The 124,988-nt window shown below is 44.0% G+C and overlaps 4 protein-coding genes across 5 annotated transcripts in view; 3 read left to right on the forward strand and 1 right to left on the reverse strand.

The window, feature by feature from the left end:
- neto2a (neuropilin (NRP) and tolloid (TLL)-like 2a) overlaps nt 1–2,943 on the forward strand; it is a 29,653-nt gene extending 26,710 nt beyond the window's left edge. Inside the window, exon 10 of the mRNA XM_080458849.1 lies at nt 1,278–2,943. Coding sequence (XP_080314975.1) covers nt 1,278–2,000 — 723 coding nt within the window. The 3' untranslated portion in view covers nt 2,001–2,943. The remainder of the gene's footprint in view (nt 1–1,277) is intronic.
- Nucleotides 2,944–16,067: 13,124 nt separating this feature from the next.
- Nucleotides 16,068–27,077, forward strand: dnaja2a (DnaJ heat shock protein family (Hsp40) member A2a). The gene is made up of 9 exons (XM_080490011.1): nt 16,068–16,249; nt 18,851–18,910; nt 20,806–21,035; nt 21,126–21,206; nt 21,289–21,422; nt 21,496–21,692; nt 24,222–24,366; nt 24,483–24,610; nt 26,332–27,077. Exons 1-9 carry the CDS (start codon nt 16,172–16,174, stop codon nt 26,518–26,520), a joined length of 1,242 nt encoding a protein of 413 aa, XP_080346137.1. The 5' UTR covers nt 16,068–16,171; the 3' UTR covers nt 26,521–27,077.
- A 9,111-nt stretch (nt 27,078–36,188) lies between these two features.
- On the forward strand, nt 36,189–46,739 carry lrp3 (low density lipoprotein receptor-related protein 3; the record flags this gene model as incomplete). The annotated part of the gene is made up of 6 exons (XM_080458089.1): nt 36,189–36,370; nt 36,465–36,670; nt 38,480–39,096; nt 39,950–40,422; nt 45,175–45,307; nt 45,858–46,739. The coding sequence occupies 6 exons, from the start codon at nt 36,189–36,191 to the stop codon at nt 46,737–46,739; spliced, it is 2,493 nt and encodes an 830-aa protein (XP_080314215.1).
- Nucleotides 46,740–52,752: 6,013 nt separating this feature from the next.
- Nucleotides 52,753–85,708, reverse strand: slc7a10a (solute carrier family 7 member 10a). 2 transcript variants are annotated; one of them, XM_080458321.1, is made up of 11 exons: nt 85,469–85,708; nt 75,583–75,787; nt 72,272–72,423; nt 60,025–60,150; nt 58,856–59,009; nt 58,649–58,772; nt 57,560–57,663; nt 57,006–57,102; nt 56,755–56,904; nt 54,932–55,109; nt 52,753–54,854 (listed from the first exon to the last, which is right to left on the reverse strand). In XM_080458321.1, exons 1-11 carry the CDS (start codon nt 85,692–85,694, stop codon nt 54,754–54,756), a joined length of 1,617 nt encoding a protein of 538 aa, XP_080314447.1. In that variant the 5' UTR covers nt 85,695–85,708; the 3' UTR covers nt 52,753–54,753. The 2 variants fall into 2 exon arrangements, with proteins under 2 accessions (XP_080314447.1, XP_080314448.1); XM_080458322.1 differs by lacking the exon at nt 54,932–55,109 and having other exon boundaries at nt 52,761–54,854; nt 85,469–85,654.
- Nucleotides 85,709–124,988: the final 39,280 nt, after the last annotated feature.

Here is a 124,988-nt window from a genome sequence, read left to right on the forward strand (position 1 = left end):
CGACCGCATGACTGCAGACGCTGCACCGATCCATTTTAGATCTCACACTCCATCTTCCCCCCACTCTTGAACAAGACCCCAAGATACTTGAACTCCTCCACTTGGAACAAGGGCTCTCCACCGAAATCCTAATAGTAACTCAATATTTGCCATATTTGTTTTGATCAGGACTGAAGTTAATCAAAAGTGTAAACCTGCAGTGTGTTACTGTAGAACTGGACATGTTTGTCCTTGACGTCTTCAGCGAGTCGGACATGTCATGACCAGCTCAGGGCCAAGTCACAAATGGATAACGGCACAAAAATGTGTTTTTATTTACCGAAATATCACCACCATGAAAAAAAAAGTCTAAGACTTGTGATTGGTGTGTGTTTGTCACTGTCACCAGTAGTGAGGGATGGATACTGGCAAAAAAACAAAAACAAAACAAAACTAGGTCCGATCCTGGCAGCGGTGCAGTGTGACGTACAGAACAGGAAAACGCGTCCAGCCTCAAGGAAGGAGGGTTTTTATTTTCTGCTGACGCACCAAGCCCAGGATCTCCTAATCTGTTGATTGGCCATCAGCTGCCGAGGAGACACACACAGGTTAACATCCAGCTCACACACATCCTCGTGCAGCCCTGTGTCGTCACCGACATTATTCCCAGTCTTCTTCGGATCGATGACAATTAATCAATACCAGTTGGTCAAGACAAAGATTTAATAATAAAACATGTTTCCATTGCCACTAGCGCATCCTAAACACTGGCCAAATAAAGAGGACAAACTTACCAAGTGGATGAAACTGACCGCAATAATGTCTGAAGGTTGATTTGTGTAATTAAACTCACAAGCATGGACAATATGTGAAACAGTGAAGTGTCACATACAAATTGCTTTAAGTTTTAGTGTGAATGTTGCTGATAACTCAGAAAAGAGACTTTTATTTCTAACATCCTCACATGGTTCATCTTAATGTGAGCCAGAGTTGCTGACATTTTGACTGAGACCTTCCAATAAAAACTGCAGTGTGGATTTTGGTGAATTAGGTAAAAAACAAAAGCTGATTAATACAGAGTGTGTGTGAAGATTCAACGATTGAATGGATTGTATAGAACTGAAAATGACATTGACTTCATTTGAATGAATTCATGCAGCTTTGCATGACTGGTCAGTTACACATTACGTGACTGTGTTGACAGTGACGTCTCCTCACTTCAGTTATTCAGAAATCTGTCCTGTGTCTCGATAATGACCGACATGTTGTAGTTTATTGGGTTCTGCTCTTTGTCTCAGGTTGTAGCTCGACGTCCAGGTGTCTTCAACAAGGCTGGCTTTCAGGAGGTCTTCGATCCTCCGCACTACGAGCTCTTCTCCCTGCGGGACAAGGAGATCTCCTCAGACCTGGCGGACCTGTCTGAGGAGCTGGACAGCTTTCACAAGCTGCGGCGCTCCTCCACCATGTCCCGCTGCGTCCACGAGCACCACTGCGGCTCGCAGGGCTCCATGGCCACGGGCGGAGGCAGCATGAAGCACAGCCGCACCACCCTGAGCTCCATGGAGCTGTCCTACCACAACGACTTCTCCAAGCCGCCGCCCATGAAGACCTTCAACTCCACCGCCAGCTACAAGAAGAGCTGCTACGGCTACAAGCAGCACTCACAGACTCACGACTGCGACCAGCAGGTCATCGAGGACCGAGTCACGGAGGAGATCCCCTGTGAGATCTACGGGCGCGGGCCCGGGGGGGCGGGTGCCGCAGGAGGAGCGATGGGAGTAGGAGGCCCCTCGGGGATTGCAGGAGGAGGGATCGGTGGAGCGGTGGGGATCACCGGAGGAGTGGCCATGGCTGGTGGGATGGGCATGGGAGGAGGAGGGGGCATGGCCGGACCCAGTGGCATCGCTGGAGGCATCGGGATGGCGGGGGCCTGCGGGACCCTCAGCGTTCGTGGAAACAGCGCTCGAAACAGCACCACCATAGTGGACCCACAGCAGCGCTCCATGTCCATGGACTTCTAGGTGGAGAAGAGGGAGGAAGAGGAGAGGAGGAATGCAGGTCCACCTTGCATTTAACTCATTAACAAAAAAGGAAGGAGCAGGACAGTGGAACTGAGCCGTTTCCTCTCCCACCATCTGTCTTCAAGTACCAGTTTACACTCCAGGTCTGCTCTCATGCTCATGTGGAGGCTCGTAATGGAGCAGAGACAAGAAGAAACCACACCTTCTGTGTTGAGCCATCACGGCTGACCTCTGACCTCAGTCTATCTCTGCTTCTACCTGTTAGAGGCCTCCTGGCATGTCTGCTTCCTTCAGAGAATGACTGGGTTTTTACATGTATTCACCTACCATGCACAAATATATGATATATGATCTATAGTGCGTCTTCTAATAATTTATTTGAGTCTTTATTTCTGTCGGTGTACTGTACCAGTATATATCAGCCCCATGACGACGCTCGGCTTTTAACTCTTTATTCTTTTTCAATTGTTGCTCAGATACTTTAATGGAGGCAAATTCTTGATCACATAGTGTTGTTTGATGATCATTGAAATATGATGATGATGATGATGAAGATGATGATGCCCCACTCAGTCTCTCCTCAGGAAGAGCACATGAAGAGACTGTCCTATTTTGGTAAGAAATACAGAAAAATATACTATTTCTCCTCAGTGAGTTTTATAGTGTTTGAGGATGTGAGGCTGAGAGTGATCATGTGTGGGATGTGAACCGTGGACTGGATCGAGATCGAGACCATTATCCCCCCACCCCCTGCCCCCACCCCCCAGTCCTCCTCCCGAACCTTTAACAGGAGAAACTGTATCTTCTCAATCTCCTCTCATGAACCAAGTATGTAAAACAAGCACAACCTGTTCCCCTCGAGTGTTAGCCTTTATGATTTTAACCACTCGTTGTATAATTTCATTCTGTTGAATTAAATGAGAGCTTACCCACCCCCACCACCTCAGCCTGTCTGTTCACTGTAACCCAGAAAAACCTCGGTGTGGAAACCGCCACAGGCTTGGAGACGTCTTCTCAAGGTGAGAGACACATTGTGACACGCTGATGAGAGGAGAAACAGCCCGCAGTCTCCTGGAAGATGGTTCCCTCTTATTGGGGTGAGTGACTATTTGTTAACTCCCACTTTTCTTTCTGCTTCTTCCAGCTAACAATGGTGAGTGATAACAATCATAGACGTAAATGACAAAACTACAGGATACTCCTGCTTTGAATTTCTCATGAATTGAAATAAACTCTGAAATGTTTTCTTCTTTGCCGTTGAAAGTTGTGCTTAAGATGACCGGATCCATGTTCTTATGTCAAAAACTGACTTAATCAAATCACATTAAATCAAATCACATTAAATCAAATCACACCAAAAAACAAGTGACAACTGACAGAATTGGGACGCGTTCATTAGCTTTTGATATAATAAAAATCTGTTATACTGTTTGACTAAATGTCATATTCTCTTACAGAAACAGAAATATTTACCATTTCAACTCATTTCTAAGCTATAAATCGTTAAATGGGTTGAAGTTTGGTGAACTGGTCACATTCCCACACAAATTCTTTGAATAAACTAGAAAATTTCAGAGGAAATTGTTTGCGCCTGCTTTTGATCTTAGTGTCTCCATGGCAACAGACATTGACCTTCTTTTATCTCCTCCATCAGGTGCCTTTGCCCATCCACTTTGTACGGGACAATCCTTGAGATTTTTTCAGAAACGGTTTGCCAAATTGTTAACAAAACTTGGAGCGTTCCTATTCCCAAAGGTTCCACACATTTTGATGTGCTTATTGTGTCTGTGCTCCAAATGGTGCAGGACTAGTTAACCTGCAAAAGACTGAAAAATAATAATAGAATTAAAATGGGATAGTAATCTTTGGAAGGAATGGAAGGAGGAGAAGTGAAGGAGATACTGGAGTGGGAAGGAAGAGGAAGGGGTAGAAGATGATTGAATGGGTTTCTATCTAAAGGCACCGCGAAAATATAGAGCTGTGGGAATAGTATGGACGAGCTCAAACCAGCAGATGGCAGTAATGCAACTTCACGGATGCCAACTGCCCTTAAACTGGAAAGAAGAAGAAGATGAAGATCTCTGACCTCCACCAAGGATAGACCTGGACACAGGGAAATTACACATTTTCCATATCAGTGCTTTAAGTGGGCCGGAAGTACCAGCACTTAAATGTTACCCCTCAGTGTACCCAGACTTTTTTCTAGCGTGTTCCGTACGATAAGCCACTACTTTTTTCACACACTTTGAACCCTGAGGCTTAAACAATGAGGTTAATTTATGGATTTTTATGGGTTAACGAGCTTCATACCTCTAATACATGGGTGATGCGTTCGGGTGCATCACGTAACTCCGACCTGCTGCACTACGTGGCTGACCAATGGTCCTCCTAAGAGGAAAATCTCCCTCATCAGAATTACATTTGGCAAATACTTTGTCAACAGATACCACCATCAATGTTTGTGTATTTTTGATGTAATTTACTTGCTCTCTCTCTCGCTCTCTCTCTCTCTCTCTCTCTCTCTCTCTCTCTCTCTCTCTCTCTCTCTCTCTCTCTCTCTCTCTCTCCCTCTCTCCCTCCCTCCTTCTCTCCCTCCCTCCTTCTCTCCCTCCCTCACCCACCCTTCCGTAGCCCCACCATAGAAGCCTTGTATAAAACTTGTTTTTTTCTTGAAAAACAACAACAACAACAATCTCAACAATCCCACAGTGAAATTCATGCTCTGTTACAACTTGGACACCTGTGGCTTACAGACAAGTGCAGCCTATACGAAACAATGGAGCAATAAAGCAATAGATTTATAGATCCATCTAGATGGATCTATATACAGTACGTGAAAACATCACCAGTAGCATTCACAGTGAGACCCTAAGATGTGCTAGAGCTGTTGCCCTATCAAAGTTGTTTTGTTTTTTTATAGTGTACACTATGTACACTGTACTGTTATAAACGTGATCATCAACATCAACATTTTTTGCAATTACACACTTAAATTACACCCAATACATATATTGCTGTACAGGCAGATTTCCTAAAAATTCAAATCCAATTGTTTTCACAAACTACACCACATTCTTGTTCTACATGCTTCACTGCATTTTTTTCACAATTACACACTTAAATTACACCGAATATACGTAATGCAGTACAGGCTAATTAAAAGAAAACTCCACAGAGACAATAAAAGTATATCTTAACTTATTCAATGTGGTGTGTAGTGACGTCTACTCATCTCTCGCTCACTCTCATTCTTTCTTTTGATTTTTTTTAAATCAGCCAATATTGAAATAAATATGCAATTACTTACAGCATGTTCCTGTAAGTTTTATTCATTTATTTATTTATTTCATCTCAAGCTACTACAATAAGGCAGCAGGTGTACAAGGTGCCCTAATGTTTCACTGAGCATCTGCCCCCGAAAATGTCTGTGCACGCCACTGAATAATATGTTTTTGTCCCATATTTGTATGACAGACTGACAGCATGTCATTAAGGGGAGCACCAGCACCTTTTCTTTTTTTGCTCACTTAAAGCACTGTTCCACATCCAGACCAACGGCCTTCATTCATTTAGTTAGTTTGGTGATCCCATGATTTTATTTCATAATTTGAAAGAACACAATATTGTTACAGGCTTCCATCATCCAAACCGTAGTTGAGAAGCTTTACTTATTATAGAGTTTCACTCACTTACTTGTGGCCCGGGTCTGCTGATAAGAAAAGCTGTCTGTTGGGCGATTCTGATGTGGAGTTGATGGAGGGAGGAGGGAAGATGCTGGTGGTTTGTGGAGTTGATGGAGGGAGGAGGGAAGATGCTGGTGGCTTGTGGAGTTGATGGAGGGAGGAGGGAAGATGCTGGTGGTTTGTGGAGTTGATGGAGGGAGGAATGAAGATGCTGGTGGTTTGTGGAGTTGATGGAGGGAGGAATGAAGATGCTGGTGGTTTGTGGAGTTGATGGAGGGAGGAGGGAGGAGGGAAGATGCTGGTGGTTTGTGGAGTTGATGGAGGGAGGAGGGAAGATGCTGGTGGTTTGTGGAGTTGATGGAGGGAGGAGGGAAGATGCTGGTGGTTTGTGGAGTTGATGGAGGGAGGAGGGAAGATGCTGGTGGCTTGTGGAGTTGATGGAGGGAGGAGGGAAGATGCTGGTGGTTTGTGGAGTTGATGGAGGGAGGAGGGAAGATGCTGGTGGTTTGTGGAGTTGATGGAGGGAGGAGGGAGGAGGGAAGATGCTGGTGGTTTGTGGAGTTGATGGAGGGAGGAGGGAAGATGCTGCTTGTTTGTGGAGTTGATGGAGGGAGGAGGGAGGAGGGAGGAGGGAAGATGCTGGTGGTTTGTGGAGTTGATGGAGGGAGGAGGGAAGATGCTGGTGGTTTGTGGAGTTGATGGAGGGAGGAGGGAGGAGGGAAGATGCTTGTGGTTTGTGGAGTTGATGGAGGGAGGAGGGAAGATGCTGGTGGTTTGTGGAGTTGATGGAGGGAGGAGGGAAGATGCTGCTTGTTTGTGGAGTTGATGGGGGGAGGAAGGAGGAGGGAAGATGCTTGTGGTTTGTGGAGTTGATGGAGGGAGGAGGGAAGATGCTGGTGGTTTGTGGAGTTGATGGAGGGAGGAGGGAAGATGCTGCTTGTTTGTGGAGTTGATGGGGGGAGGAAGGAGGAGGGAAGATGCTTGTGGTTTGTGGAGTTGATGGAGGGAGGAGGGAAGATGCTGGTGGTTTGTGGAGTTGATGGAGGGAGGAGGGAAGATGCTGCTTGTTTGTGGAGTTGATGGGGGGAGGAAGGAGGAGGGAAGATGCTTGTGGTTTGTGGAGTTGATGGAGGGAGGAGGGAAGATGCTGGTGGTTTGTGGAGTTGGTGGAGGGAGGAGGGAAGATGCTGGTGGTTGCAGAATTGCGGCTGTTTATTCCTCTTTTAACACACACTGGACTAACACTGGTTATTTCACACACATCTGCACTATAGCACCGGAGCGCAACAGGACAACAACCTCCCCTTGCTAAAACCAAAACATGACTCCATTTCCCACAATGCACTTGTCATTTAAAGTGACAGACTAAGCTTGTAATATAGTGAAATGAAACTTTGTAACAATTATTTTTGATCTCGATCACCAAGATTTAATGGGTTTTTCCTTTGATCACAATGCAGATGTGTACCAATTTTAGTTGAGATATCTTGTTAACAGACAAATAAGCACAGTGATTTTATTAACTCCTTGGCAGAGGTCATTAACACATATTTCACCATAAAAGACCCTTGAAGGGTTAACCAGAGTGGAAATGTTCCAATTTCTGAGAATTTGATTCAGAGATTTTATTTAAGTATTAGTGAAAGAAACATTGCATTATAAGTCAGGAAAATACTATGTATTCTTGGTGTCTTTTGCAAGGGCTGAACATCCATTTTCTCCCACTTATCCGTTTCACGGCGGTGGCAGCCTGAGCACTGTCACCCAGATCACATCGCACCGATCAAGAACCTTCCTGCAGGTGGTGAGCCCACGGGAAGGTGGCGCCCCGCGTGGGACATGAACACACTTCCTAGAGATTGTGAGTCTCATGCTCTACCAACTGAGCTAGACGGGGCACAAGGGCTGAACACTCCACGTTTTAATGAGTGCTAGATAAAGGGTTAATGTAATAACAGAACGTAGTGGCTTGATGGTGTAAACCTGGTTAACCTGCAGTGGAAAAAAAAAAGAGGAGAAAGTTCTGAATTTTAGGTGAAAAGATCAAGACTCTCCTGCCTGTCTCCCATCTGTGTTTTTCCAGTGTGTCACACACAAATGCCCCTCACTCACCCTTCCTTCTGCTGTCAGCATACATTTGTTCTTTCTGAAGCTTTGGGCTGTTTTTTTGACAGTTTGTGACCTTCATGCAGCTACTTGTGGTGACACGTGATGAGCACTGCTGATGTGCTGCTGTTTTTCTGGAACATTCAAAGTTCATCTCAATATATCCGGCCGAGGTTTGCTGAGCAGCAGCTTGGTTCTGCTTGGTAGTTAAAGCATACCAAAGGAGAAACACAGCGCCATCTGCATCATCATGCAGCAGTAGACAGAACTCAGTTTTTATATTCTCTTATCAGAATACTACAGGTTGGCTTTTGGTACCATTAGCTTTTCTTTGACCCTACAACAGTGAAAATGCAGCGCCACCTGCAGGCACCTGATTGTAAGTTAACAAACAGCTGCACGAACACAAAGCAACCATGCATCCATCATCTTCTACACCCCTTTATCCTGTTCAGAATTATTGGGCACTGGAATCGATCCCAGAATATTGTGTGAATGCTGAAAGCCATTCACACATTAGTGATCCAAATCTTTGTTATTATTATTCCACCACGCTGTATCTCCTGCAATCTTTTACCAATTTGAAATGTTCAAATATCAAAAACGTGCGGCTTGTTCATGAGATGCGCGCTATGCTGCGTGCTTTTTAAGTCTTTAATTGTTTCTGAATAAATCCCGCCAAAAATTAAATAAAAGAATGTACTCTGAGGCAATAAGGATTGTAGCACAGGGAAAGCAAGATGAAAGTTAGTGGGTAAAATAAAGAGCAAATTAAATAAAAATTAAAGAGTGGATAAGAAGAAGGCATTAGAAAAGAAAAGAAGAAGCTGGTTACTTTTATTGCAGGAGTAGTAAATGCAACAGCAGATATTAAATCAAAAACGGAAAGCATCCAGGTTACAGTGATAGCTGCAGCGCGCCATCGTGTAATGGAAGGCTTGAAGTGGGAGGAAGTGACAGATGAACTGGATATAGGGGGACAGGCAAGTAGTAGTCAGGAGTCAGAATGTCAGAAGATAATATCAACAATGCTGATTCTGCACTGGAATGCAAGGCACTTGATTGCAAATGGACAGGATTTTATTTTGTTTATAGCTACAAGGGAAGAGAAGCCTGATATTATGTAAACAGGAGACTTGGCTGAAGCCAAAATTGGAGTTTGTGATCCATGAATATGTTTCTGTCAGAAGGGATAGGAGAGAGGGTGGAGGTGGAGGGTGTGTCACGTTTGTTAAGCAGGGGATACCTTACAGGGTGGCAGGTGTTGGGATGGAGCAAGCGTATATTGCAATAGAAGCGTGGGGAAATAATAAAAAGGTGATTGTTAATTATTATAACCCATCTAAAAGATGACAGTGAAGCAAGCTTGAAGAAGTTGAGGGACTCGGAGAGAGTCATATCATTGGTGTGGGGATTTTAATGCTCATAATAGGCTATGGGGGCGTGAGAGGGTGGATTTTAATGGACAGGTAATAGAGGACTTGTTAGAGGTGTTTGGCTAAATGATGGAAGTAAAACTAGGGTTGAGGTGGGTACAGGAAGGGAGTCAGTACTGGATCTAACATTGGTGTGTAGTGGATTGGCGACAATAAGTAACTGGAAAGTATATAAGGAAGGAACTATAGGAAGTGACCACTACCCAGTGACATGTAAGATTAGCATGGAGGTGTCAGTTACTAAAGGGGAGAGGGGCGTCAAATGGATGTATGAGAAGGCAGGTTGGGGGAAAGTTGAGAGGAAGAGTCAGATTGATGATGACTTAGATATCAATGTAGCGGCCCCTGGCCTCTCGAACAAAGTAGACGAATTCCACTGGTGCAACTTCTCTTTATTAATTTGGCACCGTGAAACTAAAAGGCAAAACAAACTATCATTTCATTACAATTTTTAAAACCACCCTGTTACAAAAATATCTTTCCATGTTCTACATACAAATTCATGACCATGATTAAAACCTCCATCAAATTAAATATTAATGTTTACATCATACAACTCATATTTAAACAGTTCCCAAAACAAACACCAAAACATACCTCACTCTACTGACCGAGGGAGCCACTATACTATGCAGCAGCGTCGCGGATTTCCAATCGGAGTGTATGTGTGCTAACAAAGAAACAAATAATAACCAACCGGCCGACCTTGTGAATGAATGAAAAATAAATGAGAAATGCCGTTGTTCAACCTACCGTGCTGTGCCAGGAACGAAGCTCAAACGACAACACAGGAGTGCGTCATTTAAATACTTCCTGACACAGCACAACTTCTGGTCGGAAACATAGGTTCTGCAACAAAAGAAAAACATCCCGAAAAATAAAAAAAATAAATAACAATGTAATTGACAGGAAAGTTCCAATCAAGACATTGGATAATGAAATCAAAAAAGCCATAATTGTAAGGGTTCCTTCTGTGTCTTTTTCAAGATTGCATCTCTTACTTGTTTGTCTTTTCCTGTTTTATTTTGAAGTTTCTGTCTCATCTGCATCTTTGTTCACTTTCCCTTCCTGTTTCCTCTCGCTCTGTGTGTGTCTGATTAGTGTTGATTTGTATCACCTATCCGCCCTTCCCTTGTGTATAAAAGCACCTCTTCCTCTTGTCTCAGGACACGATTACACGTACCCGGGTATTTGAAAAAAAACGGTGATATTTTTCCGTGTTTGGGCCACGCATCATTTACACATAAACGCAGCTACAACTCACCACAAACAATGATTCTTGAAAACTGCGGCCACAGAGGAGATCTGGATAAACTCTGTGTCTCCCAGTGTTCCCAACTCCTCAGTCAGGAAAGTAGCTGTTGGCTGTCCTCGAAGTCGCTAGAAGTCGCTAAATGACGTCATCACGTAATTTGCATAATTGGACATTAACGTGTAACTGTAAGGCACGCTGTAGGAAAGAGGAATAACATCATGGAAGAGACTAAGGCCCTGTTTACACCACAACGTTTCACGTGACAACACCTAATCCGCTAAAAAAAGGAGTGTGTTTACACTGCAGCAGCGGACACAGAGACAACGATGTAGTTAGTATGCCGGGCCACTGGAGGGCGCTGTTGCTTGATTTTGTTATGAAACTACACAGACGTGTGTGCAGAGAACAAAACACTATAAACGTGAAGAAAAGGGAGAGAACCCGACATACGCATGGACTGATGATGCATCGGATGCTATCAGGGGTGAGTCTCAACTATTAAACTACTGATCTGGACGATAAAACTAGAATATGGACCGCGGGTGTGTGAATGCTTCTCGACGGAGGAGGGGCTCAAAGCAGGACCCGCTGCTCGTTGACCACAGTGACTGCAGAACCATACCTGCTTTCATGTCAGAGTTCCCCAACACACTCGAAAGTCGTCAATAACACCAGAAAAGGTCACTAGATTTTATCGCTCGTTGCTTTTCACCAAAAACAAAATTGCCAACAGGATCTGAAAAGTCACCAGATTTAGTGGCAAAGTCATCAAGTTGGCAACAGTGGTGTCTCTGTTTGCATCTAAAGGGGGTTAGGCGGATATTTATGTCACAATTTGTGACGTCATGTTGTTTTTTTCCAGGATTCTGATTGGCTATCATGGCTTCATGCTTCTCACTACACTGCCCCCTACAGGTTTGGCATGTTCATAGCAGCTCTGAACCAGGTGGATATGCGGTTCCATGTAAATGAAGATACATTTTTTTAAACGTAGAGATGGAAATATCAGCGTTTTGGTTGTTTTTTTTAAACCTAAGTACGTGTTTACGTGGCCTCAGTGTTCATTGTAGCTTGTTTTGTGACTGGAGCCATTCCCTCTTGTTTTCCTTTTGGACTTTTCTGTGTTTATGGACCTCTGTCTGGTTTTTGACCACTTGACTCTGGAATACCCCTCTGGATTTGTAAGCCCTATTTTCTGATAAAATCTGTACACCTGCTATCTGAGTCCAAGTCTGCTTTTGGGTTCACCTCGGGTCCTGACAATAATACATGCAGCAGAAGAGGCTGTTCCTAAAAGAAAGGGTAAAGGGGAGAGGAAGTTAGTACCGTGGTGGGATGACACGTGTAAAGAAGTAGTGAAGAACAGGAATGAAGCATTTAAAGTGGTGACAAGAACACACAGCTTCCAGGCAATGATTCAATATAAGCAGGCTCAAGCAGTGATGAGGAGAGTAATAAGATAGACAAAACGTGCATACTGGAGGGAATATTGCAACTCAATTGGTAGTACAACACAGGTAGGAGAGATATGGGAAATGAGTGGGAGATAGACAGTGGAATTATCTGGTGGTGGGTGATAGGGAAGGGGATGCACAAACTGATACGGATAGAGATAATGGTCAAAACATTTGTCTCGATTCACAGTTCAAATAATCCGTCTGAGGATCGCAGAAAAGGTAGGAGGTGAGACCAAGGCAGAAAACCTAGTGGCTTTACAAAGGAAGAGAAATGATGAGAATGAGCATAATATATCCTTTAACATGTAGGAGTTGAACATGGCTCTGGGGAAAACAAAGAGGACGGCACCAGGGAAAGACATCTAACTGAGGAGGGTCGGAGGAAGTTGTTGGGATTATTCAATAAAGAGTGGGAGGAAGGGAATATACCAGAGAGCTGAAAGGAAGCAATAATAACCCCAATAAGGAGGCCTGGGAAAGAGGCCAGTGAGCCGGCAAACAAAACACACATTGTATTGAGATCAAATATCTGCAAGGTGATGGAGAGGATGGTCAATGAGAGACTGAAAAAAGCCAAGATCCAGTCCTGTGTTTGGAGGATGATATGAGGAAAGCACAGGTAAATAAGGAAGTGGTAGCAGATGTAGAAAAGGCTTACGATATGATGCAGAGAGATGGACTGATGATTAAGTTGCATCTAGTGGCGTTGGAAGGGAAAATGTTTAACTGGATCATGGATTTTTTTGAGGGGATTCACCATTCAGGTGAAAATAGCTGCAGAACTATCGAGTAGGCATTTTGTAAAGAATGGAAGGCTACAGGGGAGTGTTATCAGTCCCACTCTCTTTTCAGTCACGATTAATGATATTTTTTAAAAAGGTGCAGAGAGATTTGGGAAGATCTCCATTTGCTGATGATGATACTTTATTGAAAAGAGGGAGGAATGTGGGACATGTGTTCCATAAACTTCAGGAAGGGGTTCGGCTGGCTGACGCGTGGGGTTTAGAATTTTCGGTTTCCATCATTCATGGTATTTAACTGTGGCAGACAGGTGAGGCAGCATACCTGTTTCACATCAGGTGCTCGATCACCTCTCCTGTGCACACCAGGAGCAGCGACAGTGGGGGCGACCGGCCCCGGGACAGTGAGGCAGAGGTGACAGCTGAGTCCAGAAGAGCGGAGACAAGCCTGAGGGCGAAGGTAATGGCCGGGTCCATGATGGCGGAGACAAACCAGTGGGCAGAGCTGGAGGCCAACTCCCAGAGGGGCAGAAACAGCCTAGATCAAGAGGCAACAGCAGTGGAGGCGTGGATGAGGAGAGCAAGCCCGGTGACCACCAGTGATGCCAGTAATGCGTTAATTAGTAACGCGTTACTCTGTTCTGACCACTTTTTTCAGTAACAAGTAATCTAACGTGTTACTGTTTCCAAACCAGTAATCAGATTAACGTTACTTATCCCAGTCACTGTGCGTTACTATTGTAGCGTCCAGCAGGACGCGTTTCTTGTCTGCTCCTCCATTCTCCTCCAAACTGACACAGACACACGCAGCGCATGCATGCAGTCTGCACTCACCTGACCCGCCCACTTCTCCACTCTCAGCCAATCACAGGCTAACTCGCTCTAACGGGGCTCAGGTAACATAAAAGAATGGGAGCAAACTAACGTCATCAATAAACCTTAACTTTGCAATTAATCAATCAATCAATGAAAAACTTAATCAATGAAAGGTTAAGCCGGAGGCCTAAATCTGGTGGTGGGGATAATCACCTTAATCACCTCTCTGCCCATCAAGGAGGAGCCACCCGGACACAGGTGTGACAGGTGGAGTTGACACACAGACGTGGGAGAAGAGCCTGAAAGAGGCAGCAGTGTCTGAGTGTGTTTTTTTTTTTTTTAATTAGTTTTGATTTAATTTGTAAAATATGGTGTTTTGGGAATACGCCTCTGTGTCCATCTGCCCCCGTGTGTCTCACCTCACGTTTTCAATGATCAAATGGTCAGAAGACGATTTGATATCTGTGTGCACCTGACGTTATGAGTTCCACCTGTGTCCTCCCTTCCACTGTGTATTTAAACCCCTCTCCCTCTGTTGTCTGTGCCAGCTCGTCTTATTCATACTGTTTCCTTGTATTCCCTGGACTTTTTCATCAATAAACTCTGTTTTTATGGATACTTGGGAGTCTGCATTTGGGTCCATCCTCCAAATTGAGGCAGGGAAAATGCCACTTGGACTTCGAAGGGAACAGATATGAGCGAATTACTGGATTTACCTGGAAGGACACGAAGAGGAGCATCATACAAAGGGAGTATTAAAGAACTGCTGGGAGAGGCAGAAAGGGAAAAAGCTCAGATTTGGATGGACAGGAAAGGAAACAGCAAGAGGGATGAGAGTGCAGGGAATGCATTTCTGCCCACCGGTGGTATGGCCAGTAGTTCCTGTGTGGAGGACTGAGAGAAGAGTGGCAAATCTAAGCATGCTGGCAAGGAAGGAAACTATGGGGAAGGTTGCAACTAATGGGGGAGGTCAGTGCATGTATGGCAGAAGATTACAGGGACATTGTCCAAATTTACACAGACGGATAGAAGGAGTTGGTAACAGGAGCTACTGGAGCTGTGGTCAAGGTGCCTGGGTATGAAGGAGAGATGAGCAGAAGAACATCAGATCACCTGAGTGTGTTCTCAGTAAATGTTTGCCGTCTTGATGGCGTTGTAGTGAGTCAGAGGACGAAGGGCATCAAAAGGCATTGGTGTGCAGTGATTCTCTGTCGGCATTACAGAGCCTCAGATCGGGGGTGTCACACAGCGGGCAGTTACTGTACGAAGCAATGGCCAAATATTCAGAGGCTAAAAAACAGGAGTGAAATTGCTTTCATGTGGGTTCCTGCTCATGTGGGTGTTGTTGGTAGGGAAAGGGCTGACAGGCTGGCCAAGAAAGCCACCACAAAATCAACTATAGGGACTAACATCGTGTTGGTTTTATTTTATTTAGCCTGTAGAACCACATTGAGATTAATAATCTCTTTTTTAAGTGTGTTCTGGAGAGCTGGGGGGGGCCAAGGGTTTTGCTCAAGGACCGCCAGTGCATGTTTTTTTGGATTGTGGGGGAAACCGGAGTACCTGGAGGAAAATCCACACACACATGGGGAAAACATGCAAACTCTACACAGAACACCCTGTATTCAAACCCACGACCTTCTTGCTCCAGCGAGAGCGCGAACCACTGCGCCACCGTTCACTCCCTTCTGTCCTCACTGTAGGTGAGAAGAAGGGAAGCCTATCGTTTGGAGCGAAACACAGAAAACATGGCAAAAAGCAATGAGACAAGGAGAAAAGAGGAAGACATCTGTACAGTATTCAAAATATGGTGGGAGGGATGAGGAGTGGAGGAGGCAGTAGGGAAGAGGAGACCGTCTTTATCAGAACAAGAATTGGGCATACATACTTATACAGCACAAAACACATAATTGAGTAACATCCAATCGGCTTTTGCAGTCTATGTCAAGAATCAAACAGTGGAGCGTGTGCTGGTGAGCTGCAGGCAGTATGGGAGTGAAAGAAGGAATATGATAGAGAGATTGAGGAGAGAAGGCATGGGAGGAGGAGGAGAAGGAGTGAAGGAAATACTGGGATGGGAAGGAACAGGAAGGGGCAGAAGATGTATAGAGTGGTGGGAATAGTATAGACGCGCTGGAACCAGCAGATGAAGGTGGTGCAGCTTTTCGAAGCCATGTGAAGAAGAGGAAGAAGGGAAACAGTCATCAGGGTCAGAAGGCTGCTGATTATCAGGGATGATGAGAGCGGTGGGAAACAATGTAGATAGATAAGACCAGCAGAAGAAGAAGAATCGGCTGAGATCAAGGGATGGCTGAAGCTCGAGGCAGGCACACACAATTTTCCAGAGGGAATCTTCGGCTTTCAGATTTGTTTCGCATTCATACTTGCATTTTCTTCTGGAAATGCACACGAGACTCGACGTCTGCAGACATTCGTCTCGTGCGGTGTGAGAGGCTGTGACTACTAAAGATAGTTAAATGGCACTGTGTGGGGAAGCCTGAAGTTAAACTGCTGTGGGGAAACTTGCAGTACCTGGCCGTGGCATCCAGGGGGCGTAGCAACCGGCGCAGCTCCCTCCAACAGGCCGGAAGCGGAGATAGCAGTGGAGGCAAACACTGCGCCCCGGCTCTGTCTCTTTGTCCATCCGCCGCTCCACTGAAGACGTCCGCAGCGACACCATGGCCAATGTCGCCGATACCAAACTGTACGACCTCCTGGGAGTGTCCCCGACCGCCACGGAGAACGAGCTGAAGAAGGTAAAGGCCGCCGAGGACCGAGTCGGTCCCGGAGCCGGCCATCAAGCCGCAGCACGTTTCGACCCGTTAAACAAGCTCACGGAGCCGGTCCCGGTCCCGGAGCCGGTTACAGAGTCGGTCACCGAGACAACCATTGGAGCAGCACGTTTTTGCCGGTTAAAGCCGCCCCTGGAGCCGCAGCACGGTTCTGCCGGTTAAAGCCGCTCCGATCAGGAAATGCGTCGTTATGTCCCACTAGCTAGCGTTAGCCCCGGAGCTCGCTAGCTCGAGCCGGCCCTTCATGTGACGCTCCTCCGCGGCAGCTTAGACCTCCAGCCGCGGGGGAAGTGGCTCTTTCCCGCAGAGTTTAACCGGGACCCGGCATGTGGCGTACTGGCTGTAGACAGCGGGACATACGGTTGTCTCTCAGCGGCTCCTCTTCACTCAGCGAGCCGGTTAAAGCAGCGCCTGAGCCGGCCCTTCATGTGACGGTCCTCCGGAGCTGCGTAGAGCGACAGCCGCGGGGAGGGCGGCTCTTTCCGCAGGGTTTAACCGGGACCCGGCCTGTGGTTTATCGGCTGTAACAAGCCTGTTGACGGAGATAAGGTTATCCCACAACCAGCTGGTGAAACTGTGACCTCGTCACCTTTCGTTCGCCTTGTTTGCTCTTTAAAACCTCCAGATGGGTTGAAAATAGTTTGTGTGGAATCACTTGTTTACTATAAATCCACCTGGAAGAATGCAGAAGATCTGCTTGTCTTCTCGTACATTTAGGAATATGTGGCACCAATGTCTCTCCGTAATATTTTAACCCTTTGTTGAACTTTTATGAGCTTACGTTATCGATTGCATTAAAGCCGTTTCTTTAGATCAGGAAGCATTTTGAACCATCAGATTGACCTTTCTCCTTGTGAGCTCAAATTATCATTATAAAAGTTAATGTTGGTTCACAGCCTTCTCTCTTTGTTAGGTTGACTTTATTACAGACTTTTTCTACCTTTCCTCCACTGTTTTCCAGTTATTTTCTTCAAGTTTCTTCTAAGACCAGCCTGAACGTCCAGTGCGATGATCTGAGGACAGTTCAGAGGAGACATGTTTCCTCCTGAGCCTCATGAGGATTTCTTATGGATCAGTGTTACTGTACGAAGCAGCAGCTTCGTAACGGACTACACTCAAACTCATGCTATCAATTTGCAGCTCCCATCTATCTACCAGAAATACAGCAGGAACCTGAAAAACCACTAGGTTTAACCCCTTAAAAGAAAATGCCTTTCGTTCACCCATCACAAGAGGGAGCTGGTGTGCTACTGGTGGTACTTGTACCACAGCTTGAGAATAAATAACTTGATCATATTTTTACCCTCGGTGTGATCAATAAATGTGATTAATGCACATTTATGTATGCCAATGGTGAATAGTGTGGAAAAAGAGCCCGTAACAGAGCTGTAACCCCCTCTCACTGTTACACATGTGGTTTTACACCAAGGTCCCATTTACACAATATTTCAAGTCAAAACCAAAAAAACTTTCTTTGCAATACTGTTTGCATGACGGCAGTTTTCAGAGTCGATATAAACAATTTTCTGAAAACTCAGGCTCTGTCTCATTGTAAACAGCAGGATGCTGCTACTGCACAGTCACACTATGTACACACGCAGTAGTACATCATTCTTCTGCATAAGCTCAGTAGCTGGACAATAAGAACAATGTTTCCTCCAGAGTGTCATGACTCCCAGTCCATATTCTCCTGGACTTGGTAGTTTTATTTTGACAGTCACCGTAATAATGATCTAATTTGGTCGACTGTCCACTTGAATGTCTGTGTTCTCCCATTGTTAATGTTTAGAGCAGATTGTGCATGTGTCTGGTTTCATTGCAAAAACAAACAGCACTCACTAATGGCCCTATGTGAAAACTACATCGTTTAACATTTCTGTCATAGACATAACTTATATAGCTCCAGACTGCGCTGTCAAAGCGACCAGCCGGCACTGCCGTGGCGAATAGACGCTGACTTCCAGTAGTAGCAAAAAAGAAACTAGCCATCACCATTACAATGAGAGAAATTACAGCTGAACTGAGTTAAATGACTGCTTTATTAATTAATCAGAAATGAGCCATAAGCTTAGGTTAAAGGTGTGTTTTATTTTTTAGGGAACGAGCGAAAGGTCAAGGCCTCCAAAGGAGACCTGGGCCTGGAGGCCAGGACCCTGTTGTATTTTTATATTATGTTTTGCAAAGCATCCACAATACAGCCAACACAGCAAAATGTGTATATGTACATCCATATCAACTACACATTGAAAGTGCAGACCGCTCAAACAATGTCCCGTACAACTGTTAACTTGCTTTTCCTTTTTCTTTTTTTTTTTTTGTTTAAAGGTTTGCTGGAAAAATAACTAGTCTGGCCCCAGATTGGCCAGTACAGTGAAACATTCAGACTGAATGATCTGTGGGTTAAAGGCTTGTTGCCACTATTGGATTTGGTCACTGAAGCACTTGTGATCGTGTACAAGTCGGATAAGCTTATATTACTACTATTACTAGATAATACTACAAGTCTGTGATGTTGAAGATTTCTGTAGCTGCGAGGTGATAACACTCCTCTGTTGTCTTCTGCAGGCATACAGGAAACTAGCAAAAGAGTACCACCCTGACAAGAACCCCAATGCTGGTGACAAGGTAAGAGCTTTCCTCAGCTGTGGACGTGTGGTGTCTCTTTCAGGGGAATCATTTCTGTGCTCGGGTCGGCAAACTTGTTCATATCAGACAACAAAGAAATGTATTCTCTGCTCAGCTTCTCCCTGAAGCCATTTAAAGCTTCAGGAGACATTTTTCATTGGTCGACATGCTGATATCATCTCATTTTGAAAGAGAAGAAATAAAATTTGTACTTAAATTGGCTTGTTTGTAACTTTTGTGAAACTCAATTCAAGCAGAAATGACTGGGTTTGTTCTGAGTCAAACGCCCTGTAAAGCTGCTATAGGTGTGTTCTGTGTTTCTCACACTGCAGATTGTTGTGAACACACACACACACAGAGAATTAGTTCACATAATCATGCTGTAATCCAAACCTCTGGTTGTTCCCTTTGATAGCATCGAATCTGGTTCAGAACAAGGCATTTAAATTGTCCGTCTATTTAGTACATATTCCAGGCCTTTAGGGGCACTATGACTCACCAAATACACCACAAATGCAAAAGAAGACACAGAGACCATAGAAATATAGAAGTACACCGCTCATAGACTTTTATATAACTCTGAGGTCTATAGGTCTTTGTTCTGCTCCTCTTGCTGCTAGAATCAGTAGCTTCTGGAGCATGTAGTCCACCATGTGTGGTTGTGACGTGACATCGTCATGGACCACGGTGCGGGGGAGTCGGGGTGATGACATCATCATTTTCTGCAGAACTGTGCCGTCTTTGCCATCCACACCTTAAAGCCGTACCGGGCTTTTCATTGTAGAATTTCCCCACTCTGGGACTTGTGTTAAAAAATAAAAAAAAGAAAGAAACTGTTTTCATGCTCTTAAAATGATGGCCCGTGCGGATTCTGTCTGGCTGTCGCGCTCTCTCTCTCTCTCTCTCTCTCTCTCTCTCTGTCTCTCTGTCTGTCTGTCTGTCTGTCTGTCTGTCTGTCTCTCTCTCTCTCTCTCTCTCTCTCTCTCTCTCTCTCTCTCTCTCTCTCTCTCTGTCTCTCTCTCTCTCTCTCTGTCTCTCTGTCTCTCTGTCTCTCTCTCTCTCTCTGTCTCTCTCTCTCTCTCTCTTCGATTTCAATCTTCATCAGCTTCATCTGTTTTCGTCTCGCACTGGTCATCTGAGTGCAGATTAGTTGTGTAATTTATCCTTTGTTACCTTTGACCTTTGCTCAGCCAGTTCCCAGATTTCCATGTTTCCGGAGATTTCCTGGTTTTGTCGGATGTTGTCCGTGATCTTCTCGCCTAATGTGATCAACCTTTTGTCTGAACCAAACACCTGGCCTACAACAGGGCTTAAAAACCCCTCAGTACCAGAGGGACACTCCTCCCACCAGGGCAAATCACTATGGCTTCTAATTTCAGTGGTCTCCTGCTGTAAATACATGAAATACATTCATGACTTGGTTGATTTGAACTCAGGTTCTGATATTTTTCTATAGTGACCTTCATTAGCTGTTAATCAAATCATATCATAATGTTTGAACATTGGCATTCAGAGAAGCTGTAGCATCCTTCCAGAGGAGCTGTAGAGTCGCTAGAATAGTAGAAAGCCACCACCTCTGAACCTGGTTGTGCCAAAGTTTCTTCCTATATAAACGAGAGTTTTTCTTTTCCACAGTGGTTTATGCTTGCTCATGTGGATTTGTAGAGTTTTCTTTGTAAAAGTGCCCTGAAATGACTTTGTTGTACTCAGCGCTATATAAATGGAGTTGAATTGAAATACAGAGTCGCTGGTTACAGACCTCTATTGTTGTGCTTGCTCTCACCACCGCTCAGTTGATTTAAGTGTTTCCAGACCAGTCTCTCTCAGTATTGACCTTGTAGCTTTTAAAATTTACTCTACCTCCTTTTCTTTGTTTCTGTCCTCTCCAAAACTAGTTTAAAGAGATCAGCTTTGCCTACGATGTGCTCACAAACCCTGAAAAGAAGGAGCTTTATGACCGTTATGGAGAACAAGGCTTGCGAGAAGGAGGCGGGGGCGGTCCCGGGATGGACGACATCTTCTCCCACATTTTTGGGGGTGGGCTGTTTGGCTTCATGGGCGGACAGGGAGGTCGCTCTAGAAACGGAGGCCGCAGGAGAGGAGAGGACATGGTCCACCCACTCAAGTAAACACCATCTTTGTGCACATATATGCAGTTCGCTGAGCTTCAGTGAACGCTTGATGCTGATAATTGTGTTCATGACGCTCTCTGCAGGGTGTCACTGGAGGACCTTTACAACGGAAAAACAACCAAACTACAACTTAGTAAGAATGTACTGTGTAGCACTTGTAACGGGTAAGTGAGTCTGACTGTGGTGTCAGTGTGTCTGATTGAATGTGTTCACCCCGTAAACTTCAGGTGTGTGTGTGTGTGACAGGCAGGGGGGGAAGACAGGGGCCGTACAGAAGTGTACGGCGTGTCGAGGACGTGGCATGCGCATCATGATCAGACAACTGGCCCCAGGCATGGTCCAACAGATGCAGTCTGTCTGCACCGACTGTAACGGGGAAGGTGAGGAGGCAGCGAGCGGACAGCAGCGCACAGTTCCAACCACTCCACTCACACCATGTCTTTAAATCCTCAGGTGAAGTCATCAGCGAGAAAGACCGCTGTAAAAAATGTGAGGGAAAGAAGGTGGTGAAGGAGGTGAAGATCCTGGAAGTGCACGTCGACAAAGGCATGAAGCACGGCCAGAAAATCACCTTTGGAGGAGAAGCCGACCAGGCGCCGGGCGTGGAGCCTGGAGACATCGTACTGGTCCTGCAGGAGAAGGAGCACGAGGTAGGACAGGACACTCACTCCTTCACACTCTTCTACATTGCTTTGTGTCAGTGACTAATACAGAACTTACTAAGTCAACATTTCATGTGAAAACGCATTGTTTTTGCATCTTTGTTTCAAAAAAGATTTGTGTTTACACAGCAACATTCTGAAAACGATGTCCATTTACACAGAAATGGCAAAAAAACTCTGAAAACAATGTAATTTTCATGTTGAGCCACTAGTGGGTGCTGCTGTTTGTTTTTATAATTAAACCAAACACACATGCAGCAGAGAACAATCTGCTTTTAACATTAACAACAGAAGAACACGGACATTCTAGTGGACAGACGAACAAGTTGGATTGTTATTACGGTGACTGTCAAAATAAAACTACCAAGTCCCAGGAGAATATGGACTAGGAGTCATGACACTCTGGAGGAAACCTTGTTCTGATTGTCCAGCTACTGAGGATGTGCACAACTACTAGTTACTATGGCCGTGGTGACCAGGACCAGTAGCAGTGTTTTTGCCATTGACAAGGAGACGAATCCCGAGTGGTTTCAGAAAGTTTTCCTGTATTTACACTGAGATGGAGTCTGGAGCGTTTTCAGAACATTCCACCTCCGAAGTTATTTTCAAAAGAAGTGTTTTCAGTGACTCGGAGAAACATTGCTGTGTAAGCAAACCTAAGAGTCAACCTAAAGGGGGTCTGATATGCAGGTTGGAAGAAATAATGCTGTTAACATTTATCCTTTGGACAGAAGTTACTAACATGAAGATGCCTGGACTGCAATCCAGGCTGGGAAAAGAGACAGAATATGTCTCATTTGAATGACGGGTGGTTGAGACCTGCTGCGGTGTGTGTGCGTGACTTACGAAACAAGCTGAATGCCTGTAACCGTTGTGTTCCCAGACGAGGTTTCCTCACGTTTATAAAGATCAATGGCAGCGGGTTGGTGGAGTGTTTGTCAGCGCTGTCGCTGTAGCTGCACCAGCTTGTTTTGACAGTTTTTAAATGGCTTCTCGTAGAGTCTATGGTGCATAGCAACAGGGTGTGTGTTTGTGTTTGTGTTTGTGTTTGTGTGTGTGTGTGTGTGTGTGTGTGTGTGTGTGTGTGTGTGTGTGTGTGTGTGTGTGTGTGTGTGTGTGTGTGTGTGTGTGTGTGTGTGTGTGTGTGTGTGTGTGTGTGTGTGTGTGTGTGTGTGTGTGTGTGTGTGTGTGTGTGTGTGTGTGTGTGTGTGTGTGTGTGTGTGTGTGTGTGTGTGTGTGTGTGTGTGTGTGTGTGTGTGTGTGTGTGTGTGTGTGTGTGTGTGTGTGTGTGTGTGTGTGTGTGTGTGTGTGTGATCTCGGTGTTTGTTCCTGTTGTTGAAGTGAGGACCTACAGGTGATTGTTGCTGAACTGGAACAGCAGGACCATCAGAGCCCCGGCGCTCTGCTTCAAGGCTCTATTACTGCCGTGATATGGAACAAAGCATATCCACATACCTACAGCAGCAAATATTTGAGTTGTAAATGCAAACACTGGTGTTCAGACAGGTTGGGGCGATGGTAACACGATGTTTTAAAGATATTCTAATAATAAGTACTGCAGATAACAAAGTCTTTATGAAATGGAAACTCAGTTTTGTCTTTACCATGAACCAAATGAATATTTCTCTTCAGTTTGTGAACAAAGCCACGGATCACTGAGTCTCCTGTAGCTTCACTCTCAGACCTGCAGTGGGCTGAGGATTCAAATAGGACCTTCATTGGGACTCCAACGTAGCAAACAACACATTTGATTGATTTAGGAACATTGTACGGGTCCTGAAGCAAAATAAGTTTGATGCAGGAATAATTCTATGTTGAAGCATATTTGTTTGTTTCTTGACTCAAAGCTAAAGGTTAGGGGTACTGATACCAGTAGCGAGTTTCGGGTCTGAGTATTCACACTCGTAAAAACTCCTCGATACAACTCGGTGAGTCAGCGTCAGCAGCAGGTAAAGGAGAGGACGAGCGATGTCCGTGGACTGGAGATTCTTTAATGTTAATGACCGACAGTAAATGATTTGACAAACTATCAAGAGGAGGAGAAAGATAGTTGGTGCAACACCAGCAACTTCATCACCAGCAACTTCATCACCAGAGACATTTGGACCAGCAGAGTTAGAACGACGTCGCTCAGCAGTTGAACTGCTCAGTGGATCAGTCATGCTCGGTGCTACGTGCTCGACATGATTAAAGTGTGACTGGTACGCTCATTAACAGTGAGCTCGGTCTACAGTACACACAGTGCACTATGTTGATAGACTTTACGCACTCCCATCTGCGTACTATAGATGCAGTGGTAAATTTATGGAGTGAGGTGTGCGTAGTGTCGATGCAGAGGCTGTTCAGAGGAGCTTTGTGGCGACACATGGTTTTCTTGTATGGAATGTGAATCAGACTTAATGGCGTTTATTAAGTACTGGTATCGGTACTCGATATCAGCAAGTAGCTAAAAGTTATCACTCTGTGCGCCCCTGTTAAAGGTTTCAGCTGATGAAGCAGTCTAACTTTTTGTTTTAGATGTTCCGGCGAGAGGGAAACGACATATTCATCACCCACAAGATCGGCCTGGTGGAGGCGCTGTGCGGCTTCCAGTTCATGCTCAAACACTTAGATGGACGACAGATCGTGGTGAAGTACCCGGCCGGCAAAGTCATTGAACCAGGTCAGCGTTCAGCACCCCCACCCCCCAACGTGTCCTGCCCCTGCTCCACACTCATTCATCACACCCTGAGGAAGCAGCAGGTAACCCTGGTGTGTAACAGACTCCATCTCTTCCAGGTTCAGTGAGGGTGGTGCGAGGAGAGGGGATGCCCCAGTACCGAAACCCCTTTGAGAAGGGAGATCTGTACGTGAAGTTTGAAGTCCAGTTCCCCGAAAACAACTGGATCAGCCCCGAGAAACTGGTGGTATGACATTTTTTCGTCTGAACCTCTTTTGATTGGCTCTCACTTCCTGAAGCCATACTATTGATTTGCAGGGTCATTCTGATGCCGTGTCATGTTTAAGCTGTTCTGCACACCTGTAAGAGGCCAGCAGCTAATTTAAGCCTAAACATTTCATAGAACTTGGTGTTTTGTTTTTTTTTACCATTTTTAAGTGGAGGCTAAAATGGTCAGAATGAAAATATGAAAATGCTCAGTTCATATGAGTTTGACTGAATGTTCCAATGCTGTGTTGACGCCTCTGTGTGTGCTTGTTCAATCAAGTGTTTCCAAACAGTCTGCTGTGTTTGAAAGTGAGAGCTGAGTTATCGCTGCTCTGCCCACTTTAAAATCCTTTGTTTGCTGGAGCTGATCTGAATCCTATGTCTGCTCTGACATAAAGCCCGAGACAAACTGACTGGTTTGATCTTGGATCCAAATTGTTCGAGAGGTTAATTTCTGTACTAAGATTTTTACACGCTTCAGTGTTTAGTGAGCGAGGCTCACAGCCGTTCTTGAATGCCTCGTGGTGACGCCGTGATGGACTTGATGTGCGCGGCTCGGAACAGGCTACACATTAATCATTGAGAACCTGATTTATCCAGTTTGAAGACAGTAGTTGCTGGTAGCCGTCCTGTTTGTTGTACAGTTACAACACTGCTGGGGATGATGTCGGCTAACTGGATCTTTGTCTCTGTGGTGAAATAAATTGAAATCATAATTCAGACTGAAGCTGCGTGACAGTGGATGACGTACAGTCCAGGCCTGTGCTGGGCTGTGGACGTACGCTGGTGGTCTGTCCTCTCTCCGTCTCCTGGTGCAGTGTGTCAGTAATTACATTGGAGAGCAGTGCAGGTCAGGCAGGAAGTGGTGAGCTCACATGCTTCACATGAGCGAAGCGTGTGAGCTCACCACCCCACAGAACTCTGCGGCCGTGTCTACACATCAACGTTCCAAGTGACAACACCTCCTTCCTTAAGGAAACGTGTTGTGTTTACACTGCAGCTGCGTAGTTAGTATGTCGGGCCACAAGGAGGCGCTGTTGCTTTTTTTTTTAAGGAAATTAGGACAACCCCCTCCCTTCCCTCAGCACTGTTTTGTGTTTTCCTACAAACGTATTTTATGCAAAGGTATTTTTTGTTTGTTTGTTTGCATTTGTGTAAAGACCAATACGCTATATACGTTAACACAATGGAGAGAACCCGGACACATGATGAATTAGATGCTATCCGGGGTGAATCTAGACTATAAATCTAGAATACGGACTGGAAGTCGTGCCACTACGGAGGCCGCCATGTTTGTTACTTGCGCATTGGGAACAAGAAGGAATTACCACGGCGGTGAAGCACATGTAACAGCGCTCCGTAGCCTCCAGCTGGTTCTGCGGGGGGGGGGGGGGGGGGGGGGGGGGGGGGGGCGTAAAGGAAAAGTTCCACCTTTGGAGCAGGTATGAAAAAGTGACGGTTGCAGGGACCCCGAGCACCACTGTCGTGTCAACGGACCCCCTGAAGGAGACGGAAGGTTTGAGGTCACACTTGTTTTTGTTGTCAGCCCCCCTCCTTCCTGTAGCAGCTGGACGTTAGCCATGAGCAGTTCTAAGAAACGTTGAGGTTGCTCCACCCGGTGGGATGGAGCAGATAATGGTGATGGACGGTGGGCCCGGTGAAGCTGCACAGCCCGACCTCATGACGCCGTTCTCTTCTCAGGAGCTGGAGGACATGCTGCCCTCCCGGTCAGAGCCCCCCCTCATCACCGGGGACACGGAGGAGGTGGACCTGCAGGACTACGACGTCAGCCAGAGCTCGTCGTCCGGCGGCCGCAGAGAGGCGTACAACGACAGCTCCGACGAAGAGGGCGGCCACCACGGGCCGGGCGTCCAGTGTGCCCACCAGTAATCTGTCTCCAACTCTCTGTCTGCTTTCTGCCCTCATCACAAGTCACATGTCGTGTTTCAAACTGCACAGCAGGTCTGGTGGCAGGGGGGGACTGACCGACCCGCTTCCCCCCACCAGGCCTCCTCCTTGTTTGCTGAGAGTGTGACTTGCATTTTGTTTCCATAGTATTTACAAGAGTTAATTTAAGAAAACTAACTGATGATACAGGCGACGAGGTGAGAGTTGTGAGCAGATCTGGACTCGCCACCATTCGTAGGATTTGTTTCTGATTTTTACAGCTTTATTATTTAGGTTTTTGTTATTTTTTCTTTATATTTTAATTCCAACCGAAAATAGGTTCTTGTGTATATGATTGAACTTGTTGTTTCATCAGCTGCTGTGTGAGTTTAAATACAAAAGAAAAGCAAAATCCATGAAAAGAGAGAACCTCTAGTCTGTATCTGTGCTGAGACCATGTGCATGTCCAGAGCTTTGGTTCCTGCACTTCAAACATCCAGTGAAGCAGCACACTTATTAAGAAATGTATATGGAGTCCGTAAATAAACTGTTGAAATATCCTGAGGACCTGCGTTTCTTTTTAAATCACATCAAATATAAATTCGATTAGTTCTTCTGGCTCTGTGCTTTTACAAGTACTCTGGGATTCTTTCCCTTTTTTCATGTTAAATTTTGTCTTGTGGGTCTTTATATTATATTATATTCTTATATATTATATTCTTTATATCTGAAATCTAGTGTTCTTACACCAATGGTTTTGCACTAAAATGTCTTTTACAATGTTTATTCGTCACCATTATATTGAATGAATTCACACTTTAGTCAAAACACCAATTTTATTTCTGTATCTTCAAATACAACATAGTCACTTCGACTGTCGGAACAATTCCACATGAGCAGGTAGAGGAGTCCTGCAGAACCAGACTCCGAGGTGGAGCCTTTCTGCTGTTCCACTTGGGGTTTGGACGCGGAAACAAAAAACTGAAATAACAGACAACTGGCGCAATCAGTCCTTTACAGGTGGAGGAGGCCCTGGACACAACAACACTCCCCAAAACCCAGCAGCACAGGTCTTAATAGCAAAAAGAGAAGTTTATTTATATATATATATATATATATATATATATATCAGTGGTGGCTGGTGATACATTTCTTAGGTGGGGCTCTTCAATATTATTCAATCTTAATTTAATTTAAATACAGTGTGTTTATAAACCACATTACAACAATCTTGCCTTTTTTAGATTGAGAGGTGAAATTATTGTACTTTTAAACAGCCCGGAATAGAGAGCACTTATTAAGACTTTAAATAACATACTTTGTAAACAAATACAAGCAGAAGCTTCATTAGACCATTTTAGAAAACCAATGTGTTTTGGGGCTGGTTTACTGGAGTTTAGGAAAAACAAAAGGTTTTATCAGGTATATTTTCAAACAACACATCAATACAGCTTTCAAAGCATTTTAGAATGCTTTGAAAGAAAAGAAAAGAAAACAAAAAAAACTTAGATTAATAAATATGATCATATTTATAAACATTAACAAACCTGAAAAATGACTACGATGGAGAAAGTTGAACCAGACCTGCAGCTTTTCTGCCAAATTTCTTCTTTCAAACCGGTAAATTAGAAGAGATGTGACAGTTAATAATCAGACTCACCGCTTGTTGTCTTCATCTCAACATCTCAGAAACACACAAGAACAAACCAGAGCTGACTCTAAGCCCAATCACTGAGCCAGGGGCGATTTAAAAAGTGCCCCAAGTCTCAGACATCAAACTGATTGGTTTAATTTCATCTCAGTCACTGGTGTTAATCAGTAATTGGTGAGATCGCTACTAAGTCCCGCCTCCTCGGGGCGGCTTTCACTTCGAGCCAGGCGGCTCACTGTGACGTTAATTTAGTGCCAAAAAACAAGCGCATAAAAACTGTAATCGCGCACAGTTAGACCCCTTTCTGCAGGCGGTGCCTTTCGCAGTTAATTCTGTGATGTTTCTACGCAAGGTGATGTAGAGTTTTGCCACTTTGCAAAGACAGCCTTGAGAGAGAGAGAGAGAGAGAGAGAGAGAGAGAGAGAGAGAGAGAGAGAGAGAGAGAGAGAGAGAGAGAGAGAGAGAGAGAGAGAGAGAGAGAGAGAGAGAGAGAGAGCGAGAGAGAGAGCAGACTACATGTAACCACGACACACGGTGAATAAAAAAGGAGAGAAGCTCAGTCTAAAAAAAGTCTGTCCACACCCCACTATGAACACGGCTCAACACGAGGCTTCAGGGCAGGTAGTACATATGCCAGGCCTTTAGGGGCGCTGTGACTCACCAAACACACCAAAGACGCAGAAGACAGAGCACATAGACATTTAGGGTAAGTACGAAAAGTCCCTCCTACCTCTTTATCTATGGACTTTACCTTAACCCCCTGGATGACGTCACGGGGTTAAGGAAAGGTGTTGGGAGGCTTCCTAAAGGAGTTAGTGAAAGGCGATCACGGTGGTGTGGCAGTCGGACAGCACTTTCATTTAGTAATGGCGGTGCAAGTTAGTGACGACATGGTGGGGAAAGAACTACAAGTTTCAGAAAATGGACGACAAAAAGCGCATTTGGGTTTTATATGATTTAAAGTTGTTCAAGGCAGATTATTGCTTTAGTAACTTACATGATCTGCTCCCTTTTTCCGACATTGTGAGTTTCCCTGAACGCTCCGATGAGCGGGTCCCTTTAAATGTTGTCGCCGCAAGGAATTGTGGGGCAGCGTGAGCTCACCTCCTTTGATAAAGGATGCATCAGTGGTTCCTAAGCTAAAGGAGGATCTAAAGGAAGCAACAAGCCTCCTTTCCTTTGCTTATTGAGAATTCAGACAGTCCTCATCATGGCCGCCACACAAAACACTTCCGGGCTGAAGGAGAAGTTGATAGAAACGGAGATAGGAGGGACAATTCGGACGTACCCTTAGAAGTAGACTCCTCTTCATAAACCTCTATATAACTCTCGTTCTATAGGTCTATGGCCCGGCTCCTCCTGCTGCTAGGCGTCGGTAGCTTCTGCAGACCAGAGCTTGTAGTCCCTGATTGTTGTGGTTAAGATGACATTGCGGACCACGGTGGGGGGAGACGGGGGTGATTACGTCATCTTTTTTCCTCAGCTGATCGCCTTTGCTGTCCACACCTGGGAGTGTGAACGGCGCGAGCCGGGGTTTTAGAATTGTGTTCAAAAAAACCTGTTTCCGTGCTTCTGATGGGCCGTCCACACGAGCAAGCCGGCTAACCTAAACAAGCTGTTTTTAACCGATAATCCAGACGAGGCGGCGTTTTAGAAGCGTGAAAACAGTTTTTTTTGAAGCAAGCACCATTCAGGCCCCTTTTACACGACAACGTTTCAGGGTGCAACTCCTAATCCGTTAAAAAAAAGCAGTGTGTTTACACTGCAGCAGCAGACTGAGACTATAGCCTCGTTTCCACTGTGCCCCTTGGTGCCGGTACGGGTCAGGTCGGAACCGGTTGTTGTGCGTTTCCACTGACTCAGAACCGTTACCAACGGATACCATTTGTAAAATTCACTCATATTCCTGATAAGGTAAACATAAACAACACAAGGATTATATCTGGACAATGTATTTACCTGTGTGAGTAAGAATTTTATTTTGATCTTTCTAATACTGGTGTTCGTTTGCTTTTGAACTGTGAAATACAGAAATATAGAATCATGTCAACGTTCAAACTTTTGTTTCAGAAAACTTCTGCTCTTTTACTGCTAACATGCACTTGTGAGGTTCTATACCAGGGGCCCTCAATTATTTCCCCCCGAGGGCCAAAAGTAGACCAGCATGCCAAAACCAAGAGCCGGAACAGCCGCAGGATTTTTTGCACGATGTCAGTAAAAGTTGTGTGAATTGCAGATGTTTTAGCTGATGTTACCATTATTACTATTATTATAGATGTTATTATCATTATAATTATGAGTAATAATAGTCAAGGTGGTTGTAGTAATAATTTAAGTCTGGGATTTTAAAAACTTGTGTTGAGGGTCACATAATAAAGCACTCTTGAAAAAAAGTGTAAAACCAAAAAAGGAAGTGTAAAACAAACTATCTAATTATTTTCACACTGAGAGAGACAGAGACAGAAATACAGGGAGAAATTTACAGTTTGTTACGTTTTAAATTCCATAATTGTTGTTTCAGTGCTGCTTTTGTTTCTGTTCTCATTTCGTCCATTTACTGTTTTTAATTGTGCTGTGTTGTATTTGAAGAATAAAAACTGCTATATAAATGAACTTGTTATTACTATTGTTATAATACACCAGTTAGATGCAAAATAAACAAAAACGAATGAATTCACTCACCAATCAGTGAGAAAAGTGACGGGATGAGGAAATCCCTCTGATGTATCCTGTCGTCTCAATCCTGAGGTCAAGATGTTCATCAGAAAGTCTGTTTCTGGATTCTGTTTCTTTAAGTCAGTGATCAGAGGTGAAGAACACTCCTCCACTAAATCCTCCACTCTTCTTGTCGCAGTATTATCTGACAGTTACCAATATCATTTTCCCGTCATTCCTGAAACACTCCTGAGATTCTTAATGTGACCTAATGCTTCTGAATATAGTTCTTAAATGGGCCTGACATTCCTGGAACATCTTTATGGCTCCAATAAATCTTACAAGAATATCAAGAATCACCTGTATTGGTGAAGTTTGTAACTGAGTGTGTGGATTAGTTGTGAAGCGTGGTGATGCATTATACAGTGTGCCAGCATTCGCTCCCTGCAGCATCCTCCTCTCTGATCAACTCCATGGAATTTCTCTGAATGCTGAGCGATCTGGAGTGTGTGAACTGTTCAGTAGCTGCTGGTAGAATAACTGAGGTGTGTGTGGAGTCATATATACCCAGTTGTGGACCTGACTTGTATTACACCCTGGGCGAACACCCCACGAGACGCACCTGAGACAGTGAGTCTCATTTCCTCTCATGTGCGGTGCGCCCTGGCCGGCTGGACACATCTCTCATAGCAAAATGAGGAGAGGAGATTTTCCTCTGAGGACGATTGGTCAGCCCCGGAGCTCAGCCATGGAGGGCAGAGTTACGTGATGCACCTGAACGCATCACCCAGGTATTGTCGGCATGATGCTCATTTACCAGTAAAAATCCATAAATGAGCCTGATTGTTTAAGCCACTGGGTTCAAAGCGTGTGTGGTACGCGCCTTACGCTCGAAAAAAGTCCTGCTTCGCTGAGGGGTAACATTTTAAAGTGCCGGTACTGCATATCGGCACATTTAAAGCAAGGTCTATGCTTGTAGCAGCTTGGGAACAGGATCCGTTGAGCACAAGCTTGTATGACTCATAACTGCTCAATGGACCATTTAGCGGAAATGCATCAGGGCTCAAAACATATGATGTGATCACTCAAAATCGAGTTGAAGCTGAGGATACATATCTTTAGAAAACCGTTTTTCGCTCTTTTGAGTCAGCGGCGCCGTGGCTTAGTTGGTTAAAGCGCCTGTCTAGTAAACAGGAGATCCTGGGTTCGAATCCCAGCGGTGCCTTTTCTTCCCGGTGCGTTTCTTTCTTTTGTAAATTCCCCGTTTAACTGAAGCTCTGAAGTTGCTCATAACTGAACTTTTCCGATTTTCTCATCGTTCCTGTGCTGCTTAAATCTTTAATAATCTGAATCTGCAGAACGTATTGAACGGTCAAACCGATTCAATGTGTCGATTCGTCCACATGGTGGCAGCAGTGAGCGCCAATAAAACCCGCAATAGTACGATACAGTGGCACTTCCATTTACCTCCGTTATCTGCTCTTTAACATCATATGTTCGTTTTTATATTTAATTTACAGAGATGAGGATGGTTATAATCAAATGGGATGCACTTTTTCCTTTGTAAGACTGATCCACTGTTAGACAGGAAGTCAGATTGCTGCCTCTTCAAAATAAAACCTCTAACATGCTGAGTGATTTTTAACCAAGGAGCTGAAACGGCCATGAGTGAGACGTGTGGCTAAACCCGACCAAGCCAAAGTTTTTTATGATTTTGTGCCCTGACCTAACTGTCCATGAAGTCCTTTGAAAGGTAGATTAAGACAGAGCTTCTGGGCAAGTTTTGGGTCATCAGCAAACATTGTATGTCTAGCCACAAATACAGTATTGAAATGTCGAAAAGAATTGTTGAAATGTTTTTCAAAGCATAAAAACAGACACGTTTTTTTAAATTCACAATAAAAAGAAAAGTTGAATGCTGAAGTGGACATTCATGTACCTTTGTTTTTACATGTCCTGAGAAGGTTCAAAACACTTCAGGAAAAAAAAACCTGGATCAAGGCTTTCATAATTCATGCATCAAGAGGGTGCCACACACAAAAGGCTGTCAGAGATGTAGTAAAGGGGCGGGTGCAACAAACACTGCTGAGTTGACAACCTTGACCTTTGTTGTGACCCAGTGAGTGACTTCAGGTAGCGCCCTCTATGGTTCATTCTGCAGAACATTACACACAACCTCATATTGAGGTTGATGGGCATATTTCCCTTCTTTCCAGCTCCCCCTCTCTTCTCTTCCCCCGTGTTCTTCTCTTTTTGGAAGGCTACGCCCCTGATTGTCATTCTGCTTCATGACCATGAGCCTTCCCACATTCCTGCTGTTAGTATTTGTAGCCGGGTGTGACGATGCTTTGCTTCAACTCAACATACAGAAAACCAAGGAAGGACATGTGCCTTGATTTTAGACTCAAGTGCCACAACCCAGAGGAAACTCACACACACAGGGAGAACATGCAGACTCCACACACAAAGACCCTGTGACCATTTTTTGAACCACTTAAAGCGTATTCAACATTTCTGCTGAATTTTATTAAAACAACATCGTTTATTATGCATTATACTATACACATAACATGTAACTGCTTTATATTTAATGTAAGGAGACAGGGTATTTTTGGGGTATTTCCCTGACAACATTTGCTCTGCAGTTAAACTGATATTTCAAAGTGTGTGATATCGTGTCGCACTGGACTCGAACCCGCGACCTTCAGTCTACAAGGTGAGACTTTAGCCTTATTGACGACTTTCGGAACGGCTCTTACTGTGAATGCTGGAACCGGAAGCAGCTGTGTTTGTGTCTATGTAGCTGTAGGTGTGTGTGTGCAGCTTCACTCTGGAGTCTCTGTAAAGGACACAATGCCTTTTTCTCCAGCTTGTGAGCGAGGAGCTGCCGGTGTGTGTGAGGTGTGTGTGTGAGCTGGAAACACATGCCGGAGCCTCGCCGGATCTCACACATGCTGATCCTCCGGAGGAGATCGAGTGCCAGATAATAGCAGAGGAGCATGGCACCTCCTCCTCCTCCTCTGCTCCTGCTCGGACTGCTGCTGTGCTCCTGCTCCTCTGCGCTCCGTGCAGGTGAGAACATCTCCTCCTCCTCCTCCTCCTCCTCCTCAGTGTCACCCCGCAGGCTGAAGCAGCTCCTCTCCAGGAGGAGTCCTGGCTCTGCTCCTCCCTCCTCCTCCCTCCACAGCCTCCTGCTAACATGCACACAGCTGCTCTCATTGTTGTGATGGAGACTCAGTGGTCACCATCGATCTGTGGTGGAAAGTGATCGGGCTCAGTGTGGAAACATGGATGCGCTTTCACCAATGTGATGCTGCTATCAGCATTACATCACTGCTCCTCTGCAGCACCTCCTCCTCCCCCTGTTATCACCCATCCCTCCTCCCCTCTGTTATCACCCATCCCTCCTCCCCTCTGTTATCATCCATCCTTTTTCCCTCTGTTATCATTCATCCATCCATCTTGTACTGGTCACAGCAGGGGGCTGAAGGCACACACACACACACACACACACACACACACACACACACACACACACACACACACACACACACACACACACACACACACACACACACACACACACACACACACACACACACACACGCGCGCACACACACACATCAGCTGTTCAGTACTGGAGGAAGCAGAAAGCTGATGTTCAGTGTCTATTCCTGTCAGCGTTTTCTGGAAGCATTTCAGCAGTGTGTGCGTGTGTGCGTGTGTGCGTGTGTGTGTGTGTGTGTGTGTGTGTGTGTGTGTGTGTGTGTGTGTGTGTGTGTGTGTGTGTGTGTGTGTGTGTACTGAATCAGTGTGGTCAGCTGAGGGAAGTCGTCCGTGGGTGAAAGAATCATTGTGAACTGTGATGGATATCAATAACATGCATAGCTTAGAACACACACACACACACACACACACACACACACACACACACACACACACACACACACACACACACACACACACACGATAAACCATGGTTATGAATTTTTAAATCCCCATTTAGCCATTTTAAACTATTTTAGCATTTCTTTCTCTACATCAGTTTAATCACTGTGAAACTCGTCAGAACAGCTCCACTAATCCTCCTCTGTGGAGGACTTTTCACCACAATGTCCTCAAGTGAAAACAGAAAACCCTTTGTTGTGTTTTGGGATTCACGGGACAATGAAGCTTGGAGGCACTGAAAACTCTACTTATTGAAAATGCTCCGTCTCTGTGGAAATACAACTTTTTTGTCATGCTGCTCCTGCTCCTGGTCACTGCGGCCGTAGTAACTAGTAGCTGTGCACATGCTCAGTAGAGACAATCAGGACAATGTTTCCTCCAGAGTGTCTTGACTCCCAGTCCAGATTCTCCTGGGACTTTGTACTTTTATTTTGACAGTAACAATAACAATCCAACTTGGTCGTCTGTCCACTAGAATGTCTGTTTTCTCCCGTTGTGAATGTTTAGAGCAGATTGTTCTCTGCTGCATGTGTGTGTGTGGTTTCATTACTAAAACAACCAACAGCGCCAACTTGTGGCCTGGCATGGTAACTGCATGGTTTTCATAATTTCTTACCTTTCCTAGTAAACAGAAATCGCTTTCAAAACGTTTCTGTATAAACGTGAAACTTTTCTGAAACAATAATGCAGAAACCTTTCACCTGAAAAGTTTTCATGTAAGCGGGACCGGAGACGATAATGTGGGAGACGAGAACCATCACAGTTCCCAGCTTGATGACTGTTTTACCAGGATGCTTTTTCTTTAACACCGGTTCTAAAACCCCGGTTCGGCTTTAAGGTGTGGACAGTAAAGATGCACATTTGTGGAAAAAAAATGATGTCATCGCCCACTCTCCCCTTCGTCGTGGTCCACGATGTCACCTAATAACCACAACAATGGCAGACTACGTGCTCCAGGTGGCGCTGCAGAAGCTACTGACGCTAGCAGAAGCTACTGACGCTAGCAGAGGAGTAGGAGCTTAAACCTATATAACTCTTATAGTTATATAGAAGTCTATGAGCGTCTATATTTCTATGTTCTCTGTGTCTTCTTCGCCATTTTCTGGTGTATTTGGTGAGTCACAGCGCCCCTAAAGGCCTGGAATATGTACGACATGCCATTAGGGCTCGAGTTGAGCCGTGCTCATAGTGACATGTGGGCAGAATTTTCCTTGAGAATGCCGGGGAGAACAACGATTGTTTTGGCCGGTGTGGACTGGACCTCAGGCGCTCTGAAGGCAGGCGGCTCATTTATCACCTCGACTCTGTTTCACTTCATCCAGATTTATTCGAACACAGATCATGTGGTCTGTCGGCAGCTCAGTGTCGACGTGGTGAAGGTGAGCTGCTGAGCTTTAAACCGCTGAGCCCAGACCTAATGAGGTGGTCAGACCTGAGTGACGTCCAGTGTTCTCCTCCAGCAGGCTGCAGTGAGCAGGTGGAGGTCCACACCGAGCGGAGGGGCGTCATCTACAGCCCCTTCTGGCCCCTCAACTACCCCGCCGGCTACAACTGCAGCTGGCACATTCAGGGAGGGCAGGGGGAGGTCATCACCATCAGGTACACACACACACACACACACACACACACACACACACACACACACACACACACACACACACAGACACACTGATTCGATCCCTTCTTGCTGCAGCTTCCGGGACTTTGACGTGGGGGAGTCGGGGAGGTGTGGGGCCGATTGGCTCCTGCTGATGCCCTCGTGGAGCGGAGAGTCCCGGCTGTGCGGCTCCGTGCTGCCCCCGCCCTTCATCTCCACCAGGGGGCGCGTCTGGATCTACTTCCACTCGCAGGCCAACAGCTCGGGGCAGGCTCAAGGCTTCCGCCTCTCCTACATCCGAGGTACCACAGGGATCCGTACGGAGACACTGGGATGTTTATCCATGTGTGTCAGTTCCTGGGGCCTATACTACGACCCGTGATAAACATGCCCAGGATATCTCTGTTCTGTTCACGTGAAAGGGGCGGAGTTTGCAGCATCTGACCAATCACACACATTGAGAAACCCTGCAGAGCAATCTATGGATTGAAGGAGCAGTTATTCTCTGAAAATATGCAGAAATTAAACACATCCAGCAGCTAAAAGCAACGCTGTTCCCGCATCCAAAGCCAGAAAATTCCAGACTTGTTAATGTGTGATTTTGTGAGATTAGACCATATTAACTTATTGGACAATATAAACGGACACTGTGATCACTCAGTTTCACTTTATTACAGCAGAAACGTTTCAGGCAGAGCTTCCTCACTGCTCTTCTCTTAGTTTACATTCTGCATCCAGTTGTTTTGAGGCTGAGTTTCCTCTGTGTGAGTGTGTTTCCTGTTGGAATATTAATTCATCACCATGACGACAGGAGTAGATGTGTTCCGATAAATTCATGTTGCCGTATAAATAAAGTTGAATTGAATTGAATTAAAACAGTGCACCAATCAGGATCATGTAACAATGGGCAGGCCAGTTTCTAAAGAGATCTGATTGGTCAGGAGGCAGAACTTTTATTCTGCCGGGATCTTATTCAGAACATAACCTGCTCAGTAGCAGGTTAGACATTCAGAGTAAGTTGCCATGGTGATTTATCCCAGTAAGAAGTGAACCAGCGTCCCAGTACGGAAAACCTAGGGCGAGACCTCAAGTTACCTCGATACGAGAAAATCCAGAGTGGTAGTAGAGGCCCCTGGTGTGAAGCAAACCTCATCACAGAGGAAAATAGAGCGAGAAAGATAAAAACATCCACTTATTATTAATGGCTTACAGATGTAGAAACACACTAAAGAGTTTAATCTCAACTATGAACTGAAACCGAGGTGTTTAAGTCAACTTTTGTTTTTATTCAAATTTCTTTAGATCCATTTTTCTGCCTAATGTTCTTAAAAAACAAAGAAACTATCGATAAAGTGACTACGTGTGCAGACTTCCAGCTCTGCCTCTTTTCTTAGTTGCAGGATTTAAAATTTAGACCATAGATGCAAAAACACTCCAATGTGAAATTGCGAACGTGAATGGAGAGAGACACTTGTTGTGTAGATGTGCTGGACACATCATCAGCGACGCTTCCTGGGATCACTGAGTGTTTCAGAGAGACGGAGGGAGTTTTAATGGGAACAGCGTGAAATCTGCAGGACGTTTCCAAGGGAAAAGACAAAAGTGTTTAGGGTGTCCGTTTACACAGCTATAAAGATCGTTTGCACACGCACAACCACTGAAAACACAACTTTTGAAAACGCTCAAAGTTTGTCTCCATGGAAACAGGTCGGCGGAAACGCTGCGGTCCCGGTCCTGGTGACCACGGCCGTAGTAAACAGTTGAATAAGAATGAATTAGCATTAAATGAGCCTTCATGCTGCGTAATGTGTCATCTAGATGGATTCACCTATTATTTCTTGCGAAGTGTAAAGTGCGATTTTGCTCGCATTTACACTTCAAAACTGATTTTATATCATATGTGAAAGAGGTGAACTTTAATGAGTCGGAATTGTAGTAAAATTGAATTGTCCTTCCATAAACCAGCAGGTTGAGTATTTCTAAATTGTTGAGGGTCAGTGGTGCATTAGAGTTTGCATGTTCACCCTGTGCGTGTGTCCTGTGTTGTCCTCTCTCAGCCTGGTGCGGTGTCGTGTGAGTGTTGATGTTGAGAAGACCGTGTTGTGTTGCAGGCCACCTGGGTCAGAGCAGCTGCCAGTCGGACGAATTCCTCTGCGGGAACGGGAAGTGTCTCCCTCGCTTCTGGAAGTGTAACGGTCAGGACGAATGTGGCGACGCCACGGACGAGCGCGGCTGCTCCCCCCTTCCCACCGAGGCCCAGGCGGGCCCGTGCTCCTCGGGCTCCCTGCCGTGCACCGAGGCTCAGTCCACCCGCTGCCTGCCCGCCGCTCTGCGATGCGACGGCACCCGGGACTGCCGCGACGGGTCGGACGAGCTGGGCTGCCCCGACACCACGTGTGGGAAACGCCTGCAGAACTTCTACGGGTCGTTTGCCTCCCCGGACTTCTTCCGGGTGAACCGGAGCGTCCTGACGGAGCTGAGGTGCTCCTGGCTGCTGGACACGCAGGATCCCAAGCCCATCGTGTTGCAGCTGGACCTGCAGCTGGGACCCGGAGACTCTCTGCACGTGTACGACGGCCTGCTGCAGCGCGCCGAGCTCCTGCTGCAGGTCCTGTCCCATCACAACAACAGGCGGCCGGCCTTACTGGAGTCCAGCCGAGGACAGATGAGCGTCCTGTATGTGGCCAAGCCTCACAGCCCGGGACATGGCTTCAACGCCACATATCAGGTACTGCAACCACCATCTGGTTCGTTCTCCTCCTGTCCTCCAGTCCAGAGGTAGAAAGAAACCTGCAGCTCCTCCATAGCGACCCTGCAGCTCAGACTTTTGATGCTGTTCTCGTCTCTGATCTCACTTCCTGAGCTGACAAATGTCACTCCTCAATATAAGGATGGTGGCTAAAGCTGATGACGGAACCAAAACAGCAGTTAAAATGACTGAAACTTCCCAAACAGCTCAAACGGCACAAAATGGGGAAAGAAGTAGAACAAAAAAATAAATGAAATAAAAGAACCAAAAGAATTGAAAGAACTAAAACAATTAAAAGAACCAAAAGATCCATTCATCCATCTTCTGTACTGTTTAGTCCTGTGTAGTGTCGCGGGGCACTCAAACCAATCCAAGCTGACTGTGGGCGAGGGCAGGGTTCACCTGGGCAGGTGAGGGCAGCAGGTGAGGGCAGGGTTCACCTGGGCAGGTGGGGGCAGGGTTCACCTGGGCAGGTCACCAGTCAACTACTTTTGCAGGAACACATCATCAGCAGGGTAAAACTAGCCAGTGACACGACGCCTGGTGAATTATGCTTCACACTGACAACCAAGGATGAAAACGTGACGTCACCATGAACGCTTGTCATTATTGAGGAATGTGAGCAGGTTCTGTGGCTCCAGGCTCAGTTATTTAGTAGAAGTGGGAATAAAAAGCTGCAAAGTTTGGACCTGTTGATATGTGAAGTCTCTGTTTGGTCTTGAGCGCTTGAGACCTTTTCTAAGAGTTGGGCTCCATGGAGCAGTGAATGCTTTGGAGGAAGAATAGTTTTTTCTGGTCCCTCACAGTGTTTCTTGGTCCTTCTCCTCTCTAGGTCAAAGGTTACTGCTTTCCTGGCGAGCGTCCCTGTGGCAGCGACCAGGGCTGCTACTCCGAGCGCCAGCGCTGTGACGGTTACTGGCACTGCCCGTCCGGACGAGACGAGGAGGCCTGCCCGGTGTGCCAGAACGGAGAGTTCCCCTGCGAGGGGGGCACCGGGGTGTGCTACCCGCCCTCAGAGCGCTGCAACAACCAGAAGAGGTGCCCGGACGGGTCGGATGAGAAGAACTGCTACGACTGCCAGCCCGGGAACTTCCACTGTGGGACCAACCTGTGCATCTTCGAGACGTGGCGGTGTGACGGCCAGGAGGACTGCCTGGACGGGAGCGACGAGCGGGACTGCCTGGCGGCGGTGCCCCGGAAGGTGATCACCGCCGCTCTGATCGGCAGCCTGGTGTGCAGCCTCCTGCTGGTCATCGCCCTCGGCTGTGCGCTGAAGCTGCACTCCCTCCGGAGCAGAGAGTACAGGTCAGGAAGGCTCATTTCACTTTGGATTCATCCTGAAATTCTACTTCAAGTAGCTTTCACTGCTGAAAGGTGCTTCATCTTTTTTTTTTGGGCTTTTCAGATTCAGATAAGGGCTATAATATCAATATATTCCTTGTAGTATTTCAGAGAATCCATCTAAACCCCAGTGACTTCCCAGCTTTCACAGACAAGATTGTAACCTAATTTCATCCTCCGTTAGAGGAGCGTTCAGCTTAATCTTTTACTCACAGGAGATGGTGGGAAGAGGGAGGCCTGTAAAGAAAGCCTTCACTTCCTCCACTCCAGCTGAGCAGTTTGAGGTACAAAGAGCTTTATAGAACTTTTGAAAAACATCATGTATTTCATTGGAAATAGAAGAGATATTATTGGAATTTCCCTGTCGTCTGAGCCGCCTCGCTAATGATTTGCCAGTTTCTTTTCACCTCTTTCATAATAATTAGTTTTAAGTCTAAATGAGGCATTTTCAGCCTTTTCATTCTATATGTCATGCAGCTGAGATTTACATCTACAAATAATTTGATATAAATGGCCTGTAGAGTTTATTCCTAAATCTTTTTCTAAATGTAGATTGTCCTGTTCCAATTGCTGTAGTTTCATTGCATTCTCTATTTTTCATTTGTGTCGAGTGGGCAAAGACGTTTCCTCTAATATATGCCTTACGATTCCTATACTGTGAATATTTTTTTCTGTAAAGCCAATGTTCATCTCAAAAATATGTTTCAGGTCTTTAGACAGTGTGTCACATAACAATCTGCCTTGTAGCAGCATTGTATTTAACCTCTTCTCAGAGTGTCTGTATTCAGATCAGTGTCGTTCCACTGCACCATGATCACTGAGTCTATCAAAGTATTGGATGTCAGAAGAAGAGCAATCCCAGAGTGGGGCTTTTGACAATGGCAGTAAAAGGCGTATTCTCTTTCATGTGAATCTCCATATGTCAAACTAAACATGAATGTTCATCCTTTACCCCAGCTGCAGCTCTTTCCCTGAAAAGTGGATTTCACCTGTGATTTGCTCCTGTTGATCTCGACATCCTCTACCTGGTTAACATCTCCACCTTTGTTTATCTCATGGAACAAATCAGATTCCATGATGTTGAGAGCATTTGTACTGCAACACACAACACTGTTCTTGTCCTGTTAAATCAACTTTCTGAATCTTTGTGTCGTTCTAACATAACAAAACATTCACTCTTCTGAATGAGGATCATTGCCCAATCTGTCTTCCAGGAGAAGGAGCCTTAAAGAATCATGTCCTGTGCCGTCCCAGCTCCTTGTATATTTTGTAGCTTCCACTTCTCCCATGATATGTGATTCCTGTATAAATGCTATATTGAGGCTTTTCGATTTTAAGTATGTCAGAATCTTACGCCTCTTAATTTGGTTCCCACATGCATTTATGTTCCATGATGCGATATTGACATGCTGTACCTGTCAGTCACGACTCTGTAATACACTACATTGACTGTAATGTATGGAGAACTTCCACCGCCATATGAAAACAAACACTGAACTCTACATTCACAACACTCTCACGCCTCAATATCAATATCCTCAATATCCTCAATATCCTCAACTCAAATATGCTGCCTGGGTATGAAAGGTGCACTGCAGGTGAAGATGAGTGTGGCGGGACATTCTGTAGTTAGCTCTTGCAGATGCTTTTCAGCCAGGAGGAAGGCCCTTCCTCCGCCAGCTCTGGTGTTAGACCGTCCAAAGAACTATCTATCACTATAATCCTTGTTGTTTCATTCACTCCAGACGAGGGGGACGAGAGAACGGTTTGCGTGTTCGATTAGAAATTCACTGCCGGTGAGCCTAAGTCCCTTCGAGAGGATCTGCTTTATGCACTGAGCCATTCCGCCATCCTCTTTACCTTCTTTCAGTCATTCTCACAATATTCCTCTGGCTCTGGTTTTCCAGACCCACAGTGCGGCCTGTTGTTTGCCACTCCTCTCCACACTCTTCCCCAATGCCTTATTCACGTCTTCCATTTCTGATGTCCGTTGTTCCACCTCTTCCAGTGTCCACACAGGATGAAAAGATCTTTATCCTCCCCGGCATTCTAAAAAAAATTCTGTCCACACATCATCATGAACACGGCGCAACATGATTTAGCCTATAGGGGGCGCTGTGACTCAGCAAATACAATAAAACCTGTGACGTAGGGATGCCCTAAAATCCAAGGGCAAGTGTCCCCTGAAGACAGGTGTCCTCTCTTTGGAGGGTTCAGGTCACAAGGACAAACTGTAAGACCAGTTGATATTGAACGAACCAAACACCAAATATGTTGCGGTTATTTAAAAGCACATAACTGAACCCATACAAGACGTGTACAATATAAATACATACAGTATATACATATACATGAGATGTATACAAAATAATAATTAAATAAGATTTACTTTACTTGAGTGACCACATACAGTCCAGTTTCATCCTGAGTGGACCAGACTGGAAAAATATTACTATAAAACCCTTTAAATTTACACTTCAAAGTTTTTCTTTGTTGTGGTCCCAATGTACATGATGAAATCTGAGTCTATATTTTTGTAAGATCAAACAGTTAGTATTGAAAATTATTACAATCTCAACAAAGTCAATTTTAATGAAACATTCTGGTGCAAAATACAATGAAATGTCAAATAAAACTTGTGTAAATCCTTTATAAGCTCCTTGCTTGGTGGGACCAGATTGGATCCTCTTGGTCTGTTTTGGCCGATGGGCCTTATGTTCTCTGCTGTAAAGAGAAAGTCAAACCTTCTTGTGCCCAGAGGACGCGTGACGTCACAATCGTCATCCACCCTGTGCGCTAGGGTCCGACACTCTGCTGTCGACTGTATGCACCAGAGCCGACTGGGCGCTTGTGTGAGGAGATCCTCCGTCTCTCCGTCTGAATAATCACAATTTAAAAGCAGATAAAGATCCAGAGGCTCAGAACTCCTGAAGCGAAACATAAACTACTTTAGGAAAGGTGGAGAACGCCGGGCAGCAGAAGTGGAGATATTTTCGGGATCGTTACATTACGTTATAGAACGCGCACGGAAGTGAACCAGGAGTGTAGTATGGAGGCAGACATGTAGCACCCGCGGCCCGCGCAGTCTGCAGACATGCAATGAGGAGAGCATGGAGGGGCTGATGGAGAGGAGCTTCACAGCGCTGCACCTTCCACAACGACAAAACTAATCTGACACCACCACAACGTCTGAATATTCCAATAATCAGGTCCAGCCCCAGTATTTTGGCCGTTTCAGTGTCGCTCAGCTTGAAATTTGTCCGTTGTCCGCATTTGGCAGGTTGTCGCTCATTACGGTGTGTCAACAGTGAAATATGTGTCCGTGGACAGTGTCCCCCCAGTACAGGGTGTCCGCTCTTACCGGGTCCGCTCCTCACAGGTTCTACTGTACACCAAAACACAGAAGAAGACACAGAGAAGACAGAAACGGAGGAGAATATTGATGCTCCTCCTCGTACTCAAGAAATCCAACACATTGCCTCATTAAACCTCGTGACTCAATAGCTTCTGCAGCTCAACCTGGAGCTTGTAGTCTGCCAATTTTTGTTCATCATGGAGAGCGTCAGGGGGGTGGGGGACAGTGGATTACATAATCCTTTTCTGCATATGTGCGTCTTTGCCCATCCACACCTCAAACCCAAGCTGGCGTTTTATATTTCCCCCACTCTGGAACCTGTGTTTAAAAAAAACCAAAACGTTTTCGGGATCCTAAAATGCTGCGTCATGTGGATGATCGACCATCAACGATGCGTTTACAGGAAACAATGTTATCGTGTAGACAGGCCCTTAGTTCGTTGGTTGTTTCTTTATTTGAAGCCACATCCGTTGCCACCAATTGGAGAGTGGCACTCATTCAGTGTATTTCCACAAGCATATTGTCGTCATTCTCTCCTGTCTGTGGTCCGCTAGCTTTAGCTTTAGCGCCCAATGGCGCCGGTGGCGATGTGCTTTCGGGTGGGGCGCCGCCTCTCGGAGCCGGCTTGCTTCTTGTTGCTGCACCTTTGAAGAAGTTTGCTCTGCTATGGATTTCCATTTCCGAGAAAATGAACTTTGCCGTGGCAACTGACCTCCATTTTATGGTCTAAACTGGAGTGTATGTGCCTTCATTTCTTAATTAACTGATTGGCGTTCAAGCTCCCTTGCTTTGCTGGCGTCGTTGCTCCCATGTGGCTCCCCCAAAACAGCCGTTAAACTTCACTTTCTTTAAGTCTCTCTTCCTGAAAGCCTCCCCCACAACAGGCCCGACTCTGCCAACATGCAGCATTGAATGCTTGTAATTTACCCCCAGACTCTTTGTCTATTTGCCTACGGCAGTGAAATCCTCAACAAGTAATCTTACACAAACTGAGATTTACTGTAACGTGCTGCTAACATCATCATGAGACATTGTATGATGTAAACATGTTGATGGTTAGTCCTCCCAGCATGCATTGCAGCATCGTTTCCACCTCGACATGATGGACCACTCCGACTGCACGTCTGCTCCTTCATTGACTTTACTGATGCAGCACAATAGATAAAGAGCAAAACGCAGGACGTGTATTTCTGCCCTGTGGGGGCCGAAGCTCTGGTGGGGGGTGATGTTCTGTTATATATCGTCACAGTTTCAGAGGCAGAAGGTCAAAACATTCAATACATACTGTACATAGAATCCATCAAAAAGTACATTTTACCTCTGAATATACTGTGTAACTCTTCTTCTCTTCCTCCTCACAGAGCCTTTGAGACTCAGATGACTCGTATGGAGGCGGAGTTTGTTCAGAGAGAGGCTCCTCCCTCTTACGGCCAATTAATAGCTCAGGGTCTCATCCCCCCGGTGGAGGATTTCCCAGTGTACAACCCCACCCAGGTAAGGCCACCTAAAGGCCACCTCAAGACCACCTCAAGACCACCATAAGACTACCTCAAGACCACCTCAAGACCACCTTAAGGCCACCATAAGGCCACCATAAGGCCACCTTAAGACCACCATAAGACCACCATAAGACCTCCATAAGGCCACCATAAGACCACCATAAGACCACCATAAGACCTCCATAAGGCCACCATAAGACCACCTTAAGGCCACCTTAAGACCTCCATAAGGCCACCATAAGACCACCATAAGACCACCTTAGGACCACCTTAAGACCTCCATAAGGCCACCATAAGGGCACCATTAGACCACCTTCAGACCACCATTAGATTACCAGCCACCATGTTGCAGTCTGAGAACCATGCAGTCAATCGGCGTCACATCTGACTGTAACCCTGTTCCTCTTTTTCTCTCTCTCTTCCTCTTCCTGCTCTTCCTTCTCATCTTCCTCCTGCTCATCCTTCTCCTTCTTCTCCTCCTACTCTTGCGCCTCCTCTTCCTCCTCCTGCTCCTTTTCCTCCTCCTCCTTCCCCTCTTCCTCCAGGCCTCCATGTTACAGAACCTTCGGCTGGCGATGCGCAGACAAATGCGGCGTCACTCTTCCCGCCGCTCCTCCTCTTCCTCCTCCTCTTCCTCCCGACGACGTCTTGGTCATTTGTGGAGCCGCCTGTTCCAGAGTGGAGAGCGAGCCAGAGGCCACGCTCCCCTGCTAGATCCCCCAGGGCCCACACAGGTCATGCTGGGTCTGCACAGCTATAGAACTGTGGGGGAGCAGGGGCCTGGGTATGGGGGGCCCGAGGGGTGCAGGTCCACGGAGGATCTTCCCCCCTTCAGCCCAGAGAGCCCGGCTTCACCTCTGTCCTTCCATTCAGCCGACAGTCTAGAGGAGGAGGAGCTTTCATCTATGTCTAACTCAGCACCCCCCACCCCTCATCAGAGTGACTCCTCCCCCCATAGAAGATTTCCCTCCTCCCCTCTGGAAGCCCCCGTACCTCCATGCCCCCCCCGCGCATCCAGGAAACTAGTTCTAGAGCTTGCAGTCAATCTGAAGGGTGTAACTTTGAGACGTTACTCACCTCTGGGGCCCTTGTCCCCGATCTCACCCTCTGTCAGCTCCCAGACTCCGTCAGGACGCACCCCCTCAAAGGGATCCCCCCTCGGGCCCTCGTCTTCATCTTCTACTGTTAAAGCAGAGGGGACGTCTCCCCTCAGACCTTCGTCTTCATCTTCTACTGTTAGGGCAGAGGGGACATCCCCCCTCAGACCTTCATCATCATCTTCTACTGTTAGGGCAGAGGGGACATCTGCCATCAGACCCTCGTCTTCATCTTCTACTGTTAAAGCAGAGGGGACGTCCCCCCTCGGACCCTGGTCTTCAGCAGAGAAGGGTGACATGGCTGCAGTGAAGACAGACCAGAGGAAGTAGAGGCTGGCGGTGGCGGCTCAGCGGTTCCCCGTCCAGGGCGGGAGACGTAGCGTCTGCAATACCTGCTCTCATCAAAGTGTCCTTGAAATGTGACTCCACCAGATTTATAGGTGAGCTCCACATGGAGGGGCCACAGATTAGTGGGTTCAACATATTCAAGACAGAAAACATGCTAAAATATGCACACGCAGTCATTTTAAAAGACTAATGAAACCAGCATAGGTAGTGCTTATCGTCTCTGTTCCAGGTTTGTTTGAAAGTTCTGCAGGTATTTAATGTTCAAGCCTCCGCTGAAGTTCAAACTCCCCGTGATTTGATGTTATGAGCTCATAAATCAAAATGAAAATTTGGCCACGGTCCAAACTTTGGCAAAGCCGAAAAGCCTTAGTGTCTTTACTGAGAGCCATTATGCACCGACATGTACTGTGAGCCATCAAAGCCTAATCAGTGACCACATGGGATTCATCAAATTCATTTGATTAAAGATCTTGTCCTCACTTTATCAAAGAGAACTTCTACACGTAAGGTTTTTCTCTAGATCAGGGGTGTTCCAACCCCGGTCCTGGAGGGCCCCGGTCCTGCATGTTTTAGTTCTCTCCCTGCTTCAGCATACCTGAATCTAATGATGATGTCATCACCAAGGTTGTGAAAAAGCCCAATAACGAGCCCCTCATTGAAATCAGGTGTGTTGCAACTGGGAGCGAGCTAAACCCTGCAGGACAGGGGCCCCCGAGGACCGAGGTTGGACACCCCTGCTCCAGATACATTCCTTAATCTGGATAAGTCAGAGCTCTGTAGCCACACATGGCTCTGCATCTCTTCTGTTCTACAGCTCCTCTGGGATAGTATGGTTTATGGTAAAGCAGAAGGAGCTAAACACAGCAGGGCCCGGGATCCACAACCACAGAGTCTGTTCTGGTTCCCCGGACCACCTGAAAAGTGTAAAAATGTATTTTTAATAACAGTCACTGCTGCTTCTGGTTCATTTCCTGAGAGCTGCACAGTTTTAGTAGGGTTGTAGGCATTAAACTAACATTCAGCCTTTTAAAGTGGCAACAAGGTTAGTTTTTTTAAACTTCATTTTGCATCATTCAAACTGGCATAATGTTGAAATTGTACTGTTTCTCTTTGTAAATATACACTTTTTCAGATTTTGTAAAAAGAATTTGAATCATCATGCTTTCCTAAAATATGAAACATTTGGAGTTGTGGCTGTGCATAGATTATTATTGGATTATTTAACCGTTCTGACACACTCAGGTCAGGATTGTGTCCTCTGAACTGATCTGAAACGGCCTGTGTTGGTAAACACAGAAGTGAAACAGGGATAATCAGTCACATTGTTATTAGAGCCCGTCCTGTGTGGGATTTCTTTTACATGCTTTTAACTGTTCGCCTTGGATTACTGAAGCATTTGGAACATTGGTATTTGTCGCTGCTGGAATATGTGAGCTTAAGTAAAGAGTGAATGTCAATAGTTTTTTTGGCCAACAATTGAAGAAAGAAGTCAGGTGTGTATCAGGTAACAAATGACTGCCTGGTTGCATAGTGCCAGCTCCATTAATGTCTAATGTCTAATTAATAAGAGGAAGGTGAATCAATTACACAAAGTGACCCGACACCACATACAAAGTTACTTCAATGAGTCAGTTTGAAGCTTAAAACTGAACAAACAGTGTAAACTTTATTCCTTTTATCGTGATGGGAAAAGTATGTTTCTATTCTGGTGTAATGACCTACAGAGGGCACTGTTCTGCTTGTTTGATGAATATTTGTTGACAATAACCGAAATATAAAGTAGACGACAAAACAATCAATTTAGAACAAGATGAGATGTTTGGAAAAACATGAAAGTTTGATGAGAAGAAAGGAAACAGAAAACTAATCCCAGTTGTTGCAGGTTATGGGATTAGGACTGAGCAGTGTGTGTCTGGCTGGTGGAACGGTTTTCCTTGTTTGCAGACTGTCAAGTTCACCGGCAGTCCTTGACAAGTGTTTCCAGGATCTCCTGTTAACACTTGTTCACTAGTTTAGTTCTTCTGAAATTCGAACATGACCTTGATAAAAGATTATGAACTCATATAGTGAACCGTTATTTTTCCATTCTGAAACCTGGATTATGACTTGAGGAGTTTGGATGAGAGACTTCCTGCTGTGAGGATTCCATGGGACTAACCACAAACTGTCTGTATGAAGTCCTTCACTCTGGATTAACGTTTGTGCGAGCTGGTTTTCCCGGCATCGTGGAGTCTTGAGGATTCCTATCTATGTGGAGGATTGTTCTCTGAGCCCAGACTGCAGCTGTTTGTGTTCCCCAGTGGTTCTCCTCTGGTTCTCCTCTGCTGGTGGCCTGTGTTCTGCTGGGAGACATTCTTCTCATCACTTGGACTTTTAAAACTGAGCTTCTCAGTGCGTTTTTTTCTGCAGGAGGCCGAGAGTGAAATGGAAAAGTGGAGCGTGTGCAGAGGATGATGATGATGATGAAGAATAATATGGGTTCTTGTATGGTTCCTGCTGAACATTGTCTCTCCTGCTGTTTCTTACTGAACTGAATGTGCCATTTCTCCCTCCCTGCACACGTTTAGCTGCTATGTGTCACGTGCCATTAGAGACCCTCATTCTTTCTCCCACAGTTCTTCTGCTCTTGTGCTTTTTCCCTAGTTTTTCTGAAAGAGGAAATATTCTGCTCATCGTGCGGAAATGCATTAATAAAGAGGTCTGAAACCACAATCTGGAACCCGCTTACACAAAAGACGTTTCAAGATAAAAACGCATGGTTTTTGCATTTCATTTCAGATAAGCTTCACATTCAAGGCCCTTCCATACCTGCCGCATTGCATGTCCACACGACGCTCAAACTCGTGCGCAGACGGCGGAAGCGCACACGATCGCATCCGTACTACAGTTCTGGTATTTTCACTTCAGGAGACCGGCGTTCTCCTCCTTTCCTGAAGTTTATATTTCACTCCAGGAGTTCTGAGCCGTCTGGCTCTTTTATTTTCTTTCAGATTGTGATTGTACAGACAGACATACCGCCGGCTCTGGCACATGCGCAGTCGGGAGCGTTCCTCTAAAGTTCCACTTTGGGAGAAGTTTACAAAAAGTTTTGCTTCCAGTGATTTCGAGCAGTGCTGTCGTGTGTATGGACACACAAAACACTGCGAAGGTTTTCTGTTTTAAACGTCGTCGTGAAAAAACGGAGCCTTATTGGCTCGGTAACACTACAACCTTCTCAATCAAGGTTGTAGAAATATTTTACTCTATTACGTTATTGACAAGTTACTTCAATATGAGCATTATTACATTCAGGAAGGCCAATGTTATGACATTATTGGTTATTGCATCTTTATTTTGATCAGTTGGACCTTCAGGTGAATTTATTTTGTAGAAATTTGCTATAAATGCCTCTTTTGGCCATGAAGTTTGCTGACTCAGCAGTCTGCAACTTAAGCAACTTTCCTTAACTCCCAGTTAAAAACATCATGATATCTAATGTGTCTTCAGTACCCTCCAGTTCTATAAACCTTTGGTCATTTTCTCATTGAACAGTCCCTTAACTGTGCTTGTAATTTAACATCAGCTTCCTGATCCATCTGGATGCTGCTCAGCGTCAGTAGACGACCACACAGGTGACTGGGAGCAGCGTGGGGTCCGTCCTCTCAGTAGTTACTTTTAACTGTGTATAAAATGAAGAGAAGACGTTCAGTGGGTGAGCTTTTAAAACCACGGAGAGCTTTGGGGAGAAGAAGCTCCTCTGTTTGAACGTTGTGATGTGAAGACCTGTGGTCTAAATGCCTTAACAGTTGCTTGTGTGACTCTCAGGTACGGCTGCACGACATAACAAGAGCAATCAGACGGTTCTGACCTCCGCCGAGGGTCGACATGGACACAGGGAATGACTCGTATTCCACATCCAGATCAACTGTCTTTATTCAATTAGTCAGTTTGGTGATCACATGACTTCTGTTGTCTCCTGATTTAACTTAATGTTGAAGTATTGATATTCAACACAATCTGGACAATATATTGAGATGCAGAACGTGAATGCACAACGGAAACATAATTCAGTCTTTGAGGAAATGTATATTGAGTGTTGATTTCCAGATGTTGATAATTCGGTGATATCTCGTGCAGCCCTACTTCCAGCTGTGGTTTACATGTGTGAGGTGTTGACGTGTCTGCTGTGGAGTTACAGCTTCAGGATTTTCTCTGGGATTAATATTACGGCAAAGAGTTTGTGGAAAAAAAGAAAAATAGTTATTTGTGACTTCATGACAGTGTAAATAAATCCGTGTGAGGAGTGATGGGCAGCTCGCTCGGCGAGTAGAAGGTCATCTGGAGTTTCCTTCTAAAGAAAACCTGAGTCGGATGGTGACTAGATGAGACTGTGTGTGGAACTGGGTGTCTCTCTCTCTCTCTCTCTCTCTCTCTCTCTCTGTCTCTCTCTCTCTCTGTCTCTCTCTCTCTCTCTCTGTCTCTCTGTCTCTCTGAGTGTGCGTCTCAGTGTGTGTCCTGTGATGGACTGCTCACCTGTCCAGGTGACCCTGGTCCCTGAGTTGTGCGCTATGAATGGGTGAATGGTTTGATGTCTTGCAGACTGCAACCAGGAGATTACACAGTGACTTTCTACACTTTAAATCAGGGGTGTCGAACTCATTTCAGTTCAGTGGCCACATTCAGTCTGATTTCACCTCGAGTGGGCCGGACCGGTAAACTAGTGTCATAACAACCTTTACATTTAAATGTTAAAAGTTTTTCTTTGTCGTGGCGCAGATTGTACGTGATGAACATTGTCTATTTTCACAAAACCGAACAATGACTCCAATCTCAACATGAAGCCAGTCATGATTTTAGCTTTAACACCCCTTCTCAAGCCTCATGAAACAGTCGGTCGGCGTTTTCCACGTGTTCCAGTGAAAAAACTTGAAAATGAAGGCGGCTCCTCAGATCCGGTGTGTACGTACGCCACCTCTTAGTTTGAGCTGTCAGCTGCAGTCACACAGCGGGAAGTGTGATCTGACCACATCTCCTCTTTTTATGCTTCATTCCCACAAACTGACATTAGTAAAGGAAGTTTCAGTTATTTTCAGACCTTTGTTTGTATATTTTGTGCTGGAATCGGAATGCTGCCATGGCATTGTGGGGTTACTGTTAAACCTTCTGCTTGTTAAACTTCTTGTTTCCCTGTGCCTGCATTTATTAAACTTCAAGCTTCTGCTTATTTTCTCAATTTCATGTTCTCATCACCTTTCTGTGCACGTCACATATTCAGCTGATGCCAACATGATGCTGTGGAGTTACAGGATGTCGAATTCTGTTGTGAGCCCATTTGTTTAGAAGAGACACATCATTTCTCACACACACACACACACACACACACACACACACACACACACACACACACACACACACACACACACACAGACTGACTTCCATGTAACAGACTGCATGTTGGAGTCTCCAACACCTTTTTATGATGTGAATCAATATTTCAAAAAGAAACAAAAGAACGACTAAACTGTGGTTGTCCCTGAGAGAACAATGGGAATTTTGGACTCAAAGGACAGTTTACATACTACACTGTCCATCCATCTTCTGTAAAACCTCATCCTGAGCAGGGTCACGGGGCGCTGGAGACCATCGCAACTCACTATGAGTGACGACAAAATACACCTGGACAGGTTTGGACAGAATACCTCCGGTCCATCACAGGAAGAACACACACACACACACACACACACACACACAGACACACAGACACACACAGACACACAGACACACAGACAACATGCAGACTCCAGACATTCGAACCGGGACCGTCTCGCTGTGAGGTGAGAGAGCAAACCACTGCTCTACAGCACAGTCATATAAATGATGTGCTTTAATTCAGCTTAATATTTCTTGATGAACAAAGTCAATTATTGTTGCTTGTTCATTTTGCTGTACTCGGCGGTTACACTTCTAACCTCTATTTGTGAATGTGGTCAAAACTGCCTCACGTAAATGCAATGTAATACTGTAATGCCATTTATTTTCAAATGATGTTAATTTGGTGTAAAACTGGTCCTGTTGATGACGGCAAAAGTTTGTTTCAGGTTGTTCATTCATCCATGCAGCTTCCGGTTGGTCACCGTGGATTATTTGGACCAAATTTAATTGGATTATCAATTCTAATGACCAATTGGAGGTCATATGATTTTCACCCCACTTTTATCACAGTTTTCTAAAAAGAAAGGCATGTGCAAAAATTCAAAACAGCTTTCAATTAATGTCATCAGATCCGTCAGAATCAAAATATTAATTGTCTACACAGTGTAGCCATGTTAGCATAGCATAGCATATTATCACAAGACATGAAGCAACTAACCACGTTTTTACACGTCTTCCTCTTAGAAGTGGTTATATTTAATAGGTAATTACATTGTTAAGTCTGTACAACGTCACGCTCTTAGAAAACAGAGGTACAGGCATCAAACTGTACATTAAATGTTTGACAAGGTGTCTGAGGAATGTGATCTTCATCTTCTTTACACAGTATTTACAGATCTCGGTAGAGCTGGCCAGTGCCTCAACATGGCAGGAAAGACATGATCCTCGTTAGTTTGTTAGAGTGGAAATGACGTGTTCAAATCTACAAGCAACCCGCAGACGCTGTTTGTTTACCTTCGTATGTCCTGGTGCGCGTGCCACATGAGCATGTCAGCGTCAGCGTCGCCTGGGCCACAATACAACTTTAGCTTCATGTAGGACGTGTTGCAGCCGGGTTTCAGATATTAACGTTTACAATCAGCTGGAGTTCTCAGTGAGTCAACATGTTGAGATAAATAGACTCAACCACCCTTGTCAGTTTCATAGTGTCTATAAAAAGTGTGATTCCTCACACATTGGCCTTGGGTGAGTGGAAGCAGGCCTGTTAACAAGTAAACATCTTTTAATAGCTCTCCATCTGTCTGTCACACAACAAGCAGGAGAGGAACCTGAATCCTGAATCTAATATGAAAACACATGGTTTTTTCCTGGGCTTTCCACCCAGCTTGAGACTCTGCGCTTGTGTTTATTGTTGCCATTGTGTAGTTTTATAGTCCATTTATCTACAGCACTTTGTTTCAGCTGAGGTTGCTTTCCAGTGCTATATAAATAAAGTTGAGTTGAGTTAAAAACTGCACCTGATCAAGCACCTTGATGGAGATCACAGTGGTATTCATTCCCATAGTGGAGAAATAATGTAAAGCAACTAAAGTCAACAGTCTGAACACATGAAACCTAGAGGGAGACGAAGCACGGTCTGTTAACGTGACCAAGCTTGTTCTTTACCATCAGCTGCAGTTATCATCTGGGCTGTAGGTATTACTGGGAAAGACGAAAGTTGTGGAGATAATCCACTTCTAACATTACATATAGACAACCTCTTACACCGATATAATGAAAACAAAGCAGAGGCTGTAAAATGATAAAAAAAAAAAAAAAAGTATGGCCAGAAACAGCAGAAGAGAAAACTCCTCTATTAGTGGAGTAAAGATCATGTGAGTAATTAGTGCGACAGAGCCGAGGGCAGCAGCAGGAATACTGAATATTGCTAAGTGCAGAAACTGCTTGCATAGTTACCTCATAAAGGTTATTACACAGAAGAAATACCCGCACAGAACAGCATGCTACAGCATCATAAGGCACATTAGCAGGAGAGTAAAAAGTCGTACAACATCAAAAGTCTTGGGAGTGAATCAGATGCTCCTGGATGTGGTGAAGAAGAAGGAGAAGAAGGAGAAGAAGAAGGAGAAGAAGAAGAAGAAGAAGAAGAAGAAGGACAAGGAGACTGGAAAACAGATACGCTAATGCCTTAAGTACTGTATAACCATACACTTACAAAAAATCATGAGATAAAGATGAGGGGCTTCGTGGCGGCCCCCCCTTCAGAGCTTCAGTGAAGCTTTTTCTCTTCAGCAAACATAGTGACAAAGTGGCACAGACAGTGGAAGAAGAGCTGATGTGAGGAAGGAGGAAGCCCCTCACATGCTCAGTCAGTGGCTTTGGAGACGGTGAGGGGTTCAGTCTCTGAGGGGTCTTCCTGAGGAAACACCACGTAGCACAACTTCTGGCCCACGTACGTGACTTTCTCTGCAACACAGAGCGCAGCAACCGTCACTATCACATCCCAAACGTTAAGTACACCAGCATGTAGTCTCAAGACCCACCCACTGCCCGGTACAGCCATTTGGGTTTGTCCTTCCACTGTACTCCCACAAAGTAGACGGGGACCCCCGTCAGCATGATGACCATCCCCAGACCGCAGACCACCGGCTCAGAGTACAGACTGAAGCAGAGCAGCACGGCCCAGAAGACCAGGTAGCTGATTGGGATCAACAGGTTCACCTGCACAAACAACAAACAGCCCTGTTTCTGCAGGAAGTGGCTGCACAGAGGGCTGGAATACCCCCGACATACCCAAACATATACAGTACCCCCACCATCCATCCATCCATCCTGGGAGCCACTGTGTGCAGTGATCTTCAGGTTCCGGGCGACAGTGAGTTAAAAGACGAGTAAAAACCACTCCTAACTGATTGCAGTGATCACGTCTGACTTCTGAGTTGTCAAACTTCAAACTTCTTGGCATCAATGAACTGTTGACAAGACTTTTTGTTTTACGTGTTGGTCGAGCATTTAAGAGAAAAATGTGTTTACTTGGTTGTTACAATCACAAGTAAAGCTGAAAATAGATCCAGACTTTATCATCGACGCAGTATCGACATGACAACATCATATTTGTGACAAAAGAAAAGACTGAACTGTGATAAATAATGTTTCCATGCTCAGTCTGTACATGTTCGACATTTTTCTCTTAGTTATTTCAATATTAAATCAAACCTGATGCCAACAGAGAAGTGACGAAAAACTTGTGTCAACAAACTGAAAAACTTCTAAACCTGCAGATTCAAAATGATCAAATCATAAAAATACAGAACATGGGCTTTGGGTAAAACTGTGTCCAAAAAGAAAAAGTGCTCTGTCATTTTGAAGTTTTCATGTCATAAAACTGGTTGTTTTATGATTATTTAATTTAGAATAACAATATTTTAGAGGATTTCACAGACTTGTTGATGACTTGAGTGAAGAAATAATGAAGGAGAGTTGTGTAACTATAAACACACGCAGGTTAAACAACGTGAGTGACACTAGGGGGCGCCACCACACCAGACAAACAATGTCGCCTCAAACCTCCACCTGCACCAGCAGGAAACCTGTTTGCTTGAATAAAGCTGGTTTACAGGGTTAGAGGAGGACCTGCTACATGTTTCTATCACCAAATCATGGAAGGTTTACTCACATATTCCTCATAATTTAGATTTATTCAGTGTTTCTCTTCTGTATGGATATAAAATTCACTTATATAACAAAAACAATCTTCTCATACATTACTCAACATGTTGTATTATGGCTAAAATGATTTCTCTTCAACAATCAACAATAGAAATATAATTCATAAAACTGAAATCATGATAACTACAACCAAAAAACAGCTGATTTCTAACTAGACTTAATGTCCTTAATAACTTTTCTGTTTTAATGCTGGATGAATAATAGTTGCTCGAATGTTCATTGTTTTTACTAACTCAGTAGTTTGAGTTTTCTTTGTCAACAATGAATTGATTTCAGTGGCTGTGAACTTTAAAGGTGATTTAAAATTGACAAATGATTAAATGGTCACTAAAATTAAACTGAAATTAAAACCTGAAGTCCAAACCGTGTAAAATATTCTCACCACTAAATCACACTTTCAACATTTTGTCAACAATAAAGCCCCAGTCACTCCACCAAAACATATTTAGTCATAACTTCGTCACTTATCTATTCATTTGTTGTTTTTATGAATTCATTTAAAAACATATTTCCAAATGACTTTTTGTGTAACTTTTGTAATTCATCATTTCTTTTTGTGTTGTTATGAATTCAACATAAATAACCCCGTCCAGAGCATGTCCAGGCCTCCATTTCCCAGCATGCAGTGGTGCTGTACCTTGATGGGTCTGAACAGGTTGGGGTTTGTCTTGCGGAGGTAGAGGAGGCCAGCGATGGTCACCCCGTACGACAGGTAGTTGATGAAGGACACGTAGTTGATGAGGTTGTGTGTCTCTCCGATACACAAGATCACTATTGTGGCGAAGCACTGTGCGACAGAAGGTACACACGTCAGATACACACTCAATGTGGGTTTGTCTGTGTGAAAGAGAGAGAGAGAGAACTTCCTGTTCCACATGCAGTACTCACACAGACCAGCAGGGCGGGGATGGGTGTGCAGTTCTTCAGGTGGATCATAGCCAGGAGATAGGGAAGGTGACCCTCTCTGGCCCCTGAGAAACACAATCTACACACACACACACACACACACACACACACACACACACACACACAATGTATTTTATTTTCACTTAAACTTTGTCTGCAGTTAAATGAAATTATTTTTAAATATCACAGCATAAAACCACAGATTTCATTATTTTTATTCATCTGGATATTAGTTTTTCTGTACTTTATTCATTTTAAAGTAGGTGTTTACATGGTAAGGAAGTTTTGCTCTCCATTAGTTTGGTGTTTTCTTTCACTGTAACAGACACAAGCTGTGATAAGAGGTTCTTAAATGTAGTTCTTTGATTTGATAATTGCAGCCAACTTGATTTTTCAGTGTGAACAACATGACTCTACATAAAGGTTAAACATTTTACATTAAATGTTTTTGTTGGTAAAGATGACAGATCCCTGATACAAAACATTGAAATGAATTGCAGTGAGTAGATGTTTAGTTTTTTTGTGTGTGTGTGTACCTGGAGGAGGTGAATAAATATCCATTAATTCCTCCAAAAGTGGAGAGTGCCACAGAGATGGGCATGACCCAGGAAAACATCCCGAGCAGCTTCTGTCCAAATGTCTGAAAAAACACCAGAAACAGAGAAATGACTGTGATATTAATGATTCAACTTCAACATCCATTTCATCATTCATCTTGTTTACTGCACGAAAAACCACATCCACCCTGACCCTACCCCTACCCCACAGAGCACACAGACACAGAATGTGCCTTATTAGAAGTAAAGAATGCAACATTGCAGGAGTCATATTAAAGATCAACCAATAAAATCATAAGAATGAAAAACATTAAACTTCGCGGTGAATGTAAAGATATCTCACAAATGAAGCTCAAAGTGTGTTTCGACACAAACAACAAAAATTCAAACATTTTACAACAAGAAACAAGTACCGTATTCTCCAAACTATAAGTCACACTTTTTTTTGTTGTTGTTTTGCTGGTCATGTGATTTTTTTTATTAAGCAGTGACTTACAGTACATATTATAATATACAGTGAATACCATGTGTGATCACTAGATGTCACTGTATGACAGCAAAAAGCTGCTACAGTACCACAGAAAAACCTCCTTTACTGCTGGATTTGACTGACAGAGCAAGAAAAATGTCTCCCAAAAGAAAAAAGTCCACATCAGAATTTAAAGTGAGACTAGAAAACAGAGAGGGTCTCACACACGCTGAATGAGAAACTTGTGAGGGAGAAAAGAAACTGTTACTGTGATAAAGAAAACAAAGTGGCCTAATCGTGGACTAAAAGCTGAGGAACAAATTCACAGAAGGTTCTGGCCCAATGAGGGTGAACCAGGATGAACCACAGGTTCATAAATATTCTAGATATAGTTTTTTTTTCCTCTTCATGATCAATTTTGTGACAGATGCAACTTATAGTCCAGGAAATACGGTAACATGCAAGGCAAATGAGAAAAAAATTGAATGTAATTGCTTTCAGTCATACTGTCGTTGCATGACGTGTGTGTGTGTGTGTGTGTGTGTGTGTGTGTGTGTGTGTGTGTGTGTGTGTGTGTGTGTGTGTGTGTGTGTGCTCACCACTGCCACAGCGTTGGAGGCCAGCAGCTCCTGCGGGGTCATGGAGGAGAAGTATGCGATGTTGGTCATGGTGTAGACCAGGGTGACCAGAGGGATGGAGATGTAGATGGCCCGGGGCAGGTTCCTGCTCAGCAGAGAACAGGCTTCATGCGTGCACAACACAAGTCGTCACAGGAGGGAAATGTTTGTCCTGCACGTGCGTCATACTTGCGAGGCTCCACCACCTCCTCCGTGACGTAGTTGAGGAAGTTCCAGCCGCTGTAGGCGAAGGAGGCCTGGAGGAAGGCCAGAGCGATCTGCCCCACCGACGGGTCCTCGCTGAACTCGAAGGCCACGCTGGGCCGCAGGGCGTCGTAGTGACCTGAGGCCACGGGGACTCAGTCAGGCCACAACACCACAACACACACATGAAGCATGCAGGCTGAAGAAAGTGTCTGACTGTGAGCCGCCGCTGCCTTTTTATTTCAGAATGTTTCACCTTTTATACCTGAAGAAGTATTACACTAATAATCAAAATCTGCTGTGGTGTGTCTGCTCAGAACTCTGCAAGGAAATCCACAGAAATGCATTGATGTTTTCTCACTCGTTATAGTTCTGCCTTTGTCAAGGTCAAGGTGACTTTATTAGTACCGGTGGGTAGATTCTTTGTGCAGCAGGAGAGGGAATCTGGCAGTACATACAGGTACATTAAAAAAACAAAAAAAAACAAAACACAGGACAGTAAAATCAGCAGGGACACAGACATGCACGGGCACTCACAGGCTCACTGACAGGATTAAAGTGAATAAATAACCAAAAGAACCGATAAAATGCCATTATAAGAGACCTTTCATTGTCTTTTGGTGTCTGTTTACACAACAACGCTGCTCAGAGGCACTGAAAACACAACTTTTTGAAGATGTGATTCCGTCATTGTGTAAAAGGAGGAAAACAACACTTTGTGGAATGCTGAGACTCCTCTGTGTGCAGATGGCGGAAACGCTGCTCCTTTGGTCATAGTAACTAGTAGTTCTGCACATGCTCAGTAGCTGGACAATCAGTTTCCTCCAGAGTGTCATGACTTCAGATTCTCCTGGGATTTGGTACTTTTATTTTGACAGTCACCGTGATAACAATCCAACTTGCTCGTCTGTCCACGAGAATGTCCGTGTTCTCCCAGTGTTAATGTTTTTTGTTCTCTGCTGCACGTGCGTGTGGTTTCATTACAAAATTAAAGAACAGCACCAACTAGTGGCCCAACATGAAAACTACATGGTTTTCGGTGGTTCTGACATTTTCAAGGAAACAGACATCTTTCCTGAAATAAAAATGCAAGAAACTGTGCGTTTTCACTTGACAGTGTCACCACAGTGTGTGTTTGTGTGTTTGTGTGTTACCTCGACAGATCTGGACCAGTCCCACCACGATGATGAGGACCAGAGCCAGGAGCTTTCCTACGGTGAACACATCCTGGATCCTCGTGGCCCAGCGCACACTGGAGCAGTTCACCCAGGTCAGGAACACTACACACACACACACACACACACACACACACACACACACACACACACACACACACACACACACACACACACACACACACACACACACACACACACACACACACACACACACACACACACACACACACACACACACACACACACACACACACACACACACACACACACACACACACACACACACACACAGATCACAAATGTCAGTTTGGTAGTTTATTTCGTTTCATGAAGGAAGTCAGTCTTGTACAGACGCTCTCTTTATCACGGTTTTGATTGAGGTCAGATTGGTTCTGTCAAAGGAAACTCATATAAACATTTATTAAAGACTGTTTGAAGTCTCTTCAGGTCTTCAAGTGTCTATCAGGCTGCCTGGAGGTCTTTTTTCACAGATGGTTACAGACGTCTGCTTCGACTGTTCTCAGTGGAAGTCCTGGTTCTGGAGGCCTCGTAGCTGCATGATAGAAGAACTTGGTCTTCATGTCATCTCTAACAACTTCTTCAGAAAATTCAAGTGGGGGTGGTTATTGTGGAAATTCATCGGAAATATTGACGTGTGATATTCGCTGCAGTGGAGAGCCGATAGGGAGGAGTCTCAACCAAAGGAAGTATGAATACACACTTACACACTCCATAGTGAGAGAGGAAAGACTGAAACACACCACAAACACTGTGCCAGTATACAGCCACTTTACAGATCAGAACCGCAGCCTGTGTGTGTGTGTGTGTGTGTGTGTGTGTGTGTGGGTGGGGGGGGGGTGTTAAAAGCTCTGAGTAATTTGAAAGGGTTAGACCTGATCTGTGTTAAATACATCGGGAGTCACTGCAGGAGGCCCTGATGAACTGAAAGGAACTTTCTCAGGTGCGCTGAGAAATGTTCAGTGTTGTGTATATGTAACTAAACGTGTCACTGATAAATGGAAATTAACAGCAAATACTCACAGCAAAGCTTAATAAAGTCCCAGAGATGAGGCCAGTGTGATTGTGACCTTGGACTTTTGGTCATTTGTGGTCTTTGCAAAGCTTGAAGAAACTGCTCCAGGTTGTTCCGGAGATAATGAATGAACAAGATGATCAAAGATGAGAAAAGAAAATGTAGAGCGAACTAAAAACTCTCTATGTGTCCTAAATTGACTCGCAAATGTGTGTCAGTTAAAGTGTGTTTGACTTTTTTTTTGGTCTTGTTTTCTACTCGTGCACCTGTTGTTTGGTTTGCTGAACCCCGGTCATGATGGGAGGGAGAGAGCTCAGCAGCTGTGGCTCACTTTGTAGAGCAGTGTTGTGAGTTTGATTCCCACACTCCGCTGTGCATGTGCCCCAGTGTGCACTTTACTTTTTACATGCCTGTGAAATAAAAGATGTACAGGAAGTTGTCTTGAGGGCCTTTGTACCCCCCCCCCCCCCCCCCCTACTCACAGCCTTCGGTGATATGTTGCTCCTGCCCTTATAGAGAATAGTGTCACTTCAGATGAGAAAGTATTTGAGTCTGCAGGGTGTGTTGAAGAGAGACTGTGTGAACTTCATCTCTCCACTTGTCTGAGCTTTCTGCATCATTTAATCTCCTTTTCATTCACTCTATATTTCTCGTCTTCCCTTCTGACCTTCCACTTCTCTCCCGTGTGTGTGTGTGTGTGTGTGTGTGTGTGTGTGTGTGTGTGTGTGTGTGTGTGTGTGTGTGTGTGTGTGTGTGTGTGTGTGTGTGTGTGTGTGTTATCAGCAATGTCATCAATCACCATGGCACGGTTACCCTCCCACCACACAAATGTGAACAAACTGCTTCCGCTGACACACACACACACACACACACACACACACACACACACACACACACACACACACACACACACACACACACACACACACACACACACACACACACACACACACACACACACACACACACACACGTGAATTTTTGGCAGGAGGTTTTGGTGGCACCGGGCACAGCTTTCTCTCCCCTACAACACCGCTGTGTTTTATAGTCAATTACTCTGGAGGTCTTACGTCCATTTCCGTTTCTGTGCTCCTGGGGCGCCCCCCACCCCCACCCCCACCCCCCCACACCTCCTCCCCAGCCGTCTCCCTGACAGGAAGGAGGTGCCAGCGGCTTTGAATGTGACAGTGCAGGTAAATCTGTGTCCTGCCGGGCACAGCCTCCATTGAACACCACCTCAGCACTGGAATACTAAACTAATTACTGCTTTTAGTCTGAATTAATTCTGATCCCGACTCGCTGCAGATTCATCAACGGGGCTTCAAACTCAGGAACGCCTCCTCCTGGGGCACCGTTTGGTCACTGGAGTCACTGAACTGACAGTAACCCCCACCCCCACCCCCACCCCATCCCACACCAGGCAATCTGACTGCAGCAGCCCTCCATCCGCTGTGAGACATACAGTACAGCACGTTCAGGAAGCTGAGCTCCACTTTCCCCGTTCACGCGTCTTTGTTTAAACACCATTCAGAGTTGAAGTCACCTCAACGCAGCTCAGAGCCACTGAAAATGCACCTTTCTGAAAACGGCTCCCGAGGTGAAACTTGTTGACAATGTTCCAACTCCCTCGTGTGTAAACAGGGAAAAACTGAAAACTGAAAAATACAAAACTGATACGTAAGCAAGACATCAGAAAGCAAGAAGGATTAAGGTATAATTAAACCTCAAGAAACACCCGAGTAAGCTAAATCTGACTTTTGACATAGAGGGAAATTTGAAACAGATATGTTTGGAATTGTCGGCTAAGTTTAGATTTAGATTTCCTCGATTAGAATGCTCAAAGAAAAAATGTGATTGCCATATGATGAAACCGACAGTTGGATCGCTCCTTGAGAGAGCCGTGGGGTAGAGCGGTGGGGTAGAGCGTGTCAGATTACAGCAGCAGAAGATAATTACATTCAACAATCCCACGAGGCAAAGAGGAAAGACGAATCCTCTCCTTCCTCTCCAACAGATACACTCCTGTTTGTCTTCTGTTCTCGGACTGCTCATTACTTCCATACTGTTGGTCTCTTGGTAACAGGAATTAGATGGTTTCTTTCTTTTAATCAGTCACGATCCTCACAGAGGAATGTCACTTCCTTTCCTACTGTTGATCTCCATTCTGACACACTAATGTTGACAGTACTGTAAAGAGTCTGTGAGCTGATCTCTGCTCAACGTTCTGGAACAACAAGAAGTGGAAAACTGTTTTAATATGATGAAACCAAGCAATCCAAAAGAATCTGACGGTCTATTATACACTCATTGACAGAAGTCTCCGACCCTGGAGGGTCTCCGAGTGTTTCTACCTGCTGCAACACACCTGACTGCGGCGTGCAGCTCTTCAGGAGCCTGGTGTTGACATGTGCGATAGATTCAGGTGGACTGAAGCAGGAGGACGTCTAAATCATGTCGGACCAGAATCCGAGGCCACTGATCGAGAAGCTTCTTAGTTCATGACTCTTCTTTCAGACCTTGCTCAGAGCAGCGGGTGTAGAGTTTATTTCTGCTTTCACGCCTGAAAACCTGCACCGTACCACACTTGGATCAAAAACTCCACGAGAACTGACCTGAACACAGCCGGAGTGGAGAAACCGTCAAACATCTGAGACTGACCAGCTTCACCTCAAACTGTCCGAGTGACAGATTCAAATGTCTTGGTAGGCGTCTGGTGTTAATATTCATTTCATACATTCATAATGCCATTAGGACCAGAAGCAGTAAAGCATGATGATACCGCCACCATGTTCTACACTAGTCAAACAAAGTATTCTGAAGAGCTCTACTTGGGTTTCATGTGTTCACGGCACGTGCTGACAGACAGAGTGGAGTACCTCTGACTCCTGTTGACTTTGTGTGCTTTTCTTTCAGATGTCCTTGGCCACGGGTCATAGAGGCCTGTGGTCCATGCCGTGAGGCAGAAGGCAGCCCTCCTCAGTCAGGGAGTGTCCCCATGAACTTCTAATTGGCCCCAGGAAGCATTTGAACACTTTCATGGTTGCAAAAAAATAATAATAAAAAACTGATCTTTGCTGATCTTCTTCACTGTGTTTGTAAATCAAAGCTTTTCTGGTGCTCCGAGAGACTTTGTCTGACAAAATGAGAAACAAGCAGACCTTTCTTTCAATGGAAAATGAGTTACTTTATTTGCTAATTTAGTTCTTGCGAAACTTCTCTGTGAATAACCTCCATTGATCCTCTTTAGAAAGGGTTATAAATCAGGGTGGCTCATGTGACCCTGGACCACCGCCTGAATTAAACCCCAGTAAGTTTAGACTGCTGCAAGACCTTTAATGCACTGTTGACTCTTCTTACATGCACACACACCACATGCCTGACTTTATGTGCTGTCTCTAGTCTAATCTGTGCTCTCTCTCTACTGTAGTCTGTGCTCTCTCTCTCTGCTGTAGTCTGTGCTCTCTCTCTCTCTCTCTGCTGTGGTCGGTGCTCTCTCTCTCTCTCTCTCTGCTGTCATCTGTGCTCTCTCTCTGCTGTAGTCTGTGCTCTCTCTCTCTGCTGTAGTCTGTGCTCTCTCTCTCTCTCTCTGCTGTCATCTGTGCTCTCTCTCTGCTGTAGTCTGTGTTCTCTCTCTCTTTGCTATAGTCTGTGCTCTCTCTCTGCTGTAGTCTGTGCTCTCTCTCTCTCTCTCTCTCTCTTGCTCTCTTTCTCTGCTGTCATCTGTGCTCTCTCTCTCTCTGCTGTAGTGTGTGTTCTCTCTCTCTCTTTGCTATAGTCTGTGCTCTCTCTCTGCTGTAGTCTGTGCTCTCTCTCTCTGCTGTAGCCTGTGCTCTCTCTCTTCTCTCTCTCTCTGCTGTAGTCTGTGTTCTCTCTCTCTCTGCTATAGCCTGTGCTCTCTCTCTGCTGTAGACTGTGCTATCTCTCTGTTGTAGTCTGTGCTCTCTCGCTCTTCTCTCTCTCTCTCTGCTGTAGTCTGTGTTCTCTCTCTATCTCTGCTATAGTCTGTGCTCTCTCTCTCCTGTTGTGTGCATTCTATCTGTTGTAGACTGTGCTCTCTCTCTCTCTCTCTCTCTCTCTCTCTGCTGTAGTCTGTGTTCTCTCTCTATCTCTCTGCTGTAGTCTGTACTCTCTGTCTCTCTCTCTCTGCTGCAGTCTGCGCTCTCTCTCTCTCCTGTTGTCTGTGTTCTCTCTGCTGTAGTCTTTGCTCTCTCTCTGCAATAGTCTGTGCTCTCTCCTCTCTGTTCTCTCCGCTCGGTACCTTCCTACAGGATCTATGACAGTGGAACTGGAAGTTCTTGATGTGTTCCTCCTGCCTCATCCAGTCAGCAGTTTGAGGATTAACTTAATGTAAACCTATTTGTTGCCTTCTTGTCTTTTTTTTTTTTTTTAGAGAGGAGCGTGATGTCGTCTGCAAAGTTGAGGTCATCAAGTTGTTTCCATAGATTCCACTGGATGCCGTTTTATTGGTTATCTGTTGTCTCCTTCATTGTCCAATTGATCGCCAGCAGGAACAAAATGGTGACATCAAGCAGCCTTGTTTTGTTTTGCGTCTCACTATACCGCAGTACTATCTGAACATTTTCCAGCATGAACTACTTTAGAGGTCATCGCATCGTAGGAGTTCTTGATATTCCTGATAAACTTTCCTGGTATGCCGTAGTACTTCATAAGGCTCCAGAGTGCTTTTCTATCTAGGCTGTCGAAAGCCTTTTCGAAATCTACGAAGTTGACATAAACAGAGGTATTCCATTCGATGGACTGTTTGCCCAATTTTGACATTGGATCATTTACAAAATATATTTGGATTGGTGGATTTTTTGTTTCTTGTTAAGCGTTGTGTAATTTAAATCAGAGGTGCCAGTGAATGATTCATAGTGCATCATCAGCTACTCATTAGTTTTAAATGGCCAGCTCTTCCCACTCAGTGTTTCCTCAGTTAACTGACCTCAGATTCTCTTCTCATCTGCTGACTGGCGGCCATCCCTCAATGAGGTTCATGCTACTTTCAATTTAAGTTAACATTCCTGCAGTTTAAGTCTCATTTTAAAACATCTGTTCCTTTGTGTACAGTGGAGCTAGAGTTGTTTCCCTGTTCTGACTTTATTTTGCTCTAATGTGGAAATACAGGGACGAAGTCATGAAGACAGAGTCAAAGTCAGATTTTAGCTTTAGATTTTGTCATTATGGACACATTTTTTTACGAATGAAAAACTAAATTTTGTATGTGAAACTGTCGCTTTAATTCAATCAGGATTTAATTATGTGTTGTGTGAATATCCTCCTGAATTGTATTTGCAGTAAGGAGTTTCAGTCATTCAAATACAGTCTTCTCTTTCTGCTGCACGACACGGTGAAGAAACGGAATCCGCTCCCAAATAACTGACGACGAGTGAAAGTGACAATGAGAATTTGACACAGCTCCAGCATTTGTTCTGTGAAAAGCAAAGTGTACTCACTGTGTTGGTTTCTGAATGAAGCTGTGTACACTTACACTGAGAAAGAACTCTATCAGACTAACTGCCACCATTGTGTATTCATGTTCTACAGGTAAACATACAGGAAACCAGATTGGGCCAATCAGATGAAGGCTTGTGCATTTTTGCCACGCTCACCTGGTCAATGTTGCTCTGCCTTACACTCCACAGACAATATGAGTGCTATTCATGACAGTGGGGAAAGGGCTCTGAAGTATTAGGCTATTAAGAAGGCTTATTTGGCAACCTAGAGGACTATAATCAGTGGCAGATTTTTAATCCAGTGCACAAAGTTGATCAGCCAATCAGCAGGACCTCGACATCACTCCACACCCTGATGCCCCCTTGTCCTGGTGGGTGATGAGCAATGCAGATACTACACAGCATTCCTTTGATCCAAACATTAAGTAAAGGTATAACACTGAATTGATGAATCTTAAACTAACACATATAAACTATCAAGTCAGTTGAGTAAAGTCACAAAATTACTAGCTAATCATTACCCGTTATTTTGTGACTATGGTAGTTGAACAATAAGATCAGACCCACTGTAACTGCATGTTAGGCTGTATCATTTACATTAGGCCCATAAAAAATAAAGTTATTTTATGCTGTTCATTGGTGTAAACAGGGTTCATGGATCATGACAAACATTAGACCTTCAGCAAATAAAAGGAAAAGGCTAAAGGCCCCAGCATACTCCCAGAAGAACAAAAAGAACATTGGTCGCAGTGTTGGTCCGATTTTAATGGTTTTAATGCAGTTTTTAACGGCAGGCGCTGACAGCTCTGAGTGATGCGTTCTATGCGCTACATGCTAATGAGCTGCGGGGCGCACACATTAGCGAGGCAACATGCTAAACAAAATGAAATATGGGAGGTTTAAAAGCTGGAACGTGTGTGTGCAGCAGACGGCAGTGAGTAAATACACGGCACGCTCAGACCAATCGTGGACCTGTGGCGGAATGCGGAAGTTAACAAGAAAAAGTCGATTCCGCCTGAAAGTACGCCGTGATGCGTGTGCGTTTGTTGACATGCTTTGAAACTGCGCAGGAGCAAAGGGTGCAGGTGAATTGGTACATCGTACGCATATGCAAAGGGCCCCCATAAAACTGCATACTGAAAGACAGCCAGTGTAACGGCTCTATTCACAGCGTCAACTTCACAAGTGACAGCGTAGCGACCCGCTACGCTAAAATGCACTGTCAAGAAAGTCAACTGCATGGGAACATGTGATGGAAAAACTAAACCGGGTCCCGTCAGAGCAGGTGGAGATACAGGCCAAGACAAAGAACACTGTTTAATGTAGGAACAAGTCTCAAAGACATTAACATGATTGCCTTCGCCAAGCGGTGAAGGTTATGTTTTTGTTCATGTGTATTTGTTTATTAATTTATTGGTTAGTATGTATGTATGTCTTTGACCAAGTCTTCGCAAAAACTATTAACCCGAATCGCATGAACGGTTCAGGGATGATTTGTCATCATCCAAGAAACAATCCATTAGATTTTGGGAGCAAACAGATCCTGGGTAGATAAGATATTCACACCATTGTATACTCCGCTGTGAACTGTCCGTCAGCGCTGCAGCTGCCGTTAGCCGTCTGCGAGTACACGGCTAACTCCGCTCCCCGCCCCCCTTCTCCACTTTTAGCCAATCGCATGCCAACTCACACTCATGGTGCATTCAAGTGACACAAAAGAATAGGAACCAACAGTACATCATCATTTAACCTGAACATGGCACTTAGGTGGCACTAGCGAAGGTATGCGCCCTACCGAGTTCTAGTTTACTTAAGTGTTTACACTTATTACAAATCATTATTATCACAATGCTTGACAAGATTAACACATGTTCAGACGATATCGTATTCTTAAGACCTGCTAAACCTGGAGTACAGGCTGTTCTGAAAAGAACACAACCAGCCGTGTCTGGTTCACGCACGCACGCACGCACGCACGCACACACACACACACACACACACACACCTGGCTGAGGAGCAGGAGGGGGACTCGCATATCACAGCTGACTAACATTCATGGAGGGTTAACCAGAAAGGTTAAGTTGTCTTAAGAGCAGCTCAGTAAGACCTGGCAAAGCAGGAAAAAAACTTCCTCTGAGTAATCTGGAAAAGCGTGCTTGAATTGTCTATCAGGACCACATTCCTCTGCCACTACTCCAGAAACCCCGCTACTCTGGAGGTTAGCATTTAGCATTGTCCCTTCAGCACCTATTCAGACTCAACGTGTTCCAGAAACTTCCGGAAGCCTTTAAAGCTTCAATAAGTGAAGTGAAGCAGATCTTTGAGCTCACTGAAGGAGAGAGAGAGAGAGAGAGAGAGAGAGAGAGAGAGAGAGAGAGCAACATGGAAAGAGAGATAGAAATAGAGATCAGTGGAAAATAAAAATGGAGTGCAAAAATGTGTAATTGTGAACTTATTTGAGGTTGTTTTTTTGGCTTGAGGAGCTCCTGCAGCTGTTCTGACATTAATACTAGCAATCAATATGATCAGCATTCATTCAATTTAATGTTTTCTACTACTTTATTCCATTGAACCATTTTCTTATATATATATATATATATAAAAAAGAAAAAGAAAAAAAAAGGAAACTGGACGACATTATGAGATTTGGCTTTGTATTGTACGATACTGAAAATTTAATTCCAGCAGACATATGAGCCGAGTTTCTTCTCAGACCTTCAACATGCCAAAGTAGCCTGAGCGAGGATAGTTGCTTCATGTGGTTAATGTACTCAATGTACTCTGTAGCTCCCACTAATGGTAGGAGGGTGTAACACAGTTAAGTCGTACATGAATAAAATAGTAATACTTCAGATGCTGTCTCATAAGGGAATTTAAATGTTTGGCTGATTAAAATGAACTATATATTTATTTTAATTCTCTTGATCTTCTCATGTAAATCATTTGTTGACCAACGTTATTTTGGTGTTTGAGAAATGTGAAAGTTTCTTCACTGTTAATGTGAGATTCTTGAATATCTGTGAACCTGAAACTTTGTCCCCGCACATGTTCCAGGAATGGAGGCTAAAAGTTATGTAAGCTCTCTTCACTCTGACACTTTAGAGCTGGATGACTTCGGGATGGAGGGGGTGGCACCACACAGCCAATAGAAACAACAAACACCCAAAACAGAGTGTCAGCAGGCCAATGGGAGCCCCCCGTCATTGATGTGCAAGGTATTCTGTCCATTTCCTGTTTCCATGGTGCTGAGTGACAGGAGCCTCAAACAATGCACAATAGTGCAGACACACCCTCTCATTAGCGGCGTCCTCAAAGGCTGGCACCATTATGTAGGCTGACACACACACACACACACACACACACACACACACACACACACACACACACACACACACACACACACACACACACACACACACACACACACACACACACACACACACACACACACACACACACACACACACACACACACACACACACACACACACACACACACACACACACGCGTAACACCCTCAGCAGGACAACAGGAAAACACGCTCACACCCGGCGAGCTCCCGTCCTCCCGGCGAGCTCCCGTCCTCCCGGCTGCGGTTGTAACATTCTGTTTCCAAAAATAGTGGCGCTCCATGGCAAGACTGTGTAAATGTTAACCCCAGCCTGACGCACACACATGCCCATCCCGCTCCATCCTGCTACACTCCATCTCTCCATCTGGTTCAGACAAGACCAAACCGGCTGTCTGGCGGACTGCAGATATGCCACCAGCTATTTCCACACTGAACGCTCGACTCCGACATTTCAAAGAAAGGCCCTGATCAGATTAGAGGATGGAAATAGAGCTCAGCATTTCTGAGGGAATTATCAAATGACAGTGAGAGGCTTCAGCCCCACTGTGAACCAGTATCTAAACACCTTCCAGCTACCAGGAAACACAGGATGAGAACCGTCACAGCACCTCAACTCTCACACCCCGTCTCACTCCAACTGACAATCAGGTAGTCCAACGCAGCAGCAACTCTTCCTTGATTTCTGAGCTTCCGACTTCAGGTTGAGACGATGTGAAGCACAACCTGAGCCAGTCAACACGCCATTAAGCAGATTCGATATAAACACTGCAGAGCTGATCACGAACCATATGCTCGATTACGCTGAACACAGATTAGATTCTTTTCTCTAGTTGAGAAACATTAAAACATTTGTGACGTGATTCATAAGATGTGAGAAATATATTTGAATAGGTGGAAAAGGAGCTTCCAGTGTCTGTAACAGTTTTCCATTGAATCATCCTGATCTTGTGTACAGAGAAGAAGCAGCTGCAGATTTGATGAACCAGAGACTGTCTGATGATGTGTGACATCCATGGTGAGATCTGTTTCATGAAGATGGGATTACAACATCCAGGATAACCAGCAGCCGACCGTTTCAAGTGAAAACGCAAAACTTCCATTGCTGGCTGTTTACGCGACACCACTTCCAGACTGCAATCATTTCAGACTGAACCACTCTCTGTGTAAAAGGACCTACACCATGGAGGAGCACAGAGAAAAGGACATGACAGCTTTAAATGCGAAAACACAGCACCAACTAGTGGCCTGGCATGCAAACTGCAACTCTTTTCTAATGATTCTGTTCCCGTGTGTTCGTTGATTTTTAACAAAACTTTGCCCCCTACAAATGTAGCAGATTGTTTTCATGTAAAGAGATCAGTCAGATGTAACTACTACAGAAAACTGTACTTTTCTTTAAAGTTCAGAGAGAGAGAGAGAGAACAAAAGAAAGAACAAGAGGGAGAGAAAGACAGATATGGAGGGAGGGCTAGAAAGAGACAAAGAGAGAGAGATGAAGAGATAGAGCGAGAACGAGGGAAAGAGAGTCAGCTAGAGAGAGACACGGAGGGAGATAGAAAGATATATAAAATAGTAGAAAATAAAAATGGAGTGCATGAATTTGTAATTGTGAACTTATTTGAGGTTGTTTTTGTGGCTTGAGGAGCTCCTGCAGCTGTTCTGGCATTAATAATATGATAAATATGATCAGCATTCATTCAATTAACTGTTTTTTAAAATTCTTATTCAATTGAATAATGTAGTATATTGGATAGTATTCTCTTTTGTCAACAAATGTGCTCACAAACTGTTATTTTTAAAAAAAATAAAATAAAAGGAAAGTGGAGGAGGTTTAGCAGCTGCAAACAAAAAAACGACAACTGAATTTACTTTGATGACATTTGTTGTTTAGTCTAAATTATTTTTCTTCATCCTCAGAGTGAAATGTTTTATATTTGAATATAAATTGCTGGTGTGATTATTTTATAACAGACTGAAGAGCAGAATTATTTAAGCCTGTTAGCTCAGCCCACAGCAGACGAACTGCGGAGGATGAATCAGGAGAAGTCGGGACGGGTCCAAAAAAATTAGATGAATCCTAATAAATCAGGAGAAATGATTATTAATCAGATTAATTTTGATTTAATCATGATGAATCACAATACATCATGAGGTCCATCCATCATCTATCTTCTATCCGGCTTATCCCGTTCAGGGTCGTGGGTACATCAGGATGAATCAGGATAAATCAGATGAATCGGGATAAATTGTATGAGTTGGGATGAATTGGAATAAACCAGGGTAAATCTCTGCTTTCTTGAAAGCGAATGACGGCTAAATGGCTCAGAACCGGGGCCCGCTGGCTGGTGTTGATGAGTCTGGACGGGCCGGAGGTGACTCACAGATGCAGATGCTGGCCAGCAGCCTGGTGGCGATGTACGGAGGCAGGCAGTCCTGAAAGGCCGGCTGGAGGACGTAGTTGGAGAAGGTGAGTGCGATGACGGCCAGCGTGGTGGGATACATGATGAGGACGGCGCTCCATAACAGCAGGAAGCTACCGACAAAGAGACGACACAGAGCTCATATCAGGACAAAACAGGCCTTTTTTACTGGTGATCACAGAAATGTGTGGAGAGAGAAGAAAGGTCGGTGCCACAAGCTGTGGTGTGTTGGCTCTGCTTTAGAAAGAAAAGGAGCTTCTGTTGCTTTAAATCTGTTGCCAGCACAAACACTTTTCTGGTTGAGCTGCAGGGTTTGTGAGTCTGCTGGAGGGCTGGTGGTGGTGAGAGGCAGGCCTGCTGAAGATAAAAATGTTTCGTCGGACACGAGCGAGCAGAAAAATGCAGCTGAAGTGTTTCCACCTGTGTGGACCTGCACCGACTCATCTTACACTCTGAATTCACCTCAACGTCACACAGAGGCCGTGCTCATGTTTGACTTCAGTCAGAAAACTGTGTTCAGTTCGTCCTGATTTCATCTGAAGCGTCGAAGCTACACTAAAAACAGTCAAACCACAGATAATATCAACACATGACATTCATATGAAACATACTAAACATTTGTCAACATGTTTTTGCACCTGCTTTTCCCCCCAGTGATCCTGTTATATTTGTATCTTTAAAAGGTCCCGATTTATACAGTTTTTGTTTTTTTTTACAATTTCACATAATGTAGGTGTCAGAGGTCCAACAACATTGGATTCAAATTGTATTTCCCCATATCCAGCCCTGGTCCTGAATTTCAGTCCTGCATGTTTCAGTTCTCTCCCTGCTTCAGCATACCTGAATCTAATGATGATGTCATCACCAAGGCTGTGAAAAAGCCCAATAACGAGCCCCTCATTGCAGTCAGGTGTGCTGCAACTGGTGAGAGCGCTAAACCCTGCAGGACAGGGGTCCCCGAGGACCGAGCTTGGACATCCCTGCTCTAGTGAGTTCGATTGAGATCAGGCTGTTTCTGTGTCTGTACCTTTAAATGCTAATTAGCTGTGTCTGTTTTTTGGTAGCGTCTGCGAGAGGAAAAAAATTGCGCCCACTCCAGTGGATATTTCCCCACATGATGTGATGAAGGGAAAATCTGTGATTCACCTGTACGAGCACACGTTCGCGAAAGCAAGTGAGGGAGAAGACAGACTTTCTTCTCTTCTGGGGCCTCATACAGGCTGTGGGGACACATATTACTGTTAGAGAACCGTTATAAGGTCAATTTTACATAATATGGGACTTTCAAGAGAAGAGTCTGAGACAGTTTGACGTTCAGTCTATGTTACATAAATTTAGCCTTTATACAAGGTGGCACACACACAAACTGGCTGATGTAAGACACACTGTGCGACACACTGATTTTCAGCCGTCCCAAACGAAAGATAACAATGGAGAGAGAAGTCGTGGTGATATCGTGGCTGTAAATCAGTGGACCGACGCTGCACACTCTGGTTCAAGGACGGCCGTTGTGATGGTTTTTGACCAAAGACAACCTGCGATAAAAGTTTGACAGTGTCAGAAATTCGGGGTGATGGTGACTGCTGCTGTGACCTACGTCAAATAACTAGCCAATAGAAATGCAGTATGGAAATACGTACTGGTCAGCGCCACACTGGAAGAAATCCAAATAGAAGCTTGGTGGCTACAATGACAAAACGTGTCAAAAACAGTATGTAGGATGTAAACAAATTTTTTTTTGTGATTTCTCTGCAAACACATAAATGCCACAAGGGCTCCGCTCATGCTTCGCTAGTTTCTTTTTTTGTGAATGGACGGCACGCCTTCTTTTCTATTCCTGCACATCGACTCACGTCAGCGGGGGCCGCGATTCAGCTTCATGTCGGGCCCAAAGTTTAATAGACTCATGTCGCACAGCGTAGCAAGCTGTGAACTTATAGGATTGTTAAAATCACAGAGTGTAGCTGCCGTTACGCAAGTTTTTTGTTTACACACACTGTCTGAATCTCCAGTGAGCAGAGCAGATCCTTTACACTGAGCAGTGTTGATGCCAAGGAGATAGAAAGTAAGATTCTTCAATGGGTGGATGGATGGATGGATGGATGGATGGATGGATGGATGGATGGATGAATAAATAAATAGATAAATAAATAAATAAATAAATAAATAAATAAATGAATGAATGAATGAATGAATGAATAAAAGGCCAAACGGTGGAGCAGTGGCTAGCACCCTCGCCTCACAGCGAGAATGTCTTGGGTTCAAAACCAGTCCACACTTTCTGTGTGGAGTTTGCAGGTTCTCCCCGGGTACTCCGGTTCCCCCCACAGTCCTGAAAACAATCCCCAGGGGTCCCTGAGCGAGACCCTTGGCCCTCACCAGCTCTGAGCGCTATGCTATGTGGCTGCCTACCAATGAGTCGATTCGGTAAAGAAATGTCCCCAAGGGGATTAATAAATAGAACAACTCTTCTTCCACAGTGGACTCTATATACTCCAGAGAAAGAAAAGAAACATGACAAGACTCCAGAACCATTTTCCTCATTGACCTTTAATAATGGTTAATATCTGGCTAATATACTTTGTAAGCTAAAACACTTTCTTTCCCACTAATAAAAACCACTGATTTGGTTGTGAGCATCATTGTTTATGTAAATGCCATGACTATGTTTACCGGCTGTTATTGTACACATGTCTGCTCTGGAGGGTTTTATCAAATAATTCCATCACCAGGGTTTAAAACCCACCATACTTAACAGATTAAGACAGAGACAGTGTGTTACATATTGAACATTTCAGATATATTTTGTCTATATTCTCTATTTTTTATTCTGGTTGATATATTTTTACACTGTCGGAGGGCAAGCCAGACTAAATTTGGATTCCCCCGTGTGTCTTGTATGTACAGCACAAGTGACAATAAAGCTCATGTTGACTTTGATACTGTTGATGCATGTAGAGTGTGAATCCTCAGAAATAATTTGAGGTTATCATGGTTCTTAACACACGAACAGCTTTAACAGCTGCGACAGCATGAACAGTTTGACCTCCTGCGATCAGCCGGCATGTCACATGAAAGTCACAAGACTGTCACACACACACACACACACACACACACACACACACACACACACACACACACACACACACACACACACACACACACACACACACACACACACACACACACACACACACACACACACACACACACACACACACACACACACACACACACACACACACACACACACACACACACACAGGACTCACCCCACCAGGCCTCCGAAGATCTCCGTCACATACGAGTAATCTCCTCCAGACTTGGGGATGGTCACACCCAGCTCAGCGTAGCACATGGAGCCCAGGGTGCAGATCCCCCCCCCACACACCCAGACGATGAGCGACAGGCCCACCGAGCCGGCGTGCTCCAGCACACCTTTGGGGGAGATGAAGATTCCCGAGCCGATGATGTTCCCTGAGCAGGAAGAGATGGCAACAGTCAGATTATTGATTCTGTTCAGTCCAGGTTTGACCTACAGATTAGAAGACAGAAGAGGGTCAGACGGAGACCAGAGGCTAAATTAAAAAGCGGTTCTAAGTTCAGTAAAATCCCAGCTCAGAGCCAATATAATGAAAATATGGATTCTAAATCTTTTGAGAGGTGTCAGTTGTATAATGCAGCGATCATGTAGCTCCAGAGCACTGAGTTATAACGATTACATTCAGATTAAAGACTGAAGTGGAGCAAACACAAGACTTACACATGAATCCTGAACACTGGTGTGCATTTCTACAACACAACAACAAATCAAAAAGAAATGAGAAGACCGAAAAGAGACGAAAAACACATTTAGTGACATTCTGAAGTGCCTTTACTCAGAGGACTACACTGAAGTGGAGCTGACGAGCTGGATTAGACAGATTATATTCTGGATGATGTGCTGTGGAAACTAAGAGGAATCCTTTGATTTGATATCTGTTGCTTCCTTCTGAGTGGAGACACCTGATGTCTATGAGATGATAAAACTTGATTGGTTGTCTCGTGAATGGCTGCAGAGCAAATCGCCCTCCTGGGAGAAGTTCCAGACTTGAACTTGATAATGACCATTGTTGACAGGAAGGTGTCCCCGGGGATCTGCACCGGATTTCTAACTTATTCAATGAAGCCCTGTTTACAATTTTTTTCAAGTGAAAACGCAAAACTTTGGTTGTGTTTTGGGTGTGTGTGTTTACACTCTCAGAGTCAATGAAAACACAACTGTTGAAAACGCTCCGACTCTGATTCCGAGGAAATCACAACTTCTCTGAAACGCTGTTATTGCTCATGTGCTCCACGGCTGTCATAACAAGTAGTTGTGCACATGCTCAGGAGAGACAATCAGAACAATGTTCCCTCCAGAGAGTCATGACTCCCAGTCCAGATTCTCCTGGACGTGGTACTTTTATTTTGACAGTCACCGTAATAACAATCCAACTTGGTCGTCTGTCCACTAGAAAGTCTGTGTTCTCCCGTTGTGAATGTTTAGAGAGGATTGTACTCTGCTGCATGTGTTTGTGATTTCATTACAAAAACAAATATCAGCACCAACTAGTGGGCCAACATCAAAACTACATCATTTTCAGTGTTTCTGACGTTTCCGTGTGAACCAGTGGTCACCAACCTTTTTTAAGCCGAGATCACTTTTCATGTCAAACAAAAAGCAAAGATCTGCCATCCATCTTAGCTATACATTACAACGTTAATATTCTAAAATGTAGTATTGTTTCATTGGCCAAAACATTTTGAACACACATTTGACATCTGGCTGGTGAACTCATAGCAGAGTAGAGAACCGTATTCACAAATATGAACCACTGTGGTTTGTATTGCAACATTCAAAACTGAAGCATCAAATCATAGCGTGAATGATCCACCACAGCACGAGACAGATCAACCATGACCTCTGACCTCTGCAGGTGCATCACAGTCAGTCAGTGTGACGGTTGTTCCTGCAGCCCGTCAGTTCATGAACCGTAGCTGGAGACACCGAGTCTCACGCAGTCAGCAGGTGTCTATCAGTCAGACAGGTCCTGTGCTGTGATTACATTTTTTTCAATAGTGGAAACGCCACCTCACAGAGATATATGGAGCCAAAATAGGATTTGACCTTTACAACACACGAGGAGAGAAGGGGAAACTTTTCTCTGTTTACAAGACCCCAAAGTGTCTGTCATTATCCCTTGCTTGCCTTTCAATGTCATTCTGCATTTGAATGATTTCCAGGTCCACACCAGGTGGAAAGGAAAACACCTCCTGAAGCTGAGCAGCGACGGCCTCCGTCAGTCTGTGGGAATGAATGGGTTGCTCATAAAACTCACAATGTCCTCCATTTAATGCATTTCTTGAAGACGTCTGTAAAATTCAGCCCCCACTGTATCCGGGGCGACACCGAATTGTTCATGGTGGGCTTCTCTCACATGGTCTGAATGTCTCGCCATGTTTAGGAAGTGTGTGAGTTTTTCATTTCCCAGCTGAGAAATCCACAATATAAAGCACCAAACCAGGCCAGGGACCAGTACCGGTATATTGAAAAGGCTCATTTAAGTTTCCACTAGTCTGCATTGAGTTTTACGTAGGAAAAGGCTTCACTTCCATCAACTCTTCTTTCCTGCACTTAACTGTCAGTTGTTTGTAATTCATACACCATTAAGCCCCGTTAAGACCCTTCCACACTCCGTCTCGACGGTCCACGGAATATTGATGTTGCTTCAAAGCGTCTGTGGTGCAGAAAAGGTCGGGGAGCTGCTCTATGACACCTCCAGGATCAAACCTGGGGCCAGGCCAGGGCACACCTGACCACTAGTGGTTATCACGTCATGCACCAGGTCAGGACGATCAAGGTCGGACTGTAGTAACGTGCTGCTGTCCAAACATATAAGCACATGGCCTGACCAGGCACGGGTGTAAACGGACATCGTTATCAAAACGTTGCCGTGCAAAACGTGAAACTTTTCTGAACGGCAGGTTTTCATGTTTACAGGTCGTGTAAACGGGTTTGAAAGAATGAGGAGTAAACACCGCTGACATTTTCACTACGACGTAACATTTCCCATCATGATGCAGAAAATCAGTCTGATTTCAAGATTCAAGATTCAAAATACTTTATTTTTCCCCCCGAGGGGAAATTTTAAACAGCTGAGTAGTTCATGTAAGCGCAGACATAAGAATTTAAAAACCATAGCATAGAAAAAGTGCAGACAAACCACATCATAAATATCATAAATGCAATAAACATTCATCTAGAGTCCTCATATAAAGTGCGTCGTGGTTCCAGCAACTTGGCAAAGAGGGAGAAAGTGAACAGTTCAGTTCAGAGTCACTGAGGGGGGGGGGGTGTATAGGGGTTGGGGGGGGTGAATATTAAATAAACTTTATTTTAAACCGAGTGTCTCTTTGTTGCTACATGTTTATGGTTAAGCGAAGGCTGATGTGGGAGACAAACTTTTTTTTCACCTGTTTCAAGGTTAAAATGTTAATTTGTCCACATTGAACTGCCGTTGAAAGTTTGATGCACAAGAAGTTATAAAACAAATTGGAACCAAAACGATTTTAATGAGGCTACATGTATGTTTATGAAAGCTCCAGGAAGAGTTCACTGAGAGGAAGAAGAGCTGATGAAGAGCTGCAGGACTCATTATTACCAAATCAGCTTGAAGAGCTCTCGTTGTCTCCCGTTATCACTTCATGATCATGAAGGAACAAAGTTAATGATCATGTCCATCACATTCTGACTTATTGTTGCTGTAGGTTCTTCATTTCAAAACTGCTTTCTCGCGAGAACAATTCAACCCGTCTGTGTGGAATTTACAACCTAACAGAGAGTCTGTTCTTCTGCGTGAGCTCGTCCACTTTGTTTCTCTTCGCAGCACTAAAGCGCCGTCTCAAAAGCGCCTCTTCTCCATGGTGGCATGTTTAGTCAGGTGTGTGTTGTACAGGTAAGCTGTTGTCTCACCGACTTCTTGTGCGGAAGGGCAGGGCTGAGGACAGAAACGCTGCCCCCCAGCAGGCGGCGGTGGAACCGCAGGTTCTCCCAGAACTGTTAGAACTGCACAGGATGTGTTGGATGTGTATGAAAAGCCCATCTGTAGTCTGGATAATCTCTTCAGATTGTAACTCTTGTTTGTTGTGGCTTTCTGTCTGATTATCTTCTCTCGTACTGTGTAAAACCCAGAAGTCTGTAACTTTGATCAACAAAATAGTTGTTTTTATCCGCTGTTACCTAAATACGAATGAATTCAAATAACAATTTGAACAGTGTGGGGAAAAAATAACAATTTGACCACAATTTCAACTGTTTAAGATGTTTGAGCCAAACCAGTAGTTTAAACTTTTTTTAAAATCCATTTTTAGCTGTTTACAATGACGCAATGATTGAAGTACTTTTAGATTTCTGGGGGTAGTTTCAGCCATTTATTAATAGCTGTGTAATTTACTTATTTGTGTCCAAATATCAAACAGACAGGTAAACGTCATCCTTAAAAGCAAATGTCTTTTCTTAGTTTTCCAAGATTGGAAATTCAGACTTTTGTGCCTGTTTTAATTACATTTCAAGTGAAAACGCATTTTCACTTCAGAAACGTTTCATATTTACACTGCAACATTATGAAAACAGTGTCCATTTCCACAGAAATGTCAGAAACAATGAAAACCATCTCGTTTTCATGTTGAACCACGAGTTGGTGCTGTTGTTTGTTTTTGTAATGAAACCACACACACACACACACACACACACAGCAGAGAACAATCTGCTCTAAACATTCGCAACGGGAGATCACAGACATTCTAGAGGACAGACGACCAAGTTGGATTGTTATTACGGTGACTGTCAAAATAAAACTACCAAGTCCCAGGAGAATCTGGACTGGGAGTCGAGACACTCTGGAGGAAACTGATTGTTCTGATTGTCCAGCCACTGAGCATGTGCACAACTCCCAGTTACCACAGTTGTGTTTATGGCCAGTAGCAGCGTTTCCACCATCCACACTGAACCCCAGCATTTTCAGAAAGTTCAGTTTTCACAGAGACAAATTCGTAGTATTTCCCAAAAGTTCAATCTTGGAAGCTGTTTTCAAAAGGTTTTGTTTTAAGTGGCTCTGAGCACCGCTGTCAGGGAAAAGGATTCTATATTTTTATAGAAATACCGATTATTATTCTTCATTATTGTGATTTGTGCTTTTTGTCTTGTGAACTTTTTGTGTGTCTGTCGTTTCCACCAGCAGTTTGTTGATTTGGTATTTTTTGCTTCCGACGTCTGTTGTGAAATAATGTGACAGTAATGAAGGTGATGATATTTTAAGTGTAAAATGACCAGATGCACAATGAATTTTGTTCAGAACATTCCAGCCTGGCTGGATCTTTAGGTGATGACACTGGTGATTCATCACATATCCGTATTTTAATATTGCCATAATAATACATTTGTGAGTAATTGTGCAGCCCGAGTCGAAGCCACAGCTTCTAACTTCCTTCTGCAATATCGAAATGTTTAATGTAGGTCAGATTTCAATTATCAAACTTCTGAAGCTGACCTCCGAATGAAGCCCAGCTGAGAGTTCTCGTCAAAAGACCAAACAGCAGAACCGGCTTTTCCGTTTGTTCTCCTCTCGGGTAAAGTTCAGGGTGAAACTGTCTGCACAGAGAAGTTGACTCGGCCAAGTGTGAAGCTCTCCCTGTGAAAGCCCGGCCAGGCGCACCGCGGCTCTGAACGATGGCGGTCCGAGGAGGGAGTTCAGAACTGTCTGATGTGATGGCGGAGGCCATGGAGAGATGTTACGCAACGCCTGCACTGTGTTTGTTATGTCATAAAGTTTGGCATCTCTGTTGAAAGTGTGAATCAGAGTCCTACTGACCCGCTCAGCCTCCAGCTCCATCACAACATTTCAATCTGAGAACGTCTAAAGATTAACCCTTTCCGTTCCAGAGCTGCTCCTCACTGCTGCAGGCTTCTGAACACGATAGCACACACACACACACACACACACACACGCACACGCACGCACAATGTCTTCCTGTTGTACACGCAGAGCCTTGTTTTTCCCGTCCTGCAGCCGGCGGCAGCGCTGACCCTGAGGGGAAACTGAGCAGGGGAGAGGTGGCTCCTTCTATCAGTCACATGTCCGGGAGTTCACCTGTTGTTATTTGGTGTGTTTGGGTTTCTGTGCAGGCGGAGGCAATGAGCAGGAGTCCTGAACACTGCAGACACACACTGGATATGTGAGTAGGCTGAATGTGGTGGGAAGCAGCGTGACTCAGGTTGAAGTGAGCGAGAGAGAGACTCAGCTACCAAGAGAGCTGAGCTTTCTTATCTCTGACACGTCAATCTGTTGGACCATTTGTACAAAAAAAAATTGAAAACAAATATTTTTGTGAAGCTTGAGAAGGAGACTGATTTCTTTCCCTAACAAACAGTCCACATGATCACAGGTGACTTAGAAAAGCTGAAATATGTATAATAAATGACAATAAATAAGGATTTTTTTACACAAACTCAAAGTAATTATTACCAACAGTGACTATCTCAGTGTCCATTCTTTCCTCAACATATTGAATTAGACCACATTTGTGAGCAATTCAGCTTTGGAGGGAATTATGAGGCTTAGTCCAAGCTGCTGGGCACTTTGAGAGTCTGGATTTGACCACTGGGAAACGTTAATGAGGTCAAATAGTTCTAAGTAGGATAACACCGTTTGAATGTGTGATTGTTCCTCACATAGCATATCTTGAGATGTTTAATCTGTCGGTAGCGAATTATTCATGAAGGTTGTTGTGTGTCTGTAAATGAGGACGAGCAGGAGATCGCTGTCAAACGGAGTCGCACACCTCAAACCTGTAGATATGTACAGAACCGGCTCAGTCACATAACAGCGTCACATCCTCCAGCAGCCCCGGGTCTGTTTGATTTAGATTATTTGTAATATGTTTCTCAAACATAGTGCACTGTTTTCTGAAGCTAACTTGAAATGACCTTTTAAAGGTTCCTTCTGAAATCCTCATCGTTTCTCTGCAGACTTCAACAGTCAGTAAACATCTGATGTAAGTCGCTTCCACAGCAGCATCTCGCTGCGATCAGTCGTTCAGATCTCAGTGGTCAAAAAGCTCAGATCCCAGGTCAGTGAGCAGGAATTTACTCAAGATAATATAGATTGCAAAACAGTGTGTTCACTTTGGTGTTTGTGACGTGGCCACCAGGTGTGAAATACCATCAATCAGTTAAGAGTTTATGATTACGTCATAGCAGAAGGATAAAGTCACGATCCGCTGTGGAACACCAGTTACTTTTAGAGAAACATTGTAGTTAGCGTCTTTGTGATATTGCCAGGAGCGCCCTGCGGGCCGGGGGCGGAGCCTCTGCGGGGCTGGTATTTGGTCTCAGGCCATCTGTTTGACGCCAGCGGGTTAATGCAGGTGTTTTGGGATTCCACCAAGGGAGACTCCACACATCACATGAAAAAATAGCAGTAAGTGGTGTTTTGAGTCCATTAAATTAGCGGGAAAACACATTTTGTTTGGTGGTGTGCAGCTGCATTGAAAGACTCTCTTCAGCATTTAAACTCCGAAGGTTCCAGGCCGGAGGAGCTGTGAGCAGAGAGGTATTCATGCTCCCACACAGCGGCTGTAATTCACCCTCCAGGCACAAGTGTCAACCTCCTCCAAGCTGAGGGGCGACATGCAGCCCCTGTTCATCTCCAGTAAGCATAAATAACCTCTTAATAGAAATGTTCAGCACTGCTTAAGCGCAAAGAAGTATAAACGCATTCTGGAAAACGTACTTTTACTCTAATATCAGTTCACAGAACGTGAACAAACTCAGCGTGGCTTGAACACTTACTACATCAATAAATTGCTGCTTCAATCTGAATGTGAAAATCTTGGAAACAGTATTTGTCTTTCATGAAAACATTCCACAGAACAATTCCACTCAATCATTTTTAACTGTGTGTTTGATTGCTGGAGGCCGAGCTGCCATATACATGAACAACGCTGTTTGAACACGGGCGGATAATTACCGCCTCTGCCGGGGAAAATTAGAGACCAAAGAGCCACGTGGTGACGGCAGGGCAAATCACATTTTTAACAACGGAAGTCGGTACCAACAGGGTTCAGACATGGAACAATTCTGATGTGACCACTTCATTTCTACATGGATCAGGTTTCCTCTCAAATCCATCGGAAACAATTAGCGATGTGTTCACTGACTTTCAAATGTTATCTGTTTCCTCCCATGGGGTATCCCTGTTAATATCTGAGCCTCCTCACTAAATGACCATCAATCAATCATTTTATTGTCATTGTCATAAATACAATGAAATTATGTTGAGCAACCCAGCCCACATAGTCAGAGAAAGACTGGAAAGTTGTGACGTGTAGTGCTTTGTGTGGTTCTGCTCTGAGACCGCCCCTGTCCTCCAGGAGAAGCTGAACATCTCCACACCACTTTAAGTTTTCTTTACTGCGACACACTTCTTTAATGGATGAATGATTACTGTTGTTGCTGATCGATGCAGAGCTGTGGGTGGTCTGTCGGACCCTGCAGCTGGAGGAGAGACACTAATGCCTGGAGCCACAATGAGGAGTTACGTGATCTCTGTGGAGGGTCACGCTTAGTCTCTGATTTTTGTGCTTTTGTCACCAGGTTTGTTTTAATGTTGAAACTCATTAGAGGGAGAGTTTGTATAAACACCCATAATGCAACAGATATAGACGTTTTCTGGACATTTTACTGGCCTATACTGAAATGTGTTTGACTCCCCTGGATTGGACAGATACTCTGACATACACAATGGATGAAAACATCATTTATCCCAGTTCAGTATCTTGCAATGTATATTTTAGATTTTAATACTGGGTTTAGCACAAAGACGTCCGGCTCAATCACAAAATTTTAAGTTTAATGGACTATTTATAAAACTTATGATGAAGACCCTAAAATTGAATTTTAGAACGTGTGACCTGGAACGCAGAGATTCTCTCCAGACTCATGTTGATAAAAGCCTGTTGCTTCTCTGTACCCACCCAGAAGGGCTGGATGTCTGATTATGTTTCAGAAATGAAGCTTTCACCACAGCAGCAGTGGACAAAACAAAAGTTTAAAACACACTGGAGGCTGGAGTTGGAGCCTCTGGTCAGTGACCACAGCCTGTATGTTTGACACCTCAGTCACAGTTAAACAGGAGAGCAGAGCGTGATGGTGACAGCAGGCCTTTCATAAACACTGAGGTCAGACGTGAGTCTGTTCTCATGATCAGAGCCCACTGCACAGCACACTGTTCCTCTGCTCACTGTTCCACTGCACAATGTACAGCACATTGTTCCTCTGCACACTGTTCCACTGCACACTGTTCCTCTGCACACTGTTCCTCTGCACACTGTACAGCACACTGTTCCACTGCACACTGTACAGCACGCTGTTGCTCTGCTCACTGTTCCACTGCTCACTGTTCCTCTGCACACTGTTCCACTGCACACTGTACAGCACACTGTTGCTCTGCTCACTGTTCCTCTGCACACTGTTCCACTGCACACTGTACAGTACACTGTTCCACTGCACAATGTTCCACTGCACACTGTACAGCACATGGTTCCACTAAAAAATGTTTCTGGGCATGTGTACACACTCCACTGAACAAGACAGGAAGCCCTGAGCAGCAACGCAACTTCCTCCATTAACTCGGTTGTTCCTTCACATGCTGCAGATCTAATGATGTGTTTGTGTTCAGCAGGACGCTGAACGGAACAATATTCAATACTTGAGTCCCGCGGTAACGCGCCGCTCGCAGACCCTCACGTCTTTGTGTGTATTTCAAGTTGAACATGAGAAGATGCAGCCACGTCGGCATGTCCATATTCAGATGATCCAGACTGATGCAACAGTTTCCACGCACAAAACCCCAAAACCCCGCACGCGCATCCCCACGTCCCCATGCGTAAAAGTCACCTTTCTTCGCGTCGTTAGGCGGCTTGCTGTCAAACTGCAGGAGTTACATCATCCCGCACAAACCCTGCACAGACATGTAACCAGAGTACAGTAAAAGCCCCGTGTGAAGCGGGGAGCAGCCGCTCAGCAGCCACGTTCTTCACCGCCGAGCTCCAACTTTCATCAAGCCCTCACACACTTACCGATGATGATCGCGCACGCGCTGAGGAGTCCGATCTCTTTCTTGAGAGTGACCCTGTCGGAGGACTTCTCATCCTTCTTCCTTTTCGCTTTGTCCCCCATCTCCTCCGCCGTGCTGAGTGTCCGTTTCGGTCCGGTCCAGATCCTGTACTCTGAACCAGGCTGTGCTCCCCGGCTGCGCTTATTATATTCCCCTGATGCGCGGCGCATGCGCGCTGCGGCCGGCATGCAAATCCCCACCTTGTCTCAGGTGAGCCTCAGAGGTGTGTCGTTACACCTGAAAATACACATAAACAACCTGTTCCAACAAACTGGTTTGATCTGTAAAACTTGGAGCAAAATCAAGACTGCTGAATTACAAATGTAATTTCATAAATATCACAATTCCAGCTGTATCGCTATATATATATATATATATATATATATCGCTATATATATATAGCGATATATATATATATTTATTTATATCAATGTATATAGCAATATATATAGCACGATACAGCTGTAATCTTCCTTCACAGAATTACCAATTCATAATTACAAGATATACAGGGAATATCTTTATCTAAGATATGTATGTTACTTTTCCACAAAGTGTTACGGTGGTACAACCTGCAGACTGAAGCAAACTGAACCGCTCACTGGACAGGAGCAGAGAAAACTCCAGTGTCCTGCACAGTGCCTTCAGTCTGCAGCAACACAATGTCTCATGAGGACACTTTATTTGTAACCGAAATTGTAAAGATCATCATACATCTGTATTGTAATGAAAACTGAAGTAAGTAGCTCTTTGCTTTATTGTAGTACTAGTGAGAGCAGGGGTGCGAAGTGTACAACACATTGGACAGAACCTTTTCTTGCTGACAAGTCAAGGGCGGGGGGGGGCTATTCTTATCTGGGAGACATTACAAAGTGTACAAATCAAACTGATAATTTTCAAAGAAAGAAGTCGTCATTCCTAAATTGTTTGCTACAAAGTGGTAAGAGTATACATTGCTTTGGGGGCTGATGGAAATCACTCTATGTGAATTTACCACATGTTCAACCAGATTTCCTCACAGTGTCATTATAGTCATGTTTTTAAATACATCACAATGTGATCTTGAGTAGGCCGGAACAATATTCTGGTACCATGGTGTCATTTTTACACCTTGCAGTCATGCTTCAGGACATATTGGACCTTCTGGTGGGCCACTTCGGCCGCTGGGCTGTATGTTTGACAGTAGATTGAGTTCATGCAGCAAATTAAACTAAACTAATCATACGTTATCATGAGGCTCGCAAGCTCAAGGTAGTGGGTTCGTGTCCCACGCTGGGCGCCACCTTCCTGTGGGCTCACCACCTGCAGGAAAGGTTCTTACTCGATGCAATGTGATCTGGGTGACGGTGCTCAGACTGCCACCCCCGCGACCCGGAAATGGATAAGCAGGAGAAAATGGAGAGAGCCAGAGAAATATGACTGTCATTGTTAAATAAAACTGTGTGTGTGTGTGTGTGTGTGTGTGTGTGTGTGTGTGTGTGTGTGTGTGTGTGTGTGTGTGTGTGTGTGTGTGTGTGTGTGTGTGTGTGTGTGTGTGTGTGTGTGTGTGTGTGTGTGTGTGTGCGCGTGGTGAATGACTAACCTTTACAGCAGGGTGTTTGGATCATTATGGAGGAGGTGAACTCGGGAGGGATATTTTTACTGACAACACATTTATCCCACCATCTTTTAACATTCTTCACAGCTTTGCTTATTTCGAATTTGAATTTTCTTTTTTACATGCAATTCTTTTGTTTGTTGTGGCGATAGTGCACAGTTGTGCACATTGATTATCCGCCACTGTTTCCTGCCATTAATTGTAACACATGATGATAACAGGTCACAATTGTCCGTGACGGCATGTGACGCCTCTGCCCTGAATCATGTCATTCAGGTGTAAATCGTGATCCGCGATCAGGAATTGAGATTCGTGCCGTTCCTGACTTGTCATCGTTATGTGTAAACACAACGTAAGGATTTGAGCATCTTGAAATCTTCTAACTGCTGTGAGGACTGCGTTCCCTGTCTGTGGTGGTTAGTATCTATGAAATGAGGTACAAGTGGAGGCAGATACAGTGGTGGTGGAGGACACCATGGTGGTGGAGGACACTGTGATAGTGGAGGACATCATCATGGTGGAGGATACAGTGCTGGTGGAGGATGCCATGGTGGTGGGGTGTATACAATTGGACTGGTTATGTGGGTGGAGGAGGAGAAGGCATTCTTCGTCTCCTTCTTCTTGGTTTAAGGACAGTTTGCATCCATGAAGTTCCATGACCACCAACTGCTTGTTTTAGCTACCTACGTTGTTTCCCACCGCTCTAGATTTTCCCAAATAAACCCGTTGCCTTTAGAAACCTATTCAAACATCTTCTGCCCCTTCCTCTTCCTCCCCATTCCAGTATCTCCTTTACTTCTCTTAACTCCTTTGATTCCTTCTATCCTAAATCTCTCCATCATATTCCTTCTTTCATGCTATTATTTCCTGCAGCTCACTGGCACATGCTTCACTGTTTCTGACTCTTGTCTCATTTGTAGTCATCCATTATTGATTCCTACCACAAAGTAGAAATGTACTCATGGAGACATACTGATGGAGATTATATTGACGCAGACAGACTGATGGAGACCTACTGATGTAGGTGTGCTGATGGAGACAGATTGATGGAGATGTACTGATGGAGATGTACTGATGGAGACGGACTGATGGAGACCAACTGATGTAGGCGTACTGATGGAGACGTACTGATGGAGACAGACTGATGGAGACAGACGGATGGTGACAGACTGATGGAGACCTACTGATGTAGGCATACTGATGGTGACAGACTAATGGAGACATTCTGATGGAGACAGACTGATGGAGACAGATTGATGGTGACAGACCAATGGAGATGTACTGATGGAGACAGACTGATGGAGACGTACTGGTGTAGGCGTACTGATGGAAATGAACTCATGGAGACCGACTTATGGAGACATACTGATGAAGACGTACTGATAGAGACAGACTGAAGGAGACGTCCTGATGTAGGCGTACTGATGTAGGCATACTGATGGAGGCGTACTGAAGGAGACGTACTGATGGAGACGCACTGATGGAGGCGTACTGATGGAGACATACTGATGTAGGTGTACTCATGGAGATGTACTGAAGGAGACGTACTGATTGAGACAAACTGATGGAGGCATACTGATGGAGACAGACTGATGGAGATGCATTGATGCAGGCATACTGATGGAGACAGACTGGTGGAGGCGTACTGATGGAGGCGCACTGAAGGAGATGGATGGATGGAACGTACTGATGGAGACGTACTGATGGAGACTTACTGATGGAGATATACTATTAGAGACATACGGATGAAAACAGACTGATGGAGACGTACTGATGAAGATGTACTGATGGAGACAGACTGATGGAGATGGACTGATGAAGGCATACTGATGGAGACATACTGAAGGAGACAGACGAATGGAGGTGTACTGATGGAGACGGACTGATGGAGACATACTGATGGAGACCTACTGATGGAGACCTACTGATGAAAACATACTGATGGAGATGTACTGATGGAGACAGACTGATGAAGATGCACTGATGTTGACAGAATGATGGAGACAGACTGATGAAGATGCACTGATGGAGATGTACTGATGGAGACAGAATGATGGAGACGTTTGAACATCATCAGCGTAACAGGTCAAGTCCAAGCTGAGTTGACTGATGATTTCACACAATGGCAGAAAGTAGTTTTTGAACAGTTTGCTTCACAACAACTTTCTCCTGCGGAGTTGGACGTTTATTGAAACTCTGGATTAAAAGAAGGATGTTTTATTTTCCAGCAATCTTTAAAAGAAGTCATTAATCAGCAGACCTGCTACTTGGGTTTGGATTCTGGGAGTCTTTCAGCGGTCTTCATCTGGTCGGGCTCCTGAGAAAACGTCACACTCATACCAATCACACAAACTGCTTTCTACTGTATGTGCCAAGGACAAAAACACAACCGGGAATGATTGATGACTTCCTCCTGCGGTGACTTTCTTTTCAGAGATGACTTCCTGGATTTCTTTAAAGCACCAATATACACACTCACACACACACACACACATGCACATGCACACACGCAGGCAGGCACGCACGCACACACACACGCACACACAATCATTGGAATACAGCTGCTTTTAATATTCAGGAGTTGTTTATAAATGTGTCATTGTCACCGATACACTTGTAAACCTGCTCACAAGAACGAAAAACAATTATTTTGAGAATTTGTTCAAAACAGGCTTGGGGGCAGCTTTACCGTGGAGCTGACACGTGCAGAGATCCTTCTGTACAACCCAGGGAAATCAGAGTTGAATCATTCTTTTAAGGAAACAATTTAAAAAGGTCATATGATGCAAAATTCACTTTCTAATGTTTTTTTTTTACCAGTAATATCACCATACACCACCATATCTGGAATGATGAAGAAACTCTTTCATCTCATTCCCTGACTTGTTTCACTTTTTATAAAGTGTGTGTTCAACCAGCCAATCAGAAATCAAACCCTATATAGTGTCATCGGGGGTTTAGCCAATCCCAATCAAGGTTTGGCCCCTCCCTTTGACCCTCCCACAATTCGGCAGCTCTGCTGTGGCACATGGAACCATGAGTGCTTCCTCCTCTTCCCAAGATGGGCATGTGTGGGTGGAGCTAGTCCTGCTCACACAGACACAGCAGATTCTGAATGCCGCTCCTATGATCGAATAATCAAATGGAGGAAAATCAATGAAAAGCAGAATTTGGGACAATAAACTTTGAATTCATTGTTTTTAGAACAAACAAACCCATGTGAAAGCGTTGAAAAGCTTTGTGATAGGAGATCTTTAAAGGATCATCCAGCATGTTATCAGCACACAGCTTAAACAGCTGAATCTCTAAACCACAGCCTGCTTTCGTCACAGCTTTAGGCCCCGTTCACCCACATTTCAGGTGAAAATGCATCGTTTTTGTATTTTTGTTTGAGAAAACATTCAAATTTACACAACGTTTTGAAAGCTATGTCTGTTTACACGGAAACAGCAGAAACATAGAAAACGATAAGCGTATCTGGACTGGGAGTCACATCACTCAGGAGGAAACATTGTTCTGATTGTTGATCTACTGAGCATGTGCAGAACTACTAGTGACTATGGCCATGGTGACCAAGACCAGTAGCAACGTTTCTGCTGTCTACACGGAGACGGAGCCCCAGCGTTGTGAAAAGTTCCACATTGGGCACTGTTTTCAAAAAGTTTTTTCTTTCAGTAGCTTAGAGCAGTGATTCTCAACCGGGGGTCCGCGGAACCCTAGTGGTCCGTGGTGTAATTGCAAGGGGTCCGTGAAAATCGAACGTCTCTTAAAAAAAGATCCTATGACGGGGGTCCTCACCTGTCTGGCCCGCGACGGCCCATTAGCTGCACATCAACGTGAAATTGGGTTAAGAAAATGCACTGCTCTACTTTTTTAATCCTCATCCCACACCATAGTCGAAGCCAGAGTCTAAGCGCATCTGACGTAATTACGTCAATGCTGCTCCGCTCGGACGTCCACGGATTTCAATTTCACGACCAGCAAACCACACCTCATCCAACAGTCCAAATTTAAAAAAAGAAACAACAAGTATTTCATTTATTTTTCCTTTCACACATTTCTTATTTCCTGTACAATATTGTAAATGTCATTTCTTTGTTTTGGTAACAAAAGTATTTTGTTTGATTAAGAATCTGCTGGTTATGTTGGTTTTTGGTGTCATGTGGGCGTGTCCACTCGTCGTCGTATTTATATTTCCGGGTTTACCGATGAACGAGAGACGCCATTTGGGACTTGAGAGGAAACATATATTCGCTGTGTGACTAAGGGCGGAATACAGTGGCTATGTAGTAGTCTCTTCTCAATTCCTCCACGTCCGTCATATTTAACTTTCCCTCTTTTACTTCAAATAAACATGCATATGCGTCTACTTATTTATTTATTTATTATTAGTTTATTTAAGAGGGACAGAACAGAGAGCATTGTTACAAAAATAGAAACCGATGCCAAGTCCATGAGCCATCTCGCCAAAGGCTAATTTGCAGACCCAGTCCCCAACATGGAACACTTCCTGCTACTACATAGCCACTGCAAGCAGGAATGGCGTGATCAGGTATCGACCCGTCACCCTGAACAGAAAGCCCTTGCTGATTTACTTTGTATTGCTTTTGTCTTTTCCAGACGGCTTGACTCATCAAGTAAATGCAATGACGAAAAGACAAAACAGGAGAAGCATTGACAAAATGGAATAAGCAAAGACAAGATAGAAAAAGTCTATGACTACCTTTGTATATTTTTTGTATTATTGATTCTCTTTATATTCCCACATTTATTCCCTTTTAATTTTGGCACTCCTGTGATTCCATAGATACAAGCACTACGAAGTGTCTACAATATGTCGGCATTGGCACAAGAGAGCAACATTGGCATCATTGCTTGTTTCATGGAACCTTGCCAAAGCTAAGAAACCATTTACTGATGCTGGGATGAATAAAAAATGTGCAATTAATATGGTTGATGCAGTTTTAACTCACGACGAGAAAAGCAAGAAAACGGTTGTGGAGCTGTTAAAGGTGCGTTCACACAGAACGACGATAAGTTTGGCACGAATCTCAACTCCTGACCGTGGATCACGATTTTGACCTGAATTCTATGATTCAGGGCCGAGGCCTTTTATCATGAGTCGCAAGTAAGAGCAAGGAAACGGTGGTGGATCATCACGAGTCATAACACACAGTCAGCATTATTGTTTTGCGGTGTTTCAAACTAATATGCGCCGTTGGGTATGGTCACTTTCATTAATCTGTCAGGAATGTGGAGAATCAGGAGAATTTGGAATATACATTGTGGATTTTACTATGAGAGATGTGTCCAGCCGGCCAGGGCGCACCGCGCATGAGAGGAAATGAGAATCACTGTCTCAGGTGCGTCTCGTGGGGTGTTCTCCCAGGGTGTAATACAAGTCAGGTCTGCTACTGAGTTTAAAAATATATGACTCCACACACACCTCAGTTATTCTACCAACAGCTACTGAACAGTTCACACACTCCAGATCGCTCAGCATTCAGAGAAATTCCATGGAGTTGATCAGAGAGGAGGATGCTGCAGGGAGCGAATGCTGTCACACTGTATAACACATCACCACGCTTCACAACTAATCCACACACTCAGTTGCAAACTTCACGAATACAGGTGATTCTTGATATTCTTGGAAGATTTGTTGGAGCCATAAAGATGTTCCAGGAATATCAGGCCCATTTAAGAACTATATTCAGAAGCATTACGTCACATTAAGAATGTCAGGCGTGATTCAGGAATGAACACAGGAACTCATCGTTCCGATGTGTAAACGCACATTTGAGCAACTTCCGCTGTCGGATAATACTGCGAGTGGAAGAGTGGAGGATTTCGCGAACTGTAAATCTCTCCCTGTATTTCTGTCTCTGTCTCTCTCAGAGTGTAAATAACTAGATAGTTGGTTTTGACACTTGCTTTTTCCAAGAGTGCTTTTTTCATGTGACCCTCAACACAGTTTGGAAAATCCCAGGCTCAAATTAAATTATTACGAAAACCACCTTGACTACTACTACTATAATAATAATGATGATGATAATAACAATGATAATAGTAATAATGGTAACATCAGCTAAAACATCTGCAATTACAACAACATTTACTGACCCATGACTGTTCTGGCCCTTGGTTTGGCCCGCTGGTATGATTTTGGTCCTTGGGGAAACTAGTTGAGGAGCCCTGTCCTATGACATATACAGGGGTGGGGGCGGGGGTCCTCAGGGTTGATCTTAAATATGGAGGGGGTCCAGGACCCCAAAAAGGTTGAGAACCACTAGCTTAGAGGACCATTGTCATGTAAACAGACCCCCAAAACCCAACAACATTTCCACTTGAAAACATTCTATGTGAATGCGACTGCAGCGCTTCAGCAAAAACCCCATTTAACCTAAACTTTGACCGAGGCGTCTATAATGCAAAGCTCTCTCCAACACAGCATTTACAGTCATGCTGAAGAAGAGAACACGTGATACAATGGGAAACATTTAGATTTTAGGTGTTTCACTGCATTTTGGAATAAGAGCATTTAAAAGCAGCTGCAGATAAAACACCATGCTCTACAAAAAAAAAAAAAAAAAACGATTAAAGGTTTATTGATAAAATTTGTGTATTTGGATATTTTACTAAACTTATATTCTGATCACAAGAATCAAAACAGTGTCTGAAACAAGCACATTGATGCAGACTCAGGATGAAATCAAATATATAAGAGGTGGTTTGAAGAAACAAAAAGAGCAGGGTTGATATCAAACTGTTTTACCCCGTACATGTCTGACTTTGCTTTTGTTAGAATGAACTGAATTCACCACCTCAAAGGAAGTTTTCACACAAAACTCTCTATGAGAGAGAGAGAGAGAGAGAGAGAGAGAGAGAGAGAGAGAGAGAGAGAGAAGTCAGTAACTTACATATAAGTACATTGTTAATTCAATAACAAACTAATGATTAACTCCTGTATTTGTCGGAGAATTCTTACCGGTTCATATCTTCCTGAAGCCTTTACACAGTGCTGTATAAAGTATGAATGATGTCATCAGTCAAATATACTGGGTGGGTTTAATCCTGATGGCAAAGGACGTCAGGAAAGTTTCCAGGTTTTGAAATGTAGCTTCAGCACGTTGTGAAGAAATCAGGAGGCAGATTTGTGACCAGCATTCACGCATATCAATGACTGATATGAGACTAAAGAAAATAAGTAAATATTAGTTTATATTCAGGCTTCGCTTTTAGTTCAAACAAACCACTACTAGTTGCGTGGTGGTTTGTTTTAAACTACAATACCATTACAAATGCAATATGGAAACTCTTTGTCCCACTCAGAAATATACCAGAAAGAAATCTTCACTTTTATATCTTCATGTTGAAAACCCACCATAGAGTGTAGACGTGTCACCGACTCAGGACAGTAGCATTTCAGCACGTTTGTGACTTTTCAGGTCAATGAGTGTCTCAATCATAAGAAACATGAAAACATGGCACACGTGTTTGTTGTTCTGTTTACTACAAGCTACAGCTGTATAGTTATTATTTCAATGACACGTCATTATCCTCCTCACTGCACCACCTTGTGGTACTCAGCGGTATTACAGGACTACAGTGGTGAGCTGGTTTATTTTGGTAGCTTTCTCTGCTATATGGGGCAGCATGGCTCGGTTGGTAGAGCGGTCGTCTCCCATTTGGGAGGTTGCAGGTTCAATTCCCATCTCTGCCTGCCCAAGTGTCCTTTGGGCAAGACCCTGAACGGCCTGTGAGTGGTTGGAGGGGCCGGTGGCGCAGGCAACCTCGCTCCCATCAGTCTGCCCTACCTACATAGTTTTCCACCATTGAGCATGGAGTGAATGAATAAAGTAAAGTGTCTTTGAGTGCCAAGAAAAGCACTATATAAGACAATGTATTATTATATGTTGATAATGTCAAGTCTCCTTCTGCGTCACATACCTGTGTTTCATCCTTCCGGTTTTATGTTGCATTCACCTGTCTTTTCTGCGTGTCTGCACACGGTTCTCCCTGTGTGTCTGATTAGTGTCCATTTAAAAGCCATTCCAAACTCTCAGCGTGTGTGAAAAGTCAAAATCATCATTCACCAGTGCACGAGGGTCGACTCTGCTCCCTCTGCGGTCGACCACACGCAGCCCAATTTTTGTTCCCGTACGGACTGCCCTCACACTACTCTGATTATTGAGGAGCAAAATTAAAACTAGAACAAAAAAAGAATAATTTTGAGACATTTTTATTGATACCTGCTTCAAACATGCTTAAAAGGATCTTAAATATAAAACAAATCATTTATTTATTCATTTGTAGTCTGGAGATGGGGGCCACATGTGGCCCATGAGCTGCCAGTCGATGTGAGAAAATATTTTAATAAACCCTGTAGTACTCTGTTTTCTTTAAAATCATAATATCTCTATGAGTGTGCATGATCAGATCAGTCTACACAACCACACCGTGTTTATTTCACGATTACCACCAAACTGTGTGAGGTTTGTTTTTTTAAATAAATAACTACATCTGCCAACACTTCAGAACTGCAGGCTAGAAACCAGTCAACAATCCTGCTCAGTATCACCTGCAAACATGTTGTGTTTGAAACCATTCATCTCCGGTCAATGCATGTCTGGATTCACTCTGCAGTAGACAACAGTCTTGAGGATCTGTTTAACCTTGAATGACCGGGTGTGAGCCTTCTGAAGTCACAAACATCATTATGGAAGGAGTTGCCTGTTCCTATTAACAATTCCAAAAGTTTTAGGTTAGATCCTCCATCTCGCAATGGACGTCGACCACCATACCTGGTGGCCATCATCACGACAGAGTGTGTGTGTGTGTGAATGAGTGAATGTGATCTAACTGAAAGTCAGCATTTAGCGTTGCTGCAAAATTCTGACCGAAGCTACTTGAATCAGCTCAACTGGACTTGGTCATACATTCATCTAGTAGGAGATTTCACGCTGTATCCAGTGATGATGCCCCTTGGAAAAGATCTTCCTGCACATGTCCAGTTGACCTGGTTCAGTTTGCTTTGAGAAGCCAGGATGAAGGAGATTATGCACAGGCAGATTCTAATGTCATGCCCGGATTGTATTGAGTGCAATAAAGGTGTGTTGCAAAGCTGATAGTGAAAAGTGTATTCTTTGACTTCTCATGGATCTTCACCTATCCCTCACCTTGAGGAAGAGATTTTTTTATTTATAGACAATGTGTTCATGATGGTTCTCCTGGCTGTGTGCTGCATCAACAACAGCCCGACTAATTAAAGACCAAAGAGCTCATCATGAACTTCAGGAGAAACACTGACACTCGTCAACACATAGCACATCAAATCCATTGATCTACAGCTCACAGGACCTCCAGCTAAAGAATAACCGTTTCCCCTCTGGTCAGATAAGCTCACCAGAGCCTCTTCTTCGTGAGGAAATGCCTTTCCTCAGATATCCAGCAGAACTTCTACTGCCGCACCATCAAGAACCTCTGAGCTGTCTGAAGTCTGGAAGAAGAACAGTTGTCTGTAGAAGGGTTGTCTCCGGAGGGAAGCAAACACACACAGTGTTTACACTCTTGCCCTCAGGGAGGCGCTTATAGGGCTTCTGCACACACGCACACACACACACACACACACACACACACACACACACACACACACACACACACACACACACACACACACACACACACACACAAACACACACATATGTATTTGTACGTGTGACATGCACAATGACAATAAAGTTTAATGCGATGTCATGAAATCTAATCCAATGAAGACATTAATGTTCTTCTTCTTCCAATCCCATAAAAAGCTTTAAAACAAGATGTCCTTGTATAAAAGTAGATCAGAACAGGGGTTTTGTTTTGTCTGTGTGATTTTATGATGAACCTGTAACACCTTGGGTCTACACTACACTCTGGATTTTGTCTCACTGAGGTCATTTCAAGGATTAACCCTGGGTTTTCCGTACTGCAACACTGGTTCACTTCTTACCGGGATTAGTCACCGTGACAACGCGCGTTTCCTCCTGGTACTCTCTTTTCCTCTCACACTTCAAAAATATGAATCTGAGGTTAATTGGTGACCCTAAATTGCCCCTCAGTGTGAATGTGAGTGTGTGGTTGTTTGTCTCTGTGTTTTTGTCCTGTGACGGACTGGAGCCCTATACAGGTGAACCTATACTAAGTTTTCCATAAGCTCATCCACTTCGCGCCAAGATAAATCACGCTTTGGTCCCTCCATTGCAGCTCTTGAGCCTCCGTCCCACAGCAGTACGCCCGTGAGCGGGGAGGGCCGGGCTGGAGTAGGCCGGGGTGGGGCGGGGAGGGGAGGTCCGGGGAGGGGAGAGCCGGGGAGGGCCGGAGAGGGCCGGGGCAGGCCGGGGCGAGGAGGGGAGGGCCGGGGTGGGCCGCAGCGGTATGGTAAGTCAAAGCTATAATATTGCTTCTAGTTGAGAGTGACCAATCAGCAGACGTGTGGAGGAACGATGCTGATGAAGGTTCTTCACTTCTTCATCACCTCACTCACACAGACAGCGGCGGTTATTCACTTAAAGTTTTTACACAGGATCCACACAACTGAATGACACTGAGAGTCACACCACTCACACTCATGTTTCTAAAAACCCCGAACTCCTGTATGTATGCGTCGATTAAATGACATTGTGCGGCTGAGGGGGTGGACGACTCAACACGGAGAGGGTGCTGGTCTATTCCTGGTTGGTCAGAAGCTTCTGGGAAGGAAGGGAGGCGCCGCTGCCTCTCTCTCTCCCCCTCCCCACTCATGAAGTGTTTTTTGTAAAGGGAAAATTTAATTGGGGCCAAAACTTTTGTCGAAAAGATTAACCTGAGTGACTTGGTGATAAAATCTTTGTGGGAAGCTGCTTCACCTGTGCAGCCACTGCAGTCCAGTGGTTATAACTCTTACTTGCCATGTAGGGACACCAGAGTTCATGTCCTCATTGGTGCATTAATTTATAGGGATACGTGTAGTTCATTTTAAAAACACTGTATTGTTGGTTCTTTTTATTTTTGCTCTACCATTGCTCAGTATGTAGCACAGAGGTTAAAATCGATATATTTATCATTTTTATGTCAAGAGGGTTTTGTGGCTCCCACAGCTCCTGTTCACTGGGAAACGGGTCCAAATGGCTCTTTGAGTGTTGAAAGCTGCCGACTCCTGGTCAAGTTGGATTGGTACTACGCTGACTGTCAACTATAAAAGTACCAAGTCCCAGGAGAATCTGGACTGGGAGTCATGACACTGTGGAGAAAACATTTTTCTGATAGTACATCTACTGAGCATGTGCACAACTACTAGTTACTACGACTGCCGTGCGCATGCAGCAGTAGCAGCATTTCAGAAAACTTACATTTCCCGATCCCGTTTTCAAAAAGCATTTTCAATGGCCACGAAAACTGTGGTCGTGCAAGTGGACACACAAAAGTCACCAAAAGTTCTCACTTGAAAACTCTGTGTACAAGTGAAGTTAGACGTCATGCATGTTTCCTACCAGATGATTTATGATATCGTGATCTTCCTTTATCCTATAATCCCAAAAGATCAGTTAACTGTTTAGTGATGTCCAGAGAGTCTTATCTTTTTTTTTTTTACAGAACAGTGAGAGCAGCACAACACAGGAAGGTTTTCTGGCCACAATGAGAAAGAAATCAGACACCACTGGTGTGAGCTCATCTTTAATCATGTCTGCTTTGTTCGTTTTCAGCAGGTGGCTTCTATATCTGGAAGTCAGCTTTTACAAACAGGGAAAACCTGATTGGAATATAAATGCAGTGAAAATGTTCTTCACTTCTCTCTTGAGAGAGGCTCAGGCACAAATACACATGTCAGGTCCGGTATCAAACCAGGGACCTGCAAAATGTGAGGTGGACACACACACACACACACACACACACACACACACACACACACACACACACACACACACACACACACACACACACACACACACACACACACAGCACTCCATCTACAGTTTAAGGAGTTAAGTCGTTAAGTTGCGGCAGGCGAATGCTAACGAATACACAATTAGGTTGGAGGCCGGCCCCCTGCCTCCAAAAGGAGGCCCAACAAAGAGAGGAGATGCTTTGTTGGCGACAGGAAGGCCGGCCTGAAACACTGGCTGCAGTGTGATGGCCGAGGATGAAGAGGAGACACAGGGGAAACAGCCAAAGTACCACACTGGCATCAGGGGAGGAGCTGTGCTGTAAACAAATACATCCCAGAGGAGGAGGCGAAGGAGGAAGAGGAGGAGGAGGGAGGAAGATGAGGATGAGGAAGAGGGGGGGAAAGGAGGAGGAGGAAGAAGAAGAGGGGGAGGAGGATGTGAGCAACTTTCTTCGATGAAAACATAAACTGGTCCAGTTGTTCATCCTGTGAAGTTCTATTATTTATTTATTTGTTTATTTATTTATTTGTTTGTTTATTTATTTGTCTGTCTGTCTGTTTATTTATTTATACTTTCATGAGAGTGGAAGCAGAATTTGTACTTTAATACACTCTATATTTTCAAATTAACACCTCGTGATTGGAGCAGCAGGAAATAAATATTTCTTTTATTTATCTGCCGCTTACTTGGTGCAAGCCTCGGGTTTCCGGTATGGCCGTCAGACTGACCGGAGAGTGGTTGGAACAGTAGCAACAAAGCAATGACGGAGTCAGCTTTTGGGTGGTCCACATCTTTTTGTTTTTGTTTTTTGTTTTTTCAAAACATGCCTAATAACCAAAAGGGCAAATTGCAAAACGTGCATGGGAGGATTCTGGAGTTTTCCTAAACATTGGAACATCCTTCCAACATTTTCTTAAAAGTTGAACTATTACTCCACATCACAGATTTTCACACATTCATTCTACAACCACTTGATCTTGTTTTTTTTTTTTTTTATCCTTATCTTTATTTACCTTGCTCCGGGGGTCCATTTCATCAAATATACACGTTCCTATTCCTTGTCCAGGTTGCTTGGATCTGAGGATGCAGCAGTTTCTTGACATTTCAGCCTTTTTCATGCTCAGGTGTTCATTTATGTACAGGATAAGAGATTAAGGCTGGAAATGTTGGTTATCCTGGATAAACCTAGCCTCCAGTCTGTTTCACGAAAAGCAGGCCAAGTTTATCCTGGACAAGTCACCATGGTGACTTATTGTCTGCAGCCAGCCTGCTCCAGACCAGGATAACATCCAGGAAGAGGTTAATCCTTTGCTGGATCTGCTGTCAGTACTGTGAGAAATGAGTGTGTTTTACACAATGTCTATGGTTTTTCCTCACATGTTCCATCATCCAGATATTATAACTTTAGTCCTTTCATTTGCTGGTTGACTTTTAGTTTTAGTGTTATTTATTAGCGAAGTTTTTATCTAAAGACCAAAAGTTCATATAAAAAGACCAAATTTGAGCAATAAAAGTAAGAAGCCGGAAGGTTTATTTGGAATGTTTTCCCTATTAATACAACACCAACAACACCAACAGTGTTCAAAAAGAGACAAAATACAATACATATATTTAAAAGAAGTCCTACGTGATGATGATACAGGAGAAAAAAGGAAAGAAATTATATATCACAACTTAAACATTTGTACTACAATGGAACTGACAGAAGATCATTTTGGTTTAACTGTCTCTTATAAATATACAGATCCAGATCCGTCTGTTTCTGCAGATGTTTTGCGTACAGAATTCTGATGGTTTGTGAATTCTATAGAAGAAATGCACAATCAGCACAACAGGATTTGTTCATCACATAGATTTACTTCAGCTATACTCACAACGTTACCACCTTCCTTTTGAGGCTGTGCAGTGTCTCGGTCCTGCAAAATATTTTTTTAATTTTAATTTATATATGTTTTTGGACTAAATAAGCAGTATATCTCCACATATTTCACGTGATACCTCAAGCCTTCTGGAGCCCACAGACAGTGTTTCCTCACCTGCAGAGGTCCACTCCCCAGCTGCAGAGGTGCCTTCCCCCTGCATATACATCCATGAATCAAGAGAACTCATTGACATTTGAAAGGACATGGCAAGCCTGTAACTACTATGAAATGTACAATACTAACTTCTGGTGGCTCCAAAAGAACAACTCTGTCCCCAGGCACAGCAAACAAATTCAAAGTCAGACAGTAGAATATTGTGAAATGTGTTTAATTGGGAGTTGAAGTACAACGTTGGCAGACATCTACCTTGTAAGAAGCTGCAACTGTCAGCAGCAAGGACTGAGTCCGTCACTGTACCTCCCAGGATACCTCCGTCACCGTACCTCCCTGAATACCTCCGTCACTGTACCTCCCTGAATACCTCCGTCACTGTACCCCCCTGGATCCCTCCATCACTGTACCTCCCTGGATCCCTCCGTCACTGTACCTCCCTGGATCCCCTCCGTCACTGTACCTCCCTGGATCCCTCCGTCACTGTACCTCCCTGGATCCCTCCATCACTGTAGCTCCCTGGATCCCCTCCGTCATGTGTCTCTACAGGAGCAGCACTGGAAAATGATGAAGCAACAGCTCCAGCAGATCCTGCAGCAGGTTCAGCAGTCTGAGCACTACGAGCCACATAGGCTATGCAAAGACAAAAAGCAAGCATGCAGCCATGTTGTGACAACAATGATTATGAAGATGGAAGATGACATTGAACATTTTCTGATCATATTTGAGAGGAAAGCTCAGATTTGTTTTCGGCCAGAAGAAGCGTGGGTGGTCCGCCTGGCTCCGCTATTGACCAGAAAGGCATGGAAAGGTTCTGATAAACATTGCAGCTCGTCTGGCAGAGGCCTTCCTATCGGTACGCAAAGGGACCGGTTCTGTCCCTGGAGGTAATATCATTAAGCCACCCCCAACCAATATATAAAATATATGAATTAACCATAGTACTGTAGCAATTTGTTTATGCCAACAAACTAACAATGGGCCCTGAACTGTATTAGCTTCATTTTCTACAGATAATCTTCAATAAAAGAGAGGATTTCTTCATTTCTTCAATAATGAAGAGCCCCACCTAGGACATTTATCACCAGCTGTCACTGGTTACAAGTAATGTGTTCATGTAATTTGATTACTTTTGTCAAGTAAGGGATTATTTTTGCAAAAACAGTAATTCATTTACAGTTACTTTCCCGCAAGCATTACCAAACCGTGATTTTGTCTCATGAGACTGTCTCGTAAAAATGTCACCACATCAGTGTAAACAACAGGCGACAGCCGCCATCACTTTAAATAAAAGTGACAAAAACCTCCGCTGTGCACTCTGCCTGGGACGAGAAAACTTTTATCTATATATACGGGGGGAAAATTACACCTTAAATCTGAGCGAGCAGCAAGAAAGCCGGCACAGAAAATTGAAAGTCAGTGAGAAAACAGCAGACCATTTTTACTGCGTTCTGGACCAGCCAGTGAGGTGAGGGGGCGCACAACACCTCTGTTAGTGAATGGCCAGAAACCAGAAGCAATGCTGGACTCAGGTAGTTTCCAGTCTGTAGTTCTGTCTCGTTTGGTCCCAGAGGAGAGGTGGTCTAGAGACAAAACACCACTTATTTGCATACATGGAGATGTGCATTCTTACCCAACAGCTGATGTGTACATGTCAGTAGGAGGACAAACTTACCTGTTAAATGTAGCTACAGCCAAAAACTTTGTTGTAATGCTTGGTAATGATGTGCCAACCTTATTGGATCTGATGTTTCAGAGTTAACCTTTCCTAAAAGGAAAGGTTAATTTGGTTCCTGAAGTGGAACCAGTTAACGCTGTGGATGAGGCCAGATACATGATCAAAAATGGTATTCTGTATCAGATGAATGACAAAACTGAAGCGTTTGCATTATCTCACCAGTTTCGACATCAGGTTATGGAATTGAGGCACTTCATCCCCTGGGCCGGTCACATGGCTTTTCAATAAACTGCACCGAATTGGCAGCCGATTTGTGTGGCCAAGCATATACACGCAGGTTTAAAATTTAGCTAATCTTGTGAAAATTGTCTATAGTAGAAGAAAAAGGAGTTGCTCATGCCCAGTTACAACCTCTGCCCACAATCAGGACCCTATTTAAAAAAATTGGCATGTACATTGTTGGTCCACTTGAGAAATCTTTGGCTGGAAATCAGTTTATTTCTGCGTTTTTCTCCTCTCCAAAGAAATTCACTTTAGTTTTATAGACGAGATAAAAACACTAGGCTGCCGTCCACCACAGTGTCATTTTAGGTAACCGGAAATGCGTAAGACAAAATGCGTAAGAACAGAGAAATGAAAATGGGCGGAGCAGAATAAGGTCAATAACTCAGAGTTATATAGGTCTATGCTCCTGCTCCTCCTCCAGCTAGCGTCAGTAGCTTCTGCAGGTCGACTGGAGCATGTAGTCCGTGATTGTTGTGGTTACTAGGTGACATCGTGGACCGCGGTGGAGGGGAGGAGGGGAGATATCATCTGCCACCAGATATCCCAAAGCTTTTCCACTGCACTTAATTAAAGTGAAACAGATTGCGAATTGTCTCTTGCAACCCTTTTCCAGAGTGTTGGTAGCAAAAGAAATTCCAACTGATTGTGGCACCAATTTCATGTTGAAATTGTGGAAGCAGGTCTACTAGCTGCTGGGGGTTAAAGGTCCCAAAATATACAGTTTTTCAACAAACTCAATTCGGTTTTCCGTGGTCTCAAAATGTTTATTGCCCAAATCCAGTCTTGGTCCTGAATTTGAACCATTTTAAAAGTCCATCTGGTGAGTGGTATTGAGAATAAGGATGTTTCTTGCCTGTACATTTAAATGCGAATGAGCTGTACCTGTCCACGTCTACTCCACGCCCCTCTCAGAAGAGGCGCTTGTGGTTACATGTGCTCATGTTTACGGCAGCCCATGGGATGTTTACATTGGATTCCTGCTATGGCTCAAGCCAACCAGACCCGTTTGAAGCAGAATGTGACCCTGAAAACGTTCAAACTCTGTGGCTGCAGCAGGACGTTTCAGAACATTAAATATCGTGTCCAAATATGCCACTTAGTTTGGTTGTTCGTGTTGTTACAGTTACTACCAAGTAGCTAATGCTAGCTCCTGCTAACTGTGAGGGTACCTTGTGGTTTTTCATATTATACTGAATTTATCCAGTGGATCATCTTTGTAAGTGTTTTAAATTTGAGGCAGTGGGCTGTCCTCAAACTACACTGCTGGCAGATTTCTTTCAACTAGTAACATGATAAATCTAACCATGACACATTGTAAGATATTTAATTTGCTGTTTGATTATTTGTATAGTTTTCAAAAACAGATGTGCATGTATTTATGTATTCACAAGAATCACTTCTGCACATACTTTCAAGCATTTATTCACATAAAACAATGTACAAAACAGTCACAATTGAACCACAGGGCTGAACTTGCACAATCCATATTAAAAAAAACGGTGTGGGATTTAAACTGGCCCTCGAATGAACCTGGACACTGGCGATGATCTCCTCCTTGTCAGGGTGCTCTCACTGCACAGATCATCCTCTGGGCCAACAGGATCGTCGTGTAAGGAGTTTCTCAAACATAAAGACTTTTTCAAATATGAGGTCCATCATGTCAGCAACATTCCTGTTTATATTTTTTTATTGTTAAAGGTTTCAGTTGTCCCCGGCTAGCTCAGTTGGTAGAGCATGAGACTCGCAATCTCCAGGTAGAGGGTTTGTGTCCCCCGCCGGGCGCCACATTCCTGTGGGCTCACCGCCTGCAGGAAAGGTTCTTAATCAGTGCAATGTGATCTGGGTGACGGTGCTCAGACTGCCACCCCTGTGCCCTGGGGGGGAAATGGGTGGTTTTAGTTGTACTGTGTTTTGGTTTTGAAAGTTTGCGATCATGTGAGAGTAATACAGAGTACAGACCAAGTTCAAAACATGCTCTGGACAAAAAAACGTATTAATTCAACACTTACTGAATGTCGGGTCTGTCTTATGTTTGTTAAGATCTACATTCTCCCTTCAATTTCTTAGGAAAGTGGATCCTGAAGAGAGGGACTCCTTGCCGTGTTTTGGCTTGTTGTCGGTCAGTGTCATTACAATACATGGCAGCCAGGTCGAGTCTGGAAGCACAAGAAAGATAAAATCACAAATGATCATAAAGAAAAAGTTTAGGATACAACCGTCACAAATAAATAAATAACTCCAGTTTGACTAACCTGCACAGCAATCCAATAAATGGAAACACAAGAATTCTTTGGGGATAAACAAAGGTTGACAGTATGGGAAGACTCTTAAGACAAAGTCTGGATGTGATGGCTCAGTTTTGCGACATCCTTTAGAGATCTTTTGTCAACACCTCTAACCTGTCTACATCACATGGCAGCGTGCAGACAGGACACACAGCAAACAGGCCCATGATGCAGCTCTCGTACACTACATTACTTTGTGATGTTGTTGGTGGGAGTGGATAATTCTTCTCTATATCGAACAAATAAATAAAAAATGCTTTTTTCTTTTTTTTTTTACACATATAAACAGCTCTAACTAATGCTGTGAACCACAACAGTCCTGCAAAAACAGCTCTAGAGGTTATAGGACATTTAAACTGTACTAAAGCTTCCAAAGACACTGATCTATTATGCGTACAACAAAAATAATGTCAATGTAATGAAAAAAATGGTGATAAGTCAAAAATGCATCATAAGATGTACATGAATAATTCTAAAAATACTTTAACACAACAGAAGAAATCAAAAAGGGATTGTAAATAAAGATTGTTCATTTCACAGGACTATTGTGTTCTACTACACTGGTTTCATCGAGTGAACTATCACTAGATGGGAGCACACTCACACACACATAAATAAACAAGCAGGCATATTTGGTAACTCACAACAAAAATTTAAATGTACAACAAGAATCTGCAGGGTTGTATGTGGAATCCAGTCCCTCTGCAGCTGCCATTGAAGAGCTGCCCTGGAATGAGTCGCCCTGCTCCAGCTCATCTTTAATATCCAGACCAGAGGCCTCATATATGAAGGTTGGCCGCCTTCCCGGGGGCTCACCACCTGCAGGAAAGGTTCTTAATCGGTGCAATGTGATCTGGGTGACGGTGGTCAGGCTGCCACCCCCGCCACCCAGAAACAGATAAGCGGGAGAAAATGGATGGATGGAGAATGTGCGTACTGGTACGCCAACTTTAGATCTTGCGCAGCACATTTTGAAGACGTGGAAACTGACGGCACTGATGGTAAATTAAAGCCAAATTCATCTCATACATTTAATGAGTGTCTACACTTATCATACTAATTGATCCACGTAATCCTAAACAGCCAAGCTGCAGTGTTTAAGACGTTCCTTTAGCGAGAGGTTACCAGTGAATCAGCAGCACTTTGCTCATATGTCAGGTTTTCACCTTCAAATGATGCAGAGCGATGGCAAGAACTGATTGATTATCAATTGTGACAAGGTGTCTAACAACCAGTCCCACTGCTAGGAAAGCATAGAAATAGTGCAGTGACAGCCGTGCGTAATGCTCCACTGTGGGTGCGCTGGTACCGCTATGCGCTGGTTCGGAGCGCACTGGTGCTGGAGACAGACGACCTCCTCGTCACCCTCCGCCTCCAACTCTTTAGTGACTGAGGATAAAACACAAAGTCCACTGAGTGTTTTCACAAGACGCTGTTCAAATATTTAATTTGAACAGTTATGCTGTGGACATTAAATAAACAGATAAAACTGAACTTTATCGGTCCGTGCTGGTCCCTACCAAAATGTCTCCTTCCCTCTCTGACACTCTGACACTCTGACACACGCTGGCCGTCATAACCATTGAGGGCCGGCTTAGGGGTGTGCTCAGGTGCTGCCCCCATGATGTCACTCTCCTCTGGCCCCCATGATTTCACTCTCCTATAGCCTCTATGATGTCACTTTCCTCTGACCCCCATGATGTCACTTTCCTCTGGCCTCTATGATGTCACTCTCCTCTGGCCCCCATGATGTCACTTTCCTCTGGCCTCTATGATGTCACTCTCCTCTGGTCCCCATGATGTCACTCTCCTCTGGCCCCCATGATGTCACTCTCTTCTAACCCCCATGGCAGTGTCACTCTCCTCTGGCCCCCATGATGTCACCCTTCTCCATGATGTCACTCTCCTCCATGATGTCACTCTCCTCTGGTCTCCACCTTCAGATCAGACTCTTCTTCTCTACCTCCACTGTTCTCTCTGTGGCTCTCACACTATTTACAACAGTGACGAGACAGTGATTCCACTACTGTGACAACAAATAGGATCCCCTTCCCTCCCCCATGACTATTTCGGTCTCCGTAAAATTTCTTTTCCTCGTCTTTTGTGTCAGTGAGCAACAGGCTGATTGAGATGCAAAAATATTGACGAGGCACTTTGCATTGACCATTTATGGTAGAAAATGGGGCGTGTTGAGGGCGGGATCTGAACTGTGCACATTTAAAAAGTTGTTTACATGCACCTGGAATATAATATTTATAGAAGCCTTAGCAATTGCCTCATTAATTATAAAAAGTGCAAAATTATTGACATGTACTCACAGCATGCGGTCGTCGCACCCCGTCCCCAATGTCACATACGCTCAATGAACCTGGGGCATAGCATAGCGCCGCCTGATGGCTGGCAGTCGTTAACTACTGAGGCGCAGGGAAGAATGAAGGAGGCTGTGAGCCTGAGCTCAGGGCAGCAAAACCCAGCATTTAGAGCTTCGAATCCTTCAGAAGGAAGAATTGTAGCAAAAGTCACGTGTAAAAAACAGCTAATTGTGAAACTGAGCGACTCTAACTGTGAGTTGTCTGTATTTTCAGCACTTGTATTCAAATGCGTAGATTTTTCAGATTCAGGTTCACCTTGACAAATTCTTTTACACAGTGACAACTCTGACTTCAGACAGACTGATTGAGGTACAGACAGACAAGTCTCCATATGCATAGACAAATACTTTTGCCACAGAAATACCCCCATACATTGTCAGTAAATGAATGACAGTGGAACAAACATGAATGTGATACAATTAAACCAATTTAACGTTGATACTCTTTTTTCTTTTTCTTTTTTGAACAATAGAGAGTGGATGTATGACTATGGAGAAGAAAAACACACAAAACAAAACAACACAAAATAATAATAAAAAATTAAATTCCAGCACCTTGTGGGGGGATTATTTTGGAGCATCCTAATCTGGTCTGGTTCCAAAACCCGTTTGCCTCTTTCTCATATAGGAAACCCACTTTGACCGTATCTTGATAAACTTGTAAATGTTTTTAGTTTATTGAGAAGATAATTTTTTCCATGTTCCATATGTCATTGATCGTTTCCACCCATTCTCTGGTTGTGGGCGGGTCGGGCTGCATCCAGTGCTTTGGCATGTTTTTTTTGGCCGAAGTTATCATTATTTGATATCGATTTTTATGAGCATTTCCTTTGATCAGGTCCGTTTCGCACAGGAAAAACATCTGAAAGTGGTCGGGTATCTTAGTATTGAATATTTCCTCTGTTGTTTTGTGTATCTCTGACCAAAACTGCTTTAACCTTGGGCATTCCCAGAATAGATGCCAATGGTTTGCATCCTGACCCCCACAACCCCTGCAGCAGTTGGAGTCTTCTCGTGTAATGTAAGATTTCATTTTTGGTGTGATAAAGAACCTCGTTAAACATTCCCAAGCAAATTCCTTCTGTGTGTGAATTAGTACATTTCCATTGTGTTTCACTGTAGTTTTGCCATTCCTCTTTTGTTATTTCAAGGTTTCCCTCTTTTTCCCATTTGTTTTTTATATGGTCTGTGGTGTATGACTTGTTTTGTCAAGAACCCTTTGTACAGTCTTGAAATGGCACCTTTAGTGGATTCACCTGAATACGTCCTGAGGATTTCTTTTAGTACGGGTTCTTATATCTATTGGATGTTCTTTATTATATTTATCAAAATAATTCCATAATTGTAAGCATCTGTAAAAGTCTTGTTGTTCAAGAGAAAATTCTTTTTTGAGAGTCTGACGCTCTTGTAGTTGTCTCTTGTTTGTTATTGAGTATAATGTTGTAATTCCGTTGTTTACCCATGTTTTGAATCTGCAGTCGAGTTGGTTAGATTAAAGTCTGGGTCAGTTTGCAGTTTATATTCTGATTTAATTATGTTCCAAATTTTAAGTTGAAATTTTAGCCATGGATTTTGTAACTTGTTTATTATGTGGTCTATTTCCTTGTTGCCCAGAACTGCTTGATTTGGCGGTTACATAAATTTAAGCCCTAATTTGAGTTGAATAAAAGCAGTCTTTCAGGTTTGGGATAGCCACTCCGCCTCCTTTTTCTGGGAGTTGCAGTGCGTTAAACCTCACTCTCTGGGTTTTTCCTTGCCAGATGAACCTGGAGATACAGTAACTCTATCCCATTCAGTAAATTGCTTTGTATTAATTTCACCCTGTAATCTCACTGTTGACCTGGAGATGTGTGGATGGATGAATCCATGTAAAGTTGACGTCTGCTTTTATTTCTGTCGTGTTTTGCATCCGAATGACTGTCTGATTGTCTCATTGGGACCCTAACCAACCTGGACATTAGTGAAATGTACCTGTCAATCAGCTCACGTGGATATTTCTGGATAGTTGAGGTTTTAAATCAGGGCTGTCAAACTCACTTTCGTTTGGCGTCCACTTACAGTTCGATTTGTTCTGGAGTGGGCCTCATTTCTACAATTTCAGATCAGTCCACAGTTTCAGTGATATTACAAAATACAGTGAAATGTCAGCAACACTGTGTCCTCTCCTCTGATTGTCTCATTTTGCAGCCTTCAACTTACATACAGTACTTTGCAAAGTCACTGCCAGTTGAAGGGGAACTTCAGTTTGTTACTGTTGCCATAGAGGGCAATAAATCACTTGTGCTGTAAGACTTATTGCTGTGTAAACTTTTCTGAAACGAAAACACAAATAAGATGCATTTTCACTTGAAACATTATGTGTTGGTAACACAGCTCAATCAGCAATGGGTAAGGGATGTTTTGGACAATCGAAAGTCCAGAAAATAGTGCCCCAGTTTCTTTGTTTTCTTTATTTTGCACTCCGGTTTCCAAGAGATGTAAAAAAAACGGCCGAGGCGGGGTGCGCGCACGCTTCCGCGCCCCGACCCGAGAGCCGCAACTGAATAAGCCCTTCATACTCGACCTTATTTACCAACAACATTCCTGGACACAACTTCAAAATAAAAGTTAAAACAACGTATTTTCAAAACAATCTTCTCCCAACTGAGCTTGTACTTTGAAAAGAATACCGGATGCGCATGCGTAAATGACATGGCGTTTGCGTCCATGTCAGAGTGCGCATGCGTAACTGACTCAAACGACCCGTGGAAACTTTGTGAAAAGAAATCGAGTGCGTCACTAAACGGAGTAGCAGAGAAAGAGAGACAGAGACAGAGACAGAGACAGAGACAGAGACAGAGACAGAGACAGAGACAGAGACAGAGACAGAAGGGAAACAATGGCTGCTGCTACATCCACAAGGCTGCAAATGTGTTCTCTTATTATTTGGAAAAGTATCGAAAAGTATCGAAATACATGGTGGTATCGGCATCGATACCAAAATGTTGGTATCGTGACAACACTAATTCTGTGTTGTATTTGGTGGTATACAAAAAAAGTTGAATTGAATTGAATTGAATTGTTTGATGTAGTTGGACTGTGTTGGGTCATGAAATGAGCAGCTGAACTCATTGGTCTCTGGTTCAGGTTCTGGGCAAACAGGTTTATAGACAGTAAGAAAAAACTATAATAATGATGAAAGACTGGAGAAACTGAGAAGAAGTGGACGGAGGATCAAATGAGGGATAGAGAAGAGGTGGAATAAAGAAGTGAAGTCCATTGTGTTGAAGACAGGAGACAGGTGGAGAGATAGAAGCAGAGAAGAAAAGAGGTGGAAGAAGGATGAGAAGAGGCCATGATCCCAACATGACTTTGATGCCAAGGACAAACGATGAGTCTCTCATTCCCTCTTTAATCCAGGCCTTGATCTATTCTTACTGTAGAGCCTCTGGAGTGCCATACTGCCCACACCAAACACTGTTTGTTAATGGGGACCCGGAGTTCTTGTGTTGGGGGAGCAGAAGTGCATAGCAACCCCGCAGCACTTCCTGTTGGGCCGGGGGCGGCCCGCCATGCCCCCTCTGCCTCCAGAGAGGTGGGCGGGAAGCAATTCATGTTCAATCGGCTTTGTGCTGCGTTGTGGGGAGAAGAGAAATGAGCGGAAATCTGAGGCGCTCAGTTAACAGGAAACCTCTACATGCGAGCAGAACCGCTTCTGTCTGAAAGTCCACATGAAGCTCAATGTCAACACACACACACACACACACACACACACACACACACACACACACACACACACACACACACACACACACACACACACACACACACACACACACACACACACACACACACACACACACACAGTTTTTACAGACTAGTGTCTTTTTTCTTTGAATTTTTGAGCAGAAAACAAAGAGATAAATAGACATTAATTGTTAGAATACATTTTCTGACTGGATCTGTTGTTGTCATTGTTGAATGAAGACAATGTGTGACTTTAGTGCAGAACTTCATTCCACAGTTTATCAGGCTCAGCATAGATCAGATAACTCTTTTCTAAATGACTTCTGCTCTCAGTCTTTAACAACTTCTATCTGTAGCATTGAACAGCAGCATTTCTGTGTGAATGTCTTCATTTCACTCCAGCAGTAACCACCTGCTGCTGTTTCACTGAAGGCCGGCACACACTACAGGATAATCGGGCCGATTTCAGTTCCGATCTCCCCCGAGCATCAGGAGCAAAGCCCCGATTGTCGGATGTCTGCAAAAACAATCGTGTCTATTTTCCTGTGGCGTGGGGAGAGTTCAGAGTGATTTTATCTGGTCCGATCCGCTCGGAAGGTCTTGAAGGAGAGATTGTAGATAATGAACATGTTCAATATTTGCGAGGAGAAATCCTGTAGTGTGTTCTGCTCCGAGAGGAGCCGAGCAGCAGGGGGTGTGACGTCATGAGTACCGGTATGAAAACCAAGCAGCTGAAAGCAACACTGCTGCTGCAGCCAAAGCCAGAAAGTTCCCGACTTGTTAGTGAGTGACTTCACGAGATTATACCAGATTAATTCAATGGACAATATAAGCGGACCTGCACAGCACTGATCACTCAGTTTTACTTTATTATTCCTCACTGCTCTTCTTTAACTTGATATTTTCCTTCAGTTTGTTTTGAGCCTGTTTCCCTGAATGCATTTTGTGTTGGAATATTAATTCATCACCGTGACGACAGAGTAGATGTGCACCACAGACATTCATGTTTCTGCAGTTATATCAGACGTGACCATTATTATTAACCTCATTAATACAGATAAAGCCTCATGGAACTAAACAGACTTGGAACAAGTCAAGAACAAAAACATCCTTCAAAGCCTCAGTGACCAGGATTTATTTCATTCTGTTAAAAAGATTGTTCTAAACCCTCCGTCTCCGCTCTGCTGCGCTCTAAGTGTCCCATGTGGGCGGTATACCAACCAGGATATTGTAAATATAGGCAGGTCATTGTCCAAGAGATCTGATTGGTCAGTAGACGGCACCTTCATTCTCTGCTCCGGAGTTAAACATCAGAATACCGGGGGGATTTATCCCAGTAAGAAGTGAATCTGCTTCACAGTCCTGAAATCCCAGAGTTAATCCTGAAGTTACTTTGATAAAAGTAAATCCTGAGTCGTAACATAGGCCCAAGGTTGATTTGTGGCAACATGTTTGTTTAAATGTTCATGCCGTGTTTCACACTGAAGTCACGTTTTGGAATATTGAGCATGAAGAACATAGACCTCCACTGAACAACAATATAAATGCAACACTTTTGTTTTTGCTCCCATTTTTCATGAGCTGAACTCAAAGATGAAAGAACATTTTCAATAAATACAAAAGACCTATTTCTCTCAAATATTTTCACAAATTTGTTTAAATTTGTGTTAGTGAGCACTTTTCCTTTGCCGAGATAATCCATCCCACCTCACAGGTGTGGCATATCAAGATGCTGATTAGACCGCATGAATATTGCACAAGTGTGCCTTAGGGTGGCCACAATAAAAGGCCACTTATAGAGTTATAATATTAGCATAATGTCTAAAGTCCGATCAGTATTAGATCAAACTTCACTCACCTTATTATATAAATCTCTCATTCTTCCGTATCTGAGTTATGGTGTGGAAATATGGGGAAATAATATGTTGATAATAATTATAAAAGTGAACTAACGGAGAGGAGCTTCACAGAGTTTTTTTTTCCATTTTAGTCTGACATCGGGACCCTACTTTTTTTTTGGTTTATTTCTCTGGCCATTGTTGAGCTACTTTATGTGTCTTTATAAAGCATATGTTTTTAGCCCGGCATCGGGACCCTGTTTTTTTTTTCTTCTTCCACTTTAAACTAATGTTCAGCTACTTTTTTAAAGAAACTATGTGTCTTTATGTGAATAAATCAATTACTATTCATCCTAAGTCACTGAAATGTTACAAATAATTCACTTAATAAGTCGTCTAAATGGGAATCGTCTATCTGGGAATTGTCTATCTCGTGGAAAGAATACTATCTTCTAACTGTGAATCGTCTATCTGGAATGACACCATCTTTTGTGATCATCCAGTGTGTGGTCTCTAAATCTGTGAAGATTTTGGAGAATCGAAAGTGCGGAAAACAGTGCTCCAGTTTCTTTTTTTTCTTTTTATTTATTTATTTATTTATTTTCGCGCTCCAGTTTCCGAGAGGTGTGAAAAAAAACTGCCAAGACTGGGTGCGTGCGCGCTCCGAACCGAGATCCGCAACTGAATAAGCGCTTCATACTCGACCTTATTTACCAACAACATTCCTGGACACAACTTCAAAATAAAAGTCAAAACAACGTATTTTCAAAACAATCTTCTCCCAACCTAGCTTGTACTTTGAAAAGAATACCGGATGCGCATGCTAAATGACATGGCGTTTGCGTCCATGTGAGAGTGCGCATGCGTAACTGACTCAAACGACCCGTGGAAACTCTACTACTACTCTGGAGTAGCAGAGAGAGAGAGAGAGAGAGAGAGAGAGAGAGAGAGAGAGAGCGAGAGCAAACATTGGCTGCTGCTACATCCACAAGGCCGCAACTGTGTTCTCTTTTTATTTGGAAAAGTATCGAAAAGTATCGAAATATATGGTGGTACCGGTATTGATACCAAAATGTTGGTATCGTGACAACACTATCACACACCTGTTTGATGCGGACCAGAGTTCTCTTTAGGGATTTTCTCAGGAAGTCTGTTTCGTTTGGGGAAATGTGAACGCACCCCGAACTCGGTTCCGGATTTTTCAAGCAAAATCTGGTCACCTTAAAAACTGACTTTCTAGCGGGCGGGGTGAGGGTTGAGGGGACGTGACGTGACACGCAATGCATTTTGCGTGTGCAAAGCTGAAAAAAGGTAAATGGACTTCACTTATATAGCACTTTTCTACCGTGTCAGCAGCCCAAAAAGCACTTTACATGGACAAATCACATTCACCCATGTCACTGTGTGACATCCACTCCAATGGGAGCAGTTTGGGGTTCAGTGCCTTGCCCAAGGCAACTTTGGTACATAGGCAGGTAGAGATGGAAATTGAACCTGCAACCTTCTGATTGGGAGCCAACCGCTCTACCAATCGAGCTGTGCTGCCCCAAACCTGAAAAACACACGGAAAACAAAGTGGCAGTCCTGTAACATTTGTATTCTCCTGGAAAATGGCTCCTGCATACTTGGAGTAGCGAGGAAGTGATTCCTTTACAAACGATCTTTCTCACGCGTGGGGTGACAGGACGGGGAAGAACGTGTTGTGCGCAATGCATTCTGGGTAGTAAACAAAACGCTAACTCCGTGAATCAGAAGATGCAGACACAGAAAGAAAAAGTTGGAAAATATCTCGGAAAATATCTCAGACAAGGAGTAGTGAGGAAGAAGTAAAGAGGAAGAAGTAGTGAAAAAGGCGCTTATTGATATCTGGTCTGAAGACTATATATCGCGTTTGAGTTTTGGCGAACTATTAGCCACAAGCTAAAGCGGCGGGACTTCCGGTTTCGGTCCGGACCAATCAATGAGCCGTATTTCTTCTTTACTTCCTCTCTGGTCAGTGTTCGTGTCAGGTGACAGCGCCCCCAAACGAGCAGCTGTAGTAATTTCGTGACGTTTTTCAGATCGTTTGGTCCGGTCTCAACACTGAAAGTGAATGCAACCCAAACGAAATGAAGGTGTGAACCGAGTCCCATCTATCCAATGTGACAGGCCCCAAAGATCCAACAGCTTTAAAATATAAGATTGATGATGAAGTGATGACAGCTTGTTGTATTTATCAGCTTTTTGTTTGTCCCATTGAGCGTCTTTAATCTATAGGCTACTATATTTCTTAATCAAGGTGCCAGTTTTCTGACAGATTACTCATTTGTTTGACCTCGCGAATGCCCCACACATCATTAACACAACGATCCGCATTAACAATAAGAATTACATGTTACCTGAAATGAGCAAAGGAAGAGTTTTACTTGTTACTGTCTAAGGAGCGCAACATTCTTTATATCTTATGATGTGACAGGGATCAGCAAATATGACAGTCCATGATAAATGTGCTGCTGTGAGTTGTATGGGGATTCCTAATTATGTCAAATGAAAGTCTTCCTCATCCAAGGTTAGTATTGAAGAGTGACCTTTCGTCATGTGGATCCGTGTGTCACACAGCTATAATTACAACCATGACGAGGACCTGGTCGGTGCTTGTCTGCGGTGTCGTTCTGTCTGCAGGCACACCCAGAGGTAACTGGGACACTGAGATCAGGTTTCCACCCATGTCCGACCAGTTTTTTTCCTTCACTCATTGGCCAAAACACCACCTGTGAGAGAGTTTTAAAACAAAGCAGCATTTGTTAAATACTCTCACATTACTATTAGATGTTCACAGAATTGACAGGAAAACCACAGCAAAGAGCGCCGTACAAACATTATGACTCCAAGGTCTGAAAGAAATCTCAAGTTGTAGCTGAAGTCATATTTTTGTATGTATGTGTAGTGTGATTATAAAAAAGATTTATAGGTTTCTACATCATCGGGCACAGATATATTCAGTCACATTGTTATCCTACATCATGTGGTGTTTATGTTGAACACCTTCACTTTTTGTCAGGAGAGGACAATATTCCCAAAAAGATTTATTCAGAATATTTTTAAAGTATTCAGATTTTTTTTAGTCAGATTAACACCCATTTTTGTAACTTTTTTTGAGTGAGTGGCTCTAATCCTTTTTCAGTAGAAATATACAAATGCCCTAACAAAAGTCCTTTATACCACATAAAGCCAGCATGATTGAAGCAATAAGAACAAGTATGAATGAAAACACTTGCTGTGTCTGATAAAGTATAAAGCAAAACCAGAGAAAAGTGATCTTCAATAAAAAGAGAGAGCGAGAGAGAAGATATTTAAATTTAAACAGTCTCCGCCATCTAGTGGTCTGAAGTATCCAGCAACCAGTCCATCATCCAAACACTTCCAGAGGGTGACTGTGTGAACCTGCTGGAAAGAACACGACGAGAGCGAAGCAGCAAATCTGACTGAGGGGGGGTCGTGACTTTCATCCAGACCTGGACCACAGCAGGAGCACAGGGTCAACGTGCACACAAGGTTCTAGTTTTCCAGGCAGGTTCAAGTTTCCCAGGAAGGTTCTAATTCACCTAAAATTATCCAGGAAGGTTCTAATTCTCCAGGAAGGTTCTAGTTGTCCAGGAATAACTTCCTCGTTTCAACATCGTTTACAATGTGCCCTGCATCACAGTAATAGTTAGGAATTATCTACATGTAAATAGTTACTCACAAAACAACTCCTCAGGTCAGTGAAGCTGTGGGGAGAAGCGCCCCCTGCTGGATGGTGAAAGACTATTTTAAATAGAACGTATCTCCAATCAGCGTCTCCACCGCTGCACATCCAAACCACAAATAGAAACAGGTTTATTTTAACAGTAGTAAAACTGTGTTTCCAGAGCTCAACTGCTGTTTGATGTCAATGAATACTGTTTATGGTTCTGGATCCTCTCCTGACATATTCTGCATGTGAATCTGTGAAAGTGTTTTTATTGAACAGTCAATGTGTGAATGTGGCTCTTCTACAGTCTTTGGTCTCACTCTATAACTCAATAATAACTGTGGCGCTCTCTGCTCTTTCTCTCTTTATGTGAAAGTGTTTTAATCTTTATAAAACAATCACTGAAATATGAATTACTGAACATTTGAACCATAATATGGATATTTCTCTACCTTAAGACATGACATCATCTCATGACAAACATACAAAGGCGTCTCATACAAAGTTGAATAAAACTGTTCAAAATCAAACATATTTCTCCATTTCAACTTTTAACATTCCGTAAAGTGGGTCCATACAATACTGATTACCACTGTTCTACCATACAATGTTTTATTTAAAGGTACACTATCAATATTTAGCATACTATTTCTTTAGCGTCAAAGAAGCTCTTGTCTACATCACATTAACCATTTTAATCACTTCATACATTTCAACTGTACAATTACAAGGAAATCTTCTATGATTCAAAGACCAAATCTGCGGCGGCAGAGCCTTCTCCATATCTGCCCCAACACTCTGGAACTCCCTGCCCCAACAACACATCCTGGGCTGTACTGAACTCAACACCTTCAAATCTCTCATCACAACCCACTACCTTGAGATTGTGAGTCTCATGCTCTACCAACTGAGCTTGGGTTTTTTTTACGTTTCTCCATTTTATGCTTGCTGATTTATGATGATGTAAAGTGTCTGTGTGTTTTAAAAAGTGCTAAACAAATACAATCTATTATTATTATTATTATTGTTGTTGTTGTTGTTGTTGTTGTTGTTGTTATTCACTTAAACAAAGCAAAGCAGGTTCTGGATCATAAGTCACTCTGCATTCTTTCTTGTCCATTAGTCTTACCATACTCAAATTAGTGTGTAGAGGGTCGGGGAAATAATTACAAGAGTTGGTTACATTCACTATTCACTCACCAAAAAAGGGCATTAAGGATAATTCTCATCGTCCGGTATCTGGAAGACACCAACTCGTTATAGTCAAAATTATTCAAAATCACAGATCTGGCGGGATATCAAACAGCACAAATAACGTACAAGGCCAAATGTAAAATACCACCAGGAAATATTCTAAAATTGTTTAGTGGTCGAGAAGGGAGCCATGATTTAAGAAGAAAACACAACTTCAGAACTTGCAGTGCCCGTACCACCAGGAAACGTTTCTGTGTTTCAGTCTGTGGAGTCAGACTGTGGAACAGTTTGAATGAGGAGTTGAAGCAACGTCCAAACATACACCAGTTTAAAATACAGTATAAAGATAAGATTTAAGAAGCTTTATTGTCATTGTGCAAGTACAACGGAATACCGTTTGTTGCATCACTAATAGCAGCAGCAGCATGTCACATTCACATTTAAATAAAAAAATAGTCTTTGGTAAGGTGCGGTATTGAAGTGCAAGTTCTTTTGGGGGGGGGGGGGGGGGGGGGGGGGGGTCATGATCCCTGCAGCAGTCTCTTCACAGCCATGGGAAAGAAGCTATTCTTCAGTCTGTTGGTGCGAGCTCTCATGACACCCAGGGGAGGGTGGAGAACAGAATGTGTCCTGGATGGGCGGGGTCATTTCGGATCTTTGTGGCCCGTCGGAGGAGCCGGCTCGAGTAGATCTCCTCTAGGCGTGGTAATGGGGATCCAATGATCCACTGAGCAGTCTTGATGACCCGCTGCAGTTGTTTTTTTTCATTTGCAGTGCAGCTGGCGTACCACACCGTACACGATACGATACGATCTTTACACGATAAAAAGATGAAGAGGGGGCTTGACTTATGTCAGGTGATTACAAGAGTTAAGGTTTATCTGGTTAAATATATAACTTATTTATGCGTGTGCGCGGAGGCACCACTTTTGCCATGTGGGACCTCTTCATCCATACAATCACAGAGCGAATTCTTGCCGCCCAGCTGGGAATGGCAGGGCAGTTGCAGAGCTTCCGAGCTCCAAGGTTCAGGTTGTGTGCAAAACATGGAAACTTGACAATTTGGAGCTTCTTGACAGCTACGTCCATGTTTGCTGCATTATTAACAGTGGCTGCCATAACCTTCTCTCTGACACCATACTCCTCATCAATCTCCTCTGCCACAGCCGTCCCTGTCTGGGCTTGATACACTGCTTTGGCCATTCCTGACATAATGCAGTGTTACTGTGAGGTAATGATCTTGACTAAAACTTGTCCATCCATCAGCAGTGTTGGCTGCCTTTGACACATGTTTCAGTTCAGATATCAGATTTCCCTTTTCAACTGCACACCAAGCAGGGATCAAGTGGTTAGTTAGACTTTGTACTTCGGGTTGAGAACCTTTATCAGCACTCTGAAAAATATATAATGGCGATGACTCATCAGTGATGACTGAAACATCTGGTTAGAAGAAACCATGCAACGTTGACATCCTCTGACTAAACCTACAATTGAACACATTCACCTACCGAACTCCAGGGGCAACTACTGTGGCAAATGGGTGCAAGCCTTTTACCACAAACCTCGTCACTGCTCGGTGACATTCGTCTGTCCCGGCCTGGGTCAGTTTACTCTTGTCATTAACATTAAAATGTTAATGACAAGAAATGACCTTAACATTAGCAGTTAGTGATAGCAGGTTCTACACTAAGGCGAAGTGGCACTAACATAGTTAACTTACCTGGAGTATCAACAGGAGAGGACGCGCTAACGTTGCCGCTGCCGCTGGGTAGAAATTCAGTCCGGGGCGGATCAAAAACGCGACATTCATTTAAAGAGATCGCATGCTTTGTGTGCAAATGCTTTTGCATATTGCCCGTGTTTCCTCCCTTAATGGAAATATCGACTTCGCAAGTATTGCAGGTTGCTCTGTTTTCATTCTTTCTTCTAAAATATAACCAAACTTTCGAGCGCTTCTGCCGCGTAGGCGCCATGTTTCTTGCTAGCTGCGGTAGTAGATGACGTCGCCACGCACGCCATTCGCCGCGACTTGAATCGATAAGGGAATCATTTGGAAGAACGGCAAACGATACCAATGAATCGAAACAGTGGGAGCCGGTTCTCAACGAGAACCGATTTTCGATTCCCATCCCGACTCATTACCATCAAACTCGCCGTGTTGTCAGGGGGAGTTTGTAAAAACACCCAGAATGCAACAGCGACAGGAGACGTTTTGTGGACTTTTCACTGTCTTTTGGACCAGAAGGTTTCATTAGAATCACCTTCATGCTGAGACTGGACTCATTGTTTGGTTGTGGAAATATAGACATTTTCATCATGTATACTCTTCAAAGTTTAGATTTAAAGGTTATTGTGGCACTATCTTACTGGTCCAGTCCACTCAGGATGGAATTGGGCTGAATGTGGATCCTGGACTAAAATAAATTTGACAACCTTGATCTAAATTCAACAGGTATTTTGTAAATGTTGAACTGAATCTGGCAGAAAGAAAATCAATAATCCTGGAGTAGATGATGGATGGAACGAAACGTTAATTAATAGGAATTCAAACTCAATGTTTCACACTGCAGTGGAGGAGAGAGAAATACTAGATATTGTAAACAAATGTAAAAGCAAGACGTTACTCGACTGTGACGGTATAGATATCACAATAGTCAAAGAGGTTATCAAAGCAATTGGTCATCCTCTTACATATGTCTGCAATCTGTCATTCTAATCTCTTAAATTCCCAAAAGTCATCCCACTTCATAAAACTGGAGACAGACACCAATTTAATGACTACGGGTCCGTTTCTCTACTGCCACAATCTTCCAAAATCCCAGGGGTCTGTGCTGGGACCTAAACAATTTATTCTTTATATGAATGACATAGGTAAAAATCTTGGAAATACTTCATTTTGCTTTGTTTGCTGACGACACAAACGCTTTCTGTACAGGGGAGAATTTAGAACAGCTCAGTAGTGACATCACATCAGAAATAAATACATTTTGAAAATGGTTTGACATAAATAAGCTGTCACGAAACTTGGATAAAACTAAATTAATGGTATTATGGAATTATAAGGGGAAAACTGATGTAAAAGTTATGACAGAAGGTGTTAAAGTAGAGAGAAACAAAAAAAGTTTGGGGCGACACCTACAAATCATTATTCCGACCGTGGTGCACACTCCAGAAGAGAGCCATCACACTGGTTCAGAAGGCTTCCAGGACCACATTAAGGCCTTATTTATTATTTCCGGCTTGGTAAAACTCCCACATCTGGTAGAATTCGCAACAAAATTAATCCACAAAGCTAGAAACTACCAGACAACATACAGAACGTTTTTACTGATAGAGAGGAGGGTTCTAATGACAGGGGGAATCTGGACTTCAGAACCAAAAGTGGAGGAGGAGCTGCTCAGTCAGTGGAGGTGGAATTTGGAACAAACTCAGTCAAGAACTGAAACAATGTCCAACAATGAAACTGTATGAAAAAAGGCTCAGACTTGAAGTATTAACCAAGTACAGGGATGAAGAACTGGGAGGGAACTATAGGGGGTCTCTTGCACTGTAAACAGGGTTATACATGGGTGATTGTTGGTATATTCTTATAAAGGGTTTGGATGTGATCAGGCATATTGGGAAGGGGAGCACTGTGTGAATGAATGTATATGAATACAAACATGAAATTGTGTGTGTGTGTGTGTGTGTGCATGTGTGTGTAAAGGTGGTAAATATGTATGTGTGTGTGTGTTTATATACTGTATATATATATATATATATATATATATATATATATTCTTTTTTTTAATTTAAGTTAGTTATTTTAGTTCAGAGACCTGAGTCTGTGGTGAGCCGATGATTTTACTGACCTGATTAACAATACGGGAGAGTTTTGTTTTGTGTGTCGTGGAGAGGGAGCCGTCGCAGGATGAAATATAGAATGTGATGATGGATTCGATGAGTGGAGTGTAAACCAGGGTTATAATGCCTCTGCTGACGTTCAAAGTCCTCCGTTTCCCCAGCAGGTGAAGGTGCTGTTGTACTTTTTTGTGAACAAAGTCAGTGTGATTTGTAAACGACAGGGTGGCATCGATCTCTTTTCATAGTATTTAAAAGTTTCAACCTGTTCGACAGAATGACCCTGGGTACGGAGAGGTGCAAAAAGGGGTGTGAGAGGGTTCCATCTGCGCCCACAGCACAACTCCTTTGTTTTCCAAATATTCAGCTCGAGGGAGGTGTGAGCCAAGGCTCGGAGCAGACGGTCGAGCCAAGGCTGGTGGCGGGTCAGTGCAGTGTCGTCCAACGGCTGAACCACCAGGGCCATGCTGTCTGCGTAATTAAAAAGAGTCATTCCTTCACTGTTACAGGAGATGTTGTTGGTCTACACGGGATGAAGCATAACATTGAGGAACGCCGGTGTTTAAAATCATCATTCAATCATTTTAAACGGTTAAAAACCGTCATATTGTCATATTAAAAATTCTGAACCCATAAAATCGGGGTGGAGTGAACCTGAAGGTATGAGAGGTGGTGCAGTAAGGTGTCTGTGTGAACAGTATTAATAGCAGAGGAGAAGGCTATGAATAAAATCCTGTTGTGGGGGTGTGCATAGTCCAGCCGTTTAGTGACAAGTGTGAGACTACGTATACATCCTCCGGTCCGCGGTTTACGTTATAGGCAAACGGAAAATGGTCCAGTTTGTGTGAAAGCATGTCTGACAGCCAGTCTCCGACCACTGGTCTGTCATCATTCAGCTCTTCAGTGAGTTTGTTTTGGGAAGATTAAGGATTCTTTCCACAGATTAAGGGCACACTCGGAGTCCAGGAGGAGCTGGAAGAGTCTTGGTAGTGCTGCTCCTGTCAAACCAAGAGAAGAACGTTGTTGAGTTCTTCAACCAACCAACCAACCAAACAATCAACCAAACAATCAACCATCCAAACAATCAACCAAACAATCAACCAAACAATCAACCAAACAATCAACCATCCAACTGTGTAAATTTCAATTGGTTGCTCAGCAAATCTGGTCGGCTGAGGGGAAAGATCATGTTTAAAGTTATTTAACTTGAGTTTGATGTTTAAAATGAGAGGTGAAGGTAATGTTCACCACATTGTTTTGTCTCAATCGTACAAATGTCTTCTATTCGTTATGCTGGAGGACTCTGTGCATTCAAACTAACACCATGCACATCTGGCGTGTGATGACGTGTCGGCCTTTATCAGGTGACCGGCCAGATGACGCTCCGAGGAAGACTGCAGATGCAGTCGAAACACGTCAGCAAGGTAGAATCTTCCCTGAATCTTCCTGTAGTTAAAAAAGTCTATACGTGTTTAGAAGGACAAAATGAACAGAATTCAACTGTCATTAAACTTCCTGTGGCATCATAAACACCTGCACTATGATAGAGGAGAAAAGTTTTCTGTTTAGGTAACAGATGTGTTGTGGCTCTGCAGGAGGAAGAATTAGGACGTGGCACCATCAACAGCCCCAGTAGGAGGAAGAATTAGAATGTGACACCATCAACGGCCCCAGTAGGAGGAAGAATTAGAACGTGACACCATCAACGGCCCCAGTAGGAGGAAGAATTAGAACGTGGCTCCATCAATGGCCCCAGCAGGAGGAAGAATTAGAAGGTGACACCATCAATCAGCAGTACAGCAGAATGCCTGATGACCAGCAGGAGCATCAGTATCAACATAACGATGCTCCTGGAAACCCTGAAGCTGGAGTCACGACACCTCCAGGAGAGAAAGTGTCCAGGATAGGAACATTATTGACCTGTGTATCACTGCAGGGGTTCCTGGGAAATAAAAGAAAGAACTTTAGTATTTTTAAAAACAATGTAATTTTTCTATGTACATAATGTTTCTAACTTGTGTTTTTACTGTTGTAGGTTCTGCTGAAGTTAATTAAATAAAGTTTCCTTTATCTTCTGCTTGATATCTTTCTTTGCTCGACAGTGTAAGCGATGTGTGTATTTATGTATTTACTCTCACACAGTATAAAACATTTATGTATTTATTCTAAAGAGAAATTACTGCAGCTAATGATTGGAGTGTTTAACTGTAGGATGTATATTAGACAAATGTAATACAGTACATATTAATGACATGACCAGAAGGATGACAACAAGCAGCAGGTATGTGAAAAGCTGGTTACTTCATTTAATATACATCAGGAATCTTCAGTAAAACAGTAAAATAATTGTTTGTATCAGTAGGACATTTCTGATCAGCTGCTTTTATTATTACTGAACTCCAAGGAGATGAATAGTAATATACAGGCTGTATAGGAGGCTAGAAGCAATAGTAACACTGTACTATACACAGTACTATACACTGTACTGTACACTACTGTACATTACTATACACAGTACCGTACACTGTACTATACTTGGTACAATACACAGCATGTATGTGACAGAAAAGGTACTAACTATTTTACCACAATGTTTTAAAGTTTAGATCATCATATAAAATGTCAAGTACAAATCACCCACCTACTGAACCAGAGAGGCAACAGGGTCCTCCTCTTCCTCCTCCTCCTCCTCCTCCTCAGTCGTGGTCCTCAGCTTCAAGGTCCATCATCCAGTCATGACAGCCACCGAGTCATCAAGTACGCTCGTGTTCCAATTCTTCATTAACCTCGATGCGTTCTCTCATATTTGCATTTCTGCACTTCCAAAGACGCCCTGCAAGTAGTTACGTGTTTGGCCTCATGTTGACCCTCCTGGTCAGTGTTTGGGCCACTGGCCTCATATTGTCCCTCCTGGTCGGTGTTTGGGTCACTGGACTCATGTTGTCCCTCCTGGTCGGTGTTTGGGCCACTGGACTCATGTTGTCCCTCCTGGTCAGTGTTTGGCCTCATGTTGTCCC

Source organism: Lipophrys pholis, assembly GCF_963383615.2.
Source record: "Lipophrys pholis genome assembly, chromosome: 2".
In the NCBI taxonomy this organism is placed as follows: Eukaryota; Metazoa; Chordata; class Actinopteri; order Blenniiformes; family Blenniidae; genus Lipophrys; species Lipophrys pholis.

Excerpts from the sequence above, each read along its gene's own strand:
- slc7a10a (XM_080458321.1), bottom strand. The coding sequence starts at position 85,694 with ATGCCGGCCGCAGCGCGCATGCGCCGCGCATCAGGGGAATATAATAAG. Across the intron at positions 75,788-85,468 it reads CGCGTGCGCGATCATCATCG|GGAACATCATCGGCTCGGGA; the intron begins GTAAGTGTGTGA and ends CTTCCTGCTCAG. Across the intron at positions 57,664-58,648 it reads CCTCCAACGCTGTGGCAGTG|ACATTTGGACAGAAGCTGCT; the intron begins GTGAGCACACAC and ends GTGTTTTTTCAG.
- dnaja2a (XM_080490011.1), top strand. The coding sequence starts at position 16,172 with ATGGCCAATGTCGCCGATACCAAACTGTACGACCTCCTGGGAGTGTCC. Across the intron at positions 21,693-24,221 it reads TGCAGGAGAAGGAGCACGAG|ATGTTCCGGCGAGAGGGAAA; the intron begins GTAGGACAGGAC and ends TTTTTGTTTTAG. Across the intron at positions 24,611-26,331 it reads TCAGCCCCGAGAAACTGGTG|GAGCTGGAGGACATGCTGCC; the intron begins GTATGACATTTT and ends TTCTCTTCTCAG.